The sequence below is a fragment of the Leptosomus discolor genome, chromosome 1 (assembly GCF_034619465.1).
Source record: "Leptosomus discolor isolate bLepDis1 chromosome 1, bLepDis1.hap2, whole genome shotgun sequence".
In the NCBI taxonomy this organism is placed as follows: domain Eukaryota; kingdom Metazoa; phylum Chordata; class Aves; order Leptosomiformes; family Leptosomidae; genus Leptosomus; species Leptosomus discolor.
Window position 1 is genome coordinate 148,330,560 of NC_141391.1, and position 144,179 is coordinate 148,474,738.

At 39.5% G+C, this 144,179-nt stretch overlaps 2 protein-coding genes across 3 annotated transcripts; one reads left to right on the top strand and one right to left on the bottom strand.

Annotated features, from left to right (window-relative positions):
• Window positions 1-29,819: 29,819 nt before the first annotated feature.
• MGST1 (microsomal glutathione S-transferase 1) lies at window positions 29,820-54,006 on the bottom strand. 2 transcript variants are annotated; one of them, XM_086466933.1, is made up of 4 exons: window positions 53,973-54,006; window positions 35,108-35,255; window positions 32,958-33,052; window positions 29,820-30,435 (listed from the first exon to the last, which is right to left on the bottom strand). In XM_086466933.1, coding segments are annotated over exons 1-4 (492 nt in total). In that variant the 5' UTR covers window positions 53,975-54,006; the 3' UTR covers window positions 29,820-30,188. The 2 variants fall into 2 exon arrangements, with proteins under 2 accessions (XP_086323059.1, XP_086323066.1); XM_086466940.1 differs by lacking the exon at window positions 53,973-54,006 and adding an exon at window positions 37,743-37,774 and having other exon boundaries at window positions 35,084-35,255.
• An 18,074-nt stretch (window positions 54,007-72,080) lies between these two features.
• SLC15A5 (solute carrier family 15 member 5) lies at window positions 72,081-106,410 on the top strand. The gene is made up of 9 exons (XM_086466948.1): window positions 72,081-72,450; window positions 74,226-74,448; window positions 80,478-80,647; window positions 84,539-84,759; window positions 87,329-87,515; window positions 92,095-92,283; window positions 97,349-97,480; window positions 104,381-104,489; window positions 106,266-106,410. Exons 1-9 carry the CDS (start codon window positions 72,081-72,083, stop codon window positions 106,408-106,410), a joined length of 1,746 nt encoding a protein of 581 aa, XP_086323074.1.
• The last annotated feature ends 37,769 nt before the right edge of the window (window positions 106,411-144,179 follow it).

The following is a 144,179-nucleotide window of genomic DNA, read 5'->3' on the forward strand; positions in this document are numbered from 1 at the left end:
ATTGTATTTTCATTCTACTTCATCATCCTCTTCCTCTTTCTTTTAGACATTGTCATATCCTCTCCAGTCAACTGCTCTCCAAAGTTTGCTTGGCTCGTTTATTTTCCATCCTCTTAATCTTCCAGCCCTGAGGTCTGCCTTATAGTGACTAAAAGATAGGAGGAAATTACATAAAGACCTCCACTAACACTAGCAATTTCACCTTCAGAAGATGTAGCCCTTATGGTTTCTTAAACTCAAAGGTTAAGGTCAAGGCACATATGTGGGGAAGCCTGAGTGGCTGCTGAGTGGACTAGATGGTGCAGCACTGGAGATTAAATACACGGATGGCCAGTCATCCTCATGGCACCTTCCAAATGCTTTTGCTGGGTTCCTCAGCCTGCTACAGAACAAAAACCATCAAAACCAGACATTACATGGCAGTATAATAGAAGATAATGCAAGAAGAATGGATATTTCTGCTCCCAAAACGTTTATCTTAATAAATTTATGTCACTGCAGCAAAAAATGATCGTCTTAAGTTTAAAAAAGAAATATTTTTATATTTTTCTAATAGCAAGAAAAAACTACTCCGATCTCTGATTATTTAAAGCTGTTAATTCTGAGATATCAAATACAGTTCAAGAATTTACATGATAATGGTTTGCTCAAGGAAATGAGACAAGGACAGTGGGTCATACTAAAATGAATATTAAAAGTGAATCTGCTATGAAAAAATTCAATGTACCTGGGATCAATCATTCCATATTTACAATCAGTGCTCTGTATCATTTAGATCCATAATTTTGTTCTGTCTATTATGAAAAAAGCAAATAATTCCCATCTGGTTTCAGATTTACAACACCCTTGCAATGAAACACAAGTAAGGGACCGAGGCATAAAGGTTAACTGAGATCAATAGGAACAAAACACTGACATACATCTGAAAATGTGGGCCAGAGGAATACACATAAGAGTTTACGTGAATATTCAAAATCATCTCAGTAGCTTAGCTGACATTGCAGTGGCCAAATCCGAACATTTAAAAATGTGATCTTAACTGATTAATATCTGTAGTAAAAGTTATTAGGAGAGCAGAGAATTAAACCTGAATTTCCAAAAGCCTGTACACAAAAACCTGGACCTGACTTTTCTCCAAAATCAGTATGAAATTTGGTCTGCCTCCAATAGTTATTAATGACTCAAACAAAAAATTGGTTAACTTAGTTAAATTTGACAATGGTTCAATTTAAAATGATTGTTGGTTTTGAGAAATTTCAGTTCTGAGTCTGAAGGGGAAGTAAAGAAGAGATGAAGCTTGGCAAGCTGACAGTTGCTGGCCAAAATGGATCTACATTCACACACTGATGTTCCAAGAATGAAGTTCTTGGACAACAGATATCATTGGAACCTCGGAGGAAGATGCTGGGGGATTGATTTGAATGCCATAATGAGTATATCTGCCCAGTTCCCTCAGCAGTTAAAAATAAAGTTAGAAGAAAGAGCAATTGAGAAACTTTAATAATAATATAAGACAATGGTTTACATTCAGTTTTGTTTTCGTCAGTAAAAGAGTCGGAAAGAAAAAGAGTAAAATAGGACAAAGTATAGTAGCTGAACATAAAATGAATCCTCTCTTTTCCTCAGATGTGTTTCTTACTCAAAATCATTTTCTCAGTAATTCTGACAAATCTTGATCTCTAGATTAGTCACAGTAAATATGTCACGCACACTAAAAATGATAAGTCAGAGGACACACGGGCCAGATTTTGCTGAAAATTTTCACATCACCAACTTTACAATTTGCTATTTAAGAATATTTTCTATTATTTACCCATGTTTTGCTGTTTCCATGAAATTTCTGGTCAGCAAATAAATGGAGTCTCAGGGACATTTATTGAATGCTAGCAGAGACAGTGAAGTTTAAAAAACCTAATTAAAAAGTTGGAGAAAGATTATTAAAGTATCCAAAATTCACAGGATTACAATGTATAAATTAGCCTCTTCACTCTCCCTCCTCCCCTCAATACTCAAAAGGACTTTTAGGACCACTCGGAATGTAAAAGTAATCAAAATGAATCAGATATAAACTACTGTTTTGCAGTCATACTCAGCTGCTGAAAATTACTGGCTCAAGAATCAAGTGTCATTGCTGCATTCAAAGCAACGTTTGATTTTGTAGTTGCTAACAGTGCACTCAGAGCTCTTTGTACGTTTTCTTGACTGTGTTTGTATGGTCTTAGTTCTGCATTAAGCTCATATGGACCTAATAGACTCAGTAAGAATTTCGCAGGTTGAACTGTTCAGACGAGGTCATTTGCTCAAGATGTTTCAAATTTTGCAAGAACAGATGATCTTACGAGCTTATAGAGGTCCATTATAGAGGTCAAAAGTTTCATGAGAAGGACAATAGGAAATACCTTTCTTCCTTTGTCCCTAAAATGCCATGTAAAAAGTATGCAATAATGTGAAAGAAGCCAAGGCAGCGAAAAGATAAGGAGAAGAACTTGCCTTCCCTTTAATTTCTCCCCCCAGCTCTTATACTTGCTATCTAACACTGCTGCAATTTCTCAATGTAAAGGCTTCATATTTCTTTATAAATTGCTCTGGAATTCCAGTGGCACTAAAAAACCCACACAAGAAGTCTGTACGGGAGGGAGTATATGGAACAGGCTGGGCTGCAACTCATGGGAAGAAGGTTCCATATGTACATTGTGCTTTTCATAGGAAGACAAAATTCATTTTGCTTTTGTGGATGCATTCAAAACTGAATACAGTCAGCTCCCAGATCTGAGGTTTCCAGCACTATCTACAGAGGGAAAAAGAAAACTTTTTTTTGTCCAGGTTAATAAATCAATCAATTTATGCATTACATATATGTGCAGAAATGAGGCAGAAGGCATTTTATTTTCTTCTGAATGATCAAAGTGTTGGCCAATGTTATGGCCAGAGGCCAAACTGAAGACAGTTTGCTCCATTATATCTACTGCTCTATTCTTACCTTGGAACGACAGCAATTACTCCACGTATTTTTAACTGTATTCTTCCATTATGGCAATAAATGGTTATTTAAAAGCCATCAGTTTCAAATTACTCCACTGGAAAATACAGCAGGGAAAAGTATCAAAGACAAAGAACTTTTAAATAAATCTCATCTCCCCACCTGCCATATGAAGCAATTTCTATGCCAGGTGGCAGATGTTTATGATGGTGCTTAAAACAAGTAAAAATTAAATGGATCTCAAAACTTAATTGTTTTTAGTGTAAAGGGCCCTCAATTAAAGGGAATTTTGTTTTAGTTTTTTGGTTAGAGATTCCATTAGAAATGACCTGAAAACCCAAAGCTCTTTAAAATGAAAGAGATGATAGAGAGATCAGAATCTCAAGCATTAAAAGAGAATCTTCTTTCCTCAGTGTAATTTGATATATAATATCTCATAATCGGGCTATCATGACAGAGAACTCTTCACCCCTTCAATATAACACTTAGACAGTACATGTAGAATTTTCTTGATGCATGACATTTTATATAGGATATAGATCAATCAGACATGTTTTTCCCAGATTTTCTGCAAGAAATATATTAGAACACCATATTCAAAAATCCCTTTTGAAAACTGAGTAGGTATCTGATTATCAGTTTTACAAGTGATCTTATAGTTTATAAAATACTTAAGTCCTCTTTTAATTAGTACAATTTCTTATCTGAAGAACTGTAATTTCTACAAGGCAGTTTTCACTGTACACTATTCTTGCTGATGTTCCATATATAAAGATCAGCTACATCTTTTTTTAGGTGTGTTATCAATTGTAAACATGTTGCTATACTTGAAAGTGACCATTCACATTAAGCCCTTTATGAATCAATGCCATATCTTACATTGGTCTGTGTCTGTTCTACATCAGAAGCTGGTATAGAAATTAGCTGTAAGTAGTATGTATTTTTGTTCCACACGACTTCCCCAGGATAACAACACTGCCTCAGCTGAAGGAATGACAAAGGATTTGTGTGTCTTCTTTTATTCACCCTCTGCATGAGTTTCTACAAAGTAGATGCGGGCCTGAGTAGGAAACTCACATAAACCATATCAACCAAATTGTTGAATGAGAGAGGAAATCCAAGAGCTGGATCATGGTACACATGCATTAATTTGAATCCTTGAGAAACTGAGATCTAGGGCAGAATAGTTTACCGTCTCAGTGAGGATGTGGCATATAGTGGCAGAAACCTGGAGAAAATAAACTCCTGAGAAAGCAGCAAAAATACCATGAAGTACTTCTAAGCCTGTAGGACAAGACAAAATATTTGTTTGTCTTGTTAAAGCTGCAAAGAACTGGTTGAACCGTCTAAATCCAGCTCACATCAAAATTCAGGAGCATATTTCTAGAAAAGGCCTGTGTGTGCTCTTCACTGCAGAATGCCTGCACCTTTTAGGATGCCTGATCTCACTGATCTGAAGTATATGTCCTAGACTACAAAAGCTGATCTACTGCTAAATTTTAAGGAATAGGCCTTTATTGCAAACATAGTTGTGACAGTTCTGAATAGATGTTAGGCATGTGGAGTGTTTATAAGACCACAAATTCTGTAGTACTGAGGTGCTGAAATTATAGTTTGTATTCTGCAAAGGGGTATTCAAGTTGAGGAGTATGTAAGGCTAGTCAGTAATCCAGCGCTGCTGCTCTCAGTGCTGTTGTGTAACATCATGGCCAGAGTTGATGGCATTATCCCTCTTCAAAAGCATGTAAATCCTTTCATTAGGAGAGAGATCTTTTGCTCTAGAAAAGTAATTATATATAATGGCAATGGTTTTCACTGGTGTCTAAACTAGGCCTAGTATACTGCTAGTGGCTTTCACTTCTTCATGAATGAGTTGCCAGTAGGATTATGTGGGATAGTATGAAATCATCAGCTTCTTAGATAGTAAAGAGATATAAATGTAAATAATTTAAGAACATAAAAACTATCATTATGGCTCTTCTACTTTCATTTTGACGAACACAGAGATGGCACTATCCCAAATACAAGTTTACTCAATTAAAACTACTCAATCAGTGCAATACCACTGCCAATCAAGTCAAACAATATTGGTTCATTGCTCATTTAAAACCTAGTATGGAGGGAAGGGAGACAGGCTGTATTGTAGGAGAGTACTTCTTCTTCAAGGTACTACAGCAAAGAAGATTGCAATGAGTTAGTCATGACAAACCGTCGTGGTTTAACCCCAGCAGGCAATTAAGCACCACACAGCTGCTTGCTCACCCCCACCACAGTGGGATGGGGAAAAGAATCTGGAAAAAGAAAGTGAAACTTGTGGGCTAAGTGAAATAAACACGGTTTAATAGGATAGAAAAAGAAGGGAAAGTAATAATAAGAAAATACACAAAACAAGTGATACACAATACAATTGCTCACCCCCTGCTGACAGATGCCCAGCCAATCCCTGAGCCGCAGTGCCCTCCAGCCAACTCACCCCAGTTTATACACTGGGCATGACATCATATGGTATGGAATACCCCTTTGGCTCGTTTGCATCAGCAGTCCTTGCTGTGTCCCCTCCCAGCTCGTCGTGCACCACTCCCAGCCTCCACTGGCAAGGCAGTATGAGAAGCTGAAAAGTCCTTGACTTAGCATAAACACCGCTTAGCAACAACTAAAACATCAGTGTGTTATCAACATTATTCTCATTCTAAATCCAAAACACAGCACTACATCAGCTACTAGAAAGAAAATTAACTTTATTCCAGCCATAACCAGGACCTTAAGTAAGATAGCAGATACAGTGAAAGCAGAGATAAAGCACAAAGGGATACATAAGAGATTTAGTCAAAGAGATTTCTGTGTTTCCAGCCATACCATACTTCAAACAGTCCAGTTTGTGCATCTTCTTTCCAAAATTTGAGTCACTGTTGAATCACAAGAAAAAACTGTTCCACACAATCCAGACATGTCTATTATCCATCTTACTAACCCCTTCTGTGTTGGTTCTACTGTCTATTATGTAAGAAGAACCAGCCTTTCTCTGGTCACTGTTCTAATCTCTTCAGCAATGCCACAGATGTGCAGGAAACTTGGAGGGGGGGACAGTGTTTAGGAGGTTCACCACTAAATTCCACTTAGAAGTTCCAAAATATGTATAAACTACAAACTCACTATGTGTCTGCGTTCTTGTTTGAGACACAACCTTTTGTCTGAAAAACACTAATAGTGAACATACATCACAGTAGAAAACTCTTTGACGCCCAAGTTATTTCAGAGCATCACAGGCAACAAATTGTAATTCCAGTTACATAGTTCCTCCACTCATAGTAAAGCAAATCTGTCACAGAAAAAAAAAATCTTTCTTTCCCATAAAAAGACTCATAGTTAAAGCATATAAGATTATCATTAAGCAAGCTCATTAGACGTACACAAGCTATACTTTCCCCTGTACAACTGAAATTCATTGATAAAACAATGAAGTGAACTAACACCCCTCCTAAATAAAGTTTCACCAGTAGCACTGTATGTTAATGGAGCTATTTCATTGTTAATGTGACTGACTGCTTATTGATTCTTGCAGTAATCCAGCAAGGGCTTCAGAGTACAATTTAGTTTGGAGAGCTACGGGTCCAACATCTATGCTCAATTACAACTTTCAGAAGGGTAGATCAATAAAATTTAAATTGCTTATGGTAATCACAACTTCAAATCATTGCGATCAGCATAAGCAATCTGCTGACCCCAGCCAAGCTCCTAAATTGAAACTTGTAATGAGTGGTCATTTAGTTTGGGTCCATTCATATTATTTTGGAGGCAGGTGATGAACAATTAAAGATCAGTCAGCACCTTCCCTACCCAGCATTCCCATCTGAATTCCCAAAGTACTAATATGTAGTAACCCTAGGGTATAGGCCTTTGCACTTCTTTAATGGGTATTCTGTATGAATAAGCAATTATATTTTCTATTAAACAATTTCAGTGTAATTGAATTAGCAGTTATAATATTGCTCGGGCAAGCAGAAGCTTTCCGAGGGAAAAATTAAGTGATATTGGGTAATTCAAATTAATTTATAAGACTGAAAAATGTAACCATTAAACAGAATTGTTCACCCTCCCAAAAAAATTACAATTAATGAGCATATTGTTTCAATGCATAAGTTTCCTAACAATTTGTTTTTTGGTCATAATAGCTTTTCCCCAGTTCATTATAAAAACCTGTCTATTATAATGAAAATTTCATAGGCTGTTTTCTTTGACAAAGCGGGTTGCAAGTTTAAACAAAGATAGCCTGCAGATTACTTTCACGATAAGGAGTCACCTTAGAATTACATTTTAATAAATCATTGACAATAAATCTTCTGCATTACAGCACTAGGGTTTAGAGAAGGAGGAAAAAAGGCAAATACAGAGAAAACGATCAATGAAAATCCCCTTCTGCCAATATGAGAATAGATTGACCAACTCTAATGTAAAGTTTGCTACACACAAAAATAAAAGCTCAAAAAGGTTTATTTAAAAAGGATGCAAAGCAAACAGCAATAAAGTCTGATCACAGATGCAGATTTAATTAACATATTAATTTATTAATACTCACCTAACGGCTTTTTGCAAATGGTCTGTATTCAGGGTAGAAGTCGCTGAATATTTAAACAAGCTAACAGACACTGATTTGGGAAAATATTCATTAATAAAACACCAAACACATATGATTCTGGTTCATGAGATTACATATTATTCACAAGTATTTGAAAAAATGATGAGCATTTCTATTTGAGATTCACAAAACATTACACAGGTTTTAGCACAAACAGTGCTTTGCCTGAAGACTGTTTAAACTGGTTTAATCATCCAACCAGAGAGGAATAACAATTCCTGTGTTTTTACTTAGAACAAGAGGTCTTAAGGCCAGGAGCATCTAAGCTACAGAAAATATCTCTTGCCATATTAACCAGCAGTGCAAAATACACCTTAGTTATGCCACATTTTGCACACCTATACAGACAAAAATTTGAGTGGCTTATATTTTGGCAGGGATGGGGAGAAAAAACCTAAGATAAACTACCCAGACAAAAGACTTCTGTGTTATGCAACACTTGGATGGCTTTCTGGGACAAATCTACCATAAAATTCTTCTGATCACAAAGTCTAATAGTGTTCCTCACTAGCTTTCATAATCACAGTACCATGAAAGTAAAAGGCAAAAACTAGAAACTGTAAATTCAGAGTTCTTGATTAAGCAATATCCAGACTAAAAACCACGCCTCAGCCTATGAGTCTGCGGGTTACTTACACTAGAGAGGGCTTCTCCCCTCTGCCTGGCCTGTCATTTTATACATAATGTAATGCTTCTTAAGAATATCAATCTCGTTAAAAAGTATACTGATGTTTTATAGCCACTCCTGTTTTGCAATACAAATGATATAATTACTTGTTTCTTGCTGGAGGGGGTCCAGTTCTTTTAGTCCATTTTTTAAATGCAAATCTTATTAAGCATTTTATCCTAAAATGGCTACTGCAAAGAGGGAAGTATGATCTCAGAGGAAGATGGACAACACACAACCAAAAATAAATACTAGGCAAGGAATGAAACCCGAATTAAGGCAGCATACCAAAACCTGAATTGATTCCTTACTGAAATATGTTAACATGATGTAAGGGGTAACTACTAAAATCCGATGTACAGTAATATTCCATGAATCACTGCTAGCTAGCCCACAATGAACAAAGACATAATAAAGAGCCCTGTTCACCAAAAATCTCAAATTTTATAATAGCTCTGAAATGTTCTTGTTTATATAGTACAACAAATTTCTCACCACCTACAGTTTCACATTTGTTACTGTGGACAGACTGCAAACTTTCTTACAGTGGTGAGCAAAGCATTAACTCATTCTTGTGAGTATCTGCTCACTCGTTTGAGCTCACTAATGACACCCTACTCTTGTGCTGAAGACCCCAACCACTCAGAAATTCCTGGTAACAGCTGAGCTTGAAATTAGATTCTCCTGACCCAAAAGCACAAGTCCTTACTGTTCAACTTAAAGCAGATTCGCCATGAGTTGTGCCCTATGAGACATGACAAATGACTGAACAGTTCTGATTCCATCCATTAGAGGTCAGTGGTACTTGTAAGCTAGCCAACTCATTACAGATCTGCAGAAAAGGGATTAATTAGTGTCCTAGCTTAGCTTCAATTATGGAACAATCCATATTCAAATTGTCTGTTGAATATGGTGTCAACTACATGAGAATTCTGGAAATTCAAAGATAATGACAGCATTGCATTTAGGAAAAAAAAAATTCAGTCCAATGACATTGCCAATGTAGGGGCTAAAGTCCATCCTATGTCCCTCGCACAAATACTTTCACATGAGGAAGATGTCCATATCCTCTCCAGCTCCTCTGCTGGGAGAGGTAGGTTTACTGCTCTGTGGAAGAGAACTGGGCCATCATCGTCCTGTGTGTTCCAGCATGTGAAGTGCTCTCTCTGCAGTCCTGGAAATGTTGAAAGGAAAAAGTCCTTTCTCCCCTACTTCTCCTAAAGCGGGGAAGAGCACAGTGACTAACAAGAGAGATATGAGTAGGTAATAGAAGTTTCATATATGTACAGATCTGTCCAAAATGGATATAAAATGCAGAATTTTCAGCCTATATAATTAGCTCATAAATAAGACCATAATTATCTGGGCCTCATTGTCATCACAATAACAAATTCCTAACCTGTAAATTTTCTTTGATTTTTTAAGTCCTTCAGAAATCACAGTTGTCTTTTTCTTCCAGTAATTAGTAGATTTAAGTATTTGAAGTCAAGATATATAGGATAATCGTAAATAATATGCGTCCTTTCCCTAGGTAGATCTTTAAGACATTTGAAAGTATAAAAGCAATATGACATTTTAAAGGTTTGTGAATTTCTTGAAAGAAAGCTGCAAAATTTGCCTGACAAATCCTTAATCCATTTATCCATAGCGTGAAAATGTGACATTTCTATTTGAAAAAGAATAGCAGAAATTATCAGTTCCCTGTGTGAGTAGAGTGGAGAAACAAGTGGAATATTCAAGGCTACGTTCTGATCCAAGTTGCACAGATATGTATCTGTGGTGGACTGATCTTAATACTTATTTCAGATTTTCTGCAAAGAAAATTTTGATGAGAGCTTTAGGCTTCCTAACAGCATTGTGTCTAAAAAGATTAATTTTCATTATATTTTTTATTTGCATACTTTATTGTACTTTTTCATTCATCAGGAATCCTGCACTAACATCAGCTTAACAGAACTCTTGAAGCAATTACCTATGAATTGAAAGCCTTACATAGTAACTAAAGACTGCACCTAAACCTAGTCTTAATCAACCAAGCGAAAAGGACAGTGTCATTACAATAGTGTAAGAAGATCATTTATTGCATTTAAGGAATATCTAACAGTGAAAGATACAGCTTCTGGGTTTGGCGCTATTGCAAAACAAACATGGAATAGGATTGGCAGCTTACTAGAAACTTGTGGTTTGAATTAGGATGTCAGACTAATGGGGTCCTATTGACACTGTCTTCTGTTGTCCTATACAGGAGGAAGAACGTGAAGGAAAGCAATAGATAAACCAAGGGACAGATTTTGGCCCCCACTGTAAGACTTAACCCTGAATTACGTTATTACTGTTATCATGAATGAGCTGGCTCACAACAGCTGTGAATTTTCATGCTTTTGACCTGTGCAAAACTCAGAAGAGTATTATTTATTTTAAAATTCCCTCACTGATATTTAAACATTGTTACACTACTTCACATTTGCTTATAGGACAAATTTGCTTCAAAATATAACTAGCAGGCTCAGCTGAAAACAATAACCCTTTAAGAAAGCAAGACCTGGATTGAATGTTTAGCCTTAAAATTCTCATTTTTCAAAGCTCTTCATTTCAGTAGAAACTTACGGTAATACAGGAGATGGTGAACAAAGAACTACCAACTGATTCTCATAGAATGAGAATGTACTTCTAAATGTACTTCAGTATCACAGGATCGAGTGGTACTGGCTAAATCCCCTGCAATGTGCAGCCTACTCCTGTGGCACTGTCTTGCAGTTTGTGGTACTTAGTGTTCTACATTAAGACATCTTGGAGTCATCTTCATAATTAAAAAAAAATTAAAAGGGAGGATCTTGTGCTCTTAGTTATAGAAAACAACTTGAAAGCACTGAAAGACTGGAGAAAAAATACCCCATGCTGTGGCCTTTTTTCTCTCCTTTAAAGAAGTATGATATTGAAAATATCATGAATCTTTGGGTCATGCAAGGTTTTTGTGGACAGAGGCTGCATTTCATCCTCAAGACACTGCATCTGATAGCCCATCCCCTTGTATTTGCTCTATTAAAAACTACCCCAGGGACAAATCGTGATCCTAAGAGTTAGTTAAAAGTAGCCTCAAACCTTTCACCCTTCTTGTACTCACAAAGTAATCTAAACCTGGCACATTAAAAGAGACATCAAAGAGTCCCCACTGGTTTTTGTAGGTGCAACTTTCGAGTCTCTCACTTCCTACTTTAGAGATAAGCCATGCAAAGACTTCATTATGGCCTTTTGCCCCCAAAAGAGTTTTTACTGAAATGTGTGTTGCGGTAGAAAGATAAAGAGTCAGAGTTACAGAAATCAATACAGCAAAATTCAATAAATAACAACAAACATCTGCTGGACAAGACCTAAACTTTTACTATGAAAGAAGTTGTTTTACTTTCCTATGCTTGTACAATACAGACACTTCTTTTGTATATTCCCATTCATAAAGAATATAACATCTTTCCTATTTTAAAGACTCAGACAAAATGTGAGGCATAGGTTCCACTGCCTTCTTCAGAAGCTACTCAGATCACTGTCTAAGAGCTCTTTGGAACCAGAACCAGAAACTCAAATGATATTAAACTCCATCACACATATAAATTTAGATCTCAAATTCACTTTAAACTATGGATGCAAGCTACAAAATACAGATCCAGATCTCATTAGCCTCCAGGTCTGCAGCTATCTGAATCTGACATTTTGACTTGGAGCCGTTTCTACTAGGAGTCAGAAAAAAATTTTCACATTTTCCATTTAGTCATTCCCAGCTTGTTTTGCTTACGATTTTTTTTTCACTCTGTCCCTGCACTAGGAAGCCATTGAACCATCTGTAGTATTCAGATAATAATTTTCTTAGCTATAACCATATAATTCCACTAATGAGGGCTACTGGAGAGTCTGCTATCTTCCATTTCCAAAGACATTATTATAGTTTGATCTTTTGCATATGCAGGCATCACTCCACCTTATACATGTGGTTAAATGTGTAAGAGACCATTTCTTAAAGAAACACTATACTGGAGCAATGTATATAAATATCAAAGGGCATAACAACCAAGAAATACTATTTTAGAGAGTCTGAAACTGTTTACCAGATGGACAGAATTCAGCCAGCATTTTTGGCTATAAGAAAATTATTTAAAAACAGTCTGAAAAAGTTAAAAAATATTTTCTTTTAAAATTTTTCAACCTATTGTTTAAAAATCATCTTTTCACTTCAAAATCCACTAACATTTATTATTTCTTACAAGAATTGATGAACTTAAATTCCACTTAAAAAAAAATTACAGGTTACACACCTCTTTAATTTTTCCTTTATAGTAGGAAAGCCCAAATAAAATCCCCTTTGGTATTTAACCAACATTTGTTTCCATTTTTAAACTGAGATTGTGAACCAAAAGACCACCTTTAGATCACACCCGTCCAAAAAAGCAGCATTACTAATCACAGCAATAGGTCAGACTCTCCAAAGGGCCAGACGTCAGACTCAGTTTATGGAAGTCCCTAAGAACTTAATCTGATCTCAGGCCACAAGATCAAGATAGTTATTCAGCTAGTAGCTGGACAATCTTCAGATGTAGTCTTCACACTGGCCTTTTCAGGATTTGCGCAGTGCCCCTCTGCAGAAAGAAGGTGATGTAGGAATCCGCTTTGTAGCCTTTGCATAAGGGTCCTTGTGCCAGCACTCTACACTGAGTTCATGCTCACCGTCTTCTCAAATAAAAATTATATGTTACATGTAAGAGATCCCTGATAACTCTTCATAATATGACCTGTCTGTGCCCTTTATAAGCACGCAGTCTCTACTGTCAGCCTTTGCTGACACAATAGCCTCTCCATGCCTGAAGTCCTCCAGCACAAAAGTGCCTTCTTAAATGGAGAGAGCATTTTGAAAATGCATTCCTCAGTTTGATGATGAAAAATGAATATGAGAATAAAAGAATTCCTGTCGTTTCCTTGTATACAAGACTCTCCTTGCAAAAATCAATGCGTGCCATTTTGGAACAGTATCACTAATGAAATTACCATAATCAACAACTGCAAAGGCATTGATTACTAAACACAAAGCTAATAACAGCCTTGAACAAGATTCTGATGCCACTGAAGACTTATAGAATCTGGCCAGGATTTTTCTCTCTATCATCAAATGATCCCACTGAAATGCTAAACATCTCTAACTATAAGCAGGTGACAAATCCAAGGTCATGGTTCTACAAGACACTGGCCCCTGATAACGTAACAAAAATACTGTGCTCTCCAGACCCAAAATGAACTTGTCTCGTCAGTTCAGATTCATTCAAAATATTGTCCCAGTATAATTCCTGCCAGATCATCTATACTGTATAAGCAGCATGAAGCACAAACCTGGAAGCTCTCATTATTGTAACAGAAATATCAGCTTCCTGGTAGCTTTGTGATGGCTCCAGACCAAACCTTTAAAGAGAGACAATTCAAAGATGCGCACAGCCAGTATGGATGAAGCTAGAACTATGACCTCATTGACTTTGCTGAGGTGATATGTGATGTTAAGGTAAAAACCATAAAATCTTGGATTATGCCTAAATCACTCTGTAACTTCATCCATGAAGGAACATGAATCAATGATCATTCTAAGCAGTTCAGTCATGCAACCGTGTGTGTGGATAAATTTGTACTTAATTTTCATATGCATCCCCTAGGTTCACCTGTCAGGTGCCTGACAGCTTAAATTGTACAGTGTCAGTAAATGTGCATGTAATTATAGATGCAATGTTTTTGCCCAGTGCACTTAAAAACTTCACAGGTTCAACCTGTTTCACTGGTTTGAGAAATTTTAGAGGTCTGAACTGTCAAATTAAGCATGCCTTAGTTTTCACATATTTACACTCTGTGGACCCATAATGATTTGCACAGCTGAGGCCCCTCAGCCTCACAACTAATGGTTATACAGTAAGAGCTATACCCCATTATCCTGATTTAAAGCCAATCCATATCCAATGTATGTGGATTCACTTGAAGGACTGAGACCAGATTGGGCAAAGCAAATAAAATGGAGTATGTAATTAAGAGAAGGATGTATCAAATGAGACCCTACAGGTATTTTCCATCTCCAACAGCTGAGTCACTTTCTTTTTACCCCCAATAAGATCTGAGGCAATAAAAAGCCTCCAAAGACCTCGCTCTTTCACTAATGTCCAAAATGGTCTTTGTTTGCGTAGAAACAACATAGAAAAATATAAAAATAGGCTTAAATTAGCATATTGCCAAATTGGTCTACTGTAACAAGTGCTTTGAAGTCTGGCATGCTGACTGATTCCCCACAGGAAGTTGAGTACTCTGAAAACAATTAAGAACAAAAAAGGGGCGGCGGGAGGAGAGAGGGAGCAGGCGAGTACAGTAGTTAAATTAAGCAAAGTGAGCCTTGCAATAGTCAAGGGACTAAACAAGCCATCGAATCACTTAATAACAGCGCTTCTTCAGCAGCAGAGATAGAAAACACCAACTGGATTTTTAGAAACTGAGACATTAAGGCTTGAAAAAGCAAAATGACAGAAGTTTAAATTAAATAAATGAAAATTACTTCAGAATATAATAGAAGGTAATAAGGCACCAAAACTGCCAGTAGTTATAGTAGCTAGTCCTGTGTTCTAAAATTGATCCTAATGTAAAAGCATTGTGCAATTTAAAAGTAATAAACACAATAATCCCTGCCATTTTACATAATAAATAAATCTTAAACTATGTTTCCTATTTGCATAAAGCCTTGTGAAATTATGGTTTTGGTTGTTAAAAAATCCAAATGTTTGTTTCACAAGGATATTATAGTGATGCAGTGGAATATATTTTGAGGGGGAATGTTAAAATATATTTTATAGGCAGTACTGAGTAAATAGAACTATATCCCAAAAACTCCACACGCCACACAAAGACAGACCTTTCCGATTATACAATAAATATTTTACACTGTGGAATACTTTCTCTATAACATTCTGTCCACACTGAAATGCGTAATTGCATACTGCAAGATGGTTCCTGTTATTATTATTAATGTTACGGTAGCATGCAGGGGAACTACTGTATAATTAGCAACGGTATCTGTCCCAAAGATCCTGTGATGCAGATAAGCAAACCAGGTAAAAGTTTCACCATCTGTGGTTTACCCAATAGGAATGAGGTGCAGGGAAGATTAAAGGTTTACTCCAATTAAGTAGTGAATCTTCGAGTAACTGATGGTTTCCAGATCAGGTCCCAAATTACTGGTCTAAGGGAAGAGAAGACTGTGGTTCAGGTGAGACCTGAACCTATATCCTTGTCTTCCTTATGCATGGCTTAGCACAAACTCACCAGAAATTAATTCGGTTCCTTTGGACCCTCTCTTTACAAGCCTCCCCTACAGGTCCTCCTGCACCTCCATGGTATGGCACCCAAGAGGCGTTACAAGGAATGCAGCTCTCCATCTCATGGCAATAATTCTCAAATGTGCAAGATAGGGCCTTAAGCCTCATGAACTTAACTGGCTTTTCCACCACCACCTTCTGCCCCCTCCTTTATACACGCACAGTGGTGCCTCTATATTTTGGTCATCCCCACTACAAGTGTTAGGACAAGATCATACTATTTTTTAAAAACTTTCGTAACTAACTTTTCATAACAAGACTTCAGTAACTTAACCTTTCCCGTTACCAAGAAAAGTTGCGGAATCTCCACCCCTGGAGGTGTTCAAGACTCAGCAGGACAAGGCCCTGAGCTAGCTGATCTATCTGGACCTGCTTTGAGATGATCTCCAGAGGTCCCTTCCAGCCTAAATAACTTTATGATTCTATGTTATGTATTTTTACTGCAGATGTCTTCCTTGACATGTTAAAAAATTAATTTCTTTCAAACCCCCCACCCAACATTTCTTATCTTACAGAAAAGAGTCCATATGTCCTTCAAGGTACAGAGGAGTACTATAAAAATGAACTAGATATTTCTACAAAGTGGGCCCAAGGATAACATGTAAGTCCTGTATCCCTTCTAAGTCTTTCTGAAGTCCTAAAGAGCAAGAGATGCATTTATCCTTTGTTCTCTTGCAACTCAAAGCCCATACAGTATGTGAGAGCTCTAAACACTGAGGTTGTAGGACAAGCCAGGAGACCCATGCTGACCTCAACAGCCTAAAGAATCACCTTTATTGTACAGTAACTGCTCTTTGAGAATGTGTTATTATGGATGCCACTATAGAAGATCAGTAAGCATTATCCTGTCAGAATAGCAGCTTTGAGAAAATCCAGCTGCCTTGAATACTGATTTATGTTACTGCATTTCCAAACTTAGTAACCAAGGAAAAGCTGGAGAACTTGATACTGACATCCCACTTCTGGCCAAAGTAACATATATCAGAAAGAATAATTAGAAATGGGAGATCTACAGAACTCTCTCAGAAGGGATTTCTGCACAAGTCTTACTATGTTTTGGTTCCTCTCTTTAGACTATCTAACCACTACATAGACTTTAAAACAGCAATACTATAAAATGAAAAGAAAACTATGTAGTACTTCCCTGTAAGTAAAAAAACCCCATAGACTAGAAAAGCTAAGTGAGAGGAAAACCTGTTCAAGATGAGGCTGGAGAATACTGTGGAGATTAAGTTTCATCTTATGGATGAGATTCCATTCAAGCTTTTCTTGGCTGCCTATAACAAGAACCTTCTTAATTTTGAAAAGCATCTTCTAACTTTCATGTCTTACCTCAAGACTTCCTGGCCATCTTGGAACAACCTTTTTCTAAAGCACTCAGGTTTTTATCACAGACAATTACCAGGTGAGCAGAAAGGAGCAGGGTGTGATCTAGCCGTGGCTCTGTGAGGTTTGCTGGAAGAGATCTGAAAACAGAGTAAGTATCTAAGAGACTTGCACTACTCGGCTCAAAAGCCGTCATATGAATGTCACCATATCCCCTTCATGCTAAAAAATCACCCCAGCTGGAACTCTCCTCAGACAGTATGAAACATCGGCATGTTTGCTACCATTCTTTTTATTGATTGTTCTCACCTTTTCATTATTTCCTCTTCTTTCTTTAATATTGTGCATTAATATTACGCACTAATATTACAGTACCATCTATAGCAACAAATTAAAATTGCAGCTTCCATCAGAAACATGATGGGGACCAGTGACAAGTGGCGTTCCTCAGGGGTTGGTTGGAGGGAAGGGAGGCCACCCAGAGGGACCTTGACAGGCTGGAGAGGGGGGCCCGTGCAAACCTCATGAAGTTCAACATGGCCAAGTGCAAGGTCCTGCACATGGGTCAGGGCCCACGTGCAGGACCTTGCACAAACACAAACACAGGCTGGACAGTGAGTGGATCAAGAGCAGCCCTGCGGAGCAGGACTTAGGGGTGCTGGTGGATGAAAAACTGAACATGAGCCAGCAGTGTGCGCTCGCAGCCCAGAAAGCCAAACACTGCATCGAGAGAAGCATGACCAGCAGGTCGAGGGAGGGGATTCTCCCCCTCTACTCTGCCCTGGTGAGACCACACCTGGAGTACTGTGTCCGGCTCTGGGGACCCCAGCACAAGACAGACATGGACCTGCCTGAGTGAGTCCAGAGGAGGGACACAAAGATGATCAAGGGGCAGGAGCACCTCCCCTGTGAGGACAGGCTGAGTTGGGCTTGTTCAGCCTGAAAAAGAGAAGGCTCCAGGGAGACCTTCCAGTACTCAAAGGGGGCCTGCAGGAAAGGTGGGGAGGGTAGTGATAGCATGAGGGGTGAGGGTTTCAAACTGAAAGAGGGGAGATTGAGATTAGATATTAGGAAGAAGTTATTTACTGTGAGGGCGGTGAGACACTGGCACAGGTTGCCCAGAGAAGCTGTGGCTGCCCCCTCCCTGGCAGTGTTCAAGGCCAGGCTGGATGGGGCTTTGAGTAACCTGGTCTCATAGAACGTGTCCCTTCCCATGGCAGGGGGGTTGGAACTGGATGGTCTTCAAAGTCCCTTCCAACCCAAAACATTCTATGATTCTGTTACGTTAGGTTCTGTACAAATCCCACTGGCAACAGATAGAGACTCTTGCTCAAAGTGGCAAAACCAAAGGTGACAGAAACAAAATCAAAGCAAAAAGAGGTGGCCCAGCTCATGTCACATGTCAACAGTAGAACAGGTTTCCTAATTCCAAGTCCAAGGTAGCACATTGCTTTGCTTTTTTCTTCAGCATTTTGGCTTTTGTCTCTATGTCTCCTCTTACCTTACAGTACTGAACATTTATGCCAGAGAGTGTGTGTGCGTAAGTGTGATCTACAACTGAGCTAACTTGTATACAAGCAATTTCAGTACTTAGTATTTGTTTCAGCTTCCATTCTTTTATTAATAGAAGTTTGGAGACTGGAAACAGAAGTACAAAGATACTACCTGACTTGGTCAAAAATAAAATTGGGATAGAATACAAGCCTTTTTGTGCTCCAGTTTTAAAACCCTTAGTTTTTACGAGTAGAAGCAAGCAACTGCTACATTTGGTCAGAGCTATCTGTGACAAGATTCGCACAATATCAAGGCCATGCTAATAAAAACTATCTGTCAGCATTTGGTGCCTCCCTAGTACGACTACCTAAAACAGGTCCATGAGTGGGCCAAATAAGCCCACATGCCTGCAACAAAATGTCAAGTCCCCACTGGATAAGGCTTCTTCATTCACTAAAATCAGTTACTGTCCTGCTAAGGGAAAAAAAAAATAAATCAAAAGAGTTTCACTTTGTATGCATTCCTGGTCAGCACTAAACATCTTTCTGGGTAGCAATTGGGAATATAGGAGATTTTGAACGCTTTCTTTGAAAGCAGAAAAATATTTCTTTTAAGCAATCAAGTGTTAACTGAGAATTAAAAATATCTGTTCCATATGTTCAAGTCCCAAGTAAAGTAATATTAAGTATGTACAAGAAAGTTCAGGTAGGAAGAGCAAATGATTAAAATAAAAGTCCCTTGGGTCAAAATGCAAGAGTAGTGGACATAGATAAAGTACCAGGGAAAGGAGATGAAATACAAACAGGATGTGCTGTGGTGTCCAAGTGAAACACATTACTAAAAAAAGTGTTGTATCATTAACCACTCCATCAGCTGGCTCTGCCAGGGCTGCAGTGGACTTTCTATTGCCAACACCAAGTCCACTGACAGCACAGAGACCTTGGAGAATATGAGGATCTCAGATCACTCTCTGGTCTGTTTGCTAGTCTCACTTTAATACTTCAAAACAGAGGAGGGAGAAAATTAGTAATAAAACTTAAAGAGAAACAGCAGTTATATTAGCAGCTGAAAACCACTTTCATTTGTGTGATGGGCCTCTCAATATATGACTGAGATCAGTATCTTCTTTGTTGGTATCTCAACGATCAGTTAGTTCTGGTCTTCAGTGGATGTGATCGTTGTTGTCCAGAAGTTGCATTGTTTTTGTCACTGGTGCTTGGGTAAATCTCTGGAAGTCATCTAGTGCTCTGAACAGAAAACATCCGAAGAGTCTTTCAATAGTTCTGACTACACTCAAACTAAAGTGCTGAATGCCACCAGTTCGATGTGCGGTCCATGAAAACTGATGATCTTCAACGCCTCTAGAATCAGACCCCTAATGATGAGCCCTGTCTGGCCTCCATGGCATTCCTCAGTACATCGCCCACTGTGTGACCAAACACAGACCTTCTTGAGCAGCTCCAAACTTCAATTCTAAGCACTGTTGGAACTATTAATTCAGAGGGGGTGGTTCTAGATAAGAGGTATTTGTATAAACATAGTTAACTAAGTTATCTGTAGAAAATACAGAAATACTATGCAGAGCATAGAAAATTCATTCTGTCCATTGTAAAAATAATTAATTGTAGTGTTTTACAAAACAAAATATTGTGATTTCTCCAACTAGAGCAATCTTAATGATTTTTCCAGTTTGTTTCAAAAAGTATTTTAAAATGTTTATTCAGATCTCACAAATTTTATTCAATTTTTTAAATTGCTATTTTTAAAGGTTGCCATAAAAACACTCAGTTTGTCTCTTCTACTGCTAAGCTCATTCTCTGTAAATTTTCAAACAAAATTCTTAGTAACTGAAAGAGTTAAGGGAAAAACACATTTTATTCTTACTTTGTGAAATACACAAATCAAATGTGGATTATTTACTTTGTGTGCTTTAGGTTTAGTCATAGTCACTCTTTCATTTCCATGTCAGTGAAGTAGCCAGTATCTCCTTTAGCACGGTTTATTCTTTCACACATATACACAAACCTACCAACAAGAATGAGAAAAACATGGTTAAAAATAGGCTACTCTTGATTGCAATCCCACAGAAACTGGCAAAAGTACTTGGGGACATGAAGCTCCTATTAGCCTGTTTGTTTTTAATTGACTAGATTTCAAGTTGACAGTGGCCCTTTTAGCAGTGTACAGAACAAAACAGCACCACATGGCCAGCAGGATCCATTTTAAAGTGGTGCTCTCTTATGTCCCCTGCTGAGGATTGCACCATATGAGCCATCAGTAACGTCAAGTCAAAGGCCAACCATCAATAAAGCTCTTGCTGTGATCAAGAATATGTAAACAATGGACCAGCCACTTCTAGTGGTAGTTATAGCAAAGCTAAAGCTGAAGTAGGGTGGCACCTACTTGACAGGTTTTTTTCTCTGGAATTTTACGAAATATTAAATATTATCTGGACACTGTTGCTTGCAGTAAATATTTTAATATTTTTATCTGCACATACTTAATTAAGTGAATCAAATATGATAGAGACTACTTATCTAGATACAAAGTCTGTGAAAGTCAGTGGGAACATTCCCACTTAATTCACTGGTCTCTGAATTAGGTCTATAGTCAACAGATTGTAACCCAGATCTCATAGCAATGAGAATTAAATAGGTAACACACAGATGTGTCCTTTCTCACTACATACAGTCTTATAACTACCCTTTTATTTAGTACAGTTCAACACATCTGGGCTAAGCTTCTCTTCGTAGATGTACATGTGCCTGGAGTTAAAAATTCCTACAATAAAAGTTCACTGAGAACAGTTTATTATTTCAGAAGGAAAAGACCCATAGAATTTAACAGGGATTGTTGCTTTCCTTCATCCTTCTTACACTCCTGCTATAGGACGGATTAAGCTTTCTGTGGGAAGGATTTACTTCTATATATCATGGAATAGTTTCCCTAAATCCTGTTAGCTTCATTTTGAAGGGCGGTTTCTCCATAATTTGTGCACCTATAAGACTTAACTGGACAAATTAAGAAAATCATATAAACCCTTTTCAAGGACAAACTTTCTTTGACCTTAACCAACTCTTTGTTGCCACTCGTCCCTGTACATGACTCATCCCGTTCTGTCACATTACCATTGACAAGGACATATAAAGCCACAAAAGAAGCTGATGGACATCCGCTCCAGAGATTAGCTACCTTGCTCCATGCTTCTGAGATCTGACTGTGCCTTTTGACAGGTCTCCAAGCACATTTCCCCATTTCTAGAATGAAACTGAACCTTTGCACTTTATTATTATTATTATTATTGTTCTCTTTCAGCAAAAAGGTAATTGGGCATGAAAAGTTCAAATCCATTAAATAAAAACTCAATTTAAAATATTTTCCATCCACCAAGCAAGGTCCTATTCATTATGCTGACACTGTACTCCACCTCTGTGCCAAGTGGATCACTCAAAGATGCCCCCCACCACTTTCCTGGCATTTCATGTGACAAGTAAATCTGCTGTGCACACATTGCTTTATAGGGCATCCCAGTTTTGTATAAATACAAGCAACATTTTTTTACAGCACCTTTAAATTCCCAAGTGTAATTCTGTAACTATCGAGATACTTTCAAGCATACTATTTGCACCAAGTCTCTCCTCTGGATACTGTGGCAGACAGACACAGTTTCCGAGTTTTATTTCTGCTTCTTTACTCACTTCAAGTTTTTGAGCAGCCTCAGTCCTGTTCATATTTCCCTACCGCTAAATACAAATCATAAAATGTATTTACTTCTCAAAAACAATAGCAGAAAATTAAAATATAAATTGCACAGTTCTCTAGGAACCTCAGTAGAAGAATTCAGACGTTGCAGTTACCTGCTGCCTTATTAATTTAAAAAAGCTAAACAAAACAAAACATTCTAACGCTTCACCCACAGGTTAAATATTCTGTTTTCACAAAGGTCACTTTTTCCATTAAGATTTTTTTTAGTACAACTTTACTCTACAGAGACACTATTTTGCCTTAATGTCCATTATAAATTTCTTCTTTAAAGCTAGCAAAATATTTTCCCCCTATAACTCAATCTGCCAGAGATGCAGAGCACACCTACTTTATTCTTCACATGCCCAGTCCTGAAACCTAATAAAAAAGCCAAAGAGGGACATCTAGTGGTACCATGCACGAAATTAAGAACGAGCAGAGGGAGGAAAAACCTACTGCCGTTCCTTTGGATCTGAGAGAATCACCCATTTCTCATTAGCAATGAAGAAAGGTTGAAGGGTAAACCGAAACTAAAGAAAGGAAAACGTCTGCCCATTTGATTATTTTCTAACACATAGACACTTACATTAGTAATATACTTCAAACTCCATTTGGGCAAAGCAGAAAGATGAAGCAAAACAAAAGGAGAGATAAGTCATTAACTTAACTTACAGAAAGTAAGTCTGATTTTTTTGAAGAAAGACGGATTCCTCTAAACAAACTGAATCTAAATGAAAGAGCCATAAACAAACAATGCCGCTGCGGAACTCCAGACACATAGAAGGAAAATGCACCCTGGCTTTCACTTGCAGAACAAGCCTGAGGAAAACCAAAAGGACCCACAGAACTTACTTCATTTATCTTGAAAGTACACAGGTGTATCAAACTCCAGCTGAGGGCTGAGCATCAACAGAAACTAAATTCCAGCTTGACAAAACTTCCAAGAACTCACCCAATGAGCAAATGATAAGATTTAGTGCTTATCACGTATCTTAGCAGTGAACATTTCATCATAATCATCATGAAGTCTCATGAAATATTAGTGGAATAAGCCATCTATCAGCTAACAAGGCAGATCAGTAGCACTGGACCCTTCTCCCAGCTGAAGACAAGGAGCAAACAACAGCAAACTCCAAATTGCTGGAGAGGCAACAGAAGAGCTGAGTAGCAAGAGGTAGGTGAGCCCAGCTAACTTTCGTAGCAATGAGTATCTGTATTTGTAACAAACTGGGTCTTTCTTATGAAGACACAACTTTAAGAGTACAGAAGGGACACCCACATGAGGAGTACGTAAGTGCCAGACCTGCTCTCTGAGAAATGCAGCCTGTAAGACAGACCACACCTGCTCACAGGTTTGATGTGAAAATCCCATAGTAAACAACTTTGTGTTACATAGCTACCCAGTATTAAATAAATGAGGCAGTCATGTATGCTAGAACATAGCTGCAGGTTTGTTAAGGAAAACTGATTTTTTAGTGTTGCATTCTATCAAAAGAGAAAGCACATGAAGTTCTACCTTTACAGCAATTATACAGAAGTCTCTAGACTTCTAGACACCTAGAGACTAAGAATTTTAACCTACATTGAGCACTTCTGTGGCAATTCCACATACACTAATCCCTACAGCTCCTCTCTAAATTCAGGGTTAAAAGGATGAAGCTCAGAAATTCTTCCAAGAAAAGTGGGACAACCTACAGAGCTGAACCCTTTCTGCCCGACTCCCAGACAAACACGCCCTTGCTCTGAACATCCTTTCTGACTTCCATGGATGTATTCCAGTGAAGAGAGATTCTTTTCCATAAATTTTAAAACCAGTGCCATATATGACTTTCCATGCAAAACCAAATTCTCTCCAATGTGGTAGGTGTGATGTCAATTTGGGGGCAGTTTCATTGGCTGTTCTTCATAGTCACACAATGCCAACTCTGACCTCACACAGCAGTGGTTGCCTTAAGAGGCAACTGATTAAACAGAATCAGTGACCGAGTTGACCCAGCCCATAGGTCATCTCCACCCTGATTTGAGGTATTTATAATCCTCTTCGCAGATATTTAATGACTAGATGTACAAGTAAAAACATTCTTAAAAATTAACTTATTTTAAATAAAGTGGGTTTATAAAATAAAAACACAGAAGCAGAAAGCTACCTGCCTCTCTTACAATGCTTCATCTACTAGTCTTCATCTAGTTTGCTGCCTGATGCTGTGCTAAGATATCATAAAAGTATTTCCCTCCCTTCAGTCCTCCTTATTGTTTCTGCAGGACTGACACTACCTTCTGAATTTATTCTCCCTCACTGAAGAAGCAGTACCCATGAGACAAACATTCTTCTTTTTTTTTTTTTAAGACAGGTTTCTTGGAACTTCCTCTTAAGCTCTCTCAAAAGTCCACCAGCACATATGAGATGTAGAATAAAAGAAAGATGCTGTCAGTGGTGATGCACACTGGGATCCACCAGCAAAGAAGAACTAGATATAAAAGCATTCAATTGTGGAGATTATGTGGCCACTGCTAAAATAATGTCCTTTAATGCATAAAAATAAATTACTTTTAAATGTGTTTCCATGGCAAAAGCAGCCACCTGTCACGCAGGTCAGTACGCGGAAATGCTGTGCCAAGGAATGGAGGCTGACTAGTTAATAGAAGTCAGCCACCATTCCCCTGTCTATATTACAACTCAGTAGGCTTTGAAGAAAGTGTGCTGGAGATGTCATTTTCCACTATTTTATAAGCATCCACTTCAAGATGCTTCACTCCAGGCTAGCAAGGGATGCCCCACATCACTGTAGTACTACTTACAGAATTTATGACATAGGATCATGGTTACAACTTCATACATTGCAAGCTTTTGTACAGAATACACTCCCGTGTGTGCACATTCACCAGAAAATATATTCCTAAGAATTCTTAATTAGCACTATTATACAGAAAAAAATTTCAAGCATTATACCTCACATTTCTTATACCCACTTTTAAAACAGAAGAGTAGTATTTTTTTACATGTGGAAAGGGGCTCTGGATTTTTGTTTTTCCAAAACCGAACAAGGGTAAAGAGCAGAGTGCTTTGTAGGAGGAAAGCACCTGTTTAAAATATTTCATACTCCTCCTTGCACTGCAATAATTTATTAATAATTGCCTCAAAAACCCACAAATGACAAAGCCAACAAAAAGAACCTATGCTGTTCTTAAAAACTAAGTTCAGCATGCTTATATTCCAGAGAGAAACAATGTCATAGAAAAGAGTGAATCAATGCCTGCCTCCCAAAGTCTCTAAATGAAGATCACACAGCTTTCTGGAAGTCATGCTGTGATTAAACCAACCTCAGCAGAAGGCCAGTCATTCCATGGCATATTTTCCACTAGAGGTCAGGCTGAAGGAGCTAATGATCTATTTTACCCTTCAAAAACTGTCTGGGATTTACTTAATCAAGAATTGGAAGTTTGAAAATCAGTATTTAATTAATACTGCTTTGCTTCACTTAAAGTGAATCACAAAGATGTATTCTTCTAAGTGTCCAACAGGTATTTAATCATGACAGTATTCTAACGTACATCAATACAACCTTTCACAGAGCACCTGATGTGCTATCTCAGTCAGCAGGACAAGGTTTGGAAAACTTCAGCCTTGAAATGAAAAACACGTTAGTTCAAATAATAATGGACAACATTCTAGTTACTTTAAAAAGTGTATTTTTTAAAGTTTTGCTTTTTGTTTTTTTTTGCATTTAGAAAGGACATACCTTACAAGAATTTTCCACCAAAAATCTAGACTGGAATTGTTTCTATAAATAACTAGGAACAGACACAGCTAAGTGTGGAGTATATGACCATAGCAGGCTTCACGTGACTAGAAAATTTTTCAAAACCCCAAAGTGATTTGAATTAGGAGCCTAAGCTTTTCTTTTCCTGTATTTTGGTGACTTAGGCAATTCCATCACTTTCAGAAACATTGACCCAGCTTCTTGAAATACACACCTTGAAGGCAGGGAAGTTCAGACATGCAATTGCTTCTGAAAATTCAAGGAAATGTTTAATGTATCATTTATAGTTTTAAACACCTGCTTTGTTGTGACAGGATGCAGAGTCAGGCCTAAATGGCAAGTCCTAGCTCAGAGCTCTTGCCAGTCACCAGCCCTCTTAACTCACTGCCTTCAGCGCATCTGCCTGCAGTCATGAAAACCAGGACAAAGTAACTTTGGCCAAAGCCACGTAAGTATTTACCCATAGCCTTGAAAACTAAATTGAGGAATTGCTAACATGTTTACTCTTCTGAAAACAAAGCAGCCCATGAAACTCACTCAGAGACGAAATCAGGTAACTAGGTCAAGCTATGTCAGTGAGCATTTTAAAGTATCTCATGGTCAACTTTTAGAGCCACTTCAAAGATACACAAAGTACTTTGGAGAAGTAAGAATATAAAATGTCAGGAATAATTGTCAAGAGAGAAGAAAACTTGTAGTTTCTCCAGTTGCCTAAGATTGGTGGTGGGAATAACAGCCATAAGGAACAAAAATGAAGCCTGGAAGATGGTGATTTGACCTATTTTTGTATGTCTTCCATGGACTAGCCTTTTCTGTACTTCCACCAGGTCAAAAGCAGCACACCTGCTGATAACAGACAGTAGTTTCATCAGAATTACAGATTATTTCGTTTAATGATTCTGTAACATAACCCGATAATAGCAGTCCAAAATCCACATGGGCATGTTTTAAAACGTGAAAATTCAGTTTAGCTCAGTAATGCATGCAGCTAATACACTTTTTCCTTTACTAGTTCTCCTGAAAATAAGCTAACCTTTTAAAGTTTACAGTTGCACAACAGGTAGGTACAGTATACCTCTCTAAGGCATGGCCTGGAGAAACGCAAGAGCTGTTTGACAAGGACCACTTCAACACACATCCATGGAGCTGGCAGTCGGAGTTTGACTGAAGCTGGTAAGGCAGACTTCCCAGATTGAGCATGTACCCAACCCAGATGCACAGATGGTATTTGTGGGAGCAAAGGAAAATAAAATATAGGTTTTAAAATAAATGCAAGAGAAACACAGAATAATATTGAATCACTCTAGGTATTTCTAAGGGTTTCCATTCATCTTTTCTGCTTCTCAGTACACAGCGAGTGTATGTTCAGGGCTTTGAAACCACTGAGCAAATGGAAAGGACTTAAAACTAGATTTGTTTCCAATGTAAGACCACAGAAATAAAGACAGGCTCCAGATATTTCTCCTTAGAACGAGATTTCTGTAGAGAAGCTTGATACAAAAGGAGTTAAAAATGCTGCTCCTGCGTATGTCTGGCAATGACAACTAAGCTTGTCAGAAGAGCCTTTTTGATGCTAAAGGAAAGGACTTGCTCTGCTGCTAAATTTCAGATGGGTCCCTCTCCTTGGTGGCTATTTTCCCATTGTTTTAACTGGACAGAAAGACACACAGCTGGAAAGAAGAGGCAAGCTACAAAGAAGTGAGGGAAATAGAGCTTCAGATGCTGGTATCACAGTCTAAGGAGGCAAGAACACCCACAGACTGATGAATCTGAGTTGGCAGGTTGACTCTGACGATTGATTTGAGCCTCAGCTGAAGGACGCAGTCTCACCCCTTCTCCCTCCATCACTAGTTCCTCTCAAGCTACAAAGAGCTGATGGCCAGTCTTACCTTCTTACAACGATACCATCCAAGGTAGCTAGTCTCAAGATGCCATGAAAAGCTAGCAAAGAAGGAAAAGGAGGAAAACAGCACAGGTAGGAAGTGGTGGAGAAAGATGCAAGAAGGAACATGAAAGCCCATGTTTCCCGTTGGAGTCACTGGTAACCCAGAGGTGTTGATGTGTGCTTACTCTGACATGTGTCAGGAACTGAAGCTCCACAATGTCCAGTCAGTTCCTGAGGGACTGCACCCCATGAAGGTGACCCACGCTGGAGCAGTTCATGAAGAAGTGTAGCCCATGGGAAGGACTCAGCTGGAGAAGTCATGGAGGACTGTCTCCCATGAGAGGGACCTCACATTGGAGCAGGGGAAGGATGTAAGGAGTCCTCCCCCTGAGGAGGAAGGAGCGGCAGAAAGAACAGCGTGATGAACTGACCTCAACCCCCCATTCCCTATCCCCCTGCGCTGCTCAGGGGGAGGAGGAAGAGAAATTGGGAATAAAGTTAAGCCTGGGAAAGAATGGAGGAGTTTTAAGATTTAGTTTTATTTCTTATCACTCCTCTCTGAGTTCATTGGTAATAAATTACACCTTTTCCCCTAAGTCGAGTCTGTTTTGCCCATGACAGTAAATGCTGAGTGATCTCCCTGTCCTTATCTCAACCCACAAACCTGGTGTTTTGTTTTTCTCTCCCCTGTCCAGTTGAGGAGCAAGAGTGATACAGCGGCTTTGGTGGGCACCCAGCATCAAGCCACGGTGAACCCATCACAACTTTTAATCCTCCTCTCTTCAGCATCTTCTTTTTAGAGGATCCAGCTCCTCATTTCATTCATTAGTTAGATTTAATTTCTGGTAAATCAATGTTAACTTCTTGATTTCAAGTCCCACCCTTCTCCTGTTTAGTAGACAAGACTTAAACACTGTGCTTGAATTGCAATAAAAATTTCCCATCTTTGGATTAAACCAGTCTGTCAGTACCCCTCCCAACTTCTCCTGCTATCCTTCTCAGTTACAGCCTAACATAACACTGCACAAACTTCCACCTCACAACGGTGGGTAGGTGGTAGGCCCTCCTGCAACATGCCTTGCAGTACTACAACTACTTCTCTCATGCAAAAGGACAAGCGTAGGCAGGCAGCAGATAGAACTCCTTTTCTCTGGGCTATCCCTTAGTAGCACAGCTTCTGGGGTAGGAAAGTAAACCAAACAGGTTGCGCTCTGACTTCTGCCATTTAAAACTTATCAATGAGCAGCACACTGGATATAAAGACTCTTCTAAGTAATTTTTTTTCTTGAAATCTTGTGCTATTATTTAAACCACAGCTAGAAAAACAAACAAACCAACCAAAAAAGACCAGGAAGCGTCTTTAAAGAAAATATTTCAAACTAATACACCATAGAAAGATATAATCAGAGATCAAAATTTTCTATCAGCAACATATTTATGACAGGACAGTATGACACACAAACTAATTATATATTCACATCTGAATTACTTGATATATACTTTCAAAAGCCTCACTCATTTGATGCTGAATTTATTAAAAAATAAAATAAAAAAATCTTCTACAAAGGGTCTACACTTTACCCAGTCACAAAACCTACTTTTGGAGTAACATCAACTAAAAAAATTACTTCAAATTTTCACCAGTGTCACTAAACAGACTTTAGCCCAAATACTTTTTTTCTTTTTAATCTATTCAACCGAGAGAAATGGAGCTGCAATGGTTTGGGTTTTTTAATCCCAAAATGGATTATACAAACAACAATTTCATCAAAGATTTTTTACAACAAGACGAGCATTACTGGTTATATCTTATTATTAAGGTAAGCATTCTTCAAAGAACTCTATGATTGGAATCTCTTCCTGATACATAGTGACATGCTATTTGCTGGCTGCAGGGAGAAGAATCAAAATGAAAACAAAAATACAAACACTCTTTTTTTTTTTTCCTTTTGTCTTTATTGATTTAGACTTCAGAGCTACAGCCAAAAATAGTGCATCTGTAGAAAATTACCACACATGCTATCAATACAGCATCATCGCATGTTTAAAATCATAAGCACTTGACAAATCGCAAAGGGAACATTCAATCTAGTATTTCGGCAATGCAGCCCATGAACAGGGAAGACAGGGAGAAGCTTTTTTTTTTTTCCTCCTGAAACAAATATTTCTGAACAGTAATGAAAAGCCTCTGTTAAAAAAATGGAATTCCAGTCACCACGGAAAACTCGTGCTGGCTCATTCAAGACATCAACATACACTGCCGGAAACTTTGCGTGGAATGTCGAATGGAACACAGAAGCCACGACTCTGCTACAGGTACAGCGCTGTCTTCAGCACTTTGTATGCCATCGAGATGGTCACGGCATACCCAGCTGCCCAAGACAAACCTCTGCTGGGCTGGGGGAGAGGGATCATGTATGCGAAAGTGTGAACGATCCTAGCCCCAACGAAGATCCTGAAATGCAGCAAGGCTGTGGACACCTCAGGGCCACTAAGAGCATACAGCAGTCCAATGCCAAGAAATGGGACAATATTTTCAAGGTCATTGAGGTGGCCTCTGGGGAAAGAAGCAAAGATGTTTTACAGTGTTAAATTTTGATGAACAAACCGCTTCAAGCCTCATTATTTTTCAGCATCTTCAGAGCACGCTACTGTTAAGGCCCTAAGACAGCTGTTGGCTTACTCTACAGCGTAACTACTGAAAGCTAAGTAAGCTGTTGACTTACTCTACAGTAAGCTACTGAAACAATTTTGGCATGTTCACCTGATGCCGCTCTGGTCTCTCTTGCTGCACCCCAGAATTTTAAGCTTCTGACCTTCTGTATGAAAAGGCTTTAGTTTTTTCCCAGGATCTTGGTAATATTAGGGACTTACATGAGGTATATGACTGCACCTGGGTGTGCAGGAAAAGGCAGGGAAGAAGACGGACAGCTGGAATTTTCTTGTAGCCTCTCTCAAGCGAAAATCAATTAACTGAATGACTGTGACTGCAACTACTAGACTTCATGGCCCAGATGGTCTATTCCAATCCCATAAATTTCATTTTGTAGTCTCCATAAAGAAAATATTAAATATCCTATACATAAAATATTCTATCAAATCTTCATGTAGTTCAATCATCTTGAAGAATGTTATTTTTGAGCATCTAACAGGTGTGACAGTTACACTTGTGGTTCATTTTCTTCACTACTAAGTACTAAAATAGCTGAAAAATGTCTGAAATTTTGAAACTATAATTTACCAAGAATGTGTTGAGATTGAACTCCAGATTTTTATGTATTTTCACGCCTCTTCCTAAACCTCCCCTGCTTCCTTTACCTCTTTAGATAAATTATACTTCCAGCCAAATTTACTGATCAAAACAACCTCTAAGCCTTACTAATGATGTCAAATTTCACAGCCAACTAGAATCAGAACATGGTGCTGTTTTGCAGCTGCTTTCTGAACTCGTTTATCATTACAAGGAAACATATCCTCCAGCTTTTTTATTTTTTTTCCCAAAAAAAGTACACCGACGAAAGTAATGTCTTTTCTATACCCATAAACAGAACAAATTCAAGTCACTTATGCAGAAGAGAAGCCATGCTAAATCTACATGGCATTATCTGTTGCCATGAAGCTTGCAAAAGAAAATATGGTAAAATTCCATTATGAATGATTGTCAGGAGGAAAAAAATGGATGCTGCAACACCAATGGAGTAACTTGAACCAAGCTGACTTATTAGGTCTGGAGAAGTCTGAACAACTCTGCAAAACAGCAACTCAGGATTCGATAATACAGTGTTTTAAAAATCTAATCTGTGTAAATTACTTGTTGAGGTGGTTGCCACTTCTCTAATGTAACAATATGAGTTAAAAGGGCATCTCGTTGTAAAGTAACTATCGACTTAGTTGTCCTTTTAGAATTTACAAATAGAAAGGAATTACCCCTCACCAAAAAGTGATCACTTTTATATAACAATCAGCAAATTAAACCATTAACAACTCCCTGAACCACTCAGGGGGAGAAAAGGAATGTTCAGAGCATCTTTATAGCCCACTGAGATTAGACTCTTCTTTCTGAGATTTTAATCCAGAAGAGACATACAGAAATAATACTGGCCTTCATGGAACCACAGTCATCTATACTCACAAGGATGCACTGTTCTGACATCACAGCTGATACTTATCTTCAAGATCTTCCCTAATGGTGGTTTAAATTTAAATGGTGGTTTAAATTAAAGAACAGTTAATTCACATTCAAGTTTTCGGTATAAAAATATATATAGCAAATAACCTGTTAGCTTCTTTAAAGAATAATGAGATGGAAAAGATTCCATTAAAGCTTTCCTTGTTAGCACAGGTGTATCACACAGCATCTTGAAAGTTATGATTGTGGTAACAGAAAACGTTACCACCAGCTAAATAAAACTAAATAAGCTGCAACAGTTAGCCCACTGAAATACAGCTTACATTCTGCCATGAATCTTGCAAAACAAAACACAGACATGGCAGAGTTGCACACTGCCATACTATTAACAGCATTCTTCCAGAAGGCTCGTCAACTTTCCTGTAGAACTGACCCATCAGTGAGTAACCTCAACTCAATCCAGCAAAAAGAGCACAGACTTTGACGCCCATTCTGTAGAATCTGCCAGATTAATGCTCTCATTACAACTCTGGAGTTCCATGACTTTAACACAGTTTTACCCCTCTTCTCCCTGTATTTTTCTTTACACTTTAGGAAAAAACTATTGGAACTGGTGTTCAAATTATATAGAAAGCTCATTTACACTTAATGGACTCTGCTTTATACCAAATCAACTTACGGTCATATTTTACAATCTTCTCACCGCCCTCCCCACACATACAGGATACTATCCAAGAGTTAGCTATTATAACCAGACAATGACCTATTATTTTTAGTATGCATGCTGACCATTTGAATGTGGAATGGTTTGTCCATTTAAACAGATTAACGTATTAAGATTACTCGGTAAAGCAACACGAAACACACCCAGGCTTGCCAAAGAGAATGGGGTGAAACCAATTCCTTGATTTAGTATTTTAAAATTATTTTTAAAGACTTCTATGCATTACCTGCGTACACGTTCGACATCTTGATCAGTTCGCAGATATTTTTTAGCACTCTCGCCTTTTCCAAATGATACTGTATCTTCTGGGTTGGCAAATGCCTATTTCAAACACAAACACACAAGAGACATTAGAAGCCAGAATGCTTCTTCTAGTCAAGGCAGTTTGCTATAAAGGTCACTCTTTTTACCAATGCCTCTATAACCTCACCTAACTTACCTGAAGCTATATGCACTGGGAATAATATATTGTTCACTGCATACTGTTTTGAGCCTAGCCTGCAAGTAGTTTGCATGCTGACAAATAAATGTAATGTAGACAAAGCCTCCTTGCAAGAGAGACAAGCACGGCCTATGACTGATGGTCAGCCTGAAGTAATGCTAATGGGCTGATGCAACATAAGGACCTGGAAGGTAGAACTACTGTCTGTACTGCCTGAGTCTCTTTTTTCACTACTCTTGACAAAATTATCTGAAATCCCTTTTGGATCCCTTCCTTCTTCAGAAGCCTACAGAGCAACAGCATCCAAGAGACTCCCATCTTCATCTATGACCAAGTAAGTTTCTCCCTTTCCTCCTGGGTACAAATTTTTCCACCTATTGACCTCTCATTGCCTCCAAATACTGTAACACGCTACTCGAAAACAACATTTAATTCAGTTAGTGCAGACTGAAGTAGATCTCTCCTTGCTGACAGAGGTAGTAACACATGCATTCTGCAGACTGTTCAGGCTACGCAGACATAAGTCAAGAAGACTTTCTGATTTTAGTAGAGCTACCCGATTGTTTTCTGAGGCAGCCTTGATCCCTTTCTGTGAAGTATCCTTGGCCTCAAAATTCTGCACACACACTAACATTACCAGCATCAGCAACATTTTACTTCTCTTGCTCCACTAACTGCTTTCCTCCATTTTTTCTTAACATTTTAAAGATGTTTTTATATTAAATAGGAAACAAAAATTACTTTACTAATTTGTCTGTCTGTAATATTACTGTCCATCACAAGAAAACCAAGTACTCCAAATTAATGAAGGCCCTATTGTCACCTGCATACATATGGATCATAACACAGGATGAGCATTCATACAGGACTCCACTGGATCTGTATATAGGATCAGTACAGCTGAAGAGCAAAAGGAAGTAAGGTTACGACACAGACACCTGGGTCCTATTCTGAACATACAGGACAGGCTGTGTGCTCTACTATACTCAATCTTCAGCTGTGCCAAAGACCTAGAGAGCTATTAGAAACCAGCAGTAGCATAAACATTGTCCTATTAGAACCCCATGAACAACAGAACAGTTCAGTTTGGCTCTCTTGCAACCAGCAGGAACGAAAAGCAGCATTTCAACAAAAAGACTGCAAAAAAATCCCTGCAGCACATACCATCTTGCAGAAGCAGATCTCACAAGAATAGCCATATGGGGCAAATACAGGGATCTTTCAGCCCAGGACCAAGTGTTTCCAACAGTGGCCATGAGCAGACGCCTAGAGAAGACCAAGGACAGGGCAAACACAACGCTGCTTCCCATGAGCATGCTCTCCTAAGCTAGATGAAGCTTCTGCATAATTTAGCGAACTTCCGTGGAACTTTCATACACTTATCTAGCCTACATGCCAACCCACATAAATTTTCAGCCTGCCTCTCATTCTAGAAAAAAAATCAATTTTTTTAAGATAATGACCTACCTGCAACAGGAAGGCTAAAACAACTAGGGAATGTAAAGAGCTTTAGAATTACCGGATGGAAAGGTTATAGATGCATAAAAATCCAGTTCATACGCCTTCTTCTGACCCCGTATCACACTTTATTTGCTTTATAAATTGGGTACCCTGGACACCAGCTTTCCGCAGAAGATGGTGGAAATTACAGTTATGAAAAACTCTTATTTATTTAAAAATAACAGAAATGTTTTAGAAGGGTAAAGTCAAATGCAACTGTAAGATACAGTCTCGTAATTATCTCATAACTAGGTTAAAGCTGTTGTCCATTTGAGACCAACAAAGCACCAGCATGCCAAACTCAGAATGGAAGGAGGGGAAGGAAGAACAGCAGCAGTATTTGAAAGCAGAAAAGAAAAGAAACACCTGTGATATCTCTGTATTGCAATACGAATTTCGATCTATTCTACCGGACAGTATTTCCAATTTCTTACCTTTCGTGTGATTCTGAAGTATGCTGTCATAAGACTCATTAGCATCATTTTTAGAAGAACAATAGTTGTATAAGTAGCATAAGCCCGGAAGACTTCATTGTCAATTAACTGGGTCAATTTTGCCATTTCTCCACTTCTCACTGACGACCTTTAAAAAACATTAAAGTTAGGCTAACATCATAGCAATCCAAGGTTCTGACAATAAGATTGTCATAGCCCTTTTTTTTTAGCATCACTACAGTAATAGCGCAATTTTGCCACCATGAAAAGTTTATTTTCAAACAGATTTGGTTTTTCTCAGTTTATTTTCACAATGGCACGATATAGTACTTTAAGATGAGAAAATATATTATCATTTAATATTTCACTTCCAGTATATCTTATTAAACTGTCAAAATATAAACCACCAAAATATTTAATGTAATTGCGTAAAGAAAATTTAGTCACAGAAATTAGTACACTTCTGAAATAACACAAGGAATTAGACCAATTTTAGACCAATTCATTTGAACTAGTGAATTTCCCTAAGCAGTTACCAGGACAGAAAGAGTGTGATGACATACTATACGTACTGTAGTGTTGAAAGAGGAAAATTAGTATTGCCTACATTTTTTTTTTGTGTGTGTGTGTAAAATGACACAATTATAATTGCACTTCAGCTTTCCAACTAACCAATGTCTTCCCACCCAGCAATAACTTGTGATAAAACTGAGTAAAACAAGCATTTTTCTCCCTAGAGACCTTGTTCTTAAAACTTGCTTTTAGCATGATTCACGGGCAAAGATTAAGTTGTACTGACAAAAAGCAGGGAATTATTTACGCTTCTATCATGGGATGGTTAAGGTAATGAACTCTCTTTCCAATGAGACCACACCAAACCTACAATCCTATGGAGGTAGTACCTTTTATCAACACTATAAAGTTAAGAATGTGACGAGGACTGAATGCACGTAAAACAAAAAGCATGTCCCTTTGCACATTCAATTTGTGCCCTGCACAAGAGCAAGGCTTTTGTCTCACTGAGTGCTTCCATCATGCACTTAGTGAGTAGCAATCCATAAAACTAGTACGTCTTAGCTTCACTCGAGACAAAAATAAATGTACTTTTTGTTACAGTTCACTTCATTATTTCCTAAGATATCATTTTAACAATAGTAATAAAAAAAGTTAATGTTAACTCGATCACAGCTTTAACAATCTCTCATCTTGCTTTCAGCATGGAGTCACTGCCAGCTATAGCCAAACAAGGGAAACTCGACAAGCAGAGAGCAGTAGACAACTATTGCTCTGAAGGCACATCCTTGGTGGGGAGGTGGGCAGGATGGAGGTAAGCAGATGTTTGCTCAGTGAAATAAATCTACCCTTGCCTGGACCTGTCTGGCTGTAGCGATTTTGCTCCCTTTTCTATCCTTTCCAAAACAGGGCAAGCAGGTCTAGGGATTATGAGAAATTCAGTATAGCTCTCCTTTCTCTCACTTCACAGTAGAGCAGTTCTCAAGACAATCAGAATTCAGCAAAGTTTTTTTTCTCTGCAGTTTCTACAGAACCTGCATACTTTCACGCAACAACAAAAAAAAGTAAATCTGTGGCTTCAGTGTTTTTCCTTACTGGATTATAAAGCTATGCTGAAAATACATCCAAGAACTATGCAAAATCATGAGAAATTGTCCACCGGTATCCGTGTGCATCCCACTGGAACCACACCACATTTATCCATTTTCCCTACCCGTAGGGTTGGCCCCTCCAAACTCTTCACAAAGCTGCAGGCCTTGCCTCCACTACGAAAACCAAGTACACCCAAGAATTCAGAGTTTTAACACCAGCAGAAACGCAAAACACAAACCGCACATACTGGAACAGCACAGGGCTCAAAGGGATGTGCTTAGTAAGGCTGCCAACAGCCTCATCTGCAAAACTCACGTAACACCTCCCCGAGGCGCGAATGCAAAACCCGGGCCTAGTTAAGCGCACAAGCCCGGACCCCACGTAAAGGGTCTAAAAAACCCGGTGGGTATCGATACGTCAGCGGCCGTGCCCTCGGCGGGCGCACGGCTGTGCTAACGTCACGCGTGACTTGCTCCCAAAGCTGGCTGTGCCGCCGTAACCAGCAACATCAGCACCGGGACGGCCTTTTTGTCGGTTGTTCGTTAAAACGCGCCTTTCGGCGGCTCGCCCGAAGCCCGCTCACGCTGCTGCCCGCCGCCCGGCGGGGTCCCCCGCCCGGCTGCCGACGCCGCATCCGAACGAGCAGCTCCCGCCGCAACCCCCCCCCCCCCCCCCCCCGCCCCCCCCGCCCAGGCCCCGGCGCTTATCGAGGCAGCCCGGCCCGCCCGCACGTTGCTTTCGCTTCATTCTTCCCGCAGGGGCGGCCCCCCCACGACAAGCAAGCCCCAGCCCAGGCCCCGGTCCCGCGGGGAGCTGCGGGCACCGGGCCACCCACCCCCGCCCCTGGCCGCCGCCTGCGCGGGGCGACGGGATTCGGCGCCCGCTGATGAAAAAAAAAAAACCGCCACGTTTTGGGCAGCGGCCCCACGCCCCCTTCCCCGCACCGGCCGACGGTTTCGCGCCCGGATGGCGGCGGCGGGACGGGGGAGGTGGGGGTGGGGGCAGCCGCCGCCGCGCAGCGCTCACGCACCTCAGGCCCGCGTCCCCTCGGCGAGTGCGCTCACCGCGGCTAGCCCCGCTGCTCCCGCCCGGCCACTGCGCCTCCGCCCGCCCCGGGGCCCGGCCCGGCCCCGCCTCGCCTCGCCCCCTCGGGCGCGGAGGCGGGTCGCGGCCCGGCTCGCCGCGGAGCCGCCATCCCCCGCGGGCCGGCGCGGCCTTTGGGGCCGGTGTCGTGGCGGGCACAGCGCCGGTTCGTCCGCGGTGGCTCACCCAGGAAGAGCAGGGTTTAGGCCCAGACCCCAGCAGACGTTACCTGGGAGGAAAAGCAGGAAAAACAATCCCTCCTGCCTGAGCACACTTGGACTTTGAGACACAGGGAAACCGACGATTGTGACCCAGCCAGGCTTCGTTAGGGACACGCCATGATTTTGATTGCACAAACTCCCAAGCGAGGTCAAAGATTACCTGAAAAACTATGTAAAACTCTTAAAGTCTCAGTACTTTGGGCCCCTACGTTGTTTTGGTGGGTCTGGACTTTTGTCAAAAGAAAAATAAACTAAAAATGCGTGCATTGCCAAGCCATCAGTGCTGTTCCAATCAGAGTGCCTCATGTTGCTCTGCAAAGCATTGAAAAAAATAAAGGAACTTCAGGGGTGGCCACTGATTTCTACCAGCATGCTAGGACATGGTGAAAGGAGGAAACTTGGTGTTCGAGTTTCCCACTGCTTCTTCAGAGAAAATTACGCTGTTGCAACAGAACTTGTGACTAAGCATCTTATGATAAACAAGACTGAAGAAGATGGAGATAAATGTACTCAGATGCCCAGTGAAGATTTCAGAAATAATCCTAAAGATGTGTACGAAGTCAGAAACAGATACAAATTTTAAAGCTGCATCCTTATGGAAAAACTAGTCTTGGGTACATTATATTCAGCGTTCATTGATGTTACATGCTGTGTTAAATACCTGTGTGTGCAGACCTTTGTGACTCTTCTTATTAATCATCAAACACAGCAGAAGGCATTTGAGCAAGGACTGTAGTATCAGAACAGTTTTTAAACGATGGTAGAAATTGAGTTCAACAACCTTGTTCTCACTAAGGACACAGCAAATTGTATTTCCACTGAAGTCAACAAAACAGCTCACATAAGCATGGATCCTTCCCAGGGAAAAATGGAAGCATTTCTGCAGCTTGTAACTTACTTCAAGGCAAGACTTATGTCTTCATAAATTTTTACACATCACCTACACAAAATATATACCAATCACATAGTGTAATTAGTGCTATTGAAATAAAATTATAATTATTTTCTATAACCACCTGTTTGGGATTGTTGTTTTCTTTTTTTTTTTTGGCATTCTAATCGTTATCCAAGGCCAATTTAAAAAGAAGGTAAACCTATTAAGTTAACAGAGTTAAACTAAGTCCACAGTATTATACTTGAGAAGAAAAGCTGGTAATTGATTTATATGCAGTTCTCAGAAGTAGTCCTGGAAATACCAGAAAGCCAGGAGAAAAGCCATTTTCATTAGTTGCAGGTAGGATATAAAGAGAAGCAGAAATGCAGCTAGGAATTCTACAAAAATCGCCCTTTCCTTTGGATTTCACATTCCTGTTTTACAGATTCTGGAAATTTAGATTGGTTTATGTGACCTTAAAAAACACTTCTGAAATTGGGAAAGCTTGTATGTTCCCAGTCTGAATTTTGAGGCCAACACCTTACTGATTTTTTTCCTGCCATCAGTGAATTCCTCTAATTCTAAGGAAGGTACAGAAGGAAGATATGAGGAAGGGTAGAGGACAAGAAGGGAGGGAAAAGAGGAGGGAAGGAGGGAGGGAGGAAAGAAAAAGAAAAGAAAAAGAAATAAAAAAAAGAAAGACAGAAACAAGAAAAATAGAAGAATGGAAAAGAAAACATACCAAAAGAAAAAGAAAGAAAGGGAAGGGGAAGGGAAAGGAAGGGAAAGGAAGGGAAGGGAGAAGAGCAAAAAAGGGAAAAAATAAGGAAAAAGAGTGGAAAAGATAAAAAAGGAAAAGGGAAATAAAATGAGAGAAAAAAGATAAAAGAGTAAGAGAGAAAAAAGAGAAGAGGAAAGGAGAAAAGAGAAAAATAAAGAAACTAGAAAGACAGAAATAAATGAAAGAGAAAGAAAAAGAAAGAAAAGAAACAAGAAGAGAAGCCAGTATTTCTTGCACACCCCAAACCACGTAAGAGTGGGGAGAAGACGAGCTTAAATAGAGTGCAAAACCGGGGCGGTATTCAGTAAAGCAGAAGTGAACTTGTGCTCAAGGTCTATTTTCTTCTCAAAGTTCAGTAGCAGCATAAAGTGCCTGTAGAACGTTTGAAAACTGCTGTGATCTAAGTGAGGTTAGATGCATAACTGTGGTGATAGTTGCTCCTGAGGGGCCCATTCTCACAGTCCTTACTCATGTGAATTGTCCCTTTGATGCTAATAGGATTACTCTTGTAAATCAGGGATGCCATATCAGCCCGATGCCCAGGGTTATAGTGATCATGAAGGGCTTGATCTTGCAAACCTCATTGATGTGAGCTACCCTTTTTCATGACAATTTTCCCATTGACTTGAAGAACTACCCATATAGCCAGAGACAGTGGAATCAGGACACAAATTTAGGGTCAGCATAAAAGTAGGAATCCAAGAGTTTTTCATTTAACCTCCATCAAGGAATAGATGCTCCTCAAGAAGGCCAGGTAAGTGCAATCATTCTCTTTTGACTGCAGGGAAGGCGAGGGAGAGGCATGTATTGATGAGCATTGTTCCGTCCTGTCTCCTTCTCTGGCTCCATTTATTCAACATAATTAGAGTGGTAAGGAAGGTATCAACAATACATTTTCACCACACCTGAAAGCTTTTGTTCACCACCCTCTTGCTAATATAAATTAGTTGTTTCCTCAAATAGCTCTTCTGTAGACTTGACAAATTATGCATCCTGCATTAAATAAACCAATGGTTTACAGAGTGAAACAAAACATGAACACTAGCATTCAGTCCATATTTTAGCTTAAAATCTAAAATACTCTTTAAATGCCAGAAGGAAAGTGTTATAAAAATGTTTAGTATAAGGGACCAGAGTCACATTTTGTGCTACTCCGTTAAAACCTACACCCTCTGGTTAGAAAGCACTTTCGCTATATCAAATGTTGACACCTGTGTAATTTCTCTGTGATTCACATGCTTCTGCTTCTGAAGATCTCAAACTGCTGTCTGGTTTCTCTGGGGAACTGCTTCAAAAACAGCAAGAAAGGATCTTTCTTCAGATAGGCACGCTTCCTGCTGGGTACAGCTAAGTGAAGGCTTCTCTGACATAAGCTGCCTTTTGGTTGAGCTTCTAACTCCAGAACAGCTGTGTCTATCCATCCGTCTGTTGTATTCATGGCACTGTTTGGAGGACAGCAGTTCTCAGTGTTGGAATTCAGGGGGGTTTTTAGAATCCCAGATGCTCACATATGAGACAGAAACAATAGTATATGATTTAAGTGACCAGTTACAGTGGGTGGGGACCAACAAGCAGTGAGAGAAGGTGAGAGGATACGGTCTCCACAAAGCATGAGAGTGGTCATATCTACTGATTGTTTTCTCAGTTATGCATCATTCATGCATTATTCAAAAACTGCACAAAGCTCATTTACTGGTCATTTAAAGAGACAATGAGTAAGGTTATCCTCTAAAGTTGCTTACTGTTTTCCATCAGGTAGCACCATTGCTACAAAGAACGTGCAAGACAGTGATCAAAAGTCAGGGTGTGGGCGTGTCATAAGAAATACTCCAACACATGAAAAATGACTGTGGGTTAGTGCCCTACAGAGCTCGATGTCCCAGTTGAGGAACAACTCAGAAACGGATTGGTGGGCATATAGGTACACCTTTTCAGTAGGTCTATATAGAAGCGCATCATGGACCATTTTTTGCCTTCGTTCCTCTTTCACTGAATATAAATACTGCAGCATCAGTCTCACTTCTGAAAATAAGTCTGCAGCACAGAACCACCTTTGTAGCAGACTAATGCATATGTGGTAAGGTATTTAGAGTCCCATGCTGTACTGAAGGGAAAAGCGCATTAACCTCAGCTTTTGTGATCCTGTTTGATCTGTACAATTGTTTTTATTAGGAAAGCAAGATATTGTATGTCATTAAAGGCCATGAGAAAGTTGATATCTTTATAATGCTCAGATGTGCCAATAAAACAGATTTTGCAGACACCGTAGTAAGTTACTTTTAAACTAATCCAGTAAGAAGTTATTTGTTAAGTATTATTAAATACAGCTTGCAGAACAAAATCTGATCCTTTAAAATAACACTGAAGTAGCAGAATGAGAAAAATTTTTATTATAAAAGCAGAAAGGTTATCAAGTTTCACTTCACAGATTGAACAAATTATAGAGAGCAAAATGATTTTTGAGACATTGAGGTTTTAATTATTAATAGAAGAGTCCAGTAGATTATTGTACTACTGGTCTGCACTAGAGGTACAAGAAAATTATAAAGCTGGAGACCGAACTGGAAGATTTCTTGCTACAGTGTCACTCCAAATGCACACAGAAGGCTTACAGTCAGTTTGAGTGAGCTACTGAGAAGACAGAGACTATAAAAAGTGTCTAGCAAGAAGTTGCGAAGGTATCTCTGCAGACAAGAGATTCCTGGAACTAAACAAGCAAAAGCTTTCCAGATACTGGAGTTACCTGTGGACATACAGACTGGTATGTCTATAGAAAAACAGGTTAAGTTATAAAGTTAGCTTTTAAAGTGCTCCCAAATCATACTGTGAGGTTTTTATACTCACATAGTTGTAGGTATGTATTTAAGGCAGCGAAAGAGCTAGGCCCTGTGGACTGAAGCAAGCTCATTTTTCCATGAGGGTACTAAACTGCTCTGTGGTGGTCTGAACCTTTGGTCACTGATAATCTTGACTGGATTCATATCACTGCTGAATGTCAATAGGCTGAATGTCTCTGCCGCTCAGTATTAGTCATCTAAAACTGGAGTTTCGTAAGACCATTTCTATGTATATCACTGACGGGATGTGTCCCATGTTTAGCTAATAGGGCGGCTTCTGCCTGGCAGTTTGGAGACGCTTATGAAAGCTGAAGGTGGGGAACGAGAGGTGCACTTCTGCACAGGTTGTTACTTTTGAGGAGTAACTATCTGGAAGAAAGAACTTAAGTGGTCCATGTAAGCAAGATATCAATCAGTAGTAATCACCTGTCCTGCTGACAGTCATGTGTCACTGATCTGGTGGTAGGACTGTGGGTGGGATTCTGTAAAAGTACTAGATCAGAGGATGTGGGGAGAAGAAACAGGCCCCCCAGCGTTTGGGTGTCTGTTGTCTTCCTACAGGAAATGAAGGCTGGAGATTCCTGTCTTCAGCAATTCAGCTGTCTCCAACAGACAGATTGAAAACAGTTGCGTAATGAATGCAAAGTGACTACATGCTGCTCAGTGAGGAAAGAGTGCCCAAAGTGTGCTTGTCTGGGAGTTCAATTTGTGTGTGAGTTGTTCTCGTGTAAGAGTTAAGAGGCAAACTGTGTAGTCAGTGTGAGCCAAACAACATTGTTTTAAAAAAAATCAATTATCTGCAATTACAGGGCCTACTCCAACAGTTCCTTTGCAGTGGCAGAGCCTTCGCAGGTAGCACAGCTGTTTTTATTAGCAACCTCCCCACCCCCAGCTGTCTGTACAAGCCAAGTTTAGAGTCAGCAAAATTGCTTGGAACCAGCACATTTTATCCCCAACAGGCCAACCAACCACAATTAAACTGTATTACCATACATTAGGCTTTAAAGGGGTTCCTTTACTGCAGTATATAAAAGGCTGTAAGGAGAGACATAGAGGGAAAGGAGAAGCCAAACATTTTGCATGTAATGGGTTAAAGTCCTCCCCAATGTAAGTTCATTGACTTCAGTTGGCTAGGGATGAATACAGACAATTCAATATTTAACAATCAGCAACTTTTGCTTAGTTGGCAAGAAAATGAACAATTTAAGGTCCAGAGCCTTCCTTGTGCTCTTTCTGTCTTGCTGAATCTTCACTCGGTTGCGGTAGCTCTTTGCTAACAGGAACGACACTCTGCAGGGTTGGCTGTCGGGTATTTTCTGCTGTGGTGCAAGATTACTCCTCATGGTTTTATGGTGCGGCAGTGGACTTTAATAGTCACCTGAGACAATTATTCAGATACTGTATTGTGCAGTAAGATTGCTTTTGAACAGCTGCAGAAATACTTAGCAGAGATACACTCCCTAAAGCCCTGGGATGGGAAATAAAAACAAACAAACCACAGCAGCAAGACAAGAGTCTGCGTCTTACTCTGTCTTTTAGTTTATAAAAATTGTGTAAGTGATTAAAAGTTAATTGGGACAGGGACCATTTTTCATTTAATGGTCCACGTAATGCCTAGTAATAATAGGCTACAAATTCATATTCAGTCACTACCCAAACACAAATCCTCTTTGAGCGGAGTTGTGACCCAGTGTATGGTGCTTTGCCAGACAATTGTCATTAAAAAGATAAAAAGGTGATAAGATAGGGATGCAATTATTCTCTCCAGTAGTGATCTTCTTTGGTGCCGTCCCATTTACAAAGAAATCACAAAATCATACGTTTCTCTGGTAGAAATGGGCAATTTTCTTTCTCATAGCTTTAGCCTTGCTGTTCTGATGAGTACTGTGCCTTAACAAAAATACTGTTTCTTTTTTTTTTGTCCCCAAGCCATGATAACCAGTGTTTTTCTCTTACAGTCTGTTGCAACTAATGAATCTCCCTGCCATTGCAATTCTAACTAGTCCTGGTGAAAGTCTTTTGGCCGATATAACACATTGTGGCTTAGCTTGATGCTCTATGTTATTTTAAGTCTCACTGTACAAAGGGATATTCAGCTGCACTGTCTATTTAGCTTGAATAAAGAGTGCTCATAAACACATAAAATTTTATGGAATCTCTTAATAGCTATCTAGTCATCAAATCCTGCCTGCAGCTCTGGACTCAGGAGGATCTGGCAGTATAGCAGAGGGAGAGAAGTACTCTTGCTTAGTTTGGTCTCTGAGAAGGATCCCTGCTTCTTTTTCTTCTGCAGATGGGCAGCTGGCAGGGGCTCAGTAGGCTCTGCTAACCCATTCCTCCACTGTATCATAACCACTTTTCTCTTAAGACACTGTCTGAACATTTCCTCAGAATTTTCTCCCAGGATGATCCTGTAGGTAAAGTCAAGCTGGGACAATGTTTTGTACTAAACACAGTGTGTGATATGTTGGGAATTTAGTGGCTGAAAGCCTGCTTGTTTGCATTTTACTGATGTGTGCTTCAGTGAAGTTGCTCTTGATTTATAGCTGGATAAGCAAAATCAGAATCAGACCCTTGCTGCTCATTTCTGCGGGAGCAGGACTGGGCCTTACGTGCTCTTGTGCTCATTATGTATCTCAGTATCAAGTCTCACAGCTTTGATTCATAGAGTTCTTTTTAATTTGTACATGCAGGCTTCCAGACTAGATCACATAGCAGCAGGATAACAATCCTCAGGAGAGCATTTCAGTTTGAGAAATTCATGAAGAGGGTGACTTTGCTGCTTACTTTCAATGACACTTGTGGAATAGGAAGGAGAAGAAGTGAAGGGATTGGAATTTTCAGCCTGTTTCAAAATGTATGCTCTATTATACAGCAGATGACAAATAGCATCCTCAATAACATAGTTCTGGTAGCTGTGCGAGTTTTTGTTGTGTTGTTATTTTTTTCCCTGCTGTAATCTGTCTTTTCACATTTATGGCGAGTTTTTCTTGCCTGGTGCACTGCACACAGGAGCTTTGAAGTACTCCCTTGTGCCCTTCTGCAGAGAAGGTATCCACAGGCCTTGCCTGGGGTGGAGGTAAGCAGGAGGAACAGAGCCTCTTTCTGCCATGCAACAGGGAAAGACCTTGAATTCACCCCTTTCCTCCTCCCATGTCCAGCACTCTGACCAAGAGTGTTGAATTCAGAGCAGGAGAGAAGTCCTCACATTGTGAGATGGTGCAGATCTAGGGCAGGTCACCTCCTCATGGAGCAAAACCAGGTTTCTTCCTGCTGCTTCTCTGAGCCACGAAAAATTGTATGAGCCTCCTTACATAGGAAGGATTGCAAAGCAATAACCTTGCCTTCTTTCAGCAGGAATGAGCCACTTTCCTATTGGCTGAGGCATTTTACTGTATATTGGGATATATTGAAGCTGAGGGAAAAATACATCCTTGGCAATAGCTATAGCGAATCATCAATGTGTGTATATGTATAAAATGGCTGCAGCAGCTTTGCAGCATGAGAGGGTGAGAAAGTGTTCCTGAAAGAAAACTAATGAGCTTACCACTTTGAGGACAGCAGGATTTTACCCCTTTCCATGGCAGATTGGCTTCCCAACCTGGTAGTTACACCAAGAGTATTGGGAATTGAGCTCTTGATGCTCTTCACCCCATCCTAATTTCCACACAGATGCATATTTGCGAAGGGCAATGTTGGCCTCTAATGGCAGCATGCACTGTCTTTGTACAAGAAAAAGTACTTTCTTGTGAAGCTGAGTAAGGGATTTTGGTGGGATTACATGTCGAAGAGAGTTGGAGAAATGTGTTTAACTGTATCCTAAAAACAGAACAAAGCAAAGGTACCTGACATACATCCTCCTGCTAGTCCATGTCATATTGCCCTGGCAAAATTGTCCTAGAGTATGCAGATCATGACCTAGACTTTTAGCTCTAGTGAAGTAAAGAAGCTACAAAAAGCTACAAACTGGGGATCTGTATGTTGTGGAGGAGCATGGAACACAAAGTGAAATGAATGGTAGAGACCCATGTTCTTAATGCTGTTGAGAGGTGTCCTTTAAATGTATTTTGCCTTCCAAAAATCCTGGATTAGAATGCAGACAGGTAACAGATGGGATGTATATTAAGAGAGGAGAAAATTGTAGTAATGTTGCTTCACTTCTTCTAGTGATATTGCATGACTGCTATCACATAAACCATGTTTAGATGGATATGTATTTGGGCACTGCAATCCAATAGAGACCCAAGTACTAATGCATCCTGATTTCAGAATTAGTTCATTTGCTTTGGTGGGTTTTCATTCCGTCCTCACTGCTTCTTGTAGCGTGGTCTATATTGTGATATATTTAATTTCAGTGTCTAAAGATTCTGTATGTGTGTGCACTCACACTGTTAGTGTTAGTGGGAGTACGCTTGAAAATGGTGCTCTTAGTAACAAAAAATAGTCACATGTGTGCAGATCCAATCATATACTGCCTTGTCTAAGAAACTAATTTGTTTCTATTTTGTCAGATGATCCTACTGACAACAATTCTCAAAAAGTTATTCAATAGCAGTCATAGTCATGGCTTTTACATATTTTCTTCCTGAAACTTTTTAGCCCATTTGAGTTCAGAGAAATCATCTAGGAAACAGATCTCCAACAGAAATTTTTCAAAGCCTTCGTTAACCCTTTTAAGGGACGTTTTGTTTGTGTATATATTTTTGTGTTTTGTGCTGTACTGTTCAGACTCAGCAAGGGATCATGAAGAATAATGATCTTTCTCAGCTGTGCACAGTGTGGAGCATTGTACATACAGTCACACAGGTCAGTTATGCAGTAGATCATGAAATGCAAACAAATAAAAGTTGATTTAGTAATAATAATATGGTCCATATTGGCCAAGTTCAGTTTGTAAAGCTTTGTATTGAGTAGAGAGTTACCTTATTAATCAGGTGACTAAATCTGAGGTGGGCCAGGCAAATGTCAGTCTTCCTAAAATGGCAGGTAATACTTAGTATGTCGCTTACCCCCTCCTTATTCTAAGGACTGGAGTAGAAAAGCTTGTTATACCCACCTCAACAATGACCTGAATGAACTACAAGAAGCGGTGAGAGAATAACCAGTCAATGACGACAACTCAGTTCTTGGATCCTCCTGTGAAGCCTGCCAAAAATGTTGCTGCAACAGTCACATACTGTCATTTGCTGGGAAGTGAACTAAGATCCTGAATTTGTTTCAACAGCCATCTGAACAATTAATTGTCAGATGATGACTTTTGATCACTAGCCATCCTGACATAATAGCAGGGATGAAGATTTGATGCTCTACTTCTACCTTGTGGGCTTCATAAATGTCTCTGTGTGCAGTAGCTTTTGATCTTTCAAATTGTGATCCAAAGTCTACCAAAGTCAATGGAAAGACCAACTACTTTAGACCTTGTGTTCAGTAAATGTTAAGTAACCTTTTTCCAGAAAACGGTGTCTAAAGTCAATGGAGCTCTAGTCCGTGAATCATACACAGTCCTTCTAGCTCCATGTCATCTGGACTTTGGTGACCTAGAAACCAACAACGGTCTTATCTCAACAGCTCTGTTGAAACCTGTTGCTGAGTTCCATGCCCAGGTGTTCACAGAGTAGTTTTTAATCACAAGCATCTGGTATAAAACTTAATCTAGCCTTATCAATGGGCAGCCTTTTGAAGAGGAAGCTTCAGGTGTTGTGCTTACTCTAGGATGGAAGCCAAGTTCTGTCCTCCCTTGCACTGAAGCTGACTGTTCTTCCTAGGCAAGACTGCAGGATTTGCCCCTTAACTTCATAAGTTACATAATTAATTTGTAGGAGAGTTAAATTACTATCCCTAGTTTGGAGGTCTAGTTTTTTCCCATGCCTCTTTCATTTTTCTCAGCTGTTGCAGCTGCACTACATGATGCACTTGGTCACTTCACTGCCTTTCCAGTCTACAGCAGTCAAAGCTAACAGCTGTTCAGCGGCATAAATGAACCCCTTTCTCTGCCCTGCATAACCTTATGACTCAAGGGCAGATTCTAGCCCCATATATTTAAATTATGTGTATGTTCACCATTACTCTCAGTTCATGTTTTCTTTAAATCTACCATGAAGTTACTTCAGTAATTTAATTCTGAATTTTCAGGTGCACTGTTTAATTTTTAGCCTCTAAAAAGCCTTTCTGAATTGTGCCCACTCTACTTTTGAAGCCAGTTCAGGGACTCTTATCGTTCTTATCACTCAGTATTCCCTCTACTCTTCCCATGACAAGGCAGATAAATTGATATTAAGGGAGGTCAGGGGCACATTACAGTGGCCTAATTTGCCTGAATGTGGTCTTTCTGCTACTGGCCTTCCACAGAAGGTCCTGTCAAACTCTGTGGAAATTCCATTAATTCTGTGAGCATCAGTGCAAGTTTCCTTCCTATTTTATTGAATAAACAAGCCACCTAGAAAGTTTCATGACCTTTTGTGATATGTTCAGAAACATGTAAAATATAACTATTGCTTAATGGGCTGATACTCACTTGAAGTCAAGTCCTTGGACTACCATTCTTGCAGGAGTAAAAGTAGTTGACTTGTTTCTTCTACTTTCATCCAAATAATTTCAAAGCCAACAGATTTTTTTTTTTTCTTTTTTTTTTTTTAACTGGTGAGGTATGGCTCACACTCAGCTTAGGTGAATCACAAAGATTTCAATTATTTTTATGCTTTTGAAAAATAAGCCCAGTCACAAGTAGTGGCACCTCCTTTAAACCTGAATTTCCCCAGTGATAAAGAAGATCCATAGAGCGGATGTTGAATGAGTAGGGCCTATCTGCAGTTTAACTCTCACAAGTTCAGAGCATGATAGCAGTGGCATATATTTCCTAAGAACTTTACCCTACAACAGCTAGAGATAACTTATCAGAACAAACACTGATGGGACAAAGTTTCCATCTAGTAAGTCCATGCCAGCCAGGAATCTCGACATCTCTTATAAAACAGCAAACTTAATTTTTCACTTCTGCCCTTTTGTGCAATAGTTTTAACAAAGAATACTGGTTGGCTCCCTGTGTAAATTCTTTAGAGAATCAAAGTTCATTGTATAACACTGGAAGGAAAGAAAGTAATAGTGTATTGTAATGTCTTTCTGCAGAATGAGTGGTGGTTAAAATGTACTAGCCAGGGGTTTTCTTAACATCCTTTATCAGTTTGATTTACATATCAGCAATGGTGGAGAATTAGGACAGGTTTTAATGAAACATGGTTTAATTTCTCCACTTTTGTTGTGTCATCAATGTTTTAAATGCAGCATACTTTATTAAAAATAACAGGAGCACTGTTATTTGGTGTTTTAACTGAAGCAGTAGCTACATGTTCCAGTTTAGCTACGTGCTTTAAAAGCGTAAAATAAAAGTCAGACCTGTCACAACACCTAAAAGTGGATAACTGTGCAATTGCATAAATGGCAATAATGTGTAAATTGTGCACAAATTTAGACATGACCGTAACACATTGTAAGATTCAGGCTTACATTGGAGTGGTAGTAATTTTTTTTTTTTACTTTTACTACTAGTTTTAACAAGCAGTAAGAGAGAGCGCTGGGAAGATGCAAAGGTTATACTCTCTGTACATGCTGAGGCCTGATTATGTACTGCAGAGCCTAGTGATGATTCCAGTTACATTTGTGGAAATACCCGAAAGAAACTACAGAGCGATTTGAGTAGAAGGAGTTCAGGTATTTATGGAAGCTCCCTGTGTTGGCCTTATGGGGGCTGGGTGAGCTGGACTTCTCCCACAGTGCTTAACTTCTTCCTTACAACCTGCAGTTATTGACTTACGCATTTCAGTGTTGTTGATTCTTGTGATCGTGTTGCAACTTCTTTGATACTTCATGTTTTTACTGAAATCCAAATCCTACAGGGAGGTGAATCTGTGAGAATTTCTCTTGGGAGTCCTTTGTGCTAATAGAGGAGGAGGGAGTTAAAAAATGCAGCTGAGTACAGCCCTAAAGGTCAAGCCAACGGGACATGTAACAGTGAGGAACAACACTTGCATTTAAAAAAGGAAAATCCATTATAAATATTTTCACTTACAGACTTGCTTTTTCTAGACCCGAGTTTTTTTTATAAAATCGGTTTACTTCCTCAGTCAGTTACTTTGGTTTTAGCTTAGGTCAAAGTTTGGCGACTGTTTCACCTGTCTTTATTTTAATTAGTCTATCCCTGATTTTTATATTCTCTATTAAAAGAATATTAAAAACCTGCAAATTCTGCAAGGCCTGCTTTTCTGGTCAGTACAGAGTGCCCTCACATCACACTGCTCTTAATGGAAATTAATGGTATCGTGCCTGTAGACCTTGGAGCAATTTTGTAGACAGTACATTCTTAGACATCTGTGGTGTTTTATTATTGATTAGAGAATGAGAGGAAATCTCGTGGCTTAAGACCTTGTGCTGGGATTTATGAATTACTTTTTTTCCTATGTGACCCTTGGCAGGTCATTGAATCTGTCTTTCAGTTTCCCATCCATGAAGCGGGGAATAACGATGATTTTCTGCTGCTGCTTTTTGTCCATCATGCCTGCTTAAATAGTTCACTCTTTGGAACAGGTCTTGTTACTTTCTAGTGCAAAGAAATCTCATTCTGAGTTAGGAATCTGGAGCTGTAATACAAATAATATCAGCATTAAACAGTCAAAGGTATTTGATGCATTTGGCCTGAGGCCCACATAGTTCTTAAAATGATGGATTTTTAATTGATTATTTGGAATGAGACCTTTTCTCAGACTAGCTAAATCACTTAAGACCCACGCACGCTAGCTATATTTAGAGGCGAGGAGGTGGCACAGTAATTCTTAAAGTGCTCTGTTTCTAATAACCCAGGTGAGTGACAGTCTGTGAGTGTGGCCTCTTTTAAAATAAACATGACTCACAGCCCCTAGGCAGCAAGCATGTGCAGGCTAGAAATTGTATTGAGCTGTCCACATTGAAGAAACAATGAAATCATAAGCATTTAATTTAATAATTTCAGGTTAGTACAAGAGGGTAGGCATACCAATGGCTTGGCATCTACAACAGCAAAATGCAAAAAGGCTGTGTAAAATCTGTATGTGGGGTTTAAGGTGAGTCTGGAGTAAACAAGGCAATATTTTCATCCCACAGCACACCCTGATGCTTTCAGAAAGCAGACATGTAGCTGGAGTCATCAGGCATTGTTGTGAATTCTGCAGGAACGACATCTTTACAATAAGATTATCGCCAGTGTCCAAATCAAAGGCAAAATGCAAATGGCCTTCTAGATGCATTGATATTTAATTCTCATTGAAATGGACCTCCTCACACATGGCTGTTTCCCAGGCATTTCTCATCCCAAACAACTACTAGCACCTATGAATGATCTTTCTCTCTCTCAGAGACCGTACATGGTGAAATGAAGTTATGTCCTTAGAAACTGCCAGGGAGGTGCAATGGTGTGAGTACCACCTTAGCCTTTTCACATCTCTGACCAAAGCTAAAAATAAGCAGCAAAACAGGGAGAAGCTGGTTTCCCAGTGGAAGAAGAATACTGCTGTCTTCTTGAAAGATGCTTCACTTGTGCTCCTGGGAACAGTGGGCCCAAGTGATTCTTATTTTCTGTCCTAATCTTGTCACTGATGTCGGCACCCAGACACGTTGCACTCTTCTGTGACATTACCCAAGGCAAGCTCGTCTCTGGGAATCTAAGACTGTATTGCCAGGAACTCCCACTGATGCAACAACTTTCTTTCATCACAAGCTGAAAAGTTAAAAGCACGCCTATGTCTTAACTGCAATAACAATGCTTGGCCAGGCTATGGAATAGCTGCATCTTTGTTCCAGCAGACTCTCATTAAAGATGTTAATGGCTACATGAAAAATGAAGCCGGTTCTAACTACTTACCTTCTTAAGGTAGTTTCACTAGAAATTAGATATGGTGCCTCTTCCCCCAAATCATTGCCTCTTTCTCAATAGTTCCCATGTTTCATTTCCAAGAATTTGCATCAGTGAGGATGAAGTGGCATTTTTGTGTAGTTCGCCAGTTGTTAGTGCAATGCATGTAACAACACTGAAAAGTTAGGTCCAAGACACAATGCAGAGGCTTTGGTTTAGAATTTCCTCACCTCCTTGCTCCCTTTAGAGTAAACACAATATTGATTTTGTATTTGCCTCTCAGTTCTGTTTCTTGGCATTGAACCCAGTGACAAGCAAGAGCTAAGGCATAATACCTGCTTTAACATGAAATGCACACCCAGCTCTGCTACTGCTAATGAAAAACTCCTCATGTCAAAAAATCAGGTAAACATTACTAAGTGGTTTTGCACCAAACTAGTAATCTGTGCATTTTAAAACACCTTCTTCATGTGGACTTGACGGAGTCGGACAGCCCTGGAAAATAAAGACCCAGCACCATGTGGCAAGGAGTTGGTAGGGGAAGCTGTTCAGTGTCCTCCCACCTATCTGCAAAATGTGCCTTCAACTCTGACCCACTTTACTGGGTGGTGTCTTTTTGAGATTTACATGTGTAAATAACTGTATAATAGTTATATATAATTTCTTCCATCAATGTAAATAGGCTGCCAAGCTCTGAAACTGCCACGGTGTACTAGATACAAAGTTCATCTGGTTCCTGGGGGTCTTGTACAAGCTAAGATCAGCTTAATAAAAGTATGGGAAGACTGAGAATTAGTAGTATCGGGAATGTGCGGTGCTTTATGTAATATCTCTTTAACTGGCAGTATTTTGCTCACCTTATTGCCTAAGATTCAGAATCTGTTCTACTTTCAGAAGTTCCTTTATTTCTACACCACTACAGTTAACTATTTATTTGCAGCTAAACAAATTGAACTTCTCGTTATAGAATCACAGAATGGTTTGGGTTGGAAGGGACCTTAAAGACTGTGTAGTTCCAACCCCCCTGCCATGGCCAGGGACATCTTCCACTAGACCAGGTTGCTCAAAGCCCCATCCAACCTGGCCTTGAACACTTCCAGGGAGGGGACATTGTCTTTGTCAGTTTGGGCTGGTCAGTTTACAGTTGCTAAATACTATAAAGTATACTATTTATTATAAAAATAGTAGAAGTATAAAATCTAACATCTTTTCCAAACATTTGTTCCTCAAAATTAGTAAGTTGATATATAATTTTCATTATCGGCATAAATATCCAGTCCCTTTTTGTATCTTATCAAGTTCTTGGCTTCCAAGATAAATTAATTTCTAAGTCCAATTATATGCTGGGTAGAAAGGTATTGTCTTTTCAGGGTTGAATTTTATTCTTCCTTGTGACATTGAATTGAATTTTTCTTCTGATTCTGTAGTATGAGACAGTGAGAAAATAAGTTCTCTATATCTTAGTTACTGATACACACTTTTGGGATTATCCATTTTATAAAGGACAGTCTTATTATCCTTATTTAAATAAGATACAACAATTTCAGGGATAGATGCAGTGATTAGCACATGAATCATACTTACATTTGAAGTTAATATTCTCAGGTTTTTTTCTTCCTTAATACTTGCTGCTGTCACTACCAACTTCCAAGAAAGGCTTTCTGTCTGCTGCCTGTGACCCCTCACTTTACCTGCTACAGTGAACCCTTCTCTTCCAACCACGCTGGCTTCAAAGTCCAATAGAAACAGTGGAAGATTCCTGTTGATTGCAAAAAGCCTGTAATCAGGTCATGATGAAGTGCAGTGTAAAAGGGACAGTTCTCTTTTTTTTTTTTTTTTTTTCCCTTTCTAACTCAGCCTGGGAAGTTTCCAGACTGCTTCAGTCTCTCTGCCTAGGATTTGGTTTTATTAATGTATATAGAAAAAGCATAATACATCAGGCGACCTTTTCTCCTAAACCCGGGATTCTTTGGTGCCTGTTTCTTCCCTTTAAGTTTCTACTTAACAGGCTGTTGTGCTTAGTTGTAGTTTCTGTTTCCTATAAGAACTAACTTGCTTCTGTCTGCCCCTACGGTGTAGGAGTTTTCTCCTGAAATCATATCCCATATAAGCTATTAGTCTAATCAGTCCAACTCTTGAAGAAGCTGAAAAATCAACAGTAATCTAAATCTCAGCCTCCCCTCAACTGCCAGCCTATGTCAAAGGGCTTTGGAGTTCATGCCGTTCCGTGTAATGAGCTCTGCCCAGGGAGGACGGAGAAAATAGAGCTTGATAGCTGATGAATGTTTGAGATTCTTTCCCTTTCTGAGCAGGATTGTGATTTTCCTGCATTTCAGTAGAATACTTAAAAGCTAATTTAGTCAGTGTGTTGGTGATGGTTAGATGTGGATGCTTGACCACTAAAAACTGAACTGGCAAGCTGCACACTCCTTTCTCCTTAAAGTCACTTAAGAGAAGGGGAAATGATTATCTAGAGTGAGCTGTCAACCTTTATGCCAGCTTTTCTCCTGATATGATTTATAAAACAGCTAAGATAACCTCTGAGGGGGAGCTTTGCAATGGAAATAGCAGGTGATTCTTATTCTAATGAACATAACACTGTCACAAGTTTAAAGTTCAAATCTAAGGTACGAAGGTTTGGGGGAAGAAAATAGCCCGTAAAATATGAATGTGACAGCACATGTGTGCGTTGCCTGCACAGTGTATGAAACAGGAGAAACAGGCAAACTTTATTTTTCTAATGAAGTTTAAAATATTTTTCAGTCTTTATCAGGCAGAAGTTCCTCAATACTGGTTGGGTTTTGTTGTGGTTTTTTCTTGCTCTCTCCGATTGAGATGAGGCATTTTTCTCGGAGCAAGTTATGCATCCTTGGTCTTTCAGCATTGCAAAATGTACTGTCACAACTGGCACTCGTTAAATAAGCCTTTGTTGGTAGCTGCAGCCAACAGGCAGAAGGCTGAATGGACTACAGGAATTTAAGCTCCTGGAGGAGGCATGTGCTGACCAGCATTTAGAAACACCAAATGAGGATTTATCGGAGAACTTGTTTTTCCCATTCTGTTAAAAAAACAAAACAAAACAAAACAAACCACCAGAGAAAAAACCATCAAAAAAACCCCGAAACCAAAACCAAACAAAAAACCCCAAATCAAACTAAAAAAAAAAAAACCCAACCAACCAAAAAAAAACCCAGAAAAAACAGAACCAACTCAAGGAAAATAAAGAATCCCATTACTGGGTATCTGACAGCTTTCGTTGATATCTAGCTTACTTCAGAACTGCTTTAAAAATAAAAGCAGACCCTTTTCTAGAAACTGTTACATGCAAAACAAACAAACAAAAAAGATAAAATCAGAAAGTTTGTAAATCAGTGGCATGATAACCTGCCCCTGAACTTACCCAGCATATTTCTTATGACGAGAGCTGTATGAATACAATTTAGATAGTCAGTGAACCATAGTATCTGCAGGTTTGCTGAGGCTGATAGCTTTTCACTGTCTGGTCAGTATCTTTCTGTCTCAAGGCTGGAGTTGCACTAGATCCTTGCTATCAGCTGAAGCAGAAAGAGTCTGCTGAGTAGAAAAAGATAGTGAGCTAAAACTTTAACAAAGCTGTAAAAACACTTTGAGTAATTTTGCTTATTAGCCTGACTTTCTGAAGGTCTATGAAACCTTGGAAGGCTTCAAAGGCTTCCAAGGAAGCAGGAAGCTCACATGTTGTATTAGCTTCTGGGTGCACTGCCCGGTTGTTAATAGTGTGCTGTTGTCTCGTGGAGTTCAAGAATCCTGAGCTGGTCTCTTCCTCAATGGCCCAGCCACCCCCATCCAGGTACGGAAGGGGATAACATGCATGTGGCAAACTCCTGCTCAGTGGAAGAATGGACTTTTCAGTGGGACATCAGTGGAATGCTTGTGACCTGGAAGCAATATTGAATGTATAAGAAAATTTAAAAAAAAAAATCCTTTCTGCTGGTTTGGTAAAGTTTGGGTGAGTTCTACAGAAGGTCTTCACAGCCAGTAGGAATACGTGCCACTGCCATGCACTTGCTGTGGAGTCCTGCCATGCTGAAGTTCCATAACTAGCAGCAGTATTAATTTGATCCCACTTATTTCTTCTCACACAAAGTCTGTGCACTTACAAAAAGGTACTGAATAGCCTGAAGACATAAAGAGTTAAAAAAGAGGAAGCGTAGAGCTAAGTTATGTTTTCCAATGCGGCACATGATTGCAGCTCACTTTCCTGTGTTGCGAAAAACAGAATATAGTCTACTTTCAAAAAACCAAAAACATGCTTGGGCAGTATTTTCTTAAGCCTTATCTGCTTAAGTAACTAACTGGTGAGATAGGTGGTAGATAAAAGAAAGCTGGATCTCCAGGAAACCCCAACATCCGAAAATGAACAGATCCTATCACACTCCCAAATGGTAGACACTATCACAGCATTAGGAGGTTCTTATTTACTCTGGGAACCTGGCTGCATAGGGGACCTGCCTGACATTCAGGTAGCAGCAGCCAGGTGACAAGTACCGTGTCCCTCCCTCAGTGGCACAAAATGCATGCTGAGTGGGGACAATGTAGCTCACTAATTCTTTCCACAATAATATCTCCTGAGATATGGTCAGCGCAGGTTTGGATTAGGAAATACAAAAGCTCAGTATCATAGCTTGTTAAAAAATCGTGAAAATCCTGGAGACTCTTTCTTTTCAGCAAAGTTTGAATTTCCACAGGGGAAATAAAATCAGTAATTCTTGATAAATACCAAGCTTAGTATTAAAAAAAATTTGAAGGTAATAAAAATAAGCAGCCTCTCTGTTTTCCATTAACAGGTGTCTGAAGCCTTGTTGAGTCTCTTACTGGCACAGAGAGATGCTAAATGCAGTATTTTGCCACGATCATGGGATGATTTATCTATGGAATATAATTTTTTATGCAGCTGTTATACCTCAAGCGGTAAATAAGGCTTTGTCTGTGCTCCAGGATTGTGCCACTTTAAATATACCACTGTAGTTAAAGTAATACAATCCATTGGTTGTTGTTACAGCCTTGTAAAGCAGCATTCAGTCGTGTAGTAATCCCTGTATAGCAAGGGGAACTATCTGTGGTGATTTTCTACTGCATTGCACTCTGAAGTTTTTATTAGTGTTGCAGTAACAGCTAAAAGCAAAAAGGCAACCAAAACGTTGTGCTGGGAAAGGTCTTGAGTGCAGATAAAGCCAGATCAGAAGATTGTGAGCAGCTTCAGGTACAAACTATGTTTTCTTGTGGCCAAGGATAATGATAGCACATTATGGGCTGTATTAAATATCATTAACGATGACAAGTGTGGCAAAACCATTTCACTGAGGCAGGAAAATATAAGGTTTCTGACAGTAGCATCAGCAGCCTTACCACTGAGCACAGAAGAATTTCTGAGGATCCAACTCCTGTGCAGAATAAGACCATTCTATGTTTGCTAACTATCAGCGGTCCCAGTGTCACCATGTTAGGAAGCTGCTCCTGAGAACTAAATAGAAGTCTGTGTCATTGTAAAAATTTGCTAAATATATTGCAATAGTTGGAGTATAGTATTGGTTTTCTGATTTCAAATAGGCAGTGAAAACCAATTCTTGCCAAGGGTTTCCGATAAGGATTACAGCTGGGTAAGGATTATTTTAATGCCTGATTTTGGAAAAAATCAGATTCACTTAAATTAATTGCCTTTTTGCAAGGCAGAGCAATTTAGAGGACATCTGCCTGGAAAAATTCTGTGGGTTCAAGACAGAAGTTATTCTCACAGCAAGGCAGGCATCAACATAATGCTAAGTCCAGTGACAGAAAGTCTTTAAACAGTGTGCCCCACACATCAAGCCCATGATCTGAATGTCACACTGTTGGATGTTTTGAAAAGGCTTCCTTTTTTTTCCCCTCCAATGTTAAATTTGGAATGGCTTTGATTTCATCCTTATGTAAGTAGAGTTATTATTTAGAATCTTAGTTTCTCCTCTGATCTTATTTAGGATTCTTCATTTCTATATCTGGCCCTGCTATTAATTTGCAAGGGAGCCACAAATTCTCTGTATCATAATTGACCCATCTCTAGTGTGGCAAGTAACATTCCCTGCCTATCTGACAGAAACGTGCCAGACTTAATTAGCAACAGACAATGTTTTCAAAAGTGACTAGTTAGAGACATCCTGTGAAAATTGAGGCTCATAAAGACTATCAGGTTGAGCCTCTGGATACGCATTCACACTTAAGAATTCACAAATAAGTTGTTGAAAACAGTTGGTGCTCTGATCAGATGCATTTTAAAAACACTGCTATGTATCATAGTGAATAAATTAATGGCTACTTTCATACACATATTCTGAAACCTAACTCTTTACCTTATTCAGTGCCAAAGACTTGAAATCCTACCTGCCCTTGGATATATTCCATTTTCTCTTGCAGAGAAGGGCAAATTCTGCCAGACCTACTGAGGGTTACCTGCAAAATCCAGAGGTGAAACACTATGGACTATGAGAAGAAAGAAATTTTAAAACTTAAGATTCAAGCTTAGATCTGCTCAGGATTTTATAACTCCATGCAGGCATGCTTGTGTGACTGCCAAAATCTTTCACTGTGAAAAATATGTATCGTGATTTCATCACCAAACTGGAAGCAGCAGCCATTTGCACAGCACACACAAGTGCTATACAGCTGTTTTCAGGAGGGATCTCTTGCTTGCTGACCTGATTTCAACTGGTGTCAACTCAACACAACACTGTAAACTTCTTTGGATGATTAGGAAACATTCCTCTGAAGTATGCGAACAAACATGAGCTGGAAGCACTGTGTTGGAGGTTATCTTACAAATGTAACATCTCTGCAGTGGGACTATATAACTGTGCTATTTTTTCTTCTGTCAGCCGCCTGAATATTAACAGTTAGTTGCAAACATATTAAACATCTCCCTGAATGATTCTTTTCTCTTGGAAGGAGCCAGACCAAGTTATGTGGTCTATCAACCATAAGTAAATCGTAAATCAAACCATAAGTAAAAAATGTAAGAACCAATCTGAATTCAGTGTGGATTTTGATGTAGTGAGGTATGATAACTGGGGAGACATAAACTCTTTGCAAGTCTTCCACGGAATGTGAACTTGAAATTATGGAAAGTCACTGGAACCAAAGGTGCCTTCCTCATCCCTTGAAACATTTGCCAAACATGCTAAATGTGTGGCTGTATTTAGTAACTGTATATTCCTCCAAAATCTCAGCAAGTTTTGTATGCCCTGGAAGGATTGTTGGATTTGTAGCACCTGCATCTTCAGAAGATTCCCTTTGACAGAACATACTCCATCCCCTCCTTGCTCCTAAGTGTGCACCAAACTGCAGAGAGCAACTATGTACACTTTTGCTGGGTTTAGTGCTGCTGGGGCTCTGGGCGCTGGAACACAGAGGAGCAAAACTGCGTTTCCTGACTGTCCCAGCTAGCCTGCAGCGTGGAGAGGGTTAAAAAAAAAAAATAAACCAGTTCAACTTCATAGGGTTAGTCAGTATTTCAAAATGTGTTTGTGGCAGCTTTGGAAGAAGACCCCAACATATTTAAGTTTTCATCGATGGAAACACTCGTGCTGGTGTGTTCCAGCTGTTCCAAAGTCCAGCTGTTGGCCTAAGTATCCCAGCCCTGGTAGATGATTAAAGAGATGTAGGCTCTGGAGCATTTGTCACTCCTGACTTGAAGGCAGTGCAGCCAGCAGGCTGCCATGGGGGTGGCAGACAGCAAGGCAGGCAAGTCTTGCACGAATCTGGCCTGACAAGCATGAATCTACCGGATTTTTGCTAACCTGGACCCATGTAGTGTAATTGTTCAATTTTTAAAGAACTGGCATACTCTGAGAAAAATAAATTCTCACCAGCTTCTGTTTTTTTACATCTTTCTTTACCACTCTATCCCCCTCAAAGAAAAGGCATCAAAACTGTAGAAAGGGAGATGGGAGAAAAAGGTGGCGATAACAAAAAGGAGTCTGGGAACAGGCTGAAGAGGAATAATGATACAAAAATCTCAGTTCCTGCTCCTTTCTGCAGAGGAATAATAAGAATGTGCAGGGATAGAAAAAAGTAAATAAAGGCCAGGTTAAATTGGAGATCAGTGAAAACAGCAGCAGGGCGGAGAAATTAAGAGGATGGGGTAGAAAATACAGCAAAAGAAAAAAGGTGGAGAGTGGAAGGAAAAGGTGGAGAGTGGAAGAAAAAGGTGGAAGCCAACCTGATTTCCTTAGTTTAGCACTTGGGGTTAGCCATAGTCTGTACCTCTACTTCATTCGCTCCACGCTTTCCACACTCTGCAAAAAAGTAAAGCTGTGTTTTACAGAAACTCATTTCATGGCAAGTATCCCCAGAGTAAATCCATCTTGTGCTTTGAGATTATTAACGAATTTTCCTTTTTAATTAGAGATTATTCACAATCCAGAAGAAAAAAAAAAAAGACTGAACAGGTTTGCACACGTCATCGAAAGTTTAACAGTTACTATTTCTAAAGCACTTGTCTTAAAGTCTTACTGTTCTCTCAAGTATGGTGGTGGTGTTTTGTTTGGGAAAGAGGACTGAAGGGAACTGTGTATAGCAGATAGATAGATACCATTGTAGTAAAACCAAAATATAATCTTTACTAAAACTGTGCAAGGTGCTGAGGTATCGGTTCCTTTTACATGTGCGCAGACCAATTTCTGGGGCCACTTCCAGATTTTTTTCTCTTACCACCTGAGTTCTTACCTCCAAAATTCATGCGCACTGTTACACATGGAGAAAGGTAAGCATTTTGGTGATATGGCTGTATCATTGTTAAACAGTGTAGCCTGTGTGGTCCCCCTGTGCATTTCTCAGCACATAGGCTTCTCCTTCACCATTCCAACTCAGCCAGAAGAACTGGGTGAGGAAATTAGGATGTCCCTTTGCTTTTCTTTTCCTGTCAGATCCTGGTGTGATAACCAAAACCTGATTTGCATTCCTCCACATTCATGTGGCTTCTGCCACAAGTATAATTACTTGATGTACATCTCACTGAAAGATTTCATATCTAAGATCTTCAAAAAGTCTGTCAAGGAGAAAGCAATAGAGAGGAAAGCTGAGAAACTCCAATGTGGTTTTAGGTCAATGTGTAGTATGAATGTGACAAAACTTTACTGATGTGCAAACACTTATGTATGTAATGGTAAAATGTGAACACCTAATACCAAATTTATTTCATTATTATTCCCTCTCTGTCTTTCTTTTTGAGTTTAGCCTTTCTTCCTGTAACAGTATCAATTATTTTTCAATAGTGTCTTGCATTGCATTCTTTCTCATCTCTTTTTCAGTACTACCCTTTTCTCTTCTAAATCATCAAAGATATTTTTGTTCTTTTACCTATTGTGGCAGAGTCTGTAAACACAATCTTACAAAGAGAATTTCTAAGTGTAAGCATTTGTGATGCATTTGCACTAAAAGCTTTGAATTGCTGTCTTTGATAAAGCTATTTGGTGTGATTATATTGTTTTGGAATCGCACATTCAAGTGCACCTCTCTGAAAAATGAATTTTTCAAACTGTAGTATATTGCATGTCTCAAATGAGAGAGGATTATTTTTAAATACTGTGTAATCCATGTAAGCAATTATATTTCTATCCTGAAATTCATACACCAGCAATTAAGAGTGAAATTTAAAGTCCAGTGTTTAAAAACCAACAACTCCTAATCTGAAAGATGTATCGAATATAAACAAAGTTAATAATAATTGTTCTGGTTTTCATTCTCTTAAATTGCTTCCATGCTTTGAAGACTGCATGGATAGATATTGCAGGCAGTTCTTGTATTGAACATGACGAGCACTCTGTGTGAGTGCTGAATAGCAGGTGTAACAGCCATTGATGGTTGTAGTATATTTATTAAGCAGGAATTGAAAACAGTATTTCCAAATACAAATTCAGATCTCATAGACTGGAATTTAGGTGGGAGCAACTATACTTTTGGAAATTCAATGGTGTCTTTAAACTGCCATAAGTAGTCAGGAAAAAGTGTATTCAAGTCATCAAATAACAGAGGCCCAGAAGTATAGGCGGCTATAAAGTTACACGATGTATTGATCTCAGCATCTGAAGCATGGGCAGACATTCTTTTCATAAACCTTTGCAGCTGAAGACATCAGTACACTGTCACAGACATCACAGTACCCACCAGTTCCATCAGTGGAAAGGATTACGTGAGCTTTCTTTAATCTGTTTCAGTCAAAATCAGACAGGTTAAACAGTAACTGAAGTTGAAAAAAGTTAATCCGCTATGTTTAAGTTGAAGTTAATTACCAGATTTTTTTCACCAGCCATCTTCAATGACAAGACATCTAGAGAAATTAAATATAGATCCTCCCCACACTTACATGTTAACAAAATATATTTCCTTATTCTCACATATCATCAGTGTGAGCCATTGAACACCGTGAGTCTCATAATGTCTATTGATTTTCAAAAGCACCTTCCTGACGGAGCTGGGCATCCTCTACTGAGAGTGTCAGCGGGCCTTTAAAATCATGCTTCTGCAATGATGATTGCTTAGCCATGTTCTCAAAAGTCTGGGTTTTTTATAGCAATGTACTGATTTGACTCTCTCCTAGGTTGATATCTGCTGTTCCTTTCCTTTCTCTATGTACTGATGGTTTTAAAACAAGGAACTGAACTGCTTTTAATAAAAAAGCATGCTTTGTTTGAAATAATAACCAAATCACTTACAACATGTAACAGACACTAGCCTGTCTTCTCTCCAGTAATAACTCAGTAGCATACATGCTGCCTCATATTTAAAGACAACTTAGGGTACTTTGTTATAGGCTGTACAGTGGTTTAATACTGTGTTTTACTCCAGCTAACTAAGGAAAGCCAGAGAAAAAATAAGGGAATCCATGATTTCCTTCTCTTTTTGCCCACGTACAACGTACTTAACCTCTTCATTGGATCTCTTTGAAGGACTGTAGGAAGAAAGTACTAGATGAATTCAGTGACAGCATTTTAGTACAGCATTAGTGAAACTCATAAGCAATCAGCTGAGTTGGGCTGTGTTGAAATCTGGAGGTGTCAGTGCCAGAAGATTGGTATCTGAGTACATCCCATGCCTTTCCTTAGGTACCAAGCAGCCATAACTTTCGTGGACTGGTGTGAAGACTGGAGGTGCTGAGCACTTCTGACAAGGCAAGCCATTCTTATGTTGAGACTCATATCTGGACCAAGGATTCTGCCCTTTGCTAAGGTTTCTGTGTACTACTGCACTAACATTTGGAGGCTGTAAAAATCCTAGAGGCAGAGATTGTGAGAGTTAAGCCTAGATGCATCCCCTTTTTCAAACTCTGGTATAAGGGTACAGGGAAAAGGAACAAGAAGGAAGAGAAAATGGAGAGTTCATGGCCCATACCACTGAGTGAAATGCTATCCCAAGCACCCGCTGACTTCTTTGGAAACTAAATAAAGCAGTTTATGTGACCTGCTGCTCCACACAGACTGTGCTTTCAGAAGCTGTGCATGGATTTCCCCAGAATTATTACTAAAATATTGACGGTTTGTCATCTGCATTTGACAATCAAAGTTTGGAAGACCTGATTGGAACAAAATGTGTATGCATATGTCTGCAGACGAATATGCTTCAAACAGCCATATGATGAGGGTGGCCTTTAGTCACTTTTATGTCACTATGCAATACAGTGTACTGACCTGCCTATTTCAAATTAGGGATGAGCCTCATTCCCAGGGGTTTTAGATCTAGAATTCTTATTCAGGCTCCTTTTTCTTCACAAAGGTTTCAAAAGACCAGAGAAAAGAAAGTAAGAGCTCAACCTGTGTTGTACTGGCTGTAGTATCCAAAGAGACCTTTGGTTTCTTATTTCCACAATTAAAAGTACAACTACAGCTACTTATTTACGCTTCCTTATGCTGAATTAGATCCTAGCAGTAGCATTTTGTACTACTTGTAGCTTGCTAATTTGATTTGCTGGGACACCAGTTAAAGGTCATTACAATGGTTAGATGCAGGTGACATAGAGGCCCTATTGTAGTTGTGTGCCAGATAAAACAAGAAGCAATATGTGGCTTCACACTTTAGAAGATGCATATGGCTTCCACATTAACTGTCAAACATAAAAGAAAGCTTAAAGAAGCTCCTGCACTTGGGAAATCAAGTCAGGATCCAAACTTGCCCAGAGCTGTTCAGACTCATGGTTTCAGTTCACATCCATGTCTAGAAGATAAATCCCAAAACCCTGAAAGCAAACAAGATCTGCGTTTGGATCATGCTTGGTACAAAATTTCAACCAACCTGTCTTTACTTTACTGCAAGAATAAGAGGTAATTTAGAAACAGTTCTACTGTACCTATTCCCAGATTAGGAATGTAACTTCAGTTTCATTCATTTTAGGGAAACTGCTGACAACAGAGGACATTGTACCCCGTACGCCAGACATCCCCGCATCAGTGCCGAGCAGAGTGGAAGGATCACTTACCTTGACCTGCTGGCAATACTGACACCTTTCATAAAGACTGAAAACTCCGTTAAAAACCATTTCTAATGAGAAAATATTGGCCATTGCAAGGAGAAGCATTTTCAATTCTGCCAGTTACTCCCTCAGTCAAGCCACACAAGGTACTGTAGACAGGGTCTGTAGTGAGTCACACAGTTTTCAGCTTGTGGACATTCAAGTTTGCAGCTGAATAAATAAAGTTATGATGTTATGCTCTTTACTGTACCAGTTTACAAGGTGGAAATGTGTATGAACAGATGAGAGAAATAAAATGGGTTTCAAGATGACTATCTGAAACTTTCTGTTATCGACTTTTATGTGATCATCTGTTTATGAGAATTTTATATGGACGTACGATCTGGGTTTCGTATGATCATTGACCCATCGCATGAAAATTTGTGAGATTCCAAACATTATTTTGTAGACAAAACTGAAAACTTCAAAGTATTTTTTTTCCCTTTGTAAAGGATGCTCTGCTGGCTCTAGCATTCAGCTCTCATTTTCTACCATTATCCTACATCCAGTGTGCCAAACTGTGCTTTTCTCAGGTAGTGCTTCCTCACTCCTGTGTGTTGAGGACTATCGATTTTGGAGACATAGCTAACTATTCATTGACATAGAGCCTTGAATTTGCCTCTCCCCAAATTCCAGGAGAGCAGCCCTAATCTCTAGGTTACAAAAGTCAGCTTCCTTATAGCTCATAAAGTTTTACACAATGTGTTACAGCTCCATCAGGAGAGATTAAGAGACTATCTGAGCACTGCAGTGGTTGGAAAGCTCTTCAGTGAGGTGGGAGATCTACTGTCAATCCCCTGTTCTGATTAATATTTGCTTCTACAAAAGATGCTGACATCTTTTCCTGGCTTCTCTGAAACCAGTTACGTTGGATCGAGGATGAATTTAGAGCAGAAACTCCGCCATCACATAGTACTTATATATGTATTTTAGAACACTAACCACAGTCTACTAAATGGACTTGAATATAAATGAACTGTCACTATGGGAGAATAGTTGAAATCATCTTGGATGTACAGATAATATTGTCTCAACTGTGAACCTGCTTTAGAATCTCATTTCGGTCTGTACCTAAAAATCTATATGTCAAAACAAAATATCCTGAGTGCCATCTGCAAACTATAACATGACACAAAAAAGCCATCTTTCTATATGATAGAACTACTTCTAATTTTCCCATTAGACCAAACGACATTATAAAGAATATCTGCCAACAATGTGATATAAAACTGTACCATGCATCATGAAAAATAATTGCAATTCAATTACTCCTGAATTATAAAACCGTCAGCTAGGTGCAATAAGACAAAAACCTTAGAAAAACTGCTTAGCATAGATAATTATATATGTTTGAACAAAATCCCCGAAATAAAACGTGTGGTTTGAAGGAGCAGGGTAATCATGCCAAAATAATTTTTATTTATAGCAAAGGTTTGAGGATCAGCAATTTTAAAACCATCTCCCTGGAAAAAAAAAAAAAAAAAAAAAAAAAAGTAAATTAGCAAACCTTTCTCATTCATAGAGGGCATACCCAGCAACTGGGCAAGAAAATATTTTTTTTTCCCCTCTGTCATTTTCTTGCTTAGATTCTGCTTTGGCAAAGTATTTACTGTTGCTGCTCAGAATCACAGAATGGTTGAGGTTGGAAGGCACCTCTGGCAATTGTCTAGTCCACCCCACCTACTCAAAGCAGTCATCTACAGCAGGTTGCTCAATGCTGTGTCCAGGTGGGTTTTGAATATCTCTAAGGATGGAGACTCCACAATCTCTCTGCAGAACCTCTTCCAGTGTTTGATGACCCCAGGAGTTTTTATTTATGTTTAAATTGAGTTCCCTTTGCTTCAGTTTGTACCCATTGCCTCTTGCCCTGTCACTGGACACCACTAAAAAGAGCCTGGCTTCATCTTCTTTGCACCCTCCCTTCAGGTATTTATGTAAGCCCACTAATAATATCCCCCGAGCCTTCTCTCGTCCAGGCTGAACAGTCCCAGCTCTCTCAGCCTCTGCTCATATGTGAGGTCCTTCAGTCCCCTCGGCATCATCATGGCCCTTCACTAGAGTCACTCCTGTTTGTCCATGTCTTGTACTTTCTTGTACTTGCCCTAGTACTGTGGAAAAAGCAATGGAAGTTTTGCTTCCCATCAGCTCTGTGCTTTAGCCATGCTCCCTGCTTCAATAGGAGAGAGAGAAAAAAAATTACACTGGGGAAAAAGAAGGACCCAGGGAGAAATGGCTACATCAGTCTTTTGTAGGACAAGCAGAGAAAAGAAAGCTTTTTTTGGACGAGGTCCTGTCTGCACTTTCCACCAGGACCCCTTGGCCATTACTGAGAGAGGGATTTGATTCTCTTCTTTCCCACATCATTGTTAATTATGGAAATGTTAATTAAGGAAAAATAAACAAATACAGTTCTTAAAATACAGTTTTTCCCTAAATTAAGTCTCACCCTGGTCTTGCACTTTCACAGACAAAAGTTGCCATGGAACAAGACAGACGTTACATCTATCCTGCAGCAGGGCAGAACTGGGCTAAGGTTCCTGGTTACATCTGGCTGAAGTGCAGAAGGTTTTGTATGAAGGTTTTGCAAGTATACTTATGAAAGGGAGAATAAAATTATTCAAACAGAATGTGGTACCATAGCCCCAGAACTTCCCAGAGAGTTTCTCATATAGTCAGTAGTTTTGATAACATTATTTCATGGATGCTATTTTTCAGACATCAAAGTGTACTTTTATTACGTTTAAGAGATCTTTATTAAACATAAACAATTTTATTTTAGTAGATTTGCTAATCTAACAGATTTCATAAATAAGTTTTCTCAACCTCCCAATGACTGCATTTCAGTTTCTCAATTGACCTTTTACATGATTCCCAGAGCACTTAGGTTTTGTGTGTATTTGTTCTTCTGGTAGGTAGTCAGACAAATATTAGTCAGCATTTTTAATGATGCTGCTGAAGTTCTTCAGAAGCATCAGATACATGTTTCAAGTGATGTGACCTCCAAAAGAAGCACTGTCATATTCTGTCCCAGTTCTTCTTCAAGACTGTCTGCACAGCAGCCAGAGTACTCTAAGACTGCAGTGACAGGCAGTGCAGAAGTTGCTAAAATGGTTGTCTGAGGTAACATTTTAAATAGAAGTTTCATTATTCATCTATGAAATAGGATATAGGACATAGGAAATAAGACATTGTCCAAAGTAACACCTAAAGATTAAAAAAAAAAAAAAAAAAAAAAAAGACAAACGAGAACAAAAATGTTGACAGAAAAAGATAAAGAAAGTTCATACTATTTTTCTTTTTTAACATGGACCTTTGCTTTACCCCTTCTACAACTAAACTTTGTCCTTACAGCTATTTTGAAGTCCTGTGAAGCACATTCACAAGCGGCAGGTCATCTCCAACCTGTACAAGACCACATCTTCTAGAGCTTAATTTTATGCCTCAAAAGACTGGTAATTTGCATTTGTTGATTTTTCCCCTACTGTAGATGTAACTGCAGGGAAGGAAAAAAAAGAAAGAAGGATATACCTAACGCCAGAGTGCCTAGCCCTTTCTCTGAGGCCACACGTTTGTGCTAGATGACAGCAGGCATGAGCAGTACGTGCAGAAAGCAATAGTTAGCTGCCCTTGCTGAAGGATATCCTGCAGGGATCAAAATTGGGCTGGGAACTGCATATTATGTATTAAACTGAGCATTCCTCATATGTGTAAGAGAAGTAAATTTAAGTGGTGATTTTGAAAAGCATGAAGTCTAGTCTTAGCCTGTGCTTTTACCACATATCTTTTTTCTGTCGCTTAACTCTTCTAATCAGTCACCTGGAGCTGTAGCAAAACCCTTGGTGCCAGAAGCATTCCTCCAAACTTATTTTTGCAGCATTTTCCTGCTTTCTCCCTTTCTATCATTCAGCTTCGAGCTGTGTTTCTTTTCTGTGGCTGCCTGCTCAGCCTGCCTTGGACCTGTGTTAACACCATCAGGCAGCAAACTCCAGGCATGTTTGCCCCTGTTTGGCAATGCTCTTGCCCAGAGCTTTTGCTCCGCTTGTCTTCTGACTTTAAAAATGCAGTCCTCAGGTCTGTGGTCATTCAGCCAACTTCGCAACCCATACAAGTCAATGGGGATCCTGGTGCTAACTAGAAAGATTTGACCCATGTAATTTTTTATTCACAGTGTCAAAATTGTTGTGTTGCATTGTCAGTCTTGTCCATGCTAATTATGTTTCCGCCCCAGATATTTAGCAGGAACCACAGCTGCTGCTATGATGAAGGGTAACACCTCTCACATGTCCTTTAAAAGAGTAAGAGTAAAGCTAAATTAAATCTGCTAAAGCATCAGAAAGACTGACCCTTCTAGACATAAACAGAGGTCTAGAGCCACTACTATCTTGTAGCCAGAGGAACTGTTGTGCTGGACCCTGAAGTTCTGCCTCTTCAATTTCAATAAACTACCCCTGTAATAAAAATAATGACACCTGTCACTCATCAGAGAAAATTAGGAGAAGATTTCAGTTCCAACCTGTGCAACTTTATTCACTTGCCTAATGCTAATTTATAGGTTCCAGTATGAGTAGAAGTAACCTTCTACCTTGGTTGACAGGCCACCAAATAGCAGCTGTTTTATTAATGGCCAGACCTCTAGTGAGCTGACACTTATGCGAGAACAAGCGTTTTTCTAAACTTCTCTCCAAGATCTGACTGTCCCATTTTGAAAGCTATCCTTTAAAGAAGAAATTTTTTAAATTATACAATATCCTTACTGGCAGACAGAGGTATTGCCAGACGGGCTGGATTTTGAAATAGCAGTTATTTTGGTGCAGCTAGTTTCTAGCTGCTTCAGTATATATAAAGCTCTATACATGTTAATACAAATAATAGTTTTTTATCAGGCATTGTGCATCCTACTACCTTGTGTATAAAGAATAAATCAAATGAATGCCAGGTGATTCAACCAGAATTGAACTAAAACCATGTGGAGCAATTAGAGAGACAACCTATAATTGCTGCAGAAGTGATCGAAAAAATAAATCAATAAAAATCATATTGTTATATGAAGTTGCATATTCTCTTAGCATTCAACATGTTAACTCATGTACTGATTGTGATCTGTGACTATCATAACTACCACACCTGTATTAGCCACATGCAAAGGCAATTCAAAAGTAACAATGAAAATCACCCACCTCCTCCTTTCTATGGCATTTATAAGGCTCGGTCAATTACTCTGTTTTCCTAGCTTGTAATCCAAAATTAAGGTAAATGAAACCACATGAGGTCTAGGATACAGCTGTCGCAGCTAGTAACCCCGCTGTTGCTACCGGTTGTCATGATATGATTCACTTTGAATTGCTAGAACCCATGAGAACAGGTAAACTTTGCACTCTTTAAAGAAAAATAATTTGTATGAAAACAGACTATTTTACATTGAAACATCTATAGGAGCTAGAGTGTATTTATCCTGATGTTTTCTATCTGATTCTAAAATACAGTTGTATTTCCTTAAAAAAAAATTCTTCATGAACAGTTGGGTAAGAGTAGCTTCAGGCAACAGAAGATCCACGTGTGTATTAGTCCTGTTTTAATCTGGGATTGGTTTCATTAGGCTTTGATAGAGGAGCTAAACTGAGTTATAACTGATTTCTAGTTTGGATTTCTCTGGTCAATTCATCCAAATGAAGATCATTTTAGCTGTCATAGATCAGAAGACGGAAATAGTTCTTGATGTGCTACAAGTCATAATGGTTTTAATCTCAAACTGGAAACCTCTGAAAACTGTAAGTTCTTTTCTGTGGGCATTCTTGCTTTAGACTCATAGTAGATTAAAAATACATATTTCAGAATCATTATTTTAGGGAGCAATCTATTGCTACTTAGGTTTATGCTTCAGAGTTTCTAGGCTTTGTGTTTGAATCATGATTACTTTTTTTTTTTTTTTTTTTTTTTGAGGTGGTCTTGGAATCTATCCATACTGGTTATATACTATTGTGCATCTGTTCTGGGATGCAGAAATTGTCATATACTAAATAGATCTGAAAAGGTAATGTTTAAGTAGTTATACGAACAGATGGAAACAAACAGCAGAGTTTATGCTCAAAAAATGCTGTCAGGGGCACTGAGAGCTCTGTTTAGAGAAGCAGACCTGATTTACCACTGCCTTGTAACATGTATGCATTTATGTTTGTGCAAAATAAATTCAGAATGCTTCCCATTCTTAGTTGGGAGTATTTCAAACAGGTGTTAGTGATCTTGATGAGCTCCACAAAATGGAGAAACTGATCTGGGAAATCAGGAAACTTCTCTGTGGATAAGGTAGCAGGAGCATTATAAAGCACTGTAAGTTTGGTTCTTCCTGATTTCCTTTCAAGCTTGTAATTGCTTTTGGTTGATATGAGAGAACACATCATCTGTGCCCTTGCCATTATGATGCATTGTAGCTATGGTGCAATATCTGGCTAGAGAAACAGTTAGGTTGCTTTTAGATTGCCTTTTCTTTTCTTTGCTAGTAGTTCAACTTCCTTTCTTTTAAAACTTGCTTTTCTAACTGAAATGTAGTAGCATTATTTTTATAATTAACTTTATCTGAATTTCAACCAAAAATAACAAGAAATTTAATAATGATTAGATATTGTTAACCTTAAAAAAAAAAAAAATCTTTGCTTGCAGTTCTTCACTTGTTGCCTAATTACAGTATCAGATCATTTTAACCAAATTATTTTCTTGATTTATTATTTGAATTCTGCTGAAATGTTAGCTTTCATGTGCATTTTAAACCTTTATCTTTAAACATACAGGTAGAGTTGCACGTAGAGCATTGGATTCACATAATTTAATAGATAATATATTTCTGGTGGAAAAATCTTGTTCACCCCCAAATGAACTAATTAAATAAACTTAGAATTGTAGAATCATTAGGTTGGCCATGCCCACTAAACCATTGAGTTCCTGAGTGTTGCTAAATTCAGAAGCTGAAATGTTGATAATAGCTTTTTGATTTTATTTTTTTTTTAATACTCTTTGATCCTATATGTAATGTCACAGAAGTGACAAGTGCCCTAAGAAATTGTAGTAGCAAAGTGTGGAATTCAAAGTGAGAGTCTCACCACTTTGCTAATTACAGTGGAGGAGAACAGAAATATACCTATAACTTAAGCTGCTCTACTCAGTCGTAGTCAAAAAAGACAAGCATGCCTGATGCAGACAGAAGAGATATACAAAAGAAGCAACTTCTGAGCAACACAGCTGATAAGGAGCAAAGACGATTGCCTGGGAGAAGCAACCATGCTGGAAACCTGTCTCAATCTCAGAAGAAACTCCAAGAGGCTGTTTGTGTGCTGCTGGTGGAGCTGTGCGAAAGATTCACATTCTTTGGCATTGTTTGCAACATGATTCTCTTCTGCACTGTCAAACTTGGCTATCGCAACTACCAGGCAGCTATTGTCAATATGTGCTTTGTAGGCACCTCCATGCTGACGCCAGTACTGGTTGGCTGGCTTGCCGAGTGCCTTGTGGGGAGGATCAAGCTTGTGTGCGTCTGCATGTTTCTACACTTCCTAGGTAGGTGACACCCTGGCGACTATTTCGTGTTTTAGTAATTCTGTTGTGGAAATAGTTCTTGAGCACTGTGTTTGAAATCTAAGGAGTTTTCTCCAGTCTTGTGGCCACCTTCTCTAACAGCTAATGACTTCATTTCTCCTCTGTTTTTGTTTATGTACTTCTGTGAGGCAGTGCTTTGAGTAAGACTAAGGAACATTTGCATGTGTATCTTGTGGATAGTTGGTGCACAAACTTGAGTCCTCTAAAGTGGCTTAGCTATTTGGAACATGGATGGTCAACTCTTAAAATTGGTCCCTTTAACAGCCATCTAAGTTTATTAGTGTTTAGCACAAATGCGAAGCTGTAGTCAGAGAGACAGTTTGAGAGAGAGTTTGGAAACTGTTTCTCAGCTGTTGGTAGTAAGGCTTTATTGTATGTAAAGGTATATGACTGTTGTATTTGGACAAGAGGGAAAGATGTTTTTAAGCACATACCAGTTTAACCGAACTGCCTTAAGTAGAGAGGCTGTATCCTAATACCTGTATTGAGAGCCTGCTTTCTGTTAGCACGTTCTGAATCTTCCCCGTGTGTTATTCTGGAAATCTTTTACAAAAAGCATTGGTCAAACTAAGTATAACTGTTCTGTAGCAATTGGTGCATCTCACAGCTGGTGGTTACTCTGTCAACTTAAACCAGGCTGACAGAAATAATCTTTACTTGGACCAGTGGTTGAGCATAAGCAAGTGTGATTTCTGTAATAGCCAGCCACATTGTTTTTTAGACACGCAAAAAAGTGAGGAAAAAATCAGAGTAATTCCTGAAGTGTTCTTGAGCTGATGGCAAAAACATTATGCAAGCAGCCTAGAAAAATGATTGCTATTATGTCCCACTGTTTCTCCCATGGGCTTCCGGTTTGGAATCTCCTGCTGCCACTTGTCCTTTCAATGAGTATCTTAAAGTAGAAGACTAGTGACACAAACAGAGTTTGGTGTATTTGGGTATTGTTTTAACCAGAACTTTTTTTTTAGATAGATCATTAAACTAAATTCCTGACATATTAGGGTTTGATGCACAATCATGGCTAATGTTGGTGGTGTTGACACATTGATATATTTTGAGTTTAGTCTCCAATTACAACTTGGAGAACCTGTAGATGGTTATATCTGAAAGACTTGCTTTGCAGACTAGAGGTGGCAAGTGCAATTCATGGCAGTATTCCTATAGGTAAAGTTTATGAAAATAATGTATTTTCCACTGCAGCTTCATGGAAAAAAAGAAAATTTTCTATACAATTTTTAAGAACTTGTTTGTTAGATTATGATTCCCATTACAAGAATAAAGATGATGCAAAAAAGGCTGCACTGCACCACTGTTCTGGGGTTGGTTTTTCTTTGGTTGCTTGGTGGTTCACCAAGTGAAGTTACATGTTTTAACTAGTGCCCTCAAGCAAGTGGAGAGGTACTGCCCTCTATACACAGGCAATGGGGAAGGCCAGTGAGAGGAGCTCTGTTTCCAGAGTGAGCTCTTCCATTGAATGAAGAACCTGACTCCTAACAAGCATTTCAGAGGAAGGTTGCTTTCTTGGAGGCCCTTAGTGGTCTTGCCTTACTGTATATAGGAACATCCAGAAAGGTTCTGCCTCTCTACAGAATTAAGACTCTCCTTCTTTGCACTCCTCTGTTGTGTACTTTTGATTTTTCATCTGTCTTTTCAATATAACTGCTTAAAAAAAAAAAGTCTTATTCAACAGTCTGATTCTAATCCATTTCAAATCACAATTTTCTTTCCTGTTCCAGGCACAGCACTATTACCTGTTGTGGCATTTCCCTTTGAAGATATTTACATTGACAGACGACATATACTTCATACGCTAACCAAAAGGGAGCAGAAAATAATATTCTATTTTGCACTACTCACAGCTAGTCTGGGAATAGGAGGCGTAAGAGCTATAGTTTGTCCATTAAGTGCATACAACCTTGAGGACTGTGGACCGAAGGAACTTCTTTCTTTTTTCAACTGGTTGGTAACTTAATCTCAGCTAAATGTCTCTTGGGTATGATAGAGCATTGCCTTGAAATTCACTGCTGACTTACAAGGCAGATTCTACAGATTGTGGGTTTCCTGTTTTGTTTTTAACTGTAAAACATTTAGATTTTAGAATAGTTTTCAAGAATTTCTGAAAAAACTTTTCCTAAATTTTTCATTTTCCTAGGACCAGTAGGTGAACACATATTTTGGCCTCCTACAGAAATCTTCAGTCAGAATTAGGATGAACTGATTTGCCCAAATGCTCAAAGACTTGTCAACCTAGTTGCTGTTAGAACAATGTATTCCGTTTGGTTTTCTACCTTTATCATGTCTATCCCTTTAGGATATTTTGCTGTTACTCCCTAAGAGTGGCAAAATTTGATGATATATTAGAATTTACATCAGAGTAAACTTTTAGCAATGACAGGCAGCAGAAGAAGCTGATGGTTTGCTGGAACTAGGGATTGCTACTAGTCTCTAACTGTGAAGCTCAGTGGTAGGGATCTGCTGAATTGTTTCAGTTCTGTTGCTGTGAAGTTTTGACATCAGATAAACCATTTGACATTTGGGGGTTTTGTTTGAATATTTTCAATTTTTTATGAAAACTTTGAGGAAAAATTGATCCTAAAATGGTTCTTAAAATTAATTTTTTTCATGTTAACTCTTTCACTCGCTCAGTGCATCAGAGAGGTCGTTTTTGATTATATGTTTGCCTTTACCTCCTCTGTAGCACTAAAGAGTGCTATATACATTCACCTGTACTATCTGGTTAAACTGTGGAGTGAGGACCAAAGAAGTCGCAGTGGGCACCTCCAGATTCCTGCTTAAGGCAGGATGAAATAAGCCCTAAACTGCCCCCTTTTCTCTCCTTTCCCTATACATGCACAGTTAATAAAATAAAAACTGAGCGTATTTGCATATTAACAATGCAATGCTAAAGAATCAATGAAGATCTTAGCGAATCAGATCTCATCTCCTTTGGGGATGGCTTTCCTGGCTATTCTTTTTTCCTCCAATTATGTTAATATCAAAGAGTTTTGAATTAAATCCAAACTTCAGTGAATAAGTCAGCTTTACCAAAGGTGGATGAGACCGTTTAGTTCCTCAGAGCAGATTCTGCCTCCTTGACCTGCCCATAGGAGAGAAGAAAAAAAAAAATCCTTCCTTTTTACTCTATTTGGAGTTTTAATCCTTAATTAGCAACATAATTTTGATTAAATAAGACTCTGGGGGATTAAGAATGGAGAGCAATCAGTTGTTCTGAGAGATAGCTCTGGAGAATTTATTGTACTGTGGTCTTAGCCGTTCAGAATTGTGTTTAATCAAAGTGACATCTCTCAGTGTTGATTACAAAGGAGATATAATACGAATAAAAAGTTCCTTGGGGGAATCCAGATGGGTCAGTTCTTGGAACTTTGGAAATATCAAGAAAGGCACATGTACAATTAAAAAAAAATTTATAATTTTTGCAACAGCATCCAAGGAGGGTCTGTTTAAGTGCAATCTCAAGATTTAAAAAATGGAAGTTTCATTCTTAGTATTCTTAATCTCATTAAAACCTCTCAGAATATAATCACTTTTTCTTGGTAGGCTGTTTTCTCTTGGTAGGTGCTTGTCACAGAATTTAATTTTAAAATAATAGAAGACGAGATGTGTGCATACTCTTGGTGAGTTTGAGTCTGTCTTCCTAGCCAAGTTCTATTTAAACAGTCAGAATTACTGGGGTAAAGATTGGGTTAAAAGACCCTGTAATTACCTGTTGTGTATTCAATCCTTGAAGATTGCTTTGCACATCTAAGGTCTGGTTCTAACCCCTACTATGAACTATGACTCTGACCTCTTAAATAAACAGAATGTACCAATGCTAAGTGAAGAAGGGATTTGGATTCTGCTGGACTATGTTTCCCTAAGGACTTCTGCTTTTCTAAGGTCAAGGTTACAGACTGGTACTATTTTTGCAGCAGGAGAAGTAAATTCTGCCTGTGGGAGCAGAGAATGATAGCAAAGGGTACAATCCAGACTGGGGATGAGAATTAGCAGTGTTGTGTCTTGTCTTACCGATCTGCTGTTTTTTTAAAAAAAAAAAAAAAAAAAAAAAAAAGCCAAGAACATGGGACCAGTAGTATTTCCCTTCCCCCCCTCTATTCATTATCCTGGAGACAATTTATCTGACTTTTAAAATTTTTTTTTACCCCTTGGGGAGTTTTTTCCCCCACCTTTTCTGTGCAGAGAACTCCATAGCGATTTTGAAAAAATTTACCTTTTCCTACAAAGCTGTGGTATAGAAAGATATATAGCTTGGATACTAGTCCATATGTGGAATATCTCGGTCTGAGCTTGGATAAATTGAAACTTAAATTGTGAGAGCTAGATATGCTTAAAAAATAAAAGCAAATAATATTTCAAGTGACAGGAAATCTACTGAGTCTTCAAAATTAATTGAAAAAGTGACAAAAGGTCCATTTTAGAATACTTTCCTATATTTTACTTGATCTGAGTGTCTCATTCACCAGGTTTGTCTCAATTGTTACATTAAGGAAAACTTTTTGAACACTGTACAAACATAAACAATACTTTTAAATAAGAAGTCACCTGGATGTTACTTCTTTAAAGTTACTACAATGAATACATTTCTGTAAAATGTTACAATAAGATTATTAGCTTTTTATGCGCATGTCACAATAGCATTTAAATTTGTATATGGACTGCATTCTTGAAATGAACCTCCCCGTTGGCATTTGGCTCTCATTGTGAGGAGACCTCAAGAGTGCTGAAGCTCCAGGAAGGAGATGTTCCCTGCAAAGTTGGACGTGATGTTCAGTTTGATGTATCTATCTAATTCAGCTATGCCCTACTAGGATCTCTGAGACACTTTACATAATGCAAATCCAAATATTGTAATATGAGATATATGTGGTATATAAGAGGTAGCAAGATGTGTTTCTGTTTGTGTAGTTTCTGGTCTGCTGCTGTCAGTATGACATGAGTGAATCACAAATTCTGATGTGTGCTTTGACGTTAGTTTATCTTTCTTGTTTGGCCCTCAGGGATTGCTAAACCACATTGGGGTTTTTTTTCTTTTCATTTCTGTGAGAGGACAGGAGCTTTACATTTCAGTCTTACAGTACTTTGCTATACGGTGGTGAAAAACAAAAGCACTCTCCTGTACTCAAGGGTTTTCTTTAGAGGTTCCTACTTCCAGTGAAACAATCGTAGAGTCATGAAGAGTGTCAGGACTTTGGGTAGCTCAGACACACTTCTTTAGAAAGCCTGGAAAACAGCCACTGAAACTTCTATCTTTAAACAATTCCTAACTGACAATTTTTTAAACTTCTACAGAAGTTCTAGCTGAACCAGTTGTGTAACTGTTAGGGTTTTTTAAAAAGCTTTAGTTGAACAGGGGTCAACAAAATCCCTCCAACTATAACGTCATCACAGAGTAATGTAATTCCAAAGTGGCTAGAGATGCTTTCAACGGAGGGGAAAAGTCCATGATTCTGATAAGGATCATGTCCTGAAAATGTAAATTACTTAAAGGAAATGGTAGCTGGTTTAGAACTTCAGACTTGTCCTGGTGTGACTTCAGAAAAATGCATGAAGTGGGAGAGCTCACTGCTGTGCATGTCCCCACTGGTTCAGGGGGAGCTGCTGCTGCGTGGCTCTCTGCAGCACTGACTTTGCCCTGGTGAAGTACCTCATTTTTCTTCTGTCACTTGCCCTGTGTCCTGGGAGGTAAGCTGCACAAGCACGTTCCCATGCCCACTGCTGCACAGCCCTGTGGTCATCTCCCATCCCTTAGCAGGGTGACAGATGGTTGGGTTTGTAACTGAACAGGCCTGAGTAGCATTACCAAGGTCTGTACTTCTGACATGGTAAAGATTTTGCTTTCTTGGCACTAGCTAGATGTGATGTAATGGCCAACGTCATAGCACATGGAAGGAGTACAGCAGGCACTTCAGTACTGTAACTTGCAATACGACTATAGTTTGTCTTGGCAATTACGGCAGGCCACCTAGAAATTATTTTAAATTAATGAAATGGAGTTGAGGAAGTCTCCTAGGTGTCAGTTTGCAGTCCCCCTCTTAGGATTTTCAGCTCAAAACATTTTGCTGTGATTGCTCATACAGGGAGCTGCAATGGTAGACTGATACTTCGCTCCTGCCCTACCCCATCATTTGCAGTTGGGATCAAGCTGGAAAGCTTGGGAGTTGGATTGTTGAGGGGTAACTGGTCTGCTACAACGTTAAGGTTTTTCTTTTATTGTTGAGAAGGCAATTCTAGATGAATTATAAGACATAAATACTCAAGTCCAAAAAGCATACATGAGGCAGAAATGGCAGAGACAAGAAAGCAAGCTTTGCTTCCTCAAGCAATACGTATTAAGCTGTGTAATTATGTATCAATGTATATTTTGCCTTTAAATGAATCCATTTTGCCAAGGTTCCAGCAAAGGTGAAAGAATCTCCTCTTGCAGTTACTTACAAAATGTAATCTGTGATATACTGAGGTAGTAGTACTCCATTCTTCATCCCTCTCCTTTGTTTAAAATACAGTTGTCTTTTTAAAGCCAACTTGGAACTTGAAAGTTTAGCCAAAGTTAAAATTCTTAACTTAAAATTTTGAATGCTAGGTCTGCAAGCCAGAGTCAAATCTGAAGCAAAAATTGCTGAATGCCTGACTCTGGTTCTTCAAATGTGTCGTACTGCTCCTCGACAGTTAGCATTTTTGGAAACTGTGACTCCAACAAAGCAGGTCCTCCCTAAATCTGATCTCTCTGCTCTGAGATGCTGAATATTCATTAAGTCTGCTCTGTAGCTTCAAACCCCTGTTTTGTGTGAGAATTATGTTTTAAGGGAAATCTTGGCTAAAGCTCTGCTGAAAGCAAAAAGATAACACAAGTGACCTGAAGAACAGTGCAAGGGAGGCATCTTAGAATTTAAAAGAAGTTAGAGGGGTTATAACTGAAACACTTGCAGTTCTGAGTGGTAGAGTAGAAATTGGTCAGTCATGTTGTGAGGAGGGCTATGAGGCAGAAGAATAAGCAGCACGTTTTGTTTCACTTTGCTTATGTTTCACTTTAATAAATAGCTTTACAGTTAACAGTCTACAGTCTCTAAAAAGCTGAGTTTTAGAAGAACTCATGGTTTGATGTGTTATGTAGGAAACAGAATCCCAGGAAACATGTGTAGTGACAATATATTCCTAACTGTGCAGGTATAAACTCATTTGTTAGGGTAAAGAAAATAAGTAGTTATCCTTTTGCATCCTATCGGGGAAATGCATTGTTTTGACATTATTTATTTTGAGGTGTTGCTTTTTGCTATCCTTATAATTCCTTAGGCGTAATTATTGTGCTATTGTCAGGGGTTCCAAACTGCAGTAGGCCTATCACTTGGTGTGCCATCTGCTTCCAAAAGTATGTGGTTTTCATTTGAACATCTTCTGTGAGTAGGAGGGGCTCAGCACTTACTTGGGAAGCACCTCTACTGCCAAAGGCAGTCTCAGAGCAAATTATGTTGGGGAACCTTCTTATCAAGATGTTTCCAGAAGCCAACAAAAATTCAAGCTGAGCCTTGCAACTAATGGAAATGTCATGCCTTCTGATAAATCAAATTCTAATATTTCTTAAACAAGGGATGGTGGCATTAAGACATTTCTCTTTTAAGCTTAGAGAATGTGATTTGCTGATATTGCATACACAAAACTTATCAGATATTAAATGTGTAAATGGTAAATGTTAATGTATGAAATAATTAGTCTGATCCACAAGAATATTTCCAGTACGAGACTGATAATTTGTTCAGCTCTACTGCCTTAGCAGTTACTTTAATCATATACCTCTTGGAGTTGAGACATCCAAGTGAAATTTGGTGTTAATTGCTGTGCCAATGTGTGCGTGGTCCTGATGCTGTCCATGCTTCCTATATCTACCATGCCTGTAACTTAATGTTTTAATCTTCTGTAAAGGCCTTTTATTATTCAGCCTCTCCACTCTTCTCTCTCTTGTCTGTGTGTACTAGGTTTTATTGGCTGGTTAACTTAAATTCAGCAGTCATCTTTGTCAGCATTTCTTATATCCAGCAGTCTGTGGCCAGGAACCTTGGTTTTCTTATCCCGTTTGTGTCTGTGCTTATGGCTATGATCACAATTCACATGGTGCGGGGTGAAATGATTTACAAACCCAAAACAGGTAAGAGGCAACTGTATCTTAGGAAATATCTTTAGAGATTATTTTTGCAGAAGAGATCAACTTGTATATCTAAGCAAGTTCTTCCACAACACTGCCCTGTTTGGTTGGAGACACTTGAGGTTTAGTTCCACAAGGTCTATGTGTAAGAGACAACATCTATCCTCTGTAAAATAGACCTGGAGCTTCTGGACAGACTGAAAAAGTGGAAAGCAGCCTCTGGTAAACTTATGTGCATTTTCTGTGGTGTCAAGGCATGCGTCAAAGCATTTGTCTGTGTGGGAAGAGGTATAATATGCGTGCAGCTGGTGGACATTTTGTCATATTTGGTTCAACCTCTGCCCAATGTGTTTTGGTCAGTTGAAGCAGAGTTTGCGCCTGTGCTAAGGCACCAAGTGCACTTGTCTTTTCCTTCTTCCATTGCTTTGCCTGAACTTGGGCAGCCAAGCAGTGTGGTTAGTCAGGTAAACAGGAATATGTGCTAGTAGCAAAGCAGTTTTAGAATGCCTTTATCTTGCAGAACGTCTGATGCTTATGGTTATTTCAACGTGCTTACTTATACAACATCAAGTGATTTTACACATTTGAAAATAACTAGAAATACCAAATAGCTCTAAATAGTTCCTGTGTAGATATTTTAAAACAGAAGAGTTTCTTACACTTCTGTGGCCTCACCAGTTAGTACCTGAGCTCTACAAAATCCTTTGGCCGCTACTGCTATCCATTGACCAAGCATAGAAATGTAAGTGGAGCCTAGATGACTTGAATAAGCTGTAAATGCCCCAACTTTGCTGTTGTTTTTACAATAGAATCCAGAAACTAAAAGCAAGTTGTTATTTCAATATTTTTGTTATAATCTAAGCAAAAAAGTATTAGGCAATGAATGTATAACCGGGAATATCATAGTGAGGATATCACTAGAGAGGTTTATTCAAAACAAATAGAGACAGAGAAACACATCTCTTCCATAGTGCCTCAAAACCCTCATGATGATATGCAACTCAGGTCTGTGAAGACTAGCATCAAATTAGCTAGCTTCTTATGGAGAAAATGATGGCTGTCTGGCTCACTGGGCCTCACTACAAGTTTTACAACCTGAGAAGGTAAAAAAAGATCCTTTAGTATCCATCCCTGAGCTGGACTATTTCACAGGGACTAAATCTGTAGTTTGTCATCTAAGTAGTTTAATTCTACTAAGTGGAATAACATATATGTGTAGATTATGCCTGTCTTGGCCATCAACAACACTAACAGATATATTTTTATCAAGTGGGTTTTTTTTTTATCCTATGAGTGTTGTTTGATTTATCATATATTTTCCAAGTCTTAGTAGAATGCCAGTCTCTACAGTAATAATATCTGCAAAGTTTTTTATCTCCTTAGTCAAAATAAAAGATAATATACTTTGTACCTTCCAGTGAGGTGATGAAATTTGAAATTCTTCAAAACTGTAATTCAAATCTGTAGGTGACCTTAAATGATGTTTTTATATGCTGCCTTTTTTATTTTAAGGTAACTCTTCAAATATGGATCATGCATTCAGTTATGTTCAGCCGTCAAGCATGGACTTCATTTGCATTTCTTCCCACTGCTATAATTTTGAGGACTGGCATGTGACCAGAGATGAGGAAAAAAATGTGTATCTACCATCTAGGGTGCAATGTGGGCTTTTTATTGTAATTAAACAGCATAGATATTCATGATTATATCAAGGTCAAAGTAGCAGAACATTAGAGCCAAGGGCTGAAATATAAAGGAGAAGGAACATCACTCTCTGAAAGTTGCAATTTGATACATATACAGACAGATTATTTCTATAAGAAAACTTTAGCTATACAAGTATAGAGTGTATGATGTAGATCTACACAATATGCACGGATATAAATATTTATACTTTTAAACATGTCTCTTACTAGCTGATCAGATTTGTAATTTGAAGTTCACCACTATGGAGTTCAGTGGGGTTTACTTCTTTTCTTTTAAGGAAGGAATGAGATCCTTACATCATTGGCAAAATCCTCTTGATATTGATTAGGTCTATGTATCATTCAAGCTGCTTTTTGAACTACAACTTCAAGCAGCTTTATTTTCTGAGTTTACTAGATCTTATAATCTGCTGGAATTCCATGCCAAGAAACACAGCTAAATAATGTATTGTGTGGTTTGCCTCATACAAAATAATGTTTCCTAAGTAGTTGACTGAAATTACATTAAAGAGGGCCTCAGCTGATCTATTAGGAAAGGCAGGGAAATGTCAGGATTTGTTGTCCATTTTAGTCTCTTTTTTTTTTTTTTTTTTGTTAGTGACAGTAAGAAAAAAGAGTTTGCCCAACATCTTCCATTTCAAAGGAAAGGAGATGACCATAACCATCTTTGAGACTAGGTCTGATAAACCAAGACAACGACACATTATTGTGTTGTTGAGCTGTCTGCCAGTCTTGTCATGGGGTACTCTGCGCACCTTTGGATTTCAACACTGACTGGGTTCAAACCCTTGTGGACCAGTTACTCCCACTTTTCATTCCTTCTTTGTGAACCTCTAACCTCTAATGTAGGACAAAGCAGAAGATTATCACTTCTCTGACCTGACACATATAATTAGCAGCTCTGCCAATGAGTTGAGCTTATGCTGACTTTTCTGCTACCTTTTTTTTTTTTTTTTTAAACTTCTGAAAATAACTCTGCTTTGACAAGACCCCCTGGTCCCACTTGTTTTCTGGTTAGCTTCTTAGTCAAGTCACTCTGGAATTCTGCAGATTTTTCTTTTAGTCTTCAGATTTGGTCTTGAAATAGTCTAGATCCTAAACTTAAGCATCACTTACAAAGAGTGATAAGAATAGTTGCCTAGTACGGTCGTACAGAACAATCGAAAACTGTACCAACTCTCTGTGTTTGCAACCTTTGATATGCTATTTCAGATTTTATTCAATAGTGCCAACAGTCTACAGGTTAATGGTAATTAAGTTGTCTAACAAAATGCCCTTTCTTAGTACTCTAGAGCAAGTGCTTCCAATAGGTGTCAATGGATATTTCTAGAAAATCATTTCCATACCAGATATATAGGGAGACATTTTCCCTCTGCAATCTTAGTTCACCCTAGGTTTTGGGAAGTATTTATTTATAGATACCCAAGTTATTGTAGTGCTTCAACACTCTTAGAAATGCAGCGAAGTGTAATAACCCCTGTTTGCATGGATGGCAACTTACCAAGGGCAGATGAATTTGCATTCCCAAGCCTGAAGCTAATAGTTTTTTACTTCCACTTCCACTGAATCTGAGAACCAAGTTAGCAATTCCTGAACTCAGTAAACGAGAGAGCAAGTTTAATATGCCAAATACTAGATTGAAAACTACTACTCTGCCACAGCATGCTACTTGGAAGTCCTGAGATAATATTTCTGTCTTTGGAATGCATCCATGAAAATTCACTTTTCTCGTCAGCCCTCTTTTGAGCTCCCTTTCCTTCTCACTTTGCTACTACCCTTCCCTTGCTGCTGGACTTCAGCAGATATGCAATATTTCCGTACTGTCTGGAATTGAAAACTAACCTCATTCAATGAACAGAAAGCAAAAGCAAAGGGAAGTAATACTCTACCTGCTGAACGACAGCAGCGAATTGTTGTGGTGTGTTAAATAACTGGTAGCAAAAGGCACTTCTCTCTGTGCATGTTGGGCTGTGTTGTTTTTGTAACAATTAGGTTGTGAATCAACTGGCTTCCAAAACAGAACAAAGTCTGGACAAATCCAGACTGACATTGCCTTCCCTCTCCCCAAAAAGACATAAAGGTGAATATATGAGGTCGTATTTTCCCTCCCAAAGTGTTTTGTCCTGTCTTATTTATTTTGGCAGCAAGTAAAACAATATCAATGTCTAATGTCTCTGATTGTTTGCAGACAGTTCCCTGCTGACAACTTTTGGGGTAATGGCTAGTGCACTGAAAACATGCTGTGTGCGATATCGCTACCTTAGCGGAGGTGTGACAAACTGGCTAGATCATGCCAAGGAAAACAATGGTGGTCAGTACAGTGAGACTCAGGTGGAAAGCACGAAGTCGCTTGCCAGGCTCTTCCCGTTGTTTGCTTTCCAAATTCTGTACAGAACATGTATTATGCAGGTGGGTACACAGCTTTTAAACAAAAGTCTTGAAATATACTGTAATGTGTGTTTACTACTATGTCTCTAGGCATGGTTCTTTTTAACTGTTGCTTTACCAGCAGAGCAACTTTGCAGAGTAGTTTTAATTACCTGAGAATATACCTTGCTATATTATCTCATCTCATCAAATAAGTAAAATTGGCGTGTCCAAGACTCATTAAGGAGCTTGTGTGACTGCTTGCTACTCATTTCTCTGAACCCTTACTGGCTGAAACAACTAGTGCTAGAGTCCTGTGCTACTCACGTTGCCATTGCAGTTATCAGAGGCTCAGGCTCAGCATTCTTCTGGAAAAAAATGTAATTTTCCAAGTTCTTAAATGTTCATTCACCTTTTGGGAGAGGAAGAAAATCTTTATTTTCTCTTTTGGTTGCATATTTCTCCTACTGTTTTGATGGAATTATGTGGCTGGTGTACCTACACTAGAAATGGGTGGGTTTCCATTTGTGGAAAGAAGCAGTCCTTTCATAGTCTCTCTAAGAGGCTCTGTGGTTCTTTCCACTTCTGAGTGCATGTACGTTATATAAATGTAAATGTGTCAAGAAGCTACTTAAGCTGACATGATTCCTTCAGATTCATTTCTGTCTGGATGATCCTAGCTAAGCAGGAGTTTGAGGTAGCTTACCCTTTGACAACTGGAATAACAAATTTATGAGCTGGCTTGGAAATTCATTTTTACTTATGGGTGTTAAAATGCTGCTTAAGGAAATTCTTACAAATATGTAGCATATACTGCTTTATTGACACTCCCTCTTGCCACCATCTTACATTTCCATCCATCTGCCTCCTTTTTGCCTCTTCCCTCCCCACCCCCAAAAGCACAAAAAAAAAACCCCAAGCAAACAAAGAAAAAAACCCAAACAATCCCAAAACGACAAAAGCACACATATGGCTGAGGCTATGCATTAATGACCAGCTGGAAAAGAGTTAGATATGATTAGTCGGGGTTGTAATAACAGGGTATATATCTAGAAAAGATAAAAGTATTTGCACTGATGAAAGAAATGACTTTTATTCCTTTGGCAGAATTTCCAATAAGTTTAAGGCTATTTCTTAGACTAGGCGATAGATCAGTATCTTTTTTGTAAAGATTAATAGTATTTTTCCATATTATTAAGTTAACAGCTTTCAGTGCCTGTGATTCATGTTGATGATATTTTAATTCCTATTAAGAAGTCAATTCTGAATTGCAATAGGCAGTGGGAAGAAGGAACCAAGAAAATTTGGCTCAATTCTGATCTTTCATAGTTCTGTTGCCATTTATTCACCCTTTTACAGTTTATATCTTCTTTTGGAGGTGGAATGTAGGTGAAAAATATTTTTATTGAAAGCTAGCCTTTAAGTAATTCTTTAGCGCTGAACAGACTCCTAGTGAGTAGTGTTGACTATAACCGTTGATGAGAAACCCTAAATGAGCTCACTTACTAACTATACATTAATTTTCAGACAGCTATAAAGCAGTAATATTCTACATGGATTTGGCATTACCAGTCATGTTGAAGAGCCATGCAGAATGCTGCAGGAAACCAGAACTCTCTAAAAACATAAACTGAGTAAAGAAACCAGTTCTACATTCAGCTGTGTTATGACTCTACTCTTATGAATTGCTCAAGTTATTTATCTTCCTCTTTCCCATTAGTCTGTAAAATGGAGCGGATTATAACTCCCTGCTGCACATGGAATTACGATGCTTAGTCAATCAACCTTCTTCAAAAAAACAGACTGAAAAATCTGTTGTAGAAGCCATTGTGATTTTTTTATTATTATTATTTATTTTTTTAAATAAACTCAACAGATCTTCAGTAGAGCCTCACACAAGCAGGAGGAATTATTTGCTTTTGAAGTGAAAGACAGACTTACAAATCTACTTAGTTTCATATGCTGATGACTGCCATTGGTGGGTTCCTCATCTGATTATTCACTTTCTTCTGTTTTCAACTCCTGGAAGTAAAAGGAAGTCCTCTATATAGCTGTTATGGCTGTCAGTTACATTAAGCTGGTTCTAAGATTGTGGCCAAATCTTCATTCCCTGTAGCTTTTAAAGCTATATGTGTTGGTAAGTGTATCTTAAAAATTACTCCCACCTTAAGCACACAACCAGAGGTTCAAAATAACTCTGTATCTTGCTATACTAAAATTCTGTTTTGTTAAACCCTGATTATGAGATGTGACTAAAGTATTAGGCAGAACCATTTAGTATATTGTCTGATAGACCTAACTAGGGATGATAAAATAAACTCATGGACTTGTTAAATTCAGGAGCAAATTAAATAGAAGTTCTGGCATTCTGGCATCACGTAAGAAAATGTTCTGGCAGCACGTAACAAAATGTTACGTTCTGGAAGAGAGCAAGAATTTCACTATCCAAAAGGCTTTCATCATGAATGGTCAATCCTTTTGGCCAGCAAGTATTTGGTTTACTATGACTTCTTCAGGAGGAAAAGAGTTGGAATTTCCAAATATAGTAAAAATCTTATCCATGAAAGGTACCTGGTGTACTAATGATGCAGGGTTTTATTCTTCAATACAGATTCCTTCAGGATATTATCTCCAAACCATGAATTCTAACTTGCACTTCAGTGGATTTGTCCTGCCCGTTGCAGCAATGAATGTGATAAGCATTGTGCCACTACTTATTCTTGTTCCTATTTTGGAATGCATTAGCTCATATGTCTTTAGTTCCAAGGACACTGGACGTTCTCCAACAATTTACATTGGTATGTATAAAATACACATGTGTATACAGTTTTGATATGTATTCTGTTTTTGAAAGAGAAACTTCAGTAGCTGATAGATGATCCTATACAATTATTTCTGACTATATATGTTAAGATGGGCTTGTTTTGGGATGGTGCTCAGAGGTGAATATGTTTCAAAGGAATTATTGAAAAGACAGTCTTTGAAAAAACGTGCTAGATATCAAGAAAAAGAATGCATAGCTTTTGTGTAGGACAGAGGCCGAGACTCCTCTGACCAATAAAAAAAAAAATTGAGACACAAAAATAACTAAGAATCACCCTAAGGAATTGTTGAGAGAAACAGAACTAACTATTTAGACCTGAGACTTACTCTGACTTGGTTATCTTCTATATGTTTGTTTATGCATTAACTTTTGGAAAGTTAATTTACTTTGAAAGTCCTTTTGGGGGATGGGAGGGTCCATCAGCCTAATGCTCTCTGATGATGGAGAAATGTTCATTGCTCATAATGGTGAGTTTAGATTTAACTAACTAGGTTATGAACAGAGGCTTTGGTGGGTTTTTTATGCTGTAACTGCATTGACATTAGGGTTGGAGCTCATAAGAGGAAAACTGTATTATCACTGGTACAGTTTTTTCCAGACCCTGCAGTTGCATCACAAGTATCTAGTCTAATTCCAGGTCTGCAATAGCTGTTTTTAGAACTGGTGAACAAAAGAAAACATGCAGACAGCTACATAAAACAAATGGATGCATATCACTGGGCTGTTGTTCCCCAGCAGGCTGAACGGGTGGAAGGTTACTTGGAGAGCTGCAGATTTCCTCTCTAGCACTAGAATTTTAATTTAAATATCTAATATGAGATAACTAGGTGTTTAGTAATTTATTAAAATCCTAAACTGAAACATACCTTATGATACATGCAAAGTAAAGCAAAAAGGGATCTCCACATCTGAAGTATTCTCTCTTTCTCATAGACATGGTACAAAGTCTTCTCTGTTGTGAGCACTAACATTTTCAGTTAATCCCTACCTCCAAACCTCTTAGGTTCTAAGATACAGAGGATCCCACCAGATCTTTTCTGATATCAGCTACATCTAGCAGCACCAGAAGAGCAGCTTCCATTCTGTATTCGCTTAAAACTATTCCCTTTCATAGATACTCACATTAAACTTCTGACATTTTTTATCTTCCAGGCTGCATTATAAAGCTCAGACAAAAATATTTATAAACGACTATTTTCTCAGTGTGCTACTATTAATTCAGTGCCCCATGGCAAGCAGCACAGTGAGTACTGACACACATGGAGGTATTAATCTGACTAAATTAGCCTAATTAAGAGTGTTATTAAGTTTTATACAAACCAGATGCATATAACACAGCAGGTTGCAATTACCCTGGGTTTTAAAATAACATCTGCATTAAAACACAAAAAGCATGTTCAGATAATAATTTTCCTTAAAACCATGGAAATTTCAAGTTAGTATTAATGTTCTATCCTGTCATGCTGAACAGCAGTAGAATATATGCAGTGGTTTATTCTTAATAGCGTCATTTATTAAAATAGCCTCCTGTTAGGGGTGATAAATTACTTGAGGCATAAAAATACCTGTGAGTACAGGCGATGGCTTTAGATATACAAGTATATGACTGCACCTGCAAATATGGTAGACCTCTAAGTGCCAATATTTTTGCCAACGGTTAATTAGGTTCACAATTATTTTCAGGAAGAAAATTGGAAGCATAAATAGGCTGTTGGTGTTAAGCCAGCCTATAACTCTATTTTAATTCAAGTCATGTAAGAGGAAGAAATTCAAATAGTTTTCTGAAAATTTTCAGTATGTTAAGAAGAACAGTTTTCAACCATATAGACAATGTTGAACTGAATTATCTGATTGCTCTGTAATAAGAATCTACATGAAAACTGTGATCTGTGTTACTTTCTTTGTAGCTGTTGGTTTATTTGTTAATTATGTATGGTCTAAAAACTATTAAAATCTTACTATGAATTCAGATTGTGTCCCAAATATATTGCATATCTGAACTTATTTATGAAAAACACGAGTATTTGGTAAATTTAGTTTTTCCAGTTTTATAGTTGTTTCCTTGTGGGGATTTTTAGTCTTAGTTGTGGGTTGGTTTTCTTAATATATATTTTATGCTACTTGAGTTAGTCAGTAGTATAGAAGATTTAGCACAGAACTTAAGGTGTTGGTCTACTGGATAGTTGTCCATCAGCTACAGGCGAGAGGCTCTAGCTGAAGTACCTGAGCCACAGAAATTCTAGCTCTAATATTCTTAATAACTGATTATACTAAAATGTCTTATTAGTCTAGGATTTACTGCATTCAGAAGTGATGTGGAGAATAGGTCTCCATACAGTACACAAAATCAAACCTTCATCCAATGTCTATTTGAAGTGGTTTAGGAGTTGATGATGACCATTTCTTCCTGAAAGGTGGTCTAGTTTGAACATGTATTAATTCCAGGAAAGATTTTTGACCTGTTTTACTCAGGATATGAGATCAGGAATCGCAAAGGTCCAACACAAACTTAGTCTCTAGATGATATAAACAACCTTGTCCTAGAATCAGATCCAAGTGTTCCTAAACCAGCCTATTCTCCTGTAAAACCAAAGCCTCAGAATGTCATTCCAAACTGCTTGTTTTAAAGAGGACTGAAGGGAGAAAAGATAGGAGGAAAACCAGGTCTCCAAGGCTCTGTTTCTTCCACATAATATCTTAAAAGAAATATTACAATTGTTGGGCATTCAGAGGTTACTTTTTCTGAAATGTTTTGGCTTTTAGTAAGGAAAATACTTAAAATATAGCACTGTGTAGTAATATTGAACTGCTTGAGTTTTCTTTAGTACTAACATAATTTTTCACTAGGAGAACTCTTGCTTTGGTAGATTACAAGAAGCTCCTTGAGGGCTTTATACCTGGCCTTGATAAGATGCATTGGCTCGAAAATTCTGTTGAATTCCCTCCTGTCATCAATTTTCAAGCAATATGATGTTCTTATTAAGCACTAGAGGGGCCTTAACAACAAAACAGCTTCCAAGCCTCAGGTTAGGTGGGAGGAAGGGTATTTAAAGTTGTGAAAATGCAGGAAAACTGTGCTGGTGGAGGGGTGTGAGAGTTTGGTGCTGAGAGAATAAACACAGATGCATGCAAAAGCATAACAAGGCTAAGGCCACTTAGCTATATGAGTTTTCTGCCTCTTCTGTCCTCACAGCCAAAGAGACAAGCTTTATGTATGTTATAAATATAATATGAAACAAAAGCCTTTAACTGTTGACATCAAATCTAAGTGTAACAATTTCTAGTCATGAAGTGAAATGAGGCTTTAAGTCAAGTGGAAAAACGCAGTCCAGGTATTTGAACCAAAGCTGTTAAAAGAAACCAAATTCTCACACCTGTGCTTACATTATAGCTTAGAAATGCTGAGGAATCACAAACTTAGTGAAAATCAATGGGAGCTCAAAACATCAGAAGTATAATTGTTTCAAGTTCAGGAGGCTTACTTGAAAACTTTGTGTTTTTCTTTTCTGAGAGGCTACAACCATTTCGTATTGTCAACATTAAGAAATAGAATAGATTTAAATAGCATCCTCTATGCAATGTGTGGTGAAGTGTGCAGTATTTAAAATGCATTTGAGTTGAATAGAAGCTTTTGTCATGCTTTATGAGGCTAAACATAGGCATTTTTTTCCTGCCCTGTGTTCTTGTGCAGTACTTTTACCTGTGCCTTACCGTTGAGGCAGGCAGTAAGACTCCATGCAGTAACATGTTGAAATGTATTGTGGATCCAATGTATTATGGATCATGCAATGATACTTCTTCAGGATAGCTGAAGAAGCGGGGAGACAGCTGTAGTCCAATGGCTTATGTGTAAACACTTAGTGAGCTGAAGATGATTTCTTCCATCCTAAAATGTTAAACAGTCCAGCAGACGCAAACTTTCAAAAGTAGTTCAAGGGACCTCTGTAGTGGAGAGAAAGGGGAAAATGTAGGAATGCCTGATCTCTTGAGGTGTGATATGTGGTGCTGATCTTTTTCTCTCCTATCTACCATGGCCTGCAGCCTTAGAAATCCAGTACTTCAACTGCCTGCATTAATTCTTTCTGTATAGAAAACAAATGGAAAAAGTGTACGGTGTATGTGTATATTTCAGAATCTTATTGCTGCTTGAATAGGAGAATTTCACCCTGCTTGGTAGCCTTGTTCCTTACCCAGTCTCCTGTGATATCCGGAAGGGCTGCTGCCTTTTCTTTCTCTCTTCCTTTCTTACCTCACCCAGTCTTCAAAAAAAGTTTTGTGACTTTGCTTTTCAGAACAGTTTTTCCTCTCTCATTTATTCTGCATCCTTAAATTCTTTCTCTGCTGAGCTGCTGTCCCTTTACCAGATATATTTAGAGTTAGGCTCGTGGTGTAGGAAGCACTCTTTATTCCTGTCTATATGTCCAGAGAGGGTGTATTGGGGGTGGGGGGGTGGGAGAGCTTGTTTTGCATCTGTTAGGACTTTGCTTCGTTCTAAATGTATGATGATACTGTAACTACAGCCTTGGTGAATGCTCTCTGTGCTCTTTACCCAGTTGTAGGTCAGTTATCTGCTGCACTTTCCGTGATGGTTGCTGGCTTCTCTGAAATACATCGAAAGCATTTCCCTCAGGTGGAGCAGACTCTTTCTGAGGAGGTTCTTCTGGTCTCCTCCATGCCTTGCTTCCACTTAGCTCCTCAGTACATCCTACTTGGAGTGGCTGAAGCCTTGGTAACTCCCTCCTGTAAGTAAGATCTAGCAGGCTAAAGCAAGAGTGTCCTGATTTACAGGGAATGATATCAGCTTCCTAAAAATAATTACCGTCATCTGATATTTTATCCCTGGCTCTCTTCCATGGGCTTAATGAGCAGATCTGTGCTTTACCTGCTTCAGAGTAGCATAATTTGTCTTGCTGGCTGTAACTCAGAGTGAGCAATGATGTTGTTCCAGATTAACTGGAAGGTAACTGAGCCTGGTGAGGTCCCTGGTGCGTGTAATCCACCATTCAGCGGGGTGATGATCAGAGCGGATGGACTCTGGGCTTGGATGGGTGACTGGTTTTGAAGCTGAACCTGCTTCAGGTGGGGGCTGGACTGGATGAGCTCCTGAGGTCCCTTCTGACCTGAACTCTTCTGTGATGATTTTCTTGAGATGGAGCAAATAAGCACGTGACAGCTGAGCTGTGGTTACGGTCTATGAGTACTTTTTGGGCCACAGTCAAAGCAAGGTAAAGCAATTTAGCTTAACCCTTTTAATTTGTGGACCCAGCTAATAGAATTATTACACATTTTTTACTGGCATAGAGCGTATGCAGGTGGGTAACACAATTCAACTGACAGGCTAACCTGGAGAATATTGTAGGCAGATGCAAGATTTTGTTTGTGCTCCAATCAGGAGTCATGCAAACATGCCATGCATCGTGCCTTAGCTTGTGGCATGGAGCCAGAGATAAACACTCCTGTTTTGCAGAGCACAGGCAGAGCTAACCTCATGCCTGCCATCCATAAATTATATAGACAAGGTCTTGATTGTGAGTCTGAACCTTCTTTCCCTTCCATAATTTACCGTTCCACATCTACATTGACATTCCTGAGGCTTATTTTCTTCTGAGGAGCACGCAGAGTGCTTACCAGTGTTTTACCTTGCAGAGCTTAAAAAAATGTTAGTATTACAGAAATAATCTAATCAACGTTCACTTAAAGAGATACAGGTAAAGTAATTGACTAGCTGATCTCTGCAGGCATTTAATTCTACAGGTTGAGTGTCTATTGTTCCAGCACAACCCCAGAAACTTTCACATTTTATTTAAAAGCAGGAAATAACTTCAGTGTCTCAGCTTCATTCTTACACTCTAAGACTAGTGAGAGCTGCGGGTCATGGTCTGTCACTAAAAAGGTAATTTTCCCTAGTTTTAAATACTTAGCACTTTCATAAAGCCTCTTCATCCAATAGCTCTCAAGTACTTAACTGAGACAGGTTTCTAGGCAGGTAATGTGGTTTCTAGGTTACAGGCTAAGTATAACTGAAAACTGTGACCTTCTCTGTTTAGCTTTACAAAAAAAAAAAAGGTTAGGAGGTGGCTTGCTTACGGTCTTCTCATGCAGAAGCTTGAGAAGAATATTGTTGGTAAAATAAAGCTTTTTAATCTAGCACGCTGGGACACATCAGAAGTCCAGTGACTGGAAGATTACATTAACCATTAGAAAAGAAATAAAGCTCCATCTTGGCAGGGTTTTTTCTTTTTCTTTTCTCTCCTCTCTCTCTCCTCTCTCTCTCCTCTTAATATTTTTAAAGGATTGTGATTAGAATTTCTTTGGAAGAAAAGTTGTCTTCATTTAAATAAAGATTAAGTATCTTACTAAGAGCCACAGTTACAGGTGCCATTCAAGAACCCAGGTAAGTCTGAACTTGAGACTTGCATGCAGAAAACTAAAGGTGGGTACCTAAAATAGTAGGTTACTGCTATAGTTGATGGGGATGCAGGCCTCCATTTACTTCCCCATACATAGGTGTCTGGCATCATTTGTCATGGCTGTGCACACTGGATAAGCAGGCTCTTTACAGTACCTGTGTGGCCTCCAGCTGCTGCTTGAGAAGAGCATGGTTTTTCTGTAGGTCTTGCACCTTATCAGACAGCCCTGTGCTTGTTGTTAAGGTGTGCTAGAGCATTTCAAGCAGCACTGGGTATCTGTATTCAGGCTACTGAACTGAGCTCTAGGTTTCTACTTCAATTTGAACTGACCTGATATTCAGGAACCCTTCAGTGAATCTCCACGGATGGTAATGACAGCCTAGACACTTAAATAGTTGTTTCACCTTTCCTGACATTTTACTGCCTTTGTTATGCAGAAGGTCAAATTCAATTATCGTAATAATTTACTTGACCTGAAAGTACATAATCAAGTTGAAGACAGAAATGTTCACACTTGTAATCAGAAGAGAGGAGATATCTCATTTCTGAAGTGCTTGGTTAGAGGAGCTAGATTTGGCATATTGAACTCTTTATCTACATTTGAGACCTGATACAATTGTGTTTACATTAGGCCACAACAACCCTCAGCAGCACTGCAGGTTTGGGGAGGAGTGGCTGGAGAGCTGCCAGGCAGAGAGGGACCTGGGAGTGTTGACTGACACCCTGCTGAACATGAGCCAGCAGTGTGCCCAGGTGGCCAAGAAGGCCAATGGCATCCTGGCCTGTATCAGCAATGGTGCTGTCAGCAGGAGCAGGGAGGTGGTCATTCCCCTGTCCTCAGCTTTGGTGAGGCCGCACCTCGAGCACTGTGTCCAGTTTTGGGCCCCTCTCTGCAAGAAGGACATCGAGGTGCTGGAGAGGGTACAAGGATGGGCTACCAAGCTAGTAAAGGGTTTGGAGCATGTCTCGTATGAGGAAGAGCTGAGGGATCTGAGGCTGTTTAGCCTGGAGAAGAGAAGGCTGAGGGCAGACCTTATCATTCTCTACAACTACCTGAAAGAAGTTGTAGTGAGGTGGGGGTAGGTCTGTTCTCCCTGGTAACAAGCGATAGAACAAGGGGAAATGGCCTTAAGCTGCACCAGGGGAGGTTCAGGCTGGATATTAGGAAGAATTTCTTTACCGAAAGGGTTGTCAGGCACTGGAACAGCCTGCCCAGGGAGGTGGTGGAGTCACCGTCCCTGGAGGTGTTTAAGAGACAGGTAGGCGTTGTATTTAGGGACATGGTTTAGTGGTGTTGGTAGAGCTAGGACAAAGGTTCAACTCAATGGTCTTGAAGGTCTCTTCTGGCTGAAACTGTTCTATGATTCTATTTCATTATCTTCTTGATAGGAGTTTTATATGATCATCTGCTTCAGGTGGCATGAGCCTCTGTTAGAATAATACCTGCATTTAATGTTTCCCTAGGACTGAGGTAGTCTTTAAAAAATAAAATGAAACAATGGTAAAATAATTGCTCTCCTGCACAGTGTTAGAGTGTAAGACCTCACAGCCCTCTGACAACTTGAATTTGTAACCCTAGCTTGGTTTAAACTAGGAAATTATTCTTTGAAAACCCAATGATTTAAAAGGGAAAACAAACAAACAAACCCACAAAAAAACCCACCACCACCAACACACAAAAAAAAGGCAACACAACTTCATCCTGTGGGACAATATTAGCAGGCATTTGCCCCACAGTGCATGAGATTCCCTGTGAAGGGAAGCCAGCCTGCTGGCCGCAGCAGCTGTGTGACACTGCCAGTGTCCAAGCTGTCTGATGCATTTGGTGCACTGTAACTGCTTTGCCCTACAAAGGGTTAGCAGATTTGCGGTGTTTGCTGAAGTGCTGCAAGAATATCATCTGCCCATCAACATGTGTCAAAGCACTTAGAAATGGGAAGCCTTGTAACAACAGCTCTGTTAGTTTAAAGGATATATTGGGGATCACTTCACCCACCGATGAAATGCAATAGTCTCCAGGGTGAAATGCAACAGCTGTTTAATCGTTCACAGCAGCACTGTGGGAGAAGCGAGGAACGGAATATGCAATTGAAACAGCAGGGGTAATTTAAGTAAGCAGGATGCAATTACCCAGGCTGAATTTGGCAAAGATGCATGTTTTGTACCCCTGTTTTTAGAAGGGAGTAATAACCAAAACTTTTTAGGCTCTTAATGATTAGTGTTAGCTAGGACACTGAACTGTACAATGTTTCAGACTGTACATCTACAGATGGTGTCCCAGGCTAGCCTGCTTTCTCTTGCCCTCAGGCTTTTGATTCCTATTGTGAATGAGGAAAAAACATTGCCCATGGTATTTTTTTCTTTTCTTTAATATGTTTCCAAGGCTCTCATTTGGACATCCAAATTAAAAAGGGTGGAAGATGGTGATTGCAAAGTTTCATTTGTATTCAGAGATGCTTCAGGCAACTCATCATCCAAATAGGATCCTCTGCTGGCAAGTTTCTCAAGCTGGAGGTCATTCAAACTCAAGTAATAAAACAGGCTGGGAGACACTGGGACTTGGAGAGCAAGTGTGGACGAGGGCTCTAAGTGTGCCATTAGGAAACGAGGTTTTGATGATAAGGAAAGTTACTCAGAAAGAACAGCCATCATACAGGCTTACTGTGACTTTAATCCAGTTTAGCCAAATTACTCATTTTTTTTAAATGTTAATTTTTTTTTAGTATTTTTTAATAATTGGGATTATTTATAGTTATCAGTGCTACAACTCCCCCTCACCACCAAAGCTGTTGCTTCTTCTGGTTTAGTCTTCTGGCAAGAGAATGAAGATTAGCCAGTGGCTCTGGGGATTGCTCTCTCGGGAAGCGGAGCATTAACCAAGCACTAAGTAAAAGCAAGGTAACTGCACAAGTTAAGGTAGGGCTCTGGATTTTGGAATTATTTACTAGTGGTCGCACTGCATTGGCTCTGGCATAGGAGGTCCTGCTGTCCTGCAGGTAAATATCACATCTGCCGTCTTGATGCTTGCTGACTGTGGTGGTGTTTCTCTTTCTGACTGCAGTGGTGTTTTCTTGTCTTGCTATGCCTGAGATTTTAAAATGTGCAAGGATCTGTCTGGGTGAAAGAACTTATGTACTTGTGGAATATTGATAGATGTGGGATGGTTTGTTATGGAGAGTCATTTAAACAGTTTAGATAATCTTTTGCTAATAGGATACGTACTAACAACACGTCTGATTGCCCTTCTGCAGCAAGGACATTCTCTGTGAAAGATGGAAAGTCCCTATTAGGGACAGTTTGGATTTTTTTTTGTCTTACCTATCTTCTGCCATCATTTCCTACTTTTTTTCTTTTTTTTTTTTTTTTAACCTGTAACTGTATCTGCTTCCTTTCTAAGGTTCCTTACTTTCATTCCGGCTTGTGCCAGAAAGAATTAGAGGGATTTCCATGCATTTTTTAACTCTCTTTAATGGAGCTGGCTGCTTTATGGGAGCTTTCTTTGTTCAGACAGCCCACGCAGGCACTCAAGGTAAGAATATGCTCATGACTGGTGTTCCTGAGCAGTTTTCTAATATTATTGATTTGGAGAATTAGGCAGCAGAATTAAAAGGGATGCCAAAGTTTTATTGATTTGCTCTCACAATTAAGATGGAATTAAGATAGGAAATAGCCTTCCAGCTGTATTCATCTGATTTTAATGAGTCATCTTAGTTTTGATAGTTGGAGTAATTAGAGGATGGCATCTTGTAGGAAGCCCTCACCTCCAATCTCTATATTTCTTTTCTGGAAGACAAGAAAATAAATTGTCTAGGAAGCACCTTTTTACATTCACGAGGAAGTATGTTCGTGTTATCCATGCTTACGTGGAAGCCTCTGGCCATGAGGGCAAGATTAGTTCTTCAAAGACTGGAGAACATGCCCGCCTTTCTGTTCCATAGTGTCATAGGGGAAAGGAGGTTGGGTTGAGTGTTTCAAAGCTGTCTAAGGAATTTTTTCCCCTAGACCCACTACTTCTCTCTTGCCTTCTTTACACTTCTCCATTTGCTCAGCTACTGGAAGAACCAGATTCTGTGACAATATGGTCTCACTCTGGTTTTACACTTTTGCAGATACTGCAATTCCCAGAGAACTTACTGTTTCAAAAGGAGTTGTTTCAGATTCAGCCTGTTGAGAAGTATTTAGTTTAAGCCCTGAGCTGGAGATTTTTCTGGATGGCTGACTTTCAAGATAGGCCAAGAGTTTCTTAAAGTCTTTTTTTTTTTTTTTCCTTTGCTGATGAATTGTTGTTCAATACAGAAAAGTTTCGTAAGTAAACTTAAAAAGTAAAGCACTTGAGTTCTTGAACTGAAGGACAGGCATCCTTTTGTTCACATATCTGAAATAGTTCTTTCACTTGCTGAAGCAGTACTTCTAAAGATGCTCTCCATTGATAAGCTTTGCTGTTACTGCATTAGAGATCTGCTCTCTTATAGAGCACAACTACTGGCCCTAGTGCACGACACTGTTGCAATTACCATGACTGCAGAATTTTGTAACTGCTCATGGTTAAGTTTTGCATTCTTCTCTTTCCTACATAACAAACCATGTAACTTAAAAACAAGGGGAAGTGGGGTTTTTTTGAAAGTATGACAAGAAATTTGATTCCTACGTGCAAGATCTGAACAAATGGTTCTTTGACATGCAGAGCTGTTATTAATTCAATTAAAATTTTATTATGAGGTATAAAAGTATCGCCTAGAGATGGGTAAAAACCAGGAATGCTTACTCAAATGAATCAGGCAAAGAACTACTAAGTGCCAAGGCATGCAGTGTGGAGAGCAGAGCTCCTTGAATATCCCCCAGTGGAATAGATTTTTTTTTTTTTTTTTTTTTTTTTTCCCCACTAGGTAGTACAGGTTCAACAAAACTAACACTTCAGGAAAGACTGTGCTCGTGACTTTTTTTTTTTTATTATTCCAATCCCCCCAAAAGCATGGAAATTATTAATTTTGATAAGGTTGAAATATTTTGTTTTAGTAAAATTGACATCTTTTACTATAATTTGACTTTGGGTATAATTAAATACTTATAAAATAATTAAGCATAATGTCAGCATCAAAACATTTTGACTATGATGTGCCACTATATATGTGATTTATTCCTTCACAGAATATTTTTATACAAAACAATAGAGGAAATAATTTTTTGCATTTGGTTTGCAATTCAGTAGATTTTTGTTTAATTTTATATCAGTGTGATTTATTCTCTTTTTGTAAGTTTGTACGAAAACATTTAATTGATTCAAAAAATAAAATGTTCGTTTCTTGCTAGAAATACTGTTTTATCAGAACCTTCAAATTCTTATCCTGGCTGGGACCAAAAAGCCTGAACACTCCAAATTCTCCACAGACTGCAGTTGCCATGTCTAATCCTTTTTGCTCAACATATTAGAGCAAACTGAAAAAGTTTCCTGGCTAGAATACTCCTCACTTCTATGAAGCTGGAAATCAAACTTCTCCACTTAGCTTTGAAAAGCAAGAGGTATAACTTATGCCTTTATTTAACTTTGACAAACCTGTTGTTCCTGTAGATGGAATTGACCACATCGTCATCCTGAGCAAAAGTCACTCTTAAATTTCCAAAGGATTCAGTGACAGTCTGTGTTCAGATTCAGGTGGTGTAATGGGACTGAATAAGCTGCTAAATAGGGGAAGTCCTCTGCAAAACTTGAAAAGCTTCAGAGAAAATAATAGTGAAAAATGTTTAAGGTTTGCTCTGTTGCTCTAGTTAGAAGCATTAGAGATTACTTTCCCTATTAGTATGTAAACAACATATTATTGGGCTCAAACAACATATTATTGGGCTCTCACATTTTATTTCTAAAAATAAGTGGAATCTCACTGGGTATCTTTTTCCCAGTGTTCCCTGCTTGAATGAGATTATTCCAAATTACCACAATTCTTGCAATTCACAGCTTGTAAATAATGGAGATGTTCCTGTATCTTTAGTTTTGTTGTACCACTTCAGACTGAAGACTTAGAGTATTCCTCTACTCATCCCAGCTAGACTTTTGTCCTGCTGACTCATAAATCAAAGTAGGCTTGGGATCAGATCTCTGGAGCCAGAAATAGACTGTAAGAAAACCAGAGAGGCGTTTAGGCTTGGTTTTGTTTGTCTCCTGGTTTGACAGGAAATGTTTATATACAAAATTCTCTTGTTCCCTCTGTATTTTTTTCCAAACTCTTCCATTGTGCTTCTAATGGTGTTCTTTGGAGCTTGTGATGAAAAGCTTAAGATCAGCAAAATAATAATGTTTTTAATTTATAAAACCTAATGTTACCTATTGAACCTTCCAAAGATGCCAGCGCTTCAGAGAATAAAATTATGACCTCTTTTAGATCATATTAAGGTCAAAAGACACAAATTAAGCTCTCATAACACACATTTTGGGGTTTTTTTTGTTTGTTTTTTTTTTTCCAGCTCTGTTTAAAGAGCTTATTAAACATTCTGTATGTGGACAATTTATGGAACTGGGGATAAAGAAAACCAACCACAATTTTACTTTTTTTTTCCTGAAAAGTTGATAATTTATGTTGGAAAACCAAAGTTCTTTCTCTTTTGCTGAAAGAAGATGGTAGTGTTTATACAATGGTTTTGTGAGATTTAACAAGGCTTACTGTGTGACTCTTAGGCTATGGGTGCTTTTGTCTTGTCCCATGATTCTTTTTTTACTAAAACCTGAGCCAAGACTATTTCTGGTTCTCCCATCTCTAAGCTATGAGCCCATATTTGCCATGAAGCAATTCAGGATACAGTGAAGTAGATCCTCCAGTGTGTATTTTGAAGTGCTGAAGCACAGAGGGTGTTGACAAAATTTAAACACTTTTATATCCTATTTCATGTCACTGGTTTAGAATTTTATTTGGGTTTTTATTGGCAAAGTTGATCAGATATCAGTCACAGTCAAAGCTGCATTAATCATTTTTTAACGCATCTATGGAGGATGGTGTGAATATGATAAAATAAGACTTTTTTAAAAATCTGACGAGTGCAAACAGATGACGGGTGACAGTGATATTTTCAGTACAAGCTGGGAAGCTGCTTTCTTTTGGATCTCTTACCTCTCCTAACATTTTAACGGAAGAAGATGCAAGACAAAACCTGTCCTACTATGCCAATCATTTCAGAATACATTTCTCTAAAAATATTAATGTAAATATGTAAGGAAGGGGGAGGGGGGGGAGGGGGAGTCGGAGGAAGGAAACTGCCCCAGACACAGTTTTCCTGCTTGTATTTAGAGACCCAGGGTTTTTTTGTGGTTTTTTGTTTGGTTTTGTTTTGTGGGTTTTTTTTGTTTTTTTTTTTGTGGTGTGGGTTTTTTTGGCGTGTGTTTTTTTGGGTTTTTTTTTCAGTTTGGAGCCTTGTGGGATTCTAAATACCGAAGATGATAAAGCTAAAGGATATTTCTTGCAGTCCAGATGGTGGTGTCCACTAGTGCCTACTTAGCTAATAAGGATTAAAGGAAGACTGAGACTTTCCTTTGGGTATGATTAAACACTAAATATATGCCCACTAACTTGATGAAGTGATGGAAGCCAATACAATCCTTTTCTAAGATACAAATTAAATTTTTCTGTAATCACTGTCTCGGTTGCAGGGTAGCTGTAAAAATATAGGAATCATATAGAATAGACTAACTTCTAGCATGTGACTGTTTTGCTTTATCTTCTGTGTTTTCCCGATAACAAAATATGATGATGTTATTCCATAAACAAACGGAATGCCTTCCTATGCAGCTTTGGTCTTTGTTGTGAGGCCCTTGAGAGCTCCAAGGGTGCCATCATATTAAGAGATACCTTGTGTACACTAATATATGTCAAAGACTGGCTTACAGCCCTTTCTGCACCTTATTTGATGGCTAGTATTGCCAGCAGTTTGTCACTGTCAGTCATCTATTAGAAGCAGCCTAGAAAAGTGTTTTTGTCCGTGTCCTAATCCCTGCGTCACCTGCTTTTCTGCCTGTGTTGGTAGGATCAGGTATTTTCTTTTGGTGTTGTATAATATTCCTCCTTCTTGTACAACCTGAGCATTTTTGATGCAAAATCAATAGGACTGAAAAATGTCAGTGAAAGTTTACCAGGCACTTTATTTCAATGCTGTATGGTATAGCAGGCTTGAGGAACTGACTCTGCCTAGACTAAATCTTCTAATTTGTTCTAAAATTGCCATGAAATGCATAACCAATTCACCTCTAACCAATAAGAAAAGGCTTTTTAAAATATAAACAGCTAAAGGAAATTTTTGATTCTCTGTGGTGATTCATGCTACAGAGTATTTCCATTGTTGGAATAAAAATGGAAATCAGGAGTTTGTTGTAGAAAGTTAATTCCCAGTGAGCAATTATCTATGTGACAAACCAACCTTGTAATTGGCACTTCTGTTGGCAATCTCCATAGAAAAGTAAAGGATTGACAGAACCCAAAGGCAGTGTCTTTTGGGGGGAAGTGAATTGTTAGCATATTGCATGCTGATTCAAGGATGAGAAAGTGCTGGACTCTTCAAACACAGTAGTGCCCAGGGTGTCTTACTTCAACAAAAGCAAATAAACTGGCCCAGTAAGTTCCTGACATTCATGGATGAGAGTAAAATCCTGAAAGTATGAACCCCAAACCGAGTCAGTGGACGGTGCTGGGTTCTGCAGGCAGCTTGTGAAACGTGTTAATGGGGTAAGGGGTGAAAGCATCTAAAGGGAGTTTTGCTGCCTGAAAGACATGGTTGATGTTTTAACACCGACAGCTATTCTCTCAAGGCTTCCGGCCAGCAGAGGATTCTGTGAGTGTAAGCAGCAGTAACTGTAGTCCAGGTTTATCCCCACTTTCATGGAAAACCAACTTCCATTTAAAAGGAAAAAAGAAAAAAAAAGGAGACAGAAAAGTGAGAATTAAATATTTTTGGCTGAAAATAGGAAATGATTATATTAATCTTTGCTATATCCACTGATGAAAATGCATGTTTGCAGTAGGATAACAGTCTGGATATCTCTAGGACAGCTCCGACCCCTGTCTCTTTGTAGAGAAATGCACCTCTGACAAACCTGTTGCCCCTCACTGAAAGGAAGAGAAAGCCTTGCTTTGGATAGAGCAGTAAATTAGAGAGAGCGAGCTATGGAAGCTGGAGTCTTAACATGCCAAATCTAATTTTGGCCCTGCCTATGCTGTGGCTCATTTATAATAATTTTTTTTTTTTTTCCCAAAGGCTTTATGTCATCTTGGCCTCACTGTTTAAACACTGGTAATTACAAAAAGAAGCACAGAGGAAACAGAGCAATGAGCTTTGACCCAGCCCACGGAGGAGACCGGTGGTGAAGTGGGGGCAGAACCCAGATCTCCTGCTTACTAGGCTGCCCTACCACCGTTCTAAAACCAACCATTCCCACTTTCAACACTTCAATATGATGTCCTTGCTAGTGTTAAGACAGTTTCAAAGGTCCATTTTACTCTGTTCTCTTAGAAGCTGCTAATTTTTTTTTTTTTTTTTTTTTTTTTGAAATCTCTCAGCGCTACTTTTAAGTACATATTTTCTGTTCAGGTCCCGTTGTAAATGCCATTCCATTAGGAAGCTCCTGCTGCTCATATAGTTAGCCTAGCCATGTAAATAACCTAGCAGACAGTGTGAACTCTGCTTTGACAAGCTGTAGCACCAAACCCCATGCGTGCTTTCTCTTTCATCAGATACACGTGCTCTCTCCGTGACTTCTATTGGCCACTGGGGGATGTGAAATGAAAAACTATCTGATTGTGAATTATGACAGCAAAAGTTTATAAGCTACTGAAATAAAGGTATAGCACCTAGGAGCTCAGTCAAGTGACAGTGTTAAATGATACGTTCTAAAACTCGCTCTGAGATAATGCTACAAAAGGAATGACGCACCCTGAGGTGAGGTGGTGCTGCTCTGTGACAGGCAGAAAAGTAATGTGGCACGGAGCAAACTGCGGAGGAGTTAGGGAAAACTGCTGCACTGATGGCGGTTGTTCTCTGTTAATCCCAGGAGAGCTAAAGGTAACTGCTTTGAAAGGAAAATGTGTTTACAGCTCTAAAGTGTGGAGAAAGAAGCTATGTGCACAGGATAACATAAAGGGAAGAAGGCCTGATCGTTACAGTAGTAGCTGTGCAGAGTTATGTTTTCCAGTACACTTCAGATTTGTTACGAAAGTCCTTTAGTTTCTCTAGATCTCTATTGCCAGTCTGCAAAGCAGGAGCAAAGTACACTGTAGACTCAAAAAAAAACATAGATGCTGTGAGAATGAAGTCTGTATAAATAGCTATGGGGGGGGTTTCAAAGCACCTGCTGTGATTGTGTCTTACGTAAAGTTATCTTCATGTCTTTCATATGAGCCATGTCTCATCCTGTAAGGCAAACTAATTCTGCTTCAAATGTCTGCTTTGCCAGGCAACTGGTTTCCACACTTGCTGCATGAAGGTAAATTGGAGAGATTCTTCTTTTTCTTGGCTTCCTTAATGATGGTGAACACCCTGGGGTTCTGGACCATTGCGCACAGGTATGTGTGAGAAAATGAAAGCTTGATGTTTCATTTGTAGATATGAGTCTTGCAAAACCTGTAAACTAGTCTGTAATAAAGAATTGGTAGTGATAGATCATATGTTATCGTTCAGGGTTCAGACTTTAGTATTTTTCATCTGCCTTGAGGAGAGAGGTATATTTCACTGTAAAAAAATTCATGGTAAGATTAGAAAAACCCAACAAACTGATTTAATTAGCCTTAAATATTTAAGGTGTCTTATTAATATAAAAATGACTGGAAAAAAGAGCATCCTATCCTTTACAGAAGGACACATATGTTGACATGGAGTTTAGATCACAGCACCAAGATATCTCAGTCATGGAACTGACCTCCACTGCACTTGGCTTTGTACCAATATATAGAATATGTTGCTGTTATCTCAACGAGCTTTAGTATAAGGCAGTAAGCAAAGGGATTGTAAGAAAACAGCAGACTGCTGTATGCAGTGGTTTCAACAGAATAACTCTGAACTATTTTCTGATGTTCTGCTGGGCAATGAGATAAAAGCAACTTTCTGCTGGAGACAATGGAATTGCTCAATTAGCCCACACACCGGAAGCAGTTTTATGCCGTCTATACAGCCTCAGTTTAAAGCCTGTGTATTGCCTGTAAAATGCAAGGAACTCTCAACTGCAATCCCCTTTTATATCCAGGGGTTTGAAAGCTGGCCTGCCTCCTGTATTCTGGAACAGTTAATCACAGTTAACTTTCTGTTGTCAGTGTTACAAGTAGTACTTATAGTCAAGAACAGGGAAGGAAGCAACCTGTGTCACCTCGAGTGGGAAGGGTCATGTGCAAGTGGCATTCTTTCTTCGACATTGGACTGCAGTTCTATGGGAAGCTTTCGGAAACATCGATGAAGTAGTGATTTGAGAATGATAATAGTTAGAAAATTTCCAAGGGCAGTGTACTTCTAGAGCACTTGAGAAAAACACTGCTTTTTCTCTTATATATAGCACTAATTTTGCAGCACCAACGTTTAACATAGTGCTTTGTCAATTATTTCTATGTAACCTGAGACAAAAGTGTCCATTTATTCTGTTGCCTAGTTCTTGGTTTTCTTCTTTTAAACGTGACCTAAATCATGATTAGAAACGTTTCTCCTGCGTGTACTTTGTCTTCCTTTTAAAAAATGAGATTTTATTCTTCTGTAAAATGAAATTTTCATTTGTGACATCTACTGCTGAAAACTAAAATGTTTTCATTGTCAAAAAAGTGGCCGTAAAATCAGGTTCAACTCAACAAATAATTTTTTCCCAGGAAGACAACCAAAACCTACATGAAATAAGTTTTTTTTGAGATCAAATGTAATTGTTTCATTTTGTGCTGAATAAGAATTCTCCAAGAGGGGAGAAAAAAGGGTGAGGACTATTCAGATAAACACTGATTTAGGGATGCATGGAAATTGGACTTTAAAACCCTGAATTAGAAAGAAAAATACTAAAATGCCTCTGAGGAAAATAGCATGTTTCTTTTTTTAAATTTGTTAAAATGACACAGTATAGCTATTATTAACACCTGCATCCTGTTTGGCACTTCTCATCCTGAAGTTCTGAAAGGTTTTAAGAAAGCACATATCACTATTGTGGTGGTTTTTTGTTTTTGGTTTTGGGATTTTTTTTTTGGCTGCTTAGAAGTCCAGGACTCAGAAGGCACCGTAACTTGCAAAATGTTACCTAATGAACAATAGGTGAAGCTAATCCCAGAAAGGATGATTATTTTACTATTTTCCTTCCCTACCTTCCCTCCCAGATACAACGTTCTGAATCAGGAATACACCAATGAATTCAGAGGAGGTCTTCCTGAAGAAAAACTTCTGAAGTGTGAAGAAGCCAGCAAGCATTATAATAGTGTCCTGGAAGGTTCTCCCATTTTGTCTCCTATGGAGAAAACCTAATGAAATTTTCACCCTTGTTTGACTAAAATTTGATTGTGTTATCAACAAGCTTTCTAATGATAAATTGCCTAGCGTACTTAAGTGGAACTGCCGATGAATTTATGCATTACCTTAGGAACAGTAATGCTGTTTATAAGATTCCAAAATAACAGTCATCATAGGATTTGGCCTTGTAGGATGCTACACTGTCATAATGCACATCAAGGACAATGAGAGCTCGCTGCTTGGCATGGTTGATGGAGAGAAGCTTTTAATCTCTATGGGGAAATAGATAGGTATCCATGTGTATTTGTACTTAGTAATGGTTCAAAATTAATAAACTCATGTATACATTTGTTTAGCAATTATTTTGTGATAGTATCCTTTACAAATACTTTTGGAGTCTGATATTGGCTGGTTGATACTTGCAAAGGTGGGAGACTTGTGTGCTATTATTGGCTCTGCCACTTATCTGCTGTCCAGCCTTCAGCAAGCTGCTGCTTTACCTTAGTTTCTCCATCAGTAAAACGGTCACAGCTGTACTAACATTCTTTGCAAATTGCTTTGAGATCTACCAAAAATATGCTAGGATCTATATACCAGTAATAAGTCCATAAAGGATGTCATGAAACATGGATGCTGAGGCATCTAGTCTTTTATTTGGCAGAAGCACTGTGAGATTTGTCATTCCTAAAGGATGATATACAGAAAATTACTAGTAGGAGAACTGGAGACTAGAATTTATTTACATTAAAATTACTAATTGTAGCCCAGTTGAAGGGGATGAAGGGAATTAGAAAAAGAAGATTGGGAAAGGGTAGATGCAGTTGGCAATGGGGGGGGGGGAAATTATTAGTAAAATGCATTCCACTTTAAAGTGGATATTGTAAGCCATGCTAATCCAGCACTTAACAATTTTTTATTTTTTTTTTTAAATCATACTGCTAAAAAGCATGAGGACAGAAGCAGGGTCTTTATGTGATAAGGAAACACACAGAACCCCAAAACTAAAGGGGGACTTTGATATCAGGATGTTCATACTGGAAATGGTAGTCAAACCAGAATGCTTGCTAGATATGAGGAATGCCCTACTGCAGAACAAACTGCATTAAAGGAATATAATGCACTGAAGTGAAACAGAGGGTAGTTTACAAGCTGAAACTATGAAAGAGCTGGTCAAGGAAATCACCTGTCCAGAGTTAATAACATTTACTAATGTAACTTTGGGTTGGACACTGTGAGAGGGGGAGCAAAACATAACATCTAATAAGTAGGAAAGCAGGCAGTCAGGAGCTGTTAGTTTCATCTCACTAGTATTTAAGGTGTTTGCTTGTGGTTTTTTGTTTTGTTTTGTTTTTTTAAATTAAAAGAGAATATTTAGTCATGACATAAAAAGAAAAATGAATGAAATGCAACATAGATGTACCAAGGGTAGATTTGCCAGACGCTTAAAATCTGTGTGTAATGGGAATTCATTTTCTAAATAAAACATAGTAGGGATGATGTGCCTTGATTTCAGTAAAGCATTTGACGTATGTCCCATGGGAAATAACTTGTGAAGATGAAGATCAGGGTCAGCAGAAGAGCTACAAGGTGGCTGAGGGACCTGTTAAAACCCAGATGGAAACAGATACTCTAGAAAAGGGAGGTACTCATCTGGAAGCGAGTTTTCTGTTTAATACCTTCCTTCATGGTGAAAGAGAATGTGATCCTAGGATGCACTGGTGGAGATGGAATGAGCAAGTATATCTTCATAGAAGTTCATCTGAAATGGTCATCCTCATCAAAGATGTACTTTCTGACTAGTATGGGACGTCATGCCCTCATGGCAGAGCTGAGTTTTCAACTCCCTGTTTGCCCTGTAAGAAGTGGTGCGGGGGGTAAAAAAGGCTCCCTGTTTGCCTTGCCCTGGCTCTTACCCTGCCAGCAAGAGACAGCCTCTTTCTCCAGAAGTGACTGTGTAAGATGGGTTGGGGCTGTGAGAGGGAGAGGCAGCAAAAGGCTGAAGGGCCTAGTCCCCAAGGGCACCAGGGAGTGGGAGACAGACTAATTTCCACATATTTGAGTAAATCTGTCCATCCCACCTGACAGTAATTTGCTTGTAAGGTATTATTTTCTAAATGGCGTTTGTATTGCAATAAACACAGCTTTAAGCCTCAGAGACTCCTAGTTTCTTCTGTAAAGAAAAAGTGAGAAATTCCTGAATACTTGGCTTGACCTTTATCTTGGCACAGAAAAGCTGCAAAGATGCTGGCTGGAGTCTGCTGACAAGAGGTATGTGGTCGCTTTCAATGCATTTGAGTTATACACAACAGGAGAACTATGTAATAGAAGGGTAAAAATCTAAGATCGGAGCCAGTCAGTAGAATTGGGCTGGAAACACTTTTAACACCTAAGGATATATATTTTTTTTTTTTTTTTTTTTAACTGCAAAAATAACTGCAGTTTGGAACCATTTACATCAAGAACAGGAGAACAAGAAACCTAACTTTCTTTTAAGATAAAGTGCTGCTTCTGGTGCATGCTCAGGCTGAATGACCTCAAACTTCCTAAGACCCTTTTTTTTGTTATCCTCAGAAATCAAAATGTGAGAATAGATGACAACAGAGAACGGAATACAACTGTTGTAATTTAATTGTCTAATGAAGATCATTTGCAAGAAAAAGAGGATTAGTTAACTGCATGGACAGGACCTCTCTGTCATACAGTCGTGCAAGAAAGGCTTTCAGCGATGGAGAAGGAAGCAGTTGGGCAGCTTTCATAAAGAGGTACTCTGGAAGATATGGGTTAGAATGGTCTTTGTGATTACTAGTTGACTACCAAAAACTCTCTGCCTTCTTCACATTGACTAGAGGAAGGCCTTTTCTATAGGATTTAGCTAAGAATTTGGCCTTTTGGATGGATAGCAAAAGAAAAGGGGTACTGATTGCTGGACTTTTACTTATTTCAGCTGGTGGTGCAGGGGAAGCTATATGCAAAAGTCTATCAATCATGCTTGCTGTTATGACAGAGCGATTTAGCAGCTGTACCCCACATATGGGGAGGCTTCTTGAACTGGGACTCCATACAAAGCTGATGGAATCCTCTGTACTTTCAGAGCACTACCTAAATTTTGTAAATCCTGTACCAGCACACAGTGAAATTAGTATAAAGAGCTCTACAGATTTGGTCTGGACTTTGAAAGAAGCTGCTTATCATATCTGGTTTAATACATTAGAAAAATAGAGGTGTGTGCATATGAAATAATGCAACAATTATGTTGATTGGGAAAATGTTAGAATAGACTTTTGTTCAGCATTTTGTTGATCTATGGCAGTTTTAATGAGAAATAACAAAACATTCAGATCTGATTGCCTGTGTTTGAGGTCACCTGTTGAAGTTGCTTTGCACAATGTAAATCTAAGATGTGCATATTTTAATCCTCACCATAAAGGAATATAGTTTTGAAACTTGTAATGGATAAAGTTGCCTCCTAAGTGAGGTTAGCAGTGACCAGAAACATCCCAGTTCAGTTTTCATTGTTTCAGTACTGCCTATAATTTCTAAATCATGTCCCACCACACAGTGAAATCAATAAAAAAGACTCTGTAGATTCAGTCTTGGCTTTGAAAGAAGCTGCTTTTGTGTCATCAGTCAGCTCTGGTTATAACTATTTGAGTAGGTGCTGTGCTCAGTGGACGTCATTACTAACACTGAATAACTGTATGTGTTGCTGATTACTGCTGGTACAGTTTGTGGTATTTTTTAAGGGTTAAATGTATTCATGTATGCACATACAAGTTCTGTCCCAGACAGTTCATTGAGCACCTCAGTTAAGTCTAACGGCATGGGACACCTTTTTGAGTGAGGGAGGATGAAGAAAGCTCACTGGAGAGGATTAAGATCTCCATCTGTTAAGTTTGCACCGATGATAAAACACATGCTCCCAGTTGGAACAAGATGCATTAAAAGAGCAATTTCACTTCTACTGCCTAGCAACAATGTCATTGAGCACCTGCAATAGTTTAAACATTAAGCATAATTGGCTTTGCTTGACATAAATCTGTAGTTTTGTAAATAAGAGCAGTTGAGTTTCCATGTAATACCAATTAGCTATAAGGAATGCTTTGTTTGCTGAAGCCTGCAGCTTTGCAGAGGAAAGAGGGAGTTGTTAAGGCTCAGCAGCAGTAGTCAGAAGGTAGAACCCAGATCAGACATTACATAGGCTTTGAGTGTCCTTGTGCAAGTTATTTAATCTGTTTCAGTCAGGTTCCCAAGGTATGAAAGAAAGAATAACATTCAGAAGTTTTGTGGTTTTTTTTTTTTGTTGTTGTTGTTAAAGAACCCTGAGTATATCTGACTCAAATATGCTGGAGGTAGTTTTACAGCATATTTCTTTTCTTTTAGTTGGAGCTACTGTTGCATCTTAAAAGTTCTTGTAAATTTTCTAGAATTGCTTGCTTTCTGACAGTGATGGAAGAAAGAGGTGTGCGACCACAATATGAAAATCAGTCTTGTTCGGCTTCTGTGGGAGCTGAGTTGGAAAGACGAGATAGAAAATGCCTTCCTTGTGGCCCTACAGCAGAGCTGCAGAGCAGAACTAAAGCTTTTAGACCTTAGCTTGGTGTCTGCTATAACCTGTACTAGATTTGCCTTGGCAAGGGCAAATACAGCTACCTTCCAGAAGAGGTTTTGAAAGTCTGCTTTTATTTAATCTTAAAAAAAAAAAAAAAAAAAAGGCCAGAAATTCACAAGTCTCCTTGCATTGGCTCTGTTCTGAATAGAATAAAAATTACCTTTTCCTTTTTATCTACCTCGTCTCTAGAAAGTCTCACCATGGAAGCAATATTCTGTTTCTGTAGTACGTTAAATTATTCTAGTTTCAGTCCCTGTCTGTAACCATAAATATAGAATTCCTTGATTTAGAAAAGGTTGACATCTGAACCTTATGCAGTCTACTAGTACTGGTGCTACTCTTTAAAGTTAATCAGTTCTGATACTCAATGGTAGTAAGACTGAAAGGAACTTCTCTGACAGTGATTTTTCAGTGTTTTGGAGGTGCTTCATCTCTGCAGAGCCCTGGATAATGCACCCTACGACTACAAAATTGTAGATGCAGCCTACACATTTTGTTGCGGGGGATACATGCTCTCAGAAAGAAAATTAAGAGAAACATTTTTAAAATATTATATGACCAGCATGTTTTCCTGCTTTGGGTTTTTTTGGGGTTATTTTTGGTTGATTGGGGTTGTTTGTGGGTGTTTTTTTTTTTTTTTTTGTGGTGGGGGTTTGTTGGTTTGGTTTGGGGTTGGTTTTTTTGGTGGGTTTTGTGTTTGAGGCTTTTTTTTTTTTCCAGATCAAATAAAAAATTTGGAATGAGCATATCTACAGCTTGGCTGGGGAATAGTCCACCACCTTTCCAAACACCTGGATTTTGTGTAGAGCCAAAATATGCTCATTCCAATTATCTAATACACTTCTGAGAAAAAGCACATGTCTAGAAAATATCGCAGATATTAATTTTACATCTTGTGGGTTGGGCTTCTTTCCTGTTCATATGGGAAACTCCTGTTCAAGTGCTTGCTGTCTCACGTCTGGACAGCTTAGCTTAGAACAGAAGTTTTGAAATTGAGTCTTATATGCCTAGCAGAACGTGCTGACTGAAGACTGAATGTAGGTATGCATATTTTCTGGATACTCCTTTATTTTATATATATATATATATATATATATATATATATATATTCTTTTTCCTTTCAGATCAGAATAAATGTTTTGAGATCTGAAACATCGAGCCACTGGAGGGGGGGGGGGGGGCAGGCAGGCAGAACCAACAAAAAAAAATCTTAAAGCAGTTGATGTTTGTCCTACCTGCTTTGTAGCCTGGTAAAAAGCGTCTTTTGAAACTAGATCCTGAATGCTTTCATTGTCATGTCATGTGAACTTCAGATGCAAGACTGGTGATGACACTGGGGACAGTAGTTATAGTAGCACTTAGTAAAGAGGCACAACAAGTTATCTCAGCTTTGTTTTTCAGATGGTCAATGAATACAATATGAAGATACTGTCTATTTAGCTGGCAGAAAGAGGCAATCTTTGATACCAAGCGAAATCATAAATTCAAAATGAAAGTTGAATAGTAAACCAAAGGTTGCAAGAGGATGCTGCTTGAAAGCAAATCCAGCATTACATGCAATTCTGAATTTCTTTACCTTGGCTCATAGAGTTTTCCTATTGTCTTGAAATTCCTCCTTTTTAAAATATTCAGGGGAAAAACCTGAGAGATCTTAATATCATGCTGACAGATGATAACCCCCTCAACAAGCTTTGTCACTGTTTGTAAAGAGCTGTCATTTAGTGGAAGAATTCTTTAAGCTTAAGCTGTATGTAAGCTAGACTTCAATGGTGAGAATATTGTGTAAAACCTTAGGCAGCAAAAAGTTCTGCATTGCATAGTCTGTGAAAAAGAGCTAGAGAATGTCTGTGACTTTAAGGGAGAAACTTCATTGCAGAGATCCAAGTACAGAAATTACGAAAGTCTTGCGAAAATACACAAACAGTTTCAATAACAGAGAGAGCAGCAAACTCCACCAAGAGGAGGAGGCGGCAGTTATTACCTATTTGAAAATGGTCCAAACAAGGGCTTGGAAATTCATGTTTAGGAGAATAAGTGAGAGTGGATGAAGTTCTCATCTGTTAGATTGCAGAGAGGTTAAAAAGACTAAACACAGTGACAATGCAGCCACACCTAAAGTACATAATTCTTGGATTTTAAAAAAAAATTTACCAGAGAGAGGCTACTGTTGTAGTTCTGGCTGAAGTAGTTGAAAGGTGTAACTTAGTAAATCCAGTGCTGCTTTTCTTTTCAGTTCCAATGTGGATTACCAGTCAGTTGATTCTTGCCTTTCAAAGTTTGTTCATCTGTTCAGAGGCTGAAGTTGATTATTCTCTGCTCAGTTATTTAAAACTACAGCCCCTGTTGTAGCAAGGGTTAACTAAATCATGGTGATTTTCGTTTTGTTCTTTCCCCCAGTTAGCATTTTCAAGCTATCTTCCTATGCACTCAGTGATTGTTACGCCTACCTTTCGACATTCTTTAGAAAACAGTATTTTCACTCTCTTTGAGCCTTTTTAAGATGCAGTGAGTTCCAAATAATCACTTGCACAGATGCTCATAAATGCTTTTTTTTTTTTTTTTTTTTTTTTTGAGGTACTTGTGCAGTTCCAACACAGGCTCAGGCATGTAGATCCTTCAGAAATGCTCAGAGAGAGTGGCCCAATTTAAATTATCTATTGAATGCTGAAACACAAATTGCACATGAAATCCCCAAGCTTCAAGGGTCTCTGGCAGGTCACATCCTACCAGTCACTCAAACATTTAGTCAGTGCTACCCCCATGCACCTATGAAACTGAGGCTGTTTGACACCTCTGAGAATATTTCTCATGTTAGATCTGTTGTAAATGAGCACATGGTCCAGAATAATTAATGGTAACACTTCAGTCCTTTTTTGACAGAGTTGTGTTTCTTATGCAGTTTGTGCTGGTCTGTCTATTTAACTGCAATCAGCCATGCCTGAAAGACAGGAAAGAACAAGACGGACAAGTGTGTCAGTGAGTGAACCTCTTTTCTGTAATTAGAAATGCACAGGGAATAAATTATTCTCTAATTCAAGCTGTCCAGCTCACACTAATAATAACAACCCAAGAAGCAATCTGTTTATAAAAATTAAAACTGAATTTGTGAGACTCCTTAGTGCAAGACAGGATTTACTGTGTAGTCTTATTCTAGTTTATCATGCTTAAAGGGCTCTATCAAGGCATTATGAGTGGCTGGACTACACAGTGATTTCCTGCATGCATTCTCTATCACACAAGATTAGCTAAAACTTAATGATAGAGAACTGTAGCAACTCTGGGCCAAATTCATGTCTGCTAAATTAATGACTGATAAGGAGCAAATGCCATAGAATGAAGGTACGAGCAAGTTTGGCCTAAGCCTTTTTTTTTTTTTTCTTCTGTGGACACCTTTTAATATTTCTCCATTCAATTGTCTTCTGCTTGCGTAGGCAAAACCTTTCCTAGGGACAACCCTAGCAATGGCTCGATAGGTATTATACTTAAGTAAATAAAACAAAATCTATGTGTCTGCTAATTCTTTATAAACACTAATGGGGTTTATTTGTATCTCTAATGGCTAAAGGTTTAATTTAAATTACTGCATAGTGAGATTTACAGCTTTCAAACCACAATGACATTAAAATTTGAGGAATCAGACTGATTCTGAAGGATCTATATTGCTATCACAGCTATAAGACTATAGGCTAAACTCTTCCTTCCCTGGGCTTTAGGGCAAAGAGAGTGGATGGGATCTTGAATTTCTGGGCCCCAAAATGTTTGGCTGACTGGATTTTTAACTGTTTCTTGATATTTTTTTTCTAAACTTAGAGGCCTTAATGATGGCTAACTTCTAATTGTAGCACCTGATTAAGATGCAAAAAGCCGAGCGCTGGAGGGTGCAGAGCACTCTTACGTGACTTCAGCTTGGAGTCAAGTGGAGATGTAATGTCTTGAGAGTGGAGGAGGTTCCAGAGAAGTAGCTTTCCAGCAACGAGTCTGAAAATTAGAGTGCAGAGTCTCCGTTTTAAACCTGGGAAAGTAATCAGGTCTCAGGATTAGATATGTTACTTATCTGCCTTTAGAGCCAAAAGCTATAAAGAAACTGCTCAGAATTTGAACAGCTGTCATAAAGAATCCCTGACATTTTTAAGCAATCTCAGATCTTTGGATGAAGAGTCATGATAGTAACTCTTATTTTTGGAAGACTGAAACATACACAATGAATTCTCTCTGTCAGACAACATGCTGCAAAAGACTGTTGACTATGAGAAGTCGGCCTAACAGGTAACAATTTTTTATTATTATTGTGAAAGCTCAGCAAATCACTTTATCCATTTTATTCTTCATACAAAGCGTATGTATTATGGTCAGTTGCTGATCTGAAAGCATTGATGAGATCCAGGGGAGAGAACAAAAGCTATCTAGGTTTTCCGGCACATTTGTGTATATACATCACTTCAAACTGAGTAGAACAAGCTTGGAGAGTTACTGGCCAGTAATTCAGAGTACCTAATTAATTTAATTGCAAACCATTAAATTCTCAAATTAATTTATTATTCAAATATATTCATGCACTTCCCTCCCCCAGGGCTCTCCCCCTAAAAACCCCTGCCTTTTCAGTGCAGGTCTGTTTTGTGAACATCTGAAATTCGAACAAAAGAGTATCCACAGTGTGTCAAACCAATCATCCTTCTAATGATGTGGGGGTGGGGGGGAGGGGGGGGGGGTAAGAAAGTACGGAACAAAACATGAAAGCCTTCTGGTGAACCCATCCAGGCTGAAGGATTTATCCTTAGTTCTGTGTTTCTGTTCATCCCAATAGCTTGTGTAACTAATCAGAATACTAATAATAACTAAACATAAGCATATTCTAGAGAAATGTGTGATTTAGGTACTTGTTTTCAGTTTATATTTGTTTTCAGTATTTCTCTGCTAGTGCATGTGATCTTGCAGGTTTTTTTATGCCTTGCTTTTTGAAGTCCAAGGTTAAGTCAGCCATGGCCCAGATCCTTCACTAATCAGGCTTCTACAAGTGGTAGTAAGAGGAGAAAGGATGGCGGAGAGAATAAACTCATGGATCACCTTTGCAGAATGCAAACTCTTCAAGTATTATTTTATATAAGCAACTTCTGCCCTTCTTATAGCTTTGTAGTTCGACATCTAACATCGGTGAGCTGTGCGAACAAAAGGAGGTGGGGGCAGAGGAGGGATCTGATGCTTTTTGTGGTGTAACCTTTCATTACAAGTGTGAAATAAGTCATGAGCTAATGGGACTTGAGCTTTCTAAGTCTGCAAAATAGGCACACTGAAATTTGCTTTTGAATCTATTAGTAGGAAATTCCTTATGTTAAAAACCAGGATTCTCTCTTTCCTTTTCATCATAGTAAGCAAGGCACTTGGTCCTTCCTTGATAGCAGAATTGGGTCTGGCTTTTTGTCACATGACAAAATAAATAAAAATGAGTTCATGTTAACACCTCGGCTTCCTACACCTTCATGTCAACTTAAACCTCTCATATGACGTGACCTCAAAAGAAGGGTGTGCAGAAGTAGACTTCCTGGTGTATTTCGAGGGTTGTTTTTGTTTTCCTTTGTCTTCTTCAGCTTTCAACCCATCAGTGCCCTCAAAGCTTTGATATGAAGAGCATTCCATGGCATTAGAGATGTTATCTTGTTATTTTGGCTCTCTTCGATGCTTTTGACTAGCAGCTGCTTGGTGGTCTTATGCTGGCACCCCTGCTCCTGCTCAACTTTCCTCTCGCCTGTTATGGCACAAGGGTCTTTTCCATTTGCCCCATTGCATGCCACGCTGTAACACACAGAAGTAATTCTGCTTTCCCGGCTCCCTCTGAGGATCTGTCACCCAGCCTCGCTCAGTGTTGCATTAATAAGCACCAACTAGACACCAAACGAACTTGGTGGAAACTGTATTCAAAGACTGTTTCTCTCTTGGCGAGCGTGATCTGCTGTTCCCCTGATCTCCGGTTTGCTCCTGAGCATGCAGGCGTGTGTGTGCGCGTCTGTGTGTGGTGGCGGTTTGACGACTGTGGGATTCATCGCTACCTGTGTCCTTGCACACTCCCTGCTCTTTGTTAGATCTGCTGGTAGATTGTGTCTGTGCTGCATTTGAGGAACAGTGGGGACATCCAGTGGTCACATGGGTTATAATTAATCACTCCCAATCCTGTCAGTAAGACAAAATTTCCAAGCTTTCTTGTTTTCTCAGCATTTGACTTGTTTTTCATCATAGCTCATTATGCCGTAAAGTGCCTGACAGAAGGTTGGGAAGACTTCTTTCCCTTGTCTTTTTCTTTTTTGCTATGTGATGTTACTTCATATCTACCAATAACTGAAATCAGGAAATTGAGTGTCTCTTGGAAGAATGTCTTGGAATAGCTTTTAATTGGTTTTCAAATGGAGAATTTGGAAGAAAGAGTAAGGAAAATATTAGCTAGTATTTTGAATGCATAACACAGGAATAACTGGTAAATAAATGTTATTGCAAGAGGGGACTTTTTTGAATTAATGACAAATAATCACAACTTAAAGTTTTTATACAACTTTTTCAAATTACCTCATGCATAATTCATGTGTACCTCGGTTCATCTGGAATCTGTAATGAGACTGAGAGGAGCTGTTTCCCCTTTTCTGAATCTGGCAGTGATCAGATTTTGTCACTGCTCATCAGGGGAGCAGTCTCCCATTCTTCTGACTTGGGTGGACTTCTCCGGAGTAATTCCAAATGAGATAGATTTTAAAATAAATTAATAAAAGAAGACTTATTCTGTGGTTCTCATAATATAGAAAAACAACATCAGTGAATTCCAGATCTTTACATCAGAGGATGGAAGATGTTTCTTGCCCTACTCTGTCTAATGACCACTCATTGTACGATTGTGCAGAGGAGTCAACTGTCCTTTGCCCACTTAGTAGTTCCAGAAATGGCACTAGCTCATCTGCCAGTTAGTAGCATCAGAACAGCAAAATGTCTGTCCACTGTGCAACAGTATAGCCAACTTTTCTCCCTAGTTTTGTTCAGACAAATGAAAAAATAATATGAACCCTCCAGGGATCAAGAGAGCACATAAAAATCCAACTTTGTTTCTTTTTTTCATTTAAGAGAAGAAGTAATTAATGATAATTTTATGTACATCTGATACTGGAAACATTGTCTTTTTTTTGTTGTCAAACTATAAATTAATTTTAAAAATATTATTTTTCCTCTGCTGTTTTTTGTTTCCATATTGAGATAAAATTTGTGGAAGCCATGGGAGAAATTCTAGTAAAGGCCACTGGCCTAATCATAAAATGTCTTTAAAATTTTTATGATCATTTAATGGAGTGCTATTGAATAGTTCCTCCTGGAAGGGATCTTAACTCTGTAATAAAGCCTTTCAAAGGAACATTGCAACTTTGGTACAGCTCTCAGCAACTCTTTTCCCCAGGGTTGCATGTGGTACCTTCGTGGCAGTTACTAGTAGAAATGCCTTAAACATTTGGAAAAAAATATGATGCAGAAATGGAGCAAAAGATAAATAATGGATTTTAAACATGGCCTTGATGAAAATATGTCAATTTCAACATGAAAAATTCTTATAAAGGAAAAAACATTTATATAAAGTGCATTTTTCATCTGAGGAAGGTATATTGAATTATCTCCACTTTATTCGGGAAATAACTGGCTTGTTCCAGTGTATCACGATGGTCAAATTTCAACAGATCCTTTATTTTGCCTGGGTCATGGAGATGGTGGGAATGCCAGACTGGAAAAGCTCTGATGTTCTCTTCTTTGCTGGTATTTTCCCATGCAAATTCATCTTCAATCCCTGCTTCAAAAATCAGGAAGTAGATAATGGGTGTGACTAAATTTATGTCAGAAGCGAGCATTTACATACCCTAAATTCTAAAACTAAATTTCTCTTTGGGCCAGCCCTGTGCCTTTTATTGTCTGGTGGAAATCTTCTGGTTATTGAGTTGTTCTTGCTGATACCGAGCTTTGAAGCAAACTAATTTCAAAGGGCTGAATAAATGTTATGTGCATAGTTTTTCATGTTGCTGACAACGTAGTATTGACCATTCTTGTTACTTCCTTAATATAAAATGGAATTCTAGGGCATTTGAGGGGGGGCTCAGGAAAACTCGGGGCTGTACATCCTGTGTAGCAGGTCATTAATGAGTATATGGTAGCAGAGCTGCAACTACACTGCAGTTCACTTGTTTCCTCCTCCACTTCTCTCTGGAGGGAACCGCTGCTGCTTCTACTTAATGTCTCCAAACAACCTACAGTAATATGCATTTGAAGTTCTGCCAAAGGAAAGCGTAACAGCGTTTGACAGTAGTGGATATTGTGAAGGTGGTGGTGGTGGTGGGTTTGTTTGTTTTTTCATTTCTTGAGATGAGCCTTTCCGTTTTTGCTTGAAGTTTTGCTTGATTAATGCATTCATTAAAGAGGAGTGACGGTAATGATTAAACAAAAACATCTTTAAAATGCAGAGTTCATTTCAACCCATTTGGTTTTGTTACACACAAATTGGATTGGCATTGCATCCTGCACAGCAGGTACTCCACTTGAAATCAAAGACAGATGCTTTTATAGGATTAGAAAGGATATCTTGAAGGGTGGAGGAAGAGATTGAGGTTGGGGGTTTTGTTGCTTTTTCTTGTACTTTTTAGTAATAATGGTAAATGAATAGTGATAATACTGTTGTTTTGTCTGCCTTGAGTAGTAATAATATTGTTTGCTTACAATTAAAAGGAAATAAAAGCTCCATTGTAACTTGAATTGTTAACAAATCAAGGATACTTAATTGAGATTCTTTCCCTCATAAATAGCTAATGACACCTGAGTCTGTTTGAATTTTAATGCTAAATATCTCTGAATGAAAATATTTGACTGCTGAGTCATGCCAGGCAGCCACATTAATTTTTATTATTATTTTTTAAATTATCTGGCAGTGTACATGTCTTTTTAACAGTTTCCCAAATCGCTTAACCTAGTCTCTGCTCAAATAGAAACCTAGTGAGGGAGCTGCAGCTTGCAGGGGACTGTAGTTGGTTATAATAAATACGATTGACCATGTCTCCTGAAGGGGTGATCTCAAAAATGAAGTTGTGTGCAGAACTGCTGAAGGTGCTGATCTTCCTCAAATGCACTGCAGCCAGTTGACTAAGGAAGCAAAGAGGGGACATGTCTAGGGTCACTTCTATGACTCCAGCAGTACCTTCCAGTTAAAATGCCCATTTTGGCTGTCCTTTAAGAGGTGTGATCTACAAGAGTCATGAGCACACTGTGAAAATTGAGTTTGTAGGAAATATCGTCTTGAACACCCAGATCCCATTTGTCAGAAAACTACAAGCCAGCATTTCCTGCAAAACATTTTGAGATTGTTTGGCATGAAAAATGACCATATCATCATGTTGGCTTTGGGGCTCCTGGGTTGGAGTACCTTTCCATTAGTCTGCTGTGCCTAATCATCCAGTATCTGTGCACATTATAGACTTTCTGATAGTGGCTACTGTAGTTTGCACTGTTCACTACTTTCCACGTAACCATTTCATTTCACACTTATGGCCTGACAAAATATTTCTTACTTAATCTCTTGCTAAAGATATAATTCAAAGAGCTTCTCCTGCCTTTTGATGCTCTGAAGCATCAAAAACTTTAGGTTTTCCCACTGAAAACAAATTTATTTTTTTTTTTTAGGTACTATGTTGTGTTTAGTCAGAGAGTTGAAAGGCAGCTTGCTGAGAATATTCACTTTTTTTTTTAGTGTCACTGCTGCATGTCCAAAGACTCAGATTACATTTGGGGTTCACGTCTCTGTGCATTGTTCAAATACAACAGATGCAGTGTCTCTAACCCCAGGAACTTCTTGTTGCCTTTTGAAACAATGAAGAATAGTAAGAAACAAGGGAAAAATATCACGTATTCCAAGCAATTAAAATTTTTCTTCAGCAAATGTCCTCTGATAACATCATTTCATGTGGTTTGAGCTTCACCTTGGCTGTTGGTGAACAGTATCAGTTCTAGATCATGAGAATTGGGACCGCAGTGGACTCTTGTTCAGGGTTTAATAGCTGCTTTCATTTTGCTGCCTGGCTTGACTTGAAGTCTTTTGTGAGGGTCTGAGTGTGCCCAGTATGGTTTTTGCATGGATGGGTGGCATGACCTATGGGATTTTTCAACCATGAAGTCCTAAAATTGCCGTAAGGGTTTTGATTATTGTTGTTACTGGGTGTATCTATAATGTATATGATTTACAGAAGCTAAGAACTACATTTAGATTTTTATGATCATACCATAGCAAGGTGTGGCATTTTATCATTCATGGCTTTACTGCTGCAGAAAAATACTGAAGTCCAGGAATCTGCAAATTATAATTATTGCCCCAGACTCTTACCTGACTTTACTTTCAAAACTGATCTCTACTGCAGATTTAACCATGTATTTTTCTCCAACTTAAAGCCTTCTCAAAGTCTGCCAAGCACTAAATGTCTTTATCTGTGTTCAATATGAATTCCTAGACGGATGTAGTCAATTCTTGATGGAGCTGGTTTCGTTTGGTTTTCAGAATAAAGAATCTTAACCTATATAGTTCACATAGCCAGGACTAAGGGAATAAATCAATAAGCTTCTGTTGTACTTTTTTTTTTTTCTTGTCCTACTTAAGAAATAAACTTTGCCGTTTAACTACGTGCAGGGCAATCACTGTCTCTTTCATAGTGACTCTCTCATTCCCGTCTTAAATAAACCTACAGCTTCCAGAGGAAGACGTTCATTCCTGAAAATGAATAGACAGCTGAAAAGCAAAAATATAGGTCAGGATTTGTATTTTTTCTAATCCTAATAATTTTGCATAAAAGTCAGTTTGCTTTTTTCTGCCCCCATTATTAGTATATAAGCTCTTTAAATTGCTGAGACTTTCAAGAACTAGGTAATGAATGTTTGCTTTCCATTGAACTTTTCAGAGAGAGATTTATAATGCGTTCTTTTAAATTCATGAACAGAAAAACAGTTTACTTGCTCAAGAACAGTATCCCCATTGAAGAAAGATGTGGTGTTTATCATTCAGCAATCAGCTTAATTGCTTTCCATTATGAAATTGGCTTGGATTTTTGAGTTTCCGCCACAACAGTTTTTAATAGCACAAATGAATTTTTCATAGAATGAGAATGAAAATAAATTCAAAAATTATGACTTTTAAGATACATTTTTCTACTGTGCATTCTTCTATACTCCTGCTGGAAATCATCAAGTCATATGTTGTTGTTGCTTGTCAGAAGACCTATCCAGATGGGAAGTCCTTTTATTTTATATTAGCAGAGGCTATAGGAAGCCAGAAATACGGAAGAGGAGACAATGCTGTGATCTGCCAAAATTGAATAGAAGAGGCACGTGATCAACCTCACACAAGCACTTGAGAAGTTTTGCTTCTGCCTGAATTCAGTATCTGCATAGTCATACTACTGCGAGCCTCGTCCTTGATCAAACTTTTTAATGCCTATTTTCTACACTGTAGAAGGAGTATACAAGGCAGTTGCCTTCCTTCCATCTTGGAAAGGACGGCTGCTTCAGATCCACAACTAAGAAATGACACACTCTTTGTGTGTGGTTGTAGGAATGCAGATAGGCAGATTTGGGGGAGTTTCTCAAAAGTGCTTTCCTCCTTTACCGTCATTCTTTCTGCTTCCCTCTGCTTGAGAACTATGTAGTTCATCTTAGGTTGATCTGAGTCCTTATCAACTGCAAAAATTAGAGAGAGCAACAGAAGCAGTATAGGGGCTTTCCTAAAGGCACTGCTTAGCAAGGTGATGTTACTAAGTATCTGAAAAAAACCTTCACTTTTATGAACTTGGAGGGTTTTTTCAACACCAAATGTGTAGCTCTTTCAACATGTCTGATACTAAAGTGGTAGGATCCCTTTTCTCATCGGTATAATGACAACTGCTCTTGGTATAGAGGGTTTTGTACGTTGGAAGAAAATCTACATTAGTTTATGTCAGTTTAACTGTGATCAGTTATGTGTGATTGTATCATAAGCTATTTCATTATGAAAAATAATTGAAAAGCACCCCTTAACTTTCTGTACTAGAAAACAAATTTTGGTTAACTGTTATGTTTTGCTGTAGGATCTAGTATTCATAAACAGCATTTCACTACGTATTTCACACGTTGTTTTCTCAGTATCTCTGCGCCTGCAGTCTGAATATTAACGTATCACCAAAGTTAATTTTTAGAGAGATTTAGGAGACTTTCTAAAAAGAAACATTTTGAGGATAATGTAGGGTTTTTTTTTGTGTTTTGGTTTTTTTTTTAAAAAAAAAAGCACTAACACAGCTTTGCAGTGCTGCTTCTGTTTTGTAAGTATCAATTTCCTGGTTGGATTTGTTGATTTGATTAATTTTTTTAATTATTTTTTTAACTAGGTAATTTGTTGTGCAATTTTCTTAAATACCACTGGTTTTCATGGCTATGTTATTATAAGACTATTGGGGAGGGTGTACTTCTCTAAGCATTTAAAAACTATAAATTCTATGCAAAATTTTAAATTCCTTATATCTCCCATGTAAAATGCAGTGATGAAAGCAAAAGTTGCTATTGAATTTCATGTTCTCTATTCCAGAAGAAGAGAAAAAAATAAAAGCTTTACTGGGTTAAAGTTTTAAGGGGTTTTGCTGGATATACTTTTCTGGGAGAGGGAAGTTGTCATGAGAGAGAAGAAAGTAGATGTAAATATAATTGTATAAAATTTTTTAAAAGTTAAAATAGACCTTTGTAGGATATGCTGAAAAAAATGAGAATCTATGTTTGTCTAAATTTCTCTAAAAATTAATTCTGAAGCTAAAGTACTTTAGGAACCTTACAATCTAGGAAAATCAGGCCAGTATCCAACACACATTAGTAAACGCTGACTTCTTCCAGTGGTAACTGCTGTGTGTGCTTGTAGCTGTCAGGAGATCATGTGGATGCGTTGTCTCATAATAGCTGTATTTTTTACTTACCTGTCAAATTTGAAAGGATGTATTGATGGTGTGCATGGTTTAAAAGGATGAAGGTGAATGTGTACAGTATATGTATGACAAGGACAGTTGGAAATGTGTGAGTTAATTGTATATTGTTATATAGTAGGGTAAATTTTTAATCTCATTGCATATGTACATTTTTGGTGAAGGAAGTAATTGATATTTGGGACACAGAGGGATATAAATATTTTATTCAATCTCCTAAAAATAAAAGGAGTCATGTGGGTTCTTTCATGAACTTATATGTTTATAAGGTTCAAGATGAAGGAATTTATTCATGAATGTCGAGAAGCAAAGATACCATCAGCAACAACAGCTGCCTAAATCAGTTGAGACAGTAGTGACTTACATAGTTTTGTTTTAGATCTGCTTTTACTTTTGAAGGAAGGGAGCTTGTAAACACTTGCACCTTTGAAAATAAGTAAAAATCTCTGTAGGTGGTGACAGAGTTTACTAAATCCCATCACCAATTCCTGTGTTCCCATCCCTCTTTGGCACTGACGGTGTTGTACAGATTTACCAAGATGAGCGGCAAGAAAAGTCTGGATTTTTTGGAAGGAACTTATTTTGAGACAATAATTAGTCTTTCCTTGACAGTGCAGAAGTGGCTCAAACCAACTTCATCTTACATGGTGCTCTTTTCTTTAAAACAAAGCATCCACCAGGGCTTTTCACAGACTGAAAAACCTTATTATGCCGAAACCATGAGTGGAGCTTCTGGACACTAATGTGACAGAAGCATTATGTACTTAATGTGGGCGTTGGGTGTTTTTTAAGGCTTTGTATTCAGCTATTCACAAACAAGAAAACATCAAAATGACACAGTAGTATTTTATTTAGTCATGCAGCTGGGAGAGGTGTGCCAAGTTAGATGCAAGTGGAGAGTATTAGTGACGCTGCTGAACATGTTAGGTTCCGAATACCCCATTTGTATCCCAAATTTTCCTATGAAACTTCCTGTGCCATTTCCTAAAGCCCCCTTTTTTTCTTTTTTTCTTTTTTCCTTTTTTTTTTTTTTTTTAAATGAAACCAGAAATATGAAGGGACTATAGGATATACAGGTTTTGCCTGTGTTCAGACTGACGGTGCAAATCGCACATTTAAGCATTATTGTAATTAGTCCTGCTGTAATGTACCAGATTACCTGGGCAGAGAGTTTTGTACCTGCCACCAGAGTCTGATTCAGGACAAATGTGATTAAGGCAAGAAGCTGAAATAGTGTAGCAAAAGAAATGTTTACTGCATTTGCCCCTTCTCTAAAAATTGGCTATTAATAATTCCCATCTATGCATGTGCAAACACAGTCAGACTCAGCCCTGGTCTGACCCAGGAGCAGGGGCAAGGGCAGGAGAGGAAAAGTAGAATGGGGGCAGGTGTGCTGGGGTGGTGTAAGCATAGTATTGAACATTGTTAGCAGGGGTTGTCAGCCCTGTCAGAGCCCATCCTCTGCCCTCAAACCTTGCCTGGCTAAACAGATGATAAATCAAGAGTTGTTTTGAAAGCTCACCAAAAGCAAGTCCAATAGGTTCACTAAATCTGATCAGTGCATTGCATTGTCCCCTCCCTGTTTATCCAACTTTGATAATGCCATCATGGGCTTAAAATCTGTGGTGTAGCGTCAAGTGTTTGATTTTATGCTTGTTCGGGTTTTTCCCCCCCTCTCTTTACTGCTTGCTGCCATCTGAGCACAGCACGGTGTTTAAAAAGCCTGTGAAAATATGGATTGGGTGATCTGTCTCTTTTAGACCATTCAGTGATGAAATTTCTACTGTACTACTTTATTGTGACATTACCTGACTAGATAAAGCCATTTTCTGTCTGAGAAGGGGAAGAAGCTGGCAGTGTCTACATAAATCGTGTTACTCATTTCACGCCGAGACAGGGGTTCCCAAAGGGAGATCCTCTGGGACACGTCCCTCAGAAAACAGAAAAACAAACAGAGGCACAGCCTCTTTCTAAAGGATGGGGCCAATCAGTTTTATATTGTTCCTGTTATTACAGTAAACATTTGCAGTCCAACTACTGCAGTTTAGTTTAACAGATATCCCAATAGCTATTAAAAAGTAAAGCATATATGAATGAAATGCACCCTTCTCCTGCTCCCTCCATTCCCCAAAGAACTTGGCATCACCCTTGGACTCCAATTCCAGGGGAACGACTGGATATCTTAAAATAATACAATGCAGGGTTGTTCACGTCAAAATGACTACTTTGTCTGGCCCATTTGAATACTATTGTCCAGTATTAGTGTGGCAACTGTCAGATCCGTTTGTGAAAGCACCAGTTTTTAATAGCTTTTTATTTTGTGAGCTGTTCACCCTTAGATCCTAATGTCTTTCATAAAAAATAAGGTAGAAATCTTATCCTTGTTTTGCAGATGGAGGACTGCGGTCTTTAGAGCTAGATAACTGAATAGGGGAGCTGGACAGGATTTCTGGCAAAAACTATTTTTTTGTCAGGATACATTGATTCATTAAAGCTCTTTTGCAGAAGCATATGCTTTGATGAAACTCCTGGCATGAAGTTCTCCTGAAGAGTGGAACAGAATTTAAAGACAGAACTTCTGTGCTGGCAGAAAAGTGAATGTGGACCTTCCTCCATTGCTATGCAGGGCCTGGGTCACCTGCTGGGCTGTTCATCTCCTGCTGGAGCTGCTACACCTTCCACAACAGTGCTGAGCAAGGCTGGCTCCACACTGCAGAGCACCCACTAGACACCAGTGATGCAAAAGCCGCTCATACAAGTGCTTGCTGCTGGGTCCAGCAGGGAAACCAGCCCCCGAGCTCCCACACAGCCCTTCAAAGCAGCACTGTGGACCAGCCTAGCCCAGGCTGCAGTGCTGCCACGCCGTTGTAGGTGCGGTGTTACCTAGGGTTGACTTTTGCTGTCCTCTCCAGGTTGCTGCGGTCTGAGACCTCTCTCTGTGCAGTGGGGAGTGGGGAAGGGCCTGATTTTCCAGAGTCTGCTTTGTAAGACCTGTGGTCTGTCCCTCACCTGCAGGCTGTCCAGGGCTTGCTTTGTGCTTTCACTAGGCAAATACCTGGAATAACTCTGGGGACAAGTGCAAAGCAGTATAAAATGGTGTAAAGCTGTATAGGCTGAAGAGCTAGAACTCAGAAGAATTAGTTTGTACCTGACAGAGAACACACTTTGTTCTGTCCTACTGGTAGTTACCGGGAAGAAACTACTGACGGCATCCTAGAAATCAATAACTCTGTGTATGCACAGTATCTCTGGTGAGGCTATATGGACATCCTTACTGCTGTTCTGAGCCTCTAGAAAGAGGCTATTACTCTTCTGGTGGAGTCCTTGATCTGCAACGAACAGCCACAACTCCAACAATAACATTCTGCACTCTTTTAGTACCTGCCACACAACTGAAAGCACCTTCGCACAGCCTGCATGAAACAACCTGATGTGCCTGAGCAGTGGGTAGGATAGTCAGTCTTTTTGCAAGTGGGGGAACTGGAGATCTGAAAGACTAGATAATGTGCCCATGGTCACACGGGAGGTCTGGTGTGCACCAGAGACTGAGAACAGAATTGTGAGCTCCTTCAGCACGCAGAGTGTGCTCAACTGTGCTTAGCACCGTACTTGGTCTCCTGATGATCTCTTCCCTGCCTTGCCCACATTACCACATCCCCACCTAGAGGCTCAGTACTCTAGGAAGAAATTAAAATGAAAAAAAAAAAAAAAAAGCTACCTTTTATTATCATATCTGGTTTGGGGTTTTTTAAACACAGGACTCTTTTTTTTTTTTTTTTTTTTTTTCTTTTTGTGTGTGCTCACTTTGTTTTCTGGCTCTATCCAAAATACCTACGACCATGTAGTTGGCTGATTAGTGTCTTCTGGGGTCTTTTCTCCTTTGATAAAATGCTGCTGGCTGTTCTGTACCTGCTACTTTATATCTTTCCCCCTCTCATATATAGCTACCTATATCATATGGAAAGGATCAAACAGTTTTGATTTTTCCCAATGATACTGAGAAATGCAATATTTATCACAGGTTACTCACAGAGAAGAAGAAAGGAGAATCTAAGAGTGTTCCCTTCAGCTGTGTTTCTGTCAAGGTACGGTGTATGTCCCAGTCCACCTCTGTTTTGCTCAGTGTGTTAGTTCTGCTCACTATGAGGCGTAATGCAGCAAGACTGATAAAGTTGGTTGCCCACTGGCCATGCGAAGGAGGAAAAACAACCAAAGCTGGTTGTTAGTTATCCCCACTAAAGTGCTAAACAAATCTCCCAGCAGCTAAACTCCCTTCCCTTTTTATTACTTACTATACCTTGTAAATCAAATATTTATTAACTGAAAACAGCTTTGCTCACTGACTGATCTCACAAACACGGGACAAATTCACCGCAGCTGGCTAGTAGCCAATTGCTTATTCAGGCTGCTAAAGGAAATCAGCCTGGTGGAAAGACAAACTATGTGATGATTTTTCTTCCCCCGCTGCCTTACTTCCCAGGAACAAACTGCTAACATCACTACTTTGTCTGCCATATTTACCTTTCATGAAAACGAATGTGTCTGAATCAGGTCACTACTACTCTTTTGAAGAGGACTTTATTTTTATCGTGCCTGTGTCAAAAACAGAGCTTTAGTGACTTGAAATCGCATGAGCAGACACAGATATTGTTTCAATTAGCATATCAGGTCTGTCACCTGGTGAAATGAAAAGATCCTTTAAGCGTCTGCTTCTGTGATTGCTGTCTGATCATCTCTTACCATCTTCTGGCTTCATGTTAATCTGTGGGGGTCCTCAACAGTCCAGCTGCAGCAAGCTGAAGCCCTTGGATGTTGAGGGATGACAGGATGCAAAGAACAAAACTAAATTCACACTCCCTTTCTCTTGATCTGGAAGCGCTGCCAGCAAACTTGAAAGATCTTTGCTTCGTTCGAGGCTTTGCATTTCATTGCTGTAATGAAGATGATTTGCTGGCCGTTGTCTAATAAATATCCCTGGGGAGCAGGGAATGACAGCACAGTTACACTCATTCACTGAAAGGGAAGCAATAGAACAAGCAGGGATCGCAGGCATTTAAGTGAGGCTCTACAAGGAGTTGTTCATGGATACTATTTACCCTCCCCCTGCTAACGCCAGTCACCTACTGCAAGCACACATGTTGCAATAAATGCACGCAGCAGGCCAGGTATTGTCAGTGAGTCAGTTTTCAGTGACTCATTTTGTGCCTGAGGATCTGCACCTCATGCCCTGAAGTTTTGCTCAGCGACTCTGTGCTGAAGCTCGTGTTCACTGTTGTTGCATTGATTTCACTGGTTATTACCAAAAGGACTTCAAATCTTATTAATGCTTTGTGTAAATACATTTGTTCTCTCTCTCTAGGACTAATTTAAGGGGTATACAGTGGTACATGCCTCACAGCAGCACTTCCACCCAGCCCGAAGCAGCAGCCAGCTCCTGGGTGCGTGTTTCGGTTCCCCCCAGTGTGCGTGGGATGCTCGCCCTCCTCCATCACGCGCCAGTGGCTTGGTAAACCCTGCAACACAGCATCCTGGAGGGCACTGCGGAGCCATCTCAGGCCCCAGGACTTCTGCTGCACTTCAGGGCTTTTTACTGGCTCTCTGAATCTGTATGTCTATGCAGCAAGTAGTGGAGCTCCTCGGTCAGTGGGACCAGGCTGTGCAGTGAGGACAGCAGCAGCCTGCTTTATGGGTCATGGCCATCTTTGTGTCCTTCAGCTGCATGCGCACCTGGAACGGGGGAGTTCATTGTCAGAAGAGGACAGGGTCCTTAAGGCGTGTTCCTGAAGTCGTGGGTGACCAGTTCTTGTCAGGCTAGCCATATTTTTTCCTTAACAGCTAAAAACCATAATCACATCTGGGTCTTTCTGACCCATCCCCTCATGAATTATTGCTAATATTTTCCTTTTTTCATTTTTATACCTTTGGGTAGTTGAAGATGGATATCCTCTGTCTTTAATCACTTTGCCAAGCTGGAAATATTTATATATTTAAAAAAAAAAAAAATCTACATTTTATGTTTGTGACAAGATGCACAAGCATTACTGAGCAAGCAGCAACTGCCACAACCCACAAATCTCCGTGTTTGTTTTACGTCCAACAAGCAGGGACAATATATTTTATGGCGTGCATTAACAAGATGGTCATCTGGGATTACTCATTTAGATAACAAAATAACCACCAAGTTACTGTTGCTTTTTGGGGTTTTTTAATTCCTTTTTAATGTGTATTAACTATGGTCTTGAAAGGTCCCTGAATACATAGCAAGAGGGAAGTAGGGAAAGGCAAGAAATCCATAGAAAGCTGCTCACAGCCTGGCTGTAACAGGCAAAACAGGGTATTCCATTAAAGGACACTTTAAGATTTATGTAATATTGATCTGACCTTTAGTAATTAATGACTTTGTAAAACTATTTGATGTGATACTATCCCTGGCTCCGTCACAGGTTTGTCTATCCATGAAAGCTAATTTGACTGATGAAGGCATAGATATAAATCACAATAGCTAGTTTGAATTTTCCCATGCGTAAATTGTCTTCTTTGCTATTAAGAATACTTTGCTACTTAGTTCAATCTAGGAAATGAGGAAATGGAAGAACTTCTTTCCCGCAGCAAGCACCCGTGCAGAGGACGCTATGCAATTTGGCAAGGAGAGTCGACCTTCTGCATATTCTTCACAACTTCCCAGGCTTCACTTCCAGGTCATCCAGGTCTCTGTGCACAGGGTGCTGGCTGGGGGACACAACACCTGAATCTCAATTGTATCTTCATCTGATGGCGCCATTACAAATACCCACCATTTACTCAGTTACTGGTTAACTGGGACAGGATAGATGTAGCCTGCTGCTAAGTCCGGTTCCTGTCCTATCAGCTGAAGGATGTTTGTCCTGCCACAGGTAACTGATGAATGAAGATGTGATGTGCATAACACAAGCACAAAAAGTCAAAATGACAAATTTATTGTTTGCCTCTCCTGGGTGAAAGCATGTTTATTCTTCTTTCCAATTCTGAGGTTTCCGTTCTCTTTCCACCCTGCGTTCAAGACATCTTCCAGTGACTGTGAAAATGTTTTGAGGAAAAACTTGGACTCAAAAGAGTGTCCAGAGCAGTCTTGTGTTTACACCCCTTGGACACTTACCTAGAAGTGCGGTTTCAGATCTTTGTTTGCCTGCTCCAGACCAGGTATTTCATTCCAGTTAAGCAGTGAAATTGGAGCATTCTTACGCAAAATTTTCTGGTTGGTATGAAGCGGTGCTTTGCCACTTTAAAAAAAAAAAAAAAAAAAAGAGAGAGAGAAAGAAAAAAAGGAAGAAAATAATCAATTATTTGTATCGTATATTGTAATTAACTTCTTGCATCTGGGAACAGCCCTTGTACGCAGTTAAGCCAGGTAACCTCACTAGGTTCAATATACCACTCACAGGAATGCCTATTTACTTGCTGTATGCTGCTAGTTTTTCTGAAATGGCATTTTCTTCTTTAAGTTTTTGGGTTGGTTTGGCTTTTAATTTGCCTTAAACTGGTCTGGATTTTCCAGATAGTGCTCTCTGACAATAGAAAACACGAAGTGCAGGATCTCTGGGGCCCCTTTACTTTGTTGTTCCTAACGTTTTAGATAAAAGGATTTAGGCTGAAACAAAGACAACCTAACTGTTGTAGTTAGGAAGTAACTGTACACATGAAAAATGAATTGGCCCTTGGTTTTTTAGTTTCAGCCTATCCTTTGGTATATCATGTCATAAGACAACAGGATTTATTCTTTCAAACTCTTCTTTTTCTCTGAATATATTTATTAAAAGGCCAAGCTGTGTCAAATTTGCACCTGTCCAAGCCCAGGGTATTAATCTCATTTGCTGTCTGTAAATATGGGGGTGCAGTTTGCCTCAAGGCTGGAGAAGACGGGCAGGCGGACAGTGTGATGAGAGGGCTCTCACTCGTGTAGCACCCCGTAAGTGAGGAGAAACACTTTAGTTGAGTGTCAAAACCAGATCAGAGAAAGCAAGCCTCTCCCACTAATTGGTTTCTAAGCGTTATTCACTTCTCTCGTCACCAGATTCACTCACACCTCTGGGAGCACAGAGAGCTGCAGCGCTCCTGCGTACGGCTTTGTCGGGTTTCTTTGCACACTGTCACGCTCTGCGGTGCGTGGCAGCTGCCATAACCTTCCGAGCACTGTACGCCCTTAATGCAGTTGCAGGAGGATGCATGCCACAGGAGGACACATGCCACGTCTGCAAGGGAGCCATGGCTCCTGGGGGAGCTGATGGCTCGAGGGATGCTGAGCCTCACACCCCTGCAGCGGGAGAGGAGGTGCTCAAGAGAGCAGGGAGCCAAGCTTGGTGCTCCTGTCCACTCCCAGCAGACAGCCCTCTGTCAAAGCTTGCCATTTCTGGTACCTCATTACCAGAAGAGGTGGCCACGGTGACTCGGGCTGTGAGTGCCTGGTCAGTGACAGCAGTCACAGTGAGCAGGGCTGACCCTGCACCGGCACGCTATGTCTCATGTGGGCAACGCAGTGGGTGAGGGACCCGATCCAGCTGAAAAAGAGCCTTGGAACATGGTGAGAAATGGTTGTTTTAAAACAAAATCAGCTCACTGACCTGGCCAGCTGCACAACCATACAAGCAACTATTATGGGCATGTCAGGAGGTGCAGAGTGACCACGTAGCAGTCCCGCTCGCTTGCTTCCCTCAAGCCTGAGCAGCAGGGCTAGCTCAGGAAAACTTCTTGAATATCTTTCTTTCTGCATTCAGGAGGCAGCCAGGCTGGTGTCCTCCTGGGAGGGGACAGGAAGAGTGACAGATTGGCAAAAGGAGCATTATACCTCTGACAGCTTATGGATGATGCATGGGAAACAAGGTTGGCAAAAGGCAGCATTAGATGTTCCTGCTGCCAGCTAATGGTGTCCAGTCATGTGGGTGAGTCTAACAAAGACAGATAGTAATGGATTAGCTGTACCAGAGCAAATGTTTTATTGGCAAGTAACCGTTTACAACCTACTGTGCTCTTCCACCCAGAATTTTCCTACTAAATTTCCTGACAAACCACTGTCCTAGCACCACCTAGTGTCCAGTTTGGTAATTCAGATGTCGTTAACGTGGGATTACAGTCAGTTTGGGGGGAAAAATGGGAAATAAAATTCAGGGGGGGGTCTTTCTGTTTTCTTAAACTACCATAGACTCCTATGGCACCTTCAGAAAAATTCTACATTTGCAATATCTGAAATAGTGCATTTATTTCCAAATCCTGCCATCTTCTTAGCAAGATTGTTTTCTCTTGGATGGCTAAATCTCTCTGCATAGAAAGGGGCAGCGAGCAGGGACCGTGCTTTCTCAATAAGGATGCTGAAATCCTCACTTTTGGTAGGAGTATCTTGGCTGAATGAATGAAGAGCACAGAGGTAGCAAGAACAGACTTCATGAAAAATGCAAGTTATCTTAAACGTCAGTGGCAAGGCAAGACAGTGGTTAAAATTCTGCTGCTTAAGAGCACTGGATTATTTCCAGGAGACTGAAGCAGTGGAGAGCAGAGTTTGCCACAAAGAACAGCAAAATGAGACCATGGTGTGCCTGGCAGTACGAGCTGGCATGTAAAGCTACAGAAATTATTGCAAAGTGTCCTATTTCTCACGAAGTCAGATGCACAGCAGGAATGTTGGCATTCCCAGTTCCAGTCTCCGAGCAACATGTATCATAGCTTATTGCCAAACACCAAGTTTATTAACATTACAGAGCCAGGAGCGTGTATTTGTATCCCTTCTGTCATATTAGATCTATGGCGTTAGGTCTTGCAGTTTTTAAAGTGGAGAGACTAATTATCATACATAAGAAATGACTAAAATCTGATAGTCACATGTCTCCCGGGAAAGACAGCCCATGAGGTAACAATGAGGGAAAAAATTGCTTTGGAGAAAAATTTCCCAAATTTTCAGTAGTTGTCTATGGCATGCTTCCCCCTCACATCTAACATTAGTCCCAGGCAGCAGAAACACTTTTGACAGACGCATCTTGAGATCCATCGCATGTGTGTTCATCCTGTCTGTTAATGCTCTCAGCTGTGTCCAGCCCTAGCTGCTCACATGATGGTTCAACAAAGCCATGAGGACCCTTGGTAAGTCCCCGGCCAGTGCCCTGAGTATTTCTTCATTTCCACTAAAGGGCTCTTTGGCAACATCCACCTTCACTTCTAAAGGGAAGACCTGCTTCCTGCTGAAACATATTAATCCACATCTGTTTGCCCAGAGCTCACCATTCTTCAGTCCCTGTCCTGCAGTGAAAGTGGAACATGTCACAGAAGACACCAGCATGGTTTGGCAAACACTTGGAGGCCATGTTTTAAACCATCACCACTTTTTACATGGAGGAGCAGAATAAAATATTAGAAGAAGTAGAATTAACTTCTGAAAAGACCTTTCTTTGATAACGATATACATTGGAGAGGAAGAGAAAAGAGTTGCACAAATAACGTATATGTGCCCCTTATGAAGAGATGGGCTTTCTGATGTGCAGTTACCTGAAGCCCTGGCAGCTCTGAGCACTCCTGTGCTAGCTGTCGCAAAGACACTCCATTTGAAGTTTGTCACTTCACGAGCGAGATGATTGTTAAGATTTCGGGCAGGGATTTTTCCTAGCAGGTGTTTTTTCTTCACTTACCATTTGTTTTAATTATTCCTGATGTTTTGCCTATCAAATTGCAGACTTCTTCAAAGGAAAAGGAATAAGCAGTTGTCATAACAACAAAGCTCTTCATTACCACAGGAACCTTTGACAGCTTTATTTAAAACATTAAAAAAAAAAATTAAAAGAAAAATCCAACCAATTATTTTTATCAGTCTGATTCATGTTCTTCTTAAACAGATTATAGTGTGTTCTCTAGCAGTTACACTGTGAAGGGAATATGGCATGAATATTTATTATAATGTGAATTCGGGAGAAAAATTAAAAAGTGAGTTTGTTGTCTTTGTGAGCTTCCTGTGGCAATAGCTCACCTTGACTTTTAATTCGAGTATATGATGTGGAATTTAAAGGTGGAATTTTTCTTTTTTTTTCTCACAAATGTGAATTGAAATGATCATTGTATGAAATAAAAATACTGCGTTAGTCATTCATATGTTCTACACAATTGTGTCTTCCATTTTTCAAGCCAAAAATAAGATTTTAGCATCCTGAAGATAGAGGAGGAGTGATTTGTTTGCTAAGAGGCTGAGGCCGTTTGCAAAGTTTACAACTGACTGCTGGTTTTAATTTTCAGTTCTCTGAAGATGAAGAAGGGGCAAAAAGATGTTCAACTATTGCTGTGCCACCTTACAGAAGAGAAAGTTGCAGGGAAGTGTTGCTTACTGCTTCCCCGCTCCCAAGTAGTAACTCAGTTAACTGGGAGGTGTGAACTGCTGGGACAGAAGGAGGAGGCTGATCTGTGGGCAGAGTGCTGCCTGGCCAAAGAAAAGCGGGAGCCAAAGCTTCCTTGTATTTTTTCACACAAAAGAGGTAAATAGCTCCCACTACCTCCTGTTTAACTTATGCACTCGAATTTGAAAGATGCTTTTCTTGATTTCACATTCTAATTTTTAGTATGAAATAAAGGCTAAATGCCTTTCATCTGTTCAAGGCATTTATAGTATCCTTAGCAAAAGGATTTTTTTACAGCAAAGCGAAGGATAATACTGGAATTGTTAAACTCGTATCCCTTAAAATAAGTTACATTTGTCCTCAGTTTGAACAGAGATGTTTCTTGCTGGGCGTAATCAACAACTTAATTCTCTCCCTAAGCCAAGGAAAGAATGAATATCTGCAGAGACCTATCATTCTGTCTTCCATCCATAAAGGTACATAAAAAGCAGCTGTTGCATTCATCTTAAGACGATAGCTGTAAATTGCCTTGTCTCACAGGCACCTCTCCCACAGATGTCCATAATTCCTCTGTCACGGCGATGACCATGAAAAGCAGGGAAAATCCCAGATACATAAGGGCAGACTCCTTTCCCACAAGAATAGATGACAACTTCAGGAATGTGTTGGGAGCCTAGTATCCGACAGGATTTGGGCAGAGATGATTTTATGTATTTTTTTGGAAAGGACTAGTCACATACAGAAGAACTTGTTTTATTCCTGAGAGGAGGTGATGGGGTACTTTGTGTATTACTTTCCTTGTAGCCTACTTCATCTACCCACAAGCTGGGTTTGACAGCTTCACTCTGATGGGAAATATGGCTGTGGCTCTACTGTTACATGAGATGGTGTAGGGAGTTATTATTTAATTATGACAACTACACACATACAAGACATTGCATTAGGAAACACACATACACCATCTGCTAGATACCATGATTTAGCTGTAGGCGTACAAAAGCAGAGTCTTATGAGCATTAACTTTATTCTAGGAGACTATAAATGCTGGTCTCCTTGCACAGCACTGCCGAGGGAGGCATTCAGGGGAAGAACATTCCTCGATGATATAGTCATAACTGTTTCAGCAAGACGTTAATTTTTACAATAAATAAGCTTAATCTTTTTATGCAGATCGTTTTAGAAAATAAACAGGCCATTTTTATGAGCTACTTAGAACTGGGGCTGGGATGGGATTTGCGGTAAGATCCTGCATATGCTACAAATTGTAAGCAATTTTTAATTCCTGGGGAACTCCTGCAGATCATTATTTGCTGTTGTTTTTTAAATAACTTATAAATGCAACATTTTAATGTGTTTCAAAGCATTTAGAAAGCAGAAACATCACCTGGTGGAACTAAATTTCTGATCACTAAAGAAAGAAGTTGACTGAAATCCATGCACTGAGTTTCCAGTTTTAACACACCACCTTTCTTTGATTGCTTCTGGAGAACTTGTATGGAAAACAGGGCGTGTGGAGCTGGCAGGGGAGAGCCTGACCGCTGGCCTTGGAAGCATGAATCCCCTTGGGCTTCAGCCTGGTCTCCTTTGCTAGCCACCTTTGTAACTTCAGCAGAGGTTAGCAAACAGCAGGCAATTCAGTTCTGGTATCTTTAACCCTTGACCTCACTTGTAGAAAGAAAGTAATAATGCAATTTTGGACTCCTGAGAATATGACTATCCTGCCTTACATGGGCTGTGAATAGTAGTGCGTAATGAATTTATGATTCTGCGAACTGTCGGTTAAAGTTTACTGGAGAAATATTGTAGCTGTTACCTTGAGGAAAACAGAGATGTTGTCTTTTTAATGAAGTATTAAAGAAAGAAACAATATTACTAGCCCTAGTTAGTCATTTAATGTCTTACGAGCAAATCTTGAGAGGGTACAGATTCTGTATTCTGGCCAGCCCCAAGATGAATGCATTTACATGACAGTCTCTATTTTGACACTGGATATGATATCATGTCCTAGCCAGGGGGTTTCACAGGTTTGGTGAGATTCTGTGAAGGAGCTGAACCATTCCAGCCCAAACCAGCCTGGCTTTCTGAAGAGAAACGTGGCCTGTGGTTTGGGCTGCTGCTGTTGACCGTGTGTGACAAGGTCTCAGTTCACTGATCTGCCATGTACGTTTGTGAGCCTGTGAGCCTGGACAAAGCTGTGCAGCCTGAGCCTTCATTCCTCTCTTGTAAACAAGCTGATCTCACATTCTTAGGAAATCTCATTTTCTCTTTAACCGTGAAAACGATGCTCAGGCACTGTGGAAAAGAGCATCACTTAACTAGGTTAGTTTTGGCTGCATGAAGCCACACCATTGTGTCACTCCAACCCACGAGCATCCTCATTTCAACAGCTACAAGTTTATGTAAAATAATTCCATCAAAAGTTTAGTAGGATTGCATTCCTCTTTTGCTATCCACTGAACCAAGTAGATGTGTTTCACAATTACAGAAAGAAGAAAATAATATCAAGGCCAGAATTGCCATGGCTTCTGACCCCCAGCTTTCCCCTCTGGCTAATAATCCATCTGCAGGATATGTGATCCCTCGTTACATCAGGCAGCAGCCCTGGTTTGCCTGTCTACCTTTAGATATGACATCACTAACACAAACACAAACATCAACTAAAGGGCTTAACAACTCAAGCCATGAAACAGGGCTTGAATAAACTGACAGTGAACTGGAGCTGATCCTAGGGACATACCTGGTACATGCTGAATGAGCAATGCTCCCTCCGCACCCTTGGGCAGAATCACCCTGGGTTCTTTAAACTGTGCAATTGTCCAAAACGCTTACTTATTTTAAAACATTGGCTTTTAAACAAATCAAATTCTAGGCAAAAGAACAAGCACATGAAAACATCAGTAGTTTTGTTTGGTAAGGTAGGTAGAGAGGTTTTGCGTTTTGGGTTTTTTTAAAGCAGTAGTTTTATAGTGTAAATATAGCCTGGATGAGAAAGACAAAAAATGTTTTCATCACAAAAGCAACTGTAATTCCCAATTAAACAATGCCTAATAAATGTTGGTATTGTTCAGTCGCCATGGAGGCCACCACTAACATCACACAGTGTGTAGGCCCCCAAAGCTCTTGTTTGTTTCTAAAGCGATCAGGTCACACCACTCAGTTCCCCCCAATTTATTTAAATCTGTTACTTTTATTTCAAGTGCTAATTATCTCTCGCAACAAACAGAGCCTTGTCAGCTGCAATTACTGGCATTACAATAGATTATCAACAGAAAAGTGTGTCTTGAAGCAAGAAGTGTTGCCTTGGTTACCAACCCAAAATGCTCCTGGATTGCATCTGTAACCACAATTTCCTGATTATACCTGAAATACTTCATGAGTGAGGCCCCTTCTTTTCCTCCTAAATTAGTACATAGCATTATAAGCCAAATTTTACCCTACAGAATTGTGATTTAAATCAACGGACAGTGCAAGTTTGGAGCTGGCGGTAGATTATCTTAAAGGCAAAAGCAAGGTTTTACATTTTGCATAAATAGAGGGGGATGTATTTTGCTCTCGGAGTTAACATACACAGGAATAATTCACAAGTGTTATGCCTGACTTATAAATGAGAATAGGCTCTTGTCCAGTAAACCAAAGCAGGTGTGCTTCATAAGGCCGTTCTTCCTACCAAACACTCTAAGGCGTGCGAAGAGCTGGCACTGGCTAGGGAGGCTTGGATGAGTTGTAAATGTGGTTTTCAGGATAGTTGTGAGATAGGGTTTTGATTTGACTTGGCAGAAGGAGAAATGTCAACCGTGAAGGAAGCGTGAGTTCAGGCGAGAAGTTGGGAGGTTGGGTACGTCTCTTCTCCTGTGTCACACAGCCAAAAGTTAAATGCCTCTGATTGCCTAAGAAATGTGTGCTTGTCTTTCATTCCATGTACGGTTGCTTAAAATAGGAAGGAATCCAAGCCAGCAGAGATATGGTGCCGAAACTTTGTGACCTTGTCAGCTGAACAAGGTTTCAGGAGTGCTCAGGGAGATGTATCAGCCTCTGAAAGGGAAGACAGAAAAAGAACTGGGATGCCTAAGTGGTACTTCCATTAAATATAGTCAAGTGTATCTGTCGCGGTTTGAGCCTACCCAGCTGGTTCCAAAAGCACCACGCAGCCTCTCGCTCACCCCTACCCTGTCCCCTGAGGCTTGAGGCTCTAGACAAAGGACAGGGAGGGCTCACTCAGCAGTTACGGTCCATGGGCAAGAGATAGACTCAACGTGGGGACAACAACATCAATTTAATACGAACAACCACCACCATCAAGGAGAATGAGAGCTACAACCAGGTCTTAAATACAACACACCTTCCCCCCCCCACACCCCTCCGGTCTTCCCAGGCTCAGCTCTGCTCCCTCTTCCCCTCCAGCAGCACAGAGGCAGGGAATGGGGGTCACAGTCCCTCCAGCACAAAATGTCTCCGCTGCTCCTTCCTCCTCAGGGAGAGGGGCCCTCGCAGCCCTCCCCTGCCCCACCGCGGGGTCCCTCTCCCGGCAGACAGCCCTCCAGGAACTGCCCCAACGCGAGTCCTTCCCGCGGGGCCGCAGCTCCCCAGAACCCCCCAGCGCGGGTCCCTCCCGGGGCTGCCGCCCTCCCACCCACGGGCGGCTCCAGCGCGGCCGCAGTCGCGGCTGCTCCGGGCCCGGTCCCTGCCCCTCCGGCCCGGGGCCCTCCGCGGGCGGCAGGGCGACCTCTGGGCCGCCGCTGGGCTCCGGGGGCTGCAGGGGCTCAGCCGCCCCCCCCCCCCCGCGGGCCGCAGGGGAACCCCTGCTCCGGCACAGCTCCCCCGCTCCTGCCTCACTGACCGGGGTGTCCGCAGGGCTGACTCTCTCCCACCCCCTTTCCCTCACCAACACAGACAGAACGAAGAGACACAACCAACCCCTTCTTTCACTCTTCACTAGTTATTCGCAGAGGCGCCATTGCTCTGGCCAATTGATTGGTCCTTGGAGCTTCTCGAAGCCTCCTGCAGGAGCTACCTCTGTGGCCCCCTCCCCCACTACCAAAACCCCATCAGACACCAAACCACCACAGTATCCTAAACTGCAGTCCTACAAAGCACCATTTATTTTGACCCACAGCTTGTGACTCATAATCTTTTATGGGCAGTTTTCGCCTTTTAGGCTTTCCAAAAACCTCACAGTTGACTTCAGTGCACAGACAGCAGCTTCCTAGTCTTGAAACAGCTGAACTTCTCATTGCCTATCTTTGTGCCAAAGTCTGATCAAGAACTTCAAACAATATATTTGTCCATTTGCTTTTCCCAGAGGAGCCTGAATATTTTGGGAAGGCCTACCAGATTGGGTGAAATGTGGTGGAAGCCTTTGCTTTCATTTAAAACTGGAGCTTTTCTGATCCTGTGCAGTGGCTCAGTGTTAGGACATTTGGCCAGAAAGGAGCCCTGAGTCAGTTACCTCCCTTTCCTCTCATCTCCCTGTGTGCACCTATATTGCCAGGATGGGGGCTGCATTTTCCAGCCTCCCTGTGGGAGCTGTGCCAAGGTGCAGGAGAGACTCAGCAATGATTTGGGCCAGAGGGAGGGAGAGAGGGAGACCATAACCAGCTGTGTGGTTGTGGCATTTAGTTCAAAAGAGGGAATCCCAAGTTCCAGTCCTAACTCTTTCTGTATTTTATCTGTGTAAAATCCATGTAATGTAAAATAGATCACTTTCTAGGAGCATGCACTGGGACCAAAGACTCTTGCTCTCAGAGGAAAACTCACGATAATAATCTGAAGAATCGTGGTCCCTCTTGCTTAGACACACTCCTTCTCCTCTCTCTCTGGCCCAATTAGTACTGAAGCCCTTCAGCTTTTCAGAAGAGGACTCAAGTTCAAGCTCCCGCCTTTACTCGTGGCTGTATTACGCCACACAGGCACACACGCATATAGGCACGATGTCAGCACTAGGCTGTTGCCTGGTGGTTGGGGTAGGACGTGTGGATGTGAGTCCTCTTACACTGAGAAAAGACTTGTGCCTGGACGTGCTAGATCTCAGTTAAGTGGTGTAACACTGCAAAGCCAACAGGCAGTGGTGGCAGGTGAGGATGAGCCAAATTTGTCTCTTTGAGGCATGAAGCAGAGTTAGCGGAGCTCAGCTGTCACCGTGCTGGGCCTCTGTCACCTTGCTCTTGGTGAGCTGCTCATCTAGGGCACTGCTGGTTTTGTGTGGATGGTACTTTCATGCCTGTCACTCTCCTGGTCGTCTTACATGGAGGATGGGCATGTAAGTGTCAGGCAGTTTGGGATTTGAGTTACGCAGCCTGCGAGACATTATGTGCAGCTTCTTGCTCCCACAATAGCCACTCAAGGCAGGGAAATTAGTCCTGTTTCGGTTAAATTCATTTTTGCATATGGACCTTAAATTCTTAACATGGGACTGTCACTGCCTTACATAGCTGATTTATTATGTGTTTCTAAGTAAGGTCTCACCTGCTGAAATGAGTATTGAAAAATAACCCTCCGTGCTTGTACTCCACTTAGCGCTGCAGTGCCAACAAAATTCGGAGAGTGAACGTCATTCAGTTCCCCCTTGTGTGCCATCCACAAAAGCCATTTGGGATGCTTCGACCATGCTGCACTTGGATGACGGGATTGAGCAGCCATTGCTGGGAGCCAGGATGGTTGGCAGGGTCCTGGTGGTCACAAACACCTGGGACTGGGACTGGGAAGGCAAAGCTCAGCTGCTGCTCCAGGCCAGGTGAGGAGCTGTCATCATCAAGGGGCTGTTTATTGACTCTGGCTGATGTTAAAGAAATTGTTCATGCTATATCTGGCACTTTCTTTTCCCAAACTCCACAGGTTTTGGGGTTCAGACAAAGGATTTTATTTCTCAGGACGACTGCTGAGAATAGTAAATCATCACTGATGGAAATATCACCTTTGAACCAATCAAAAAGTTTTGGGAACTTGGTTTTATTTCAGCTTTGGAATACTAACTAGGCATAGCAGTATTGGGGGGACCTGCAGATCATTGGGTAGCATACTCCAGAGTCCCCTCTTCGTTCGAGTTTTTCATCCCCTCGATCTGTACTCATGGTGTGAGTAGCTGTTTTCTGTTTATCCAAAACCAAATGTAAATATTTCCATAAAGATAAAATTTTAATGTAGGGCTTTATGACAAAGGCAGTTATTTCCAGGCTGCCATTAACAAAGCTCTGCTGCTGTGGTTTAAATGGAAAATTTTAGAGCTGATTATAAAATGCTAAAACCAGACACAGCTATGAAAACTTGGTTACACCTGAACTGCAGAGAGAAAGTCCTGTCAGGGACAAAAAAGTGAAGTGGAGGACTGGAAACCAAGTATGAAAGTCCACAGCCAGTGTCCAGCATGGCAGCATCATCAGAAGAACATAATTATCAGTAGCGTAATAAGTCTTTCCCCCAGCACATGTTTCTTTGGGTTGGCCCAGGAAATGAATGGTACTGTAATACAGGTCCTTTACAGATACATTGGGGCTGCTTCAGAAATTATTTCATTAATTCTAAATAAACAGAAGTTTAAATAGAAATAGACTGTTTTAAGATGAAGTAACTAGGATGGAGGGGGAGTGCTGGGTAGGAACAGCAGCACAGAGAGATGTCTGGGCATCCAGAGAGGGACAGGTTTAAGGTTAGTCTGTTATTTTCATGCTAAAATTAGATTCTTTCCATTTTTTCCTTACTTGGGCTTTTGCATTGTTTTTTGCTAACACCCCCTCTGATATCCTAAATACATGCACGGGAAGTAATATAGATTAATTTGTACCAGCCCTTGATATTTTCTCTAGCTGGCAGTGCTCCACACCGCAGAGGAGGAGGATAGCTGACCTCTGTGCGTGGTTTACAGGACTGCTCAGGATGAAGTGGGCATAAGCAGGTTTGTGTGATTGTTTAGACGTGGTATTTCAGTGGCCTCTAATGCATTTTGTCTGCATGGAGCCAGCCTTGGAATACGCCTAAAAGGCTCCCCTACTAGAGTGTAACAGGTTTTGACAAACACCGGTGCTCAAAGGAAGGGCAAATGTGTGATTTAGACCATTGTTAGGGACTTTTTTTTTTTTGCAAAGAGAGTTATCACATATTGCAAAATTTCGGGGACTGCATATAATAGGATGCTGACTGCAAAATAAGTTACAGTCATGCTGTCCTGTTATTTGACAATGTAACTACGGCTATTTACTGATCCTAGATTGCCAAACAACAGAGGAGCAAAACTACATGAAAAACTTAGCATATCTAAATGCAAAATTTGTTCTATCTGAAGCTATGTTATCATATTTTAAAATTTTATTAAAAAATAAATTTATTGTGCATTGTTTGCCATAGAGGTGAGTGGTTCTGAAACTCTATTTCTTGTTTCCATGTAACCATGCTTCAGTGAATTTTGAAGTTTTAACAAGAGTTAGGGGTCAGTTCTTCCTTATGCAAGCTGAAGAGATTATTTCTGATGATTTAATTGGTAGTGGCGGTATGGTCTTCTTGTAATCATACACCTAGCACCTAGAATGAGGTGGGGAAATTAATCTGTGGTGCACCTTTAAAGTAAATGTAAATAAATCCCAAATAAATGAAAAGAAAACCACAATTTTAGACTGATTCTAGGACTGCTTTTGTCTTCTGCCAACAATAGAAGTTTAAATAAAGAAGAGAGAGAGTGAGAGACACTGGAAAAGTGAAAATAACCATATTCCAGTGGATAGTTTTCCTGTCATAGACTAAAATTAACAACACAGCACTGTGCGAGCACAGAACAAAAGAGGATACTTTGCCCCATAGCTTTTGCAATAAGAAGAATGCAATTAAAAAATGCAGCCAGATCCTTTGTTTTTC

Coding starts and splice junctions, on each gene's coding strand:
- SLC15A5 (XM_086466948.1), top strand. CDS start 72,081: ATGCCTGATGCAGACAGAAGAGATATACAAAAGAAGCAACTTCTGAGC. Junction 84,760..87,328: donor ACAGAACATGTATTATGCAG/GTGGGTACACAG, acceptor TCTTCAATACAG/ATTCCTTCAGGATATTATCT. Junction 87,516..92,094: donor TTCTCCAACAATTTACATTG/GTATGTATAAAA, acceptor CTCTTTACCCAG/TTGTAGGTCAGTTATCTGCT.
- MGST1 (XM_086466933.1), bottom strand. Junction 33,053..35,107: donor ACTTCAGAATCACACGAAAG/GTAAGAAATTGG, acceptor TGTTTGAAATAG/GCATTTGCCAACCCAGAAGA. Junction 30,436..32,957: donor GATGTCGAACGTGTACGCAG/GTAATGCATAGA, acceptor TTCTTTCCCCAG/AGGCCACCTCAATGACCTTG.